This window comes from Fringilla coelebs (assembly GCF_963513975.1).
Source record: "Fringilla coelebs genome assembly, chromosome: 8".
Taxonomy (NCBI): domain Eukaryota; kingdom Metazoa; phylum Chordata; class Aves; order Passeriformes; family Fringillidae; genus Fringilla; species Fringilla coelebs.
Genome location: NC_140066.1, coordinates 27,656,398 through 27,800,576, shown reverse-complemented (window position 1 = coordinate 27,800,576; position 144,179 = coordinate 27,656,398).

Below are 144,179 nucleotides of genomic sequence, written 5' to 3'. Positions count from 1 at the left end.
AATACTTGTTCTGTCCGTGGTCAACCCAAGTTGAGAAGCATTGATGCCTTTCATTGTTCACTTCATGCTGTTCCAGGACATCTCCTGAGGAGATGGCATCTGGCAATATGTCCCTTTGCAGCACAGATGCCATCTTTCTTCAACAATTCTGTTATCCCGACTGCTGCTGTGATTTGTTGCTTATTGCTCTTGGTTCTGATGTAGTCAGATGTTGTTTGTTTGTTGAATAGTAAACAAAAATTTCATAACAAAACAGTATTTTCAAAGCAGCATGAAAGATATATAACATTCCTGATATGCAGTAAGTTTATTACCAGTGTGCTTTCTGAGTGAAATGATTGGAAATTTCCCCCATGTCCCACTGTTGAGCATTGGTGACCTCATGGATCTTTGTACACAGAGCTTGATCTGGACACCTGCCACATCAGGACTGCATTGCATTGATCACTTCCATAATTTGCTTTTATACATGAGAGGTCCCTGCTTTGCTGCCAAAGGAACTGAGTGATGTATCTGGAGCTGATGCTTAATATTTTTAAGATCTGAAGTCTTCCTATCCAACAGATAACTTATTTTCTTCGCTGGCTCTCACAGAGCTTTTTAATATTAAAATATGGTGTTTCTTCTTTTTGGTATTAAACAGATTTCTTAACACTTTCCCTGTGTTATCAGCTACATTATGTTATTAGAGAGCTTGTAGTGAATTATCTGAAATGCAAGAGTATTCCCTGTATAATAAATACTTTCAAAGGTCAAGATGAAGCAAATTAGCTAAAGGAAACTCTTAATTATGCACAGATCAATTTTTGGTAATGCAGTGTGAAGTCAAGAATACAGAGATAAAATTTTCTAGTTTTGTTTTTCATAGTAATTTTATTTATGGGCAGGGCAGCTTCTATTACGGATGGCAGGTTTTTTCAGAAAGATTGTCATCTACTTACTTTGGGCAAAATGAAACATAAAATTTATTACAAGTGCTGATGAATTCAACCTCAAGAGCACAGGTGCTTTTCATTTTAAGTAGGGAAACTGATCTTTCCCATCTTCTCCACAGTTCAGCCAGGTTTCAGTTTTTCAGAAGGGTTCTTAGGGGGCCTGGTGGTTGGTAGTGTGGAGTGCCCTGTGGACTGGGCTTTCTGTGGACCTGCAGGGTCTGATCTCACACACAACAAATGCAGGGGCTCAACCCTGACAAAACCCCTTGGAATACCACATCCCATCTGAGTCAAATGCTTCAACTACAACCTTTGCATTTTGTCTGTTGATGAGGACTGACCTGCCTTCTAACCAGCAACTAAAGGAAAATAAGTATTTCTTCTCAGTCCTGTGGTGAGGTGCTTCCATAACTTGATATGTTTTTTGTCCTTTTTCCTTGGCTTTGTTTGCCAATCCCTTCACATCTCAATGCACACAGCACTGGGGTTTGCTAAACAAGTAGGAATTCTGTATTAACTCGCAAAATTGTAGAAATAATACTGCTATCCAGAATTCAAGCTTTGGGATATTTACCATTGTGCTTGAAGTCATAAGCTACTTATCTCCAGGGGACAGAAAATAACATTTTCTTCTGAGTCATTACACTTAATAATTGAAGATCTACATGCTAAGTAAAACTTCTTTCCCTGGAAGCAAAAGCAATTCCTGCAAGCAATATATAAGGCTAAATAGGCAATGTGTCTCATTCCACTTACTCTAATGGTTCTCTTACTGAATTTTCCTAGATTTTGCCATATGCTGAGTGGATTATGAATGTGGTTAAAACCGTGGAGTAGAAAATGTTGAGCAAGACCAGCAAGTCAATTAAAACAAACTTAAATCGTTGTTGGGAAATTATGTATGTTTTTCACATAAAATCTTTTTTAAAATTTACACTATACAATTTTGAATATCAAGTCAGAAAAAATGAAAGATTCCATCTCAGAGTTTAGAGATGGGTCACACTGGGGAATGCGTTTAGTTGGCTATGATTATTTATATGAGGCAGGAAGGAAAATATCTTTAGTTTTGACTACAGTTCCTCATGAACCATAACAAAACATAAAATTGTCCTGTATCAGCCCATGCTAGATTAGGACTGCATTTTTTTTTTTTTGGTTAAAGTTTAGGAAGCTTCCTGAAAGCGTTGCTGTAAAGACTTAAAAAATACAAGAACAGAGGAGAGCTCTTTGTAGAGTATGAAGCTTCCTATCCATTTTTTTCAAGGCAGAGTCCTCAAGTGAAACTAACTCAGGTCAAAACCAGCATTCAGTAAGATTTCAATTTGAAACTCAATGTTTAAAGATCTAACTTCCCATTAGGAAATAGTTCTAAAAGAGAGACAAATGAACTGGAGCAATGGGGTTAGAGGAAGAGCTATATAATGCCCAGCACAGCTGCCAGTCCTGATATGTGTGAAGGCACCTGTCTGCTATGGAAATAATGTCCACCAAAGCAAATTTTTTTCCATAGGGAAAAAAAATCGCAGCCCCCAAAAACTACATGCCTGCCTGGACAGAGATCCTGGCGATGTTCTATGTAGAAATTGTGACTAAACCTTTCCAAACTTAGTTGTGTGCCTGTCCTAAGAATGAGCAGTAATGTACATTTGTGAGCAAAACCTCTGCTCCACAGGTAGGTGGTTTTGTTTTGTTTTGTTTTTTTCCTGTCTTCATAAAAACTGTATTTTCAGAGTCTGAATGACATCTTTCTCTCGGAGTGATAGATTCAGACCATATTCATTCTGGTCTTGCCTTGTGCTGTCCAAATCAAGGTCTGGACAGTCTTGAAAAGACTTCAGACCTCAGAGGGGAAATGGAACAAAAGCAGGCTGCTTTGCTGGAAATGTTCTTCCTTTATCTAACACCAAGATATGCCCAAGCACACAGCAGTGAAAGAGTGCAGTTATTCAAGCTATGCCTCCCTAAACCTGGCTGGCTCACAGCCAGAGGACCTGATTTTATTTTCAGTGCCACTCCAGGCTGAGCAAGATGCCCCAAGATGCAGAGTGATAATGTTTAGGACTGGAATACAAATCTTGTGCTGAACTCTATTTTGCCTTATCTGAATGCTGTCATCACCCTGTACCTTCTTGTGGATGAGGTAGAAATAGCAATGCTTCCTCTCCTCAGCCCCCCTGTGAGGTTTGTTTGAGGAATGTGCAATCCAAGCTCAGGTCACTGGTCAGTCACTGACCCCTCTCCATGGATTAGCTCAGGCCAGTGCTGAGTACAGGACTGAGCCTGGGACTGGTCCCTCTGTGTGTGGGGGCTGCCTGGGCAGCAGCTTTCAGCTTGGCTCCCCTTGGCAGAGAAATAAAACAAGAGCATCTCCCAGCCCAGCGTGAGCAGGCACCATTAACAAGCTCAGTGCTGCTCTGGAGAGAGGTTTCCTGCACAGTCTGCCAGCTCCTTCCCAAAGCAAAGGAAAATTTTCTCTTTGCCCAGCCAGCCTGAATCCTTCTGTTGTGCCATGATTCAGCACAGCAAGAGATTCCCTTATGTGGGAGAAACTCTGCCCTTGAACTTTTTGGAGCCCCCACAGTGGGTGGGTGACTGTCCCCCTGCTGTATGCCTTGTTTTTCCTACAACAGGGAAATCTGGCATGGGATGAGGCACAGCAACTGGACCCAGCCAGGCAGCTGATGTGATGCCAAGCCATCCTTGGGGAAGTGGGATCCCTGGCACTGGTGCCTTGCAGCATGTCATTGTGGAAGAGCATGGGATGGAGATGAGAAAACCCCATGGGAACAGGAAAAGCAGCAGAGCTTTAACTGGGAGGAAAAAAAAAATCTTTTCTGAGAGAAAGAAAAGGAAACCAGCCTTGAGGGTGTTTTTCTATTGATATAAGCACAAACAAAACCATTCCAAATCTGGATTTAGGGTGAAATGTCCACTTTACCATAGACTCACAGTAAATCCCCGAGCATTTAATGCTACAAAGTTGCCTCTTTTCCATCTTGTTTTTGATCCATTCATTTTTCTTCCCTGTGTCCTGCAAACAATTCTGCAACAAGCCAGCAGCCAAATACTTTCTTACATAAACTGTGTGGGTTTGAAGCCAGCACCTACCAGAGTCGGTGAAGAAACTCTCCTCCACTTCCATGGTCATTGGATCAGATACTGATAGAGTGGCATTTAAAAAACAACAAAGGAATTAAAAGCCTCTCAGCTAATTAGACATGCTGGCACATGTGCTGTTTCCTCCATCTGCCATCCCTCAGACAGCTATGTGGCTAAGAACAATATTTCTTGACATTCTCATGGCAGATACCATATGGCTGCAGAAAAATTCTCTGGCCATGACTCCACTGGGCTGGGAGTTTAAACTTGTTCCAATCTTGTTGTTACATCTGACTTTGCCTTAACCAGTTTGTCCTAACTGTGATTGTGGTTTCTTTCCAAATTCAGCAGTAGGCTGATTTTCATTAGCTTGTGCATTTCAGAGTAGCCAGACAAAAAGCTGTGAGTCCAAAGTCTGAATGAATTCCCCAGGGAAAGGGGGAAAAAGTGTAGGCTATGATGGCAGCATAGGTAATGTAACTTATGGCCCTGGCTACTTCAGATTCTTACCTTCCTTCCCCTTTAAATATCCAGCTCACTTAAAAACCACTTTGTTTGCTTGGTTTCAGTTTGCATAATTAGAATCACCTGTATCATAGTATAGTTCATATTAATTATTTAAATATGCCCATATGGAAAATAAGAATAGCAGGGTCTGAACATGGAAATTCATTTATTTGGTTAGGGGCTGCTTTTAAGACTTCTTTTATCAACCTTTTTCTGTAAGCAAGGTTTGTAACACACAAATGCAAGCAACTAACAGAAAAAACTTGTAATATTACAGTACCAAAATTCTTAGCAAAATCACACTGTGATTAGGTTAATTCATCAGTGCTAAAGAAACAAACTCAGTCTGATTAAATGGGATTCTTACAGTGATTAAAAGCTTTTTAAATTCCTTTTTTGGCTTTGATTTTAAAAAACCCCACTCAGTCAAATATCTTCTTGGAAGAAATCCAACTTAAGTGTAAGTTGACTCAAGGGAGGCTTCTTATGACTCTGCATGAGCCACCTGCAATTACTACAAATTATCTGTGCATCTTTGCTGAGGCACTTTCTCAAGTCTCAGATACCCTATTGAGCTTTGTCTGAGAGTGAGTGAGTGATGCTGGGCTCAAGGCTTTTGTTCTAGAAAAATCTAGAAATACATTGACCTTGATTTTCCAGTACAGGTCAGGCAGCCCAGAGAGTTTCTCACTGCTTGGGTGTTTTGGTTTTTTTTTGTTTTTTTTTTTTTTTTGTCAGTGATTAGCCAGATTGCAGTTCTACAAAATCATTTATCTTCAGCTGAGCTAGGTCATGTCAGGTAACACCAAGGCTTGTGGGCATCTTTAAGGAAATCTGCAGCTTCCTAGAAATGCAACTGCAGCCCTGCCATGGAGCGTGGTGCTTAAGGAGTTTCATGAGGGTTTTGGGGTGGTTGTTTCTGGCATGCTAATGGAGGTGTAAAATCCTGCTAGATGAAGGCCAGGTGGGATGGGGAGAGGAGGCTTTCTGCTGTTATTCCCACCATGAAGAGGCCAGAAGGAAGGGATGGGGATGAGGAATGAGAGGCTTTGTGTGAGTTTGTGAAGAGGTGTAGAGAGAACAGACACAGGCCCCAAGGCATGAAAGAGATGCTTTGATTCCCTGCCATCAGATCAGATCTTGTTCTCTCAGCATTGCTGTGTCCATGTGTGACAGATGGGGGCTCTTCCAGAGGGGAAGGAGTGCAGCAGCTCTGTGGCACTGTCAGCTGGGAGCAGCAATGTGAGCCTGCTGTTGGCAGCTCTCTCAGTGGGAGGCTCCTGATGGACACAACTTTGTCCATTGCAACCTTCCCAGGCTCCAGGAACTCTTCTGGTCAGGCTTTATCTGCACTAGGAGCTCAAAAGCAAAACCAAACTGAACTTTGTTTTATTCTGCTGAATTGCCCAGGCAAGGAAGCTGTCCAGGGGCTTGACCTCTCCTGAACATCATTTAAATCTATTTTGCTGTCCATGGAGACTTTTCCATGGCGACCATGTGATTCCTCAGGATGGGGTCTATGTCACATCCACCAAGTAAGAGTCCTAGATGATTGCTGCTCTCTGTGAAGGTGTTGAGGATGCTGGCTGCAGCTGTTGTAGGGGATCATTTTCCAGAGAGGTGGAGAAGTCAGTCCTTTTTTTCCTGTGCAGGGAGCAGACTGCCTTGCAAACAAGTGCATGTGCTAGCCTAGCCCATGCTGTAAGATTGGTCCAGGCAGGGGCTGAGTTTTATTTTAATGGGTTATGTTAGCTTGAAAGAATTAGTAAAAGCTAGAGGCAAAGTGGCATGGTGGTGATCACCAGCTCTCCATGGTGTCCTGCCATGCCTCTGATGACAGAGTTTTCATAAAGTAAATTGTACTGCCAGGGAAAGTTGTGTGGGTACGGCCCCACAAAAATAATAGAGGCTGTAGTGGGGTGGATCTTGGGTTGAATCATAATCATGCACTTCTTGACAGATGTGCTGCTTGCACTAAAGGAAACCATATCCTGAATTTCTCTCTGCCTCAGCTCCAGATCTCTTTTTATTTTGTTCCTTCCCCATTCCTCCCCCCCCATTTCATGAGCAGGACTTTCTGGACAGTAATGCACTTGGGCTGCTGCCTCTCAAAGAGAAAAACAGAAGGAAGAAATTGCCCTTAGGCCAGCTAGCAGAGCTTTCTCTCTCTAAGTCAGAAGGCTTCAGATGACTTTTCCTACTGAGATGATAGGCTTTTAAATGGAAACCAAGGGTCATTTATGGATGGACTTCTCTGGTGATTACACAGGGAGAAGGGACTGTCATGTAGAGAGTCTCATTCACTTCACTGTCAGTTTATTGGCTGAAATTTGCTCAGTGGAATAACTTCCACCCTCTCCACACCATTCAAAAATAGAAGAAAAATAGCAGAAAAGAAGGCAAAATTAAATGCTTCCTCTTGAGTCATGGATGCTAGCAGGGATTATTAAAAGATGCAGAGCATTTTCTCTTAAAAAACATGCATTTCTTTTAATCAGGGATTAAAATCTTTTGCTTTTCTTTTACTCATCAGTAAATCAAGCTTTCTGAAATTCTGTCTCTGACCACTGAAGATGCCATGTAACATTTATTTCCTGTGACTGGTAATTCACATCTTGGAGGTCAGATAATGAATCATAGCAAACTCTCTTAATGAGAGTGTTCTGTTGCTTTGGGCTTTTCAGTTTTTTTTTTTTTCGTAGCTTGTTTTGGTTTTTTACTCGGTGGAATTCCAAGTCCTTGTCAAAAATACACAATAAATTTTCTAGTTGTGAAGTGAACAACCAAAGGCAAAAATACATGGTGTTAATTTGTCCAAAATGAGTGCAATGGAGAGTGGAAAGGCATAGAAATGTAGTCCAGTGGACTGCTGGCCTGAACAGCAAAAAGAAATTGTATCTCCTTGGGAATAGCCAGGGATATTGAAACTTTTACCACCTTGCTTTCTTAGCTTCCAGTAAAGGCAGAGTGGCCAATGTCTGCTGCAGATAGATGGACAGATTTAGACAAGTGACAAAAGAAACCAAGGGACTGAGTGAAAGGGTTGTTTTTAAGCAGCTCTGCTTGTGAAGAATCTGTGAATATAATTCCAGAAATCAAACAACTGTTTATGGAACCTAATGAAATCCTTAATCCTTGCAGTTTGTAATCTCTTTCTTCTATAAGGGGAAAAAATATCCCCTGAATTCTCTATTTTTCAGTTCTTCACCTGAACCAGAGGCAAGAGAATAATCAAAGGTCAGAAAGGACCTGCAGAACAGAGTCTGGATGTCTGCAAAACAAGGGCCATCAATTTTTGTCCTGTTTCTCTTTTATTGAGAAAAAGAGATTAAATTGGGCAAAAGCTTGTCATCCTCAGAGGAGGATTTCAGAGAGAACCTCCTATGTCTTGATTGTTTTTCTTTATCCATGTGTTAATCTGATTTTAAGAACTTGTGTTTCAGATTTTATATTACATATATATTTCAAATTCAAGTATTTCTGATGTCTTCTTTTGCTCCACATTCAAAACACTCTTGTTTCAGCTAGTGAGCCAATGTAAGGTCTCAGGTTTTGTGTCAATATGTCTAAGGTCATCTGAACCTCTCTTTTTTGGCAGACAGTCCTGCAATTATTTTCATTTAATCTCACTGGAAGGGATGATAAAATTTTTCTCTTCCAGGTGTGGTTTTTACACCTGGTTATGTCCTCAATAAAAAAAATTTTTAAAACCAACAAAACAAATAAAAAAAGGCAAGCCAATTTTGATGACTCAATTAACTTTAAATGACTTACTTATCTTTCTGTCAATCTCTGTATAAAATGATCATGGATTGTACTAAAATTTTTTTCTTACAAGTTCCCCTATGACTATAGCAAAAGATGAATTTTTAATATCTGCCCATCTGAATGTATTATTTTCTTAATTTCTTTTATTGATTTTCTTTTTTATTACCAACATAAAAAATAAATCACCAAGTTTTGTCTTTGGCTTCCAGAAGACTTGATGTTTGCTCTGTACTTCAGAAACAGAAATAACAAATGGAACAGAAAAACAAAACAAGGCAGATGTAAATGGTCCTGGCTGGAATTGTCAGGAGAACCATGTAATCTGTATATCTCTTAAGCATATTGTTTTATATTAATTTGAGTTCAGCAATACTATAGGGCTTTGCTGTATGATGGCTGTATGGATGTTATATTTTAAAATACGGCACTGATTTCATTCCATTGTTTTGTATATTGTCTGTTGGTTTACAGCACAAATCACCCTTAATTGACACACATTACATTGTGAACTTAATATTTACAGGGCAATGCAGAGAGTGTCTTTCCTGCTGGCTTGGCTGTATGTGTTCTATTTGAGCCAATTCTTTTTTTAAAAAGATTATAAAGCCACTATCACACTTCCTCTAGATGCTCTCTCAGATATGACCTATGAAATGAAAAATGCTTTTGCAGCCTCAAGGAGAAGTCAAAAGTACTTTTAGCTAATTATGTGTTCTAAGGGAAGACTGATCAGGATGCACAAGGGTCTGGTACACTGTCCATTCAATCTGGTTTTTCCCTGGGAATTTATTAGTACTTATGCTATTTGGCAACATCTGAAACAACAGTGAGACATCAATCAGTAGAAACAACCTTGAAGGCCTGATCTACTGAAACTGATGAATTTTGACACTCTTGTAACTGAGACTGGCTTTAGATCAGACACTCAATCATTTTTCTTCATCAATCCTCTGCTTCCAGGATTGTGATAGAAATCTGATAATTTTTATTGATTGTTCTTCCATGGAGGGAAATAGGAGACAGGTACCTCTGTCCTCTGTGTCCTGGGCTGAGACTCAATCTCTAGCTCTGGATGGTCAGCCTGCCAAGGACTCAGACATTAGTTTTCTGATTGTTCAGCACAGCTAATCCATAGCAGTTTCTTTAATGTTGCCTTATTTTGTCTTATTTTCTCAGAAAAAGGACTTCTGTCTGTCCTGTAGGCAGTATACTCTTACTCTGTGCTCTTCCAGTCTAACATTTGTTCTTAAGAGGCTTCTGAAAATCAAATTATTGTGAACATTTTAAAGCAATGATTAAACAATTCCAAACATAAATCAGTGCTTTAGATAGGCAAGGTTATCTGTAATTTCAGCAGTCATGTGCTAGACCCAATTAAATGGGAATGTAAATAATAAAAACTGTTGTGTGAGGAGCTATGATAGAAAATTCAAGAACCAGGAATTGCTCTCAAACCAGACACAATTTCCTTCTAATCTGTGTGTAAATATATGTGTGTGTGTGTATATGAGTCTTTCTATATATATTTAGCAAAATTTTGTATTTCACTACAGATAGAAAGTGTTGGAACTCTGAAAAGCTCTTCCTGAAAAAGCAGACCAGTTCTGTCTGTCCCCAGCAGAAGCTGATGGTGTTGGCACTCTTACAGGAGCCTTGGCAAAGCACAGGGGGCAGCTGGAGTTGAGAGCCAAGTTAGAAGTGTTTAACTCCGTGAGCTCACAATTGTCAAGTGGTGATAAAAACACTGCTTAGTGCTGAGAGCTGTGCAGCTCAGCAGGAAGCTGGGAGGTGTCAGACTTGGGATTGTGCAGGATGAAGAGCAATTTTTCTTAAGCTCAAAACATCCCAGGGACATGAAAAGTTTTTGTTTGTGAGTGTATCTCTGCCTCTGTTGTTTTGTGTGTGTGTGTGCCACTTCAGAACGCAGGAGAGGTGCAGATTTGACAGCCACAGTGCCAGAGCACTCTGATTACCTGCTGAACATGCCCAGAGTGACAGCAACAGGACGAGCTTCCCTGTGCCTGGAAGGGCCATTCTCTAGCTCAGCCTCTCTGCCCAACAGGAGCCAGACTTTCACAGGCTCTTTGTCCCTTTCAGGCACTCAACAGCTTTGCATCCAATGTGCCAAAAGCTTCTGAGAATCTGGCTGCTGACTCTGGCAATCTGAAACCTGCCCATGACATCTGGGAGTCCTGCTATTGGATCTCTTGCTGACATGGTTGAGTAGTGCCAGTCTTGGTTTGTGGTTTCACTGATGTGAGCTTTTGCTCACTCAAAGCAAAACTGAGAGGTGTGTTTAATTAAAGCTACAGTGCAGCCAAAGTGGCCTCCTGAGTGTGGTTGTGTTAAGGCAGAGATGACTGAAAACTGGATCTCAACAGCTCTTGTCAGAAGAATATCAGTTTCCATTTCCTTCTCATTATCCAGTTTCCACTGGAAGGCAAAAGCTGCTGCTCTTTCATAGACAGTGTGCACTGGATACCTTTCCATAGACAATATTAATTCCAACATACACTTCCCCTACTCCCAAGAGATTTCTAGGCTCTATTTCCATTTCTTGCCAGTAGAAAAGGACTAAACCAGTGAAAAACCAAACACATTGTGGAAAACATTTCTGGAACTTTTGCTTCTTGTAGATTGTGTCAGTAACTGGTAGAATGTCCATAACCCTTGTTTATAAGAGAAAGCAAGGTTTTTCAGAGAAGAACTGTGAGGGGCAGTGAAATCTGAAAAATGCATGGTTTTCCTCTTTGTGGGTGTGAAAAGCAAAGCTTATTGCATCCATGCAGATTCATTCTCTGAAGTCAGTGGTACTTTTTTTTTTTCATGAGATCAATTCTGGATTCTCTTTTTTTATGTACTCTAATCACAGACTGAAAACTCTACCTCCTAAGAAAATACCAGTAGTTTTATTTAAACAACTTGAAAAATGTCTGATCTTTTGGGCATTCAAGAGAAAGCCCTGCTATCAGAAATATATTTGGATTTAAAAGATTAATTCTTACTTCCTTACTATGTTACCTTCCTAGCCTGCATTTGTTATTGGAGAGACAGAACCTTGTTATCTTGAAGATACAATCACTGCCAAGGTTGTGGCATTACAGTGAGCAATGGATGTGAAGTATAGGAAGAAGGGTTAGATTTGAGACAAATCTAGACAGATTGCAATCTAGCCCATTTTGCAGAATAAGATCTCATGAAAGTAAAAATTAAGATGAAAATGAAACATAAGTGGCTGACCTTGTGTTTTATAAATAAGTTCTTCCTTTAAAAAAGGCATTTAATATAATTACTTTTATATGTAGTCCCCGAAAACACAAATTTTACAAATTATGCAGTTAAAATATTTGTAATGAGAATCACAAAAAAAAATGAACATAAACATTCATAGGCTAGACTCTTAGTTAGAGGGCTGCAGGTTTTTGACTCCCCACAATCTTTTGATGATCTGCTGAGTTCCTCAGGGTGATGGGAAGAACTGCATTGTCCTGACAGAAGCCTTCTGTGGCATGGAGGCTGGGCCAGGAAAGTCACAGGAAAACTTGCTTTGGTTCAGAGATGTGCAAAGCCAGCCCCTTGCAGAACATGGAGCTGGATTTTGCTGACCATGTTCTGTCTGATGGAATCCTTCCCTAATACAATGCACTTGTGCCTGGTAATGGTTGGTCCAGAGATTTATGGGTTGCCATTTTCCTATTTGGAGAGAAGTGACTTTGATTTATTGTTTGATAAATCTGGCAGCTACTTGTGGATATGAATGGAACTTTTCAGATGTGGAGATATTTCAACGATATTTACATTTCTCCTCTAGAGTTAAATGTCACTAGCTTCAGCAGGAGAAACAAATGTTATTTTTGGCATGGCTGAGGTGACTGTTAATATCTTCCAAATTACTCATGGGAAATTACAATGTGCTGGGGGCAAGGGAGGCCACTCACCCTGCAGTCACTCCAGCTGGTTCATCCTTCCCACCCATGTTACACTGTGTGCCCAGGCTTCTGGCACTCAGAATTAAGCACAGGTTTTCCATGGAAAGGTTATCCTGCCAGATAGCTTGTTGTCAAGAATAATAGCACCTGCTGACCTTGCAGGAGTGCCATACAGGTAATTGCATTAGGATAGACAGATATGCAAAGGAAAGGGAATTTTTTGTCTTGAAGTTCAGCCCAAGCTGATGGTTGCAATTCCCATTCCATCTCATACTGAATCTTGTTGCTCTGCCTCCAGCAGCATCAGCAGTTCAAAAGTAGCTCAGCTATGGCTTCCCAAGCTGCAACCATGCCAGCATAGCCTTTCCCCATCTATTTAACTTTATTTCTGAGATCCAGGGCAATACAAGGAGCCCACACAAGTTTGGATGGAAATCCAGCTCCTAGTTCCTCCCATTCTGAGCAATGTCTTCCTTTGAAACAAACAAGAGAGAGACATTTATTGACATACACAGCCTACAAATTTAATTCTGGGAGTCACATGTTCAAAGAGCCTCATGGAATTTCAAAAGCTTCTGAACAAAATTTAGTTCTTCTAAGAGTCCTGGTATATGAATGATTCAAGCCAGAGTTCAGGCTGAAAATTCAGACATGAAAATAAAGCTCAATCATAGTGACAGATGTTTGAGGAAGTACTTGAGCTAGGTTCTCCAGCATTTTCATATTGCACTTGTTCAGAAAAGCCTCCAAGAAATACTTCCAGTATTACAAGAAGGGGAAAAAATAGGAACACCTTTAAAGATGACCACAACCTCTTTGTACCCCTCACAGCATGACATCACCTGTCCAGAATACCTCAAGTTTAGTAGGATTTATCAGTTGCCTAACCTCGACTATGTATAGAGAAGATTATACTCTGCTGATCAATTTTTTTATAGGGACACAAAGCTCACTGAGGAGCCTGGTGAACCTCAGGTTGTTTTCCAAGAAGCCATGAACATGTTAAGTTACTCAGATGTGCTATGTGAGAACAAATATCCATGTAGACATCTCCAGCAGTGCCCAAGCCCAGCTGCCAGTGGAATAGTAAGGCTAGGGGAAGAACAAGGATTACAGAAGAGGCTGGAAGAATATTTGAGGGAAACTTGAACTCTGAGCTTTCCTGAATCAGATGTGCTTTTGCTGTTTTCAGTAATCTTCCATGGATTTCTTCTTCTGTGAACTTGTTCACTGCCCTCCAATCCACTATTTGCGACTCTCTTATTTTGGAATAAGTCTGAACAAATTGCTTGTAGCTCCCTAGGTCTTGTGTACTTTACCTGAGGACTGAGCTTGTCTGGAGTAACACACACACAAAAAGAGATGAGTCTGACTGGTGGGAGGCTCTGTTGATTCCAGCACACCAATTTAATGTTTGTAAGCACTGGTGGTGTGTAAATCTATTGAGATAACCACATCTGATAGGTTTGTGGGGAGCAAACAGTGACCCCTCAAACACTTGCACACCAAGGGGGGGTAAAATAGTCTGTCAGGACTGTTCTGCATGGCACCTGTCTGGTTGTTAATGATCAGCTGCTTTTGGCCTTCTGTAAGATGATAAAAAAAAATTCTCATAATGATACATAATGATACATTATATGTCTTTAATATTAATTTACTCAGCTGCTGTGAGACTGCATGCATGAACAGCAAATGTTGACTTTGTGCTGAAGGAAGTCAATGGCCATGAAGTTGTCAGCAGCCCCATGGAAGCCCATCTCTGTCTCTCTTGGAGACAGAAGAGCAGAGAGGGATGAAAAAAGTGTTATCTGCTGTTGAAATACTTTTTCTGTCTCTGATGACAGCTATTCTTAATAAAATATTCCTTAGAAATTTCTGCAGAGGCTTGTCTGGGAGGTATCATGTTGATGGTATTTGCAACATGTTTATGGGCTCAGCAGGTTCTTACAACCCTGAGAAGTCCTATCAGCTTAGCTGTAGTGTGAATTACTGGCTAGAAATTATGGTTGCTGAGTTATTAGTAGTAGCATTACTATTGCTGTTATTCTTATAATTAATATCATTTCATAGAACTATGAAAAATTTCCCTGCCTTGCTTATTCACTTCATGCCACTCCAATTTTTTTCTGAAAGAAGCCTTGTCTCTACAACTGAGAAATAGGGAAGGCCGATTATTTCCTAGACATTTAAAGAAAGTATTTTACAGTAACAAAGAGAAGAAATCTGAAGAAATCTTATCAGTAAAATGATTTTTATTGTTACAGAAGGGGGCCAATTCCATCCTCTCAAAGATGAGTATTGGACTGGCCCATAAATGCGATGCATGCCCAAACCACAAACACACCATGTACTCAGAAATTACCATCCCACAGCAATTGTGGATATTTCTCAAAATTGCACTTCCATCTTGGAGATAGCCTCCAGAGTATAGCAAATATACAGTATCAGCCTTTTTATGCCTTTTATGATGATTTCCAAGAGTAATTGGTGATCATGAACATTAAATTTGCTATAAAAATGTACTTAGAGTGTATCATGAACTGGTAGAAGAGTGTGTTGAGTTTTTATTCTTTTATGGTTCCTACATGGCACAAAAAGATAGTGGAAGAGAAAAATAATAGAAGGGTCAAGAGGCCTGGGTATTGTTTTATCTCACAGGCTTGCAGAGCACATCCAAAGAGGAGCTATTGATGGCAGCAGTGTAGAATTAAAAAGAAAAAAAGTAAAAAAACTTTTCATGACTCCTTGCACTGTCTCAGGCAAGAAGCCATAAATCAGCAGCAAGGTCATAGCAGTAGATCACAAAACAGGTCACTCCAACACAGGCTGGACTGAATTCTGGGGTGGCCAAGGACAGCTTTTGATGCTGCTGCTTTTCCTCAGTGTGGAGTGAAGCACTCAGGGAATCAGTGGCACAGAGGGCAGAGCACACAACAGCAGCACCCCTGTACCCCTTGGAGGCACAGTTTCTCCCTCTTTCTCTTTCCCTTCTTGTTCCCTTGCTTCTGGCTGTTTCATGATCATCCACTACTGGCAGAAAAAAAAAAAAGAAAGGAAGGCATAGGTCTGGCAAGGATGAATCTCTCATTCTTTGCTTATTTCTCTTTTCTCTTTCTTCCTTATTTCCCTTATATATTTTCTTTCTTTTCCTCCCTTCCTTCTTTTTTTTTCAAATCAAAAGATAAAATTGCAACAAGTGCAGCTGCATTTAGCCCAGCTGGAGCTAACATCTACATAACACCAACTATTTCTCAGTTGAACTTCATCTGAGTCCCCCAGCACCACCTGAGACCTCTGATCTATATTTGAGGTCTCTTTATAGCCTCTGAGCTACATAGTTTCCTAACTCTCACCAGAAAAAAATGCTGCCCCCTCCTTTCCCTTTTGCACTAAGTTAACATGACCTGTGTTATTCCATCTCCTTCCTAATGCAGTTTTTATGGGGTACTACTACTATTTTGCTTTCATAATGTTAATTAATGTCATGTATTTTGACAAGAGTTCTTAGTCTCCTTAACCTGTCTAGCTTGTTTTGTGCAACTTATTATTGATTCAAGCCCTTTGCTTGACCTTGAGAAAATACTAAACAATTAGTGATGGGAGTGTGGCCTTTCTAAAAGCCATTTGCTTCAAAGGCCTTCAAGGGTCTTATTTGCTCTTCTGTATATCTCAATCCTGCAAAGGAGAAAAAAAAGGAGAAAAAATAGTTATTAAAAATATACATTCCCATTTTTTACCACTGAGAAGAAATAGAATGTTGTCATAGGACAAAAAAGAGGTGAAACTCTGCACAGGCTACCCAGCAGCAGACTGTGGGAGAGACATCAGGAGAACTCCACCTGATGGGAGACAGTTTTGTTGGGTTTTTTAAGAAAAGAGAGAGTAAATAATGGAGTTTCAAAAAGAGTAGTTGTATCAGCACAGCATTGTATGTTCCTCAACAGCCCTGCCTTCCTTACACATGTCAGTGGACAGCAGGGAGCAGAGTTTTTCCTGATAGATGAGAAATCAGGTAAATGCCTGTGCTTGATGTCAGAGTACAATTCCTCATGACTGCCTAGAACGTCAATAAAAATTTTCACATCCATCCCCAGGGATACAGAGCAATGCAATCATGAATGATTGATGTTCAGCCTGCTACAATACTCTGGCTCAGTATCAGCCTTTGAAATGGGTTAAATAGAATAACCACATTTCAAAGGCTGATACTGAGCAGTCAGGCCAGGGAATTTTTTTTTTTTTTTGCTTGTTGTGGTGTTGTCATTGGTTTTTGATAAAGCAGCTGGGGCACATGGTAAAAGCCAGTGCATGTCAGGCATGCTCCTAAAACTCTGTGTGCTTCAGATTTCCATTTTCCTTGATGATCATGGAGTATAATAAATTAGTGTTCTTAAGAAATGGTCATACATAGTTACATGCATACTTACCTAGCATGGAATCAACAATGCTCTCACCCCTTTCCTGTGCTGTTGGCTATGTCAAAAAGAAAAAAAAGGATGCATTTGCATCCTGATGGTTGAATTTTGTTCTGAAAGATGAATCCAGGTTAAAAGAGGCAGAGTGCTATTTCTGAAAATAGGAAAACAGAGACTCTGCCTTGTGTGGTTGAGCAGATGGAGATGGGGGACAGTTACAGGGTTGCTGTCAGTAAGTGCAGTAGAGGTTGAAGAGAATACCAAGGACAGGAGCTGCTGAAGTTTAGAAAGACTACAATGCAAAATGAGTCTGTGGGAAGTGATGAGTGGGAGGAATAAGTTGTCCATGAATGTGTATTGGAAGTTACTAAACTGTGTTCCAGTGACCAAACAAGTGCTTTTCTGGAGAAACCTTCCAACTAGGCCAAACAACCATTCTTAATTTGTGAATTTTGGATTGAGATCCTATGGAACAGTTTCTTGGCATTACAAGTAGACTGGATTCTTGACAATTCCAGGTAGATGAAAAAAAATAAAATCATAAATTATCATCAGTCTAGATATTCAACTCTTTTAATGAACCAAGCATTATGCTGCAGTCATTTCAGAATTTGTGGTCCAGGCCCACCATGTTCTGACCTTTGTACCAAGGCACTGTGTAAAATGCACATAAACTGGGGTGCAGACACTCATGTTTGTTGCAGAGACACTGGGCTTATATTAGACAAGTATGAAGGAAAGCAATGGTATCTGCAGAATTTTGGCTAGACTCTTGGATATGGTGGAAAGTTTGATTGTAGTCAGTGGGGTTTTGATTTGTAAAACTGGTTGAAAAATTACTTTTTCTTCTGAAAAAATATTCTATAATCAGTTTCTGTGGTAGATTTGGATATTTCTTTGTCTTTTTCCTTCTAACTTCTCATAAAGAACAAGAACAAAGTAGGTAACATTTGAAATTTAAAATAAAACCAAACCACATTCTGTTGAGCAGAGATTTTATTAATTTTTATGAAAATGTCTATGGTACTTAAACTCAAATTTTAATGAAAGGGCAGGTTCAAAGGACATTTTTTATCCCTTCCAATCAAGTCATATTTGGGAGAAAGTTGTTGCCAGAGGTTGGCTGTCTGTATCCTGTGTGTTTTCATTATTTAATGTATAGTGTCAGAGGGACATCTGACCTGTTCAAAACATACAGATGCTCTGTGCTCGTGCTGAAATATATGAAAAGTGAACATATAGACTACACTCAGATTCTGCTCCATTCATTCATCATTTTCCTTATAAGCTACAGCACCTGGAATTGCTTTTAAGCAAAATACTGTGCTTGTTCCTTTCCTTGAATCAGTTGGTTACAAAAGCTTCCTCGCTTTTCCTGTTGGGTTTTTTTTTCTTTTCTGCCTGATTCTGGCCAAATAATTTTTTCTTGAAATTAACAGTCTGACACAAAAGTCAGATATGCCAGACAATGGATTGCCATGAGAACACCTAACACAGGAGAGTGTATTCTGACAGCACCCTTGATTTGCAGAGGGCAAACCCTTTTGGGATTGTTTGGTACAGTCTTGTTTTAAGAATAGTTTAGGATTCAAGCAATAATTGAATATGAAGCCATCCTGAATTCCCTGAATGCATCAAAGGACAAGGTTCAGGGAAATCTGAGATAGTACAGGGAAACAGAGATGAAGAATTGCAAGGACAGAGAAATTATCTTTCCTGTTCACTGCTTTACTAAGCAAATCTTTTTAAACCTCTTTTGAATGAATGAAACTACAGGGTCACTAGACTTGTGATTATAAGGATGATTTATGAAAAGTGTTGTGACAGATGAGTGCTTTGTGTGAATCACTGCAGTCTTTTTAGGAAAGGAAATAAGCCACAGAAAAGGATATTACTGAAATACTGGTTTGTTTTCCTTTTCTTACCATAGAACCAGGAAGGGTCTCAGACACAGCTGGACCCTCATGCTGCTGTAGAAAATTGGAAAATATGTTATCTATCAATTGGGTGTTTTAATTCATTCCTGCCTCTGCTTCAGCCATCAGTGAGAATTCAATTGACAGCCAAAAGGCAGAAGTTCTTCAGCTAACTTTCAGGAGTGAACTTTATACAATTGATTTTTTTTTCCTCCCTAGTTGCTCTATGACACTGGTGCATACCTATTTACAGGAAGAAAACTTTGGGTGTCTATAAAAGGAACTCAAGAATTTTGCATCTAGGAATAATTTAATCTAATGTACTGGGGTAATGTTTTTGGAAGCAGTGTCAAATATTATGGAATATTTACTTATGGAAAGAAAGCCAGGAAAGAGGTCAAATGGTACTTTGTCAGGGCAGCCAGACTGTTCCAGAAATAGGTGAGCAAGTATTATAAATGAAAAACTGTGCTCTTTGGAAAGAAAAAATAAAAAATCCAAGAAAGGTTATTTAATCATACCTTCCATTTTTTATAAAAGTTCTACTCTATCTGGCTCTAATACACAAATTATTTAGCATCACATCCCTTGGGGATTTATCCAACAACATATTCTCTGAGAAAAACAGCTGGTTTTGAACACTGGTTTTGAAAAGTGTCAGCAAAACCCAGACAGGTGACTTGAAACAGTCTCCTTTTAATGAATCCAGTCCAAAGAGCTTGGCCAGTTTGTATCATATATATTTCCTATCTTATGCCAGAAAATGCATATTTCTGTGTTTCCAAATTAACAAAGACAGCATTTACCTCATTTTTGATTTGGAGACAATAACTACAACATTAAAAATCAAGTGATGACTTTCTGCAGGATAGGGCCAATGAGAGGAAATATCTCTGATTTTAGCCACTGCCTTGTCCTCACCACAAAGCTGCTGATTCTCCCATCCCAGTGCCCAAGTTCTGACAGAAAAATTGCCATCAGCAGAAGCATGTAGCTATCAGCAGCAGCAAACTTACCTCACTGTTCCTGCAGTGGAGTACAAAACAAACCTGATCACCTCTCATTTGTTATCTCTGGGCAGCTGACTGCAGGGTGTTGACACAGTCACAACTTGTACAAATCACAGGTGTGAGCAAAGCACCCTGCACATCACTTTGCAAAAGGGATGAGCTGCCATAATCAGCTGGAGGCAGCAGACAAGGCAGGCAGCAGTTCTGCCTGTGCTGGCAGATCCAGCTGCTTCATCAGAGCAGAAAAAGGCAATGGTGTGTCCCAGGACAGAGACTCCTCTCTGGCCTCCCTTCCTCTCCCACATCTGACCTCCACCAAAGCCCTTATGGCTCCTCCCAGTTTTTCTCAAGTCTCTGAAATGCCTAGAGCTTGCTTTGAGGGCTCATTTGACAGATAATTATAAAAGAACAAAGTGGGGATTTATTCTTAAGCTACAGTGGACTTGTAAATGCATCTTTGCCCTTGCCAAGCATTTCCTCCTGGGACTGATTGCATTAAAGCAATGAATTATTTCTACTTCTTTTTAGGTAACACTTTAGAATGAATTTGATGTCTCTTTCTTGCATCAGTAACAGTCATTTAATTGGACAGTACCTTTTAGTTGTTGAATATTCTGTTTTCAGCTCGGTCATGTTTTAGGACATCTGCCAGGAGCATTCACAGGCAAAGTTAAGCAGGTGCTTAAGTGCTTTTCTTGATGAGAACCAGTGATTAGACTTTCACAGGACTGATGCATTAGGATCCTAACACATCATTGGAGAGAGACTTAATAGAACAATTGCTTTTAAGATAAGATTCCTTGTCATTCATAGTTATTTTTTCTCATATTTTAAATCTGTGTCAAATAAGCTCTGTTAGCTCTTGTTTTCTCTATTTCTGCATCCCTCACCACCAGAGAAGTGAAGAAATAAAAATTAGGGGCTGACTCTGAAGATATTAGGTCTAGTGTAAACAGCTGAATTTGATGGAAAATGTCTCTTGACTTCAAGGATGATTATATTGGGCTGTACTATATAAATTATCTGTGATGGATCTGGGTAATTAACCAACTTTCACATGAAACTCCACTCCATTTCTTAAGTACTATTGTAAAATAATTAAAACAGTACCAATATTACATCTCTTCATTAAAATGACTGAGAAGAGCAACTCTTATGGTCGTAGCAGACTAAAAGATTTCCTGTCTAAAAATAAAATTCCTTATAAGACAGGCCCTGGATGCTTGCAGTTGCAGTTTTGACTTCCTTGCCTTCAGTTCTTAGGCACTTATTAGCCAAGATTCTCTTTTTCCATGAAGTCACTTCACTCAGTGTCAGTTTTGTGTAAACAGAACATGCCTTTCATTAATCCTGCAGTAACAGCTACTGTGCTACCCTGGGTTCTTCAGCAACACACAAACATTTGACAAAAGACTGACTATGACAATTAAAACAGCATCCTTCACTGAAAGGGAAATGGCTGCAAAAAGCTGTTTCACTCTAGTGCAGATATCAATCAGGCCCAGCTGAATGTGAGCTAATAAACATGTCACTTTCTTTATGCTGCCTGCCTGGAGGAACAATAACAGCTGAGGAGCAGGAATGGAACACCTGGAGCAGATGATTGTGTGCTGCTTTCTGGGCTCTCTGGCTCTACTGTGAAGCTTGCTACAATAATAAGGAATCATGCAGTGATTGTACAGTAGCAGTAGCAGGACAGGTTATTTTTCCATCTTCCAAGTCCATCTGCTAAATCTTCACATTTTGAACTGCACTGAAACATCCCAAAAACTGCAATCAGAACTGTGACTTGTCTTGTCCTTCATGTCCTAGAATAAAAGATTTTTGTTGGAAAAGAACTCTGAGATCGAGTCCAGCCATTAACCCACCACTGCTGTGTTCACCACTAAACCATGTCCCCAAACAGGCCACATCCATGCATTTTCAGAAAAAGCTTCCAGAGAAGATGATTTCATGTCAAACCCACCCACTTTGCTGGGCAGCCCATTTCAATGCCTTGGGAGAAGGCAGGGCAATGCATGGGTGATACACCATGGCACACCTGCAGTGACTGACGTGATACAGAGCCAGCACAGGGATTAGCATGCAGTCAGCAGCAGCTGCAGATGCAAAAGTATGAAGAAATAAGGGAGCAGAAGCCTGCTGGAGTTGGCAGGAAAGCTCCCTTCAGGGCAGTGTATATGGCAGTACCCCCATGCACAGGGCAAGGGCATAAAACCCTGATCGCTTCCCATCACTCAAACTTTATCTCCCATCCCTCTAGCCAGCTTCCTGCACCTCTGAGTTCCAGCAGGCCAGAGAGAGGTGTGTAGGATTTTTGAAGTTCTCCCAATGCAGACTCAATTGGACCCTTCTGACTTGTTCCTGGAGAGGGGCAGGACCCCAAATATTCCACACCCCCATCATACACATCTTCCTTCTTCCCCGACTAAAAATGCCCAAGGACTTTTCAATTAATGTGTTTACTTGCTACCTATCTCTAGCTTTTCTCTGATGGACATCAGTGCTGTGATATGTAATATACACCTTGGTTTGTCAGGCTGAAACCTGTATGACTCTAAAAACCCTGGAAATTTTTTAAAATAAGCTAGTAGAAACACTACCTTCATTGCAGTAATTGAGATGAAAATGAGATTGTGACAAATTGATCATCTCTCTAGTAGGTGAGGCAATCATAGATGAGAAAACTAGGAAAAAAAGAACAAAAAAGCCAAAAAAAACCGACAAAAAAGCAGATTCACTAGCCTTTCATGAGAGCAAATAGCAAGGTATTTGGCACGCTGATTGTCTCTCTATCAATCTGTTTTCTGTGTGCCTTCCAAATCACTACAAATATTTGCCTCCTGCTAACAGGCAAACAGCAGGTCAATGCTGAAAAACAGATTATGTTTGTTTTGAAGTTAAAATTGAATTTTTTTTTTCTGGATGCAAAAAGTACCAAAAGGGTAACAGAGGTCAAATGGCAATTACCACAGTACTTTTGGCAAGTGAGATTAGAGGAAAGGTGTGGGGTGGCTAGTTGATACTGATGCAAAGCTGGGTTGGTTCTGAGTGCTAACACCATGAATAAGCACACCTTGATGTTGAGGAAATTTGAGTTGTGCCAGTCAGGCAGTTTCTGCCTCAAGAGCAGCTCAACACAGTCCATCCAGCTATCTCATTTATAAGCTAGATGGGAGGAAGGAGCAGTGGCACAGTGGTTTGTTGAAAAATGAAAAAATGAGAAGACCTTCACTCACATGGGAGGGTTGCCAGCTCCTCCCCTCTCTCCCTCCTTCCTTGAGCATACTCATATTTTATTTTTTCACTTTTACTGGGTGATCTGGCTCATGTTTTTTTGACACACTGGGGATGAAACTTTCCTCAGTGCGAGGGGAACAGTTTTAGAGGAGTTTGCTAAGGCCAGGAGAGGAGCTTTAGTCTGTGATGGGGGAGGTATGACAGGGGTGAACAAAAACAGTGTGAATAATTCATGCAGCACATTCAGATGCCACGTGGATCCTGAACCAGCCTGAACACACTATTTGCTTTGCATTCATAATGTTTCATTAGCTGCTGTAGAGATGAACAAGGCAAAGTCATTAAATTTAGTGTAATGTTGTTGTAGTACCACTTGTTGGTTGTATCACTGTGCAAAGACAGTGACTATGAAGGACTTTGGTTTCTTCCCTGAGAGTTTTGTCTCAAAATCCCTCCTGAGCTGGAGGAATAGCTACTGGAGAGCAACTTCAGCCTCCCATTCCCCAGCTCACAAAATGTGAAAAAGTCAACTGGGATTTCAGGGCAGGTGAGGGTGTGAGTCCCTGCAGTAGAGAGCTCAAGAAAAAGAAATCTTTTCAGTAAATGTTAAATAAAGCTCTCTTAGTGCATGCCACGACAGTCACATTCTCTAGTCAATTTAGAGAGTTCTACTCCCCATAACTGAAGCCTGGAAAAGGAGTTTTTAGTGAACAATGCAATTTAGCCAAGTCCAAGAAGCCAGGACCCTGTTGTGCAAGTGTACCTAGCCTGGCCATGAGGAGTTGAACCTTCTCAGGCCCTAGTGGTTCCTGCTACTCAAAATAAAAACTTGGAAGGCAGATTTTGGCTAAAAAATATTTCAGATGAATTTTGGACAAAAATCTCCCCCCCCACAGTATTGACTCACTCATCCTAGCTGAGACTACTTTCAATGGTGAACAATTTAATCTGGAGTGTTTTGTGACCTTTGCAAGGAATATATTTGTAAATAACTGTGGGGTTTTAGCATTCCTGCAGAGCTTACCCCACATCTGCTTAGCTGCTAGCAGATCTCTCAGGTTTTATGTGACTTTTAATATTCAGCTGACACAACACTCTTATCACAGGATCCTTTAGTGCCTGTTCTGTCTCTCACTGTCTGTGAAATGAAAAACATTGTTTTGTCTTGATTTAAAGAGATAAATCACACAGGTTTGCATGAGCTGTAGGCTGGGGTGAAGGAATCTGCAAGAAATCAGGTCCATTTTTTGAAGAGGTTCTCTGATTTTCTGATGCTGACTGTACAGTAAAATGGACAGGTTAGGCTTACACATTTGGCAAAACAGATCCAGGGCTTTTTCTGCCCTGGGTTACACTTGGTTTTTTCTTCCTTCCCATTGGCTGGAGTGCAGAGGAGATTGATAATGTTCTTGCTGGCTCTGAGGCAATGAACCTGGTAGTTTAGCTCCAGTCATAGCAAATTATAACTGCAGTCACAGAGGTTGTGAGTTCAGGCTCTGTGGATGATTCAGCCCAGAGCAAGTTGTCGTGTGAGCCAACCTTGTAACCTGAGTGGGTTGTGAAAGGGACTGGAAGAGGGCCTGGTTATTTGCTCTGTGCACAATGTGCCATTAAATAGGAAAGTTTCCTGAAATGTCATGCCAGTTCCTGTGACCATTTTAGATTAACTGTGTAAAATTCATGGCAATTGTGTTCAAAAGATACAAACTTTAAAAAAATCCATGTTTTTCAAGAGGAGATGTAAACAATTTGTCCAGATCCATGCTCAGCTCTGATTCAACACTAAATAGCGTAGCTCAAAGGCAGACCAAGGGTTTGGAGGTCTCTGACCTGATTCAGACTTATGATTGTAAGAGAGGAATTTGCTGCCCTGTGCACAGAAAGGGCAAACAGTTGTATAGAGAGAAGGGAAGAATGGGCAAGACACGCACAAAGGAAAGATCTGTAAGACCTGTTAGTGAAAAAGAAAAATCAAACCAATATAGGAGGAGAAAGTCATGTTGAATTTAAAGCAATTTATCTGTGTTTTCATGGTCTTGAGTGGCTCATGGGCTGAAGCAAGAGGCAGTGAAATCTTTTGGAAAAGAGCAGGTTTGTTTTCCCAATTTTGCAATTGCAATCAGAATAGGAATCTTAATGGAAACCATGTACCAGGAGTAACTATACTTTATTTACATTTAGAAATTAAAAACAGTGATGCATGTCAAGTGCCCCTTCAAATGATGATGCTGTCCAAAATGTGGAGTTTGTTTTATGAATGGTAGAAGTTCACTGGAAGGATTTGTGTGGCATGTGAGAAGATAGAACCATGGGTGAATGGAACAAATGGTACATGAACAGTGTAGAAATTTTATGGGCAAAGTCTGTTGTCTGCTCTTCATTATCTGGGGCTTTTCCCTAGATTGACTGTTTGAGCATTCTTAAATGTCTGAATTTTTATTTGCTGTTATTCACATGAGCCCTGCTAAAGGAACAACTCCATTTCATCCCAGATAGCTTAGCTGATATTGGGTTTGTAGGTTTAAAATTTGATCAGGGACTGTGGGCTCCATGAAAATTGCAGGAGGGCAGGGGGGTCAAATACAATCATATATATATATAAATTCATGGACATGTATGTTTATACTGTCCTCAATGTCCTGTAATTCCATATCCACCTTCCTTCTGGCACCCTGTGTAGGTAAAATAAATAAAACTAGTTTCAAAATCTGGTCTCTGAAAACACCTGTGATTATCCATACAGAAACAGATCTTAAATCTCTTGACCAATTGTTCAGCCATTCTCCTGAGAGATGTCTTCCTGCCTCGTGGATCTTCCCTATTGTTCCACATCTCTTGGAAAACTCTTTCTGGCTGCATCAGAGACTAAAAGCCACAGAAGTCTCCTTTCCCTTCCCAAAGTGGCAGGTTCTGCTTCCTTAGCAGAGGTGAGCACTGTCTACAGCAATGACTACAGAGGAAAACTGAACTGGCTCTTGCTATAAACCATGGGGATGCACTAACACTACAGAGCCAACAAAATCAGAAAATCTGAGATTGTGTTTCCCATAATTGAGTGATCCCTGGAAGTCTTCAAGTAACAGGAGTGGTTTAACAGAAAACCCCAGTTTAGTAAGGAGATAGCCAAAACAGCTGTGTATGAATGAGCTGACTACTAGAATAATTCTAATCACTACTGCTGATACTTGCCAAGTTTATTTAGAACTTCAGCAATTATGCTTTGCCCTTGTGAAAACTGTGAGAGAAGACTTTTCACAGCAAGATGTTCAGTAAGGGTCTCATCAGCTTCACTGAGATCAGTGGTTCTGATTTCCATGATGCATCCACCCAGTGCAGCCCCTCCTGTCAAGCAATGGCCAACAGCAGATGCCTCCTGCAAAACATAAAACAAGATGACTGTATGATGATCCTTTTCCCAAAATGCTCTCATAACCCTCAGGAAATTGTGGTTGAGAGATTTCCTGTGCCAGAGGTATATTTCTGCACTTAATAGCTCTCCATGGGCTTGTCAGCACTGCCAGAGTTTACTTACTGACTCCCAAGAAGACTTACAATATATTCTCACGTGGGTATTTTGAGACATAACCGCTCAGTACACTCGATTGACTGTAATAATAAGTTAGCGCCCTTCAGGGACTGCACTTTCTACTACCAACAAAACAAGACAAGGAAGGAAATCTTGCCTGAATTTGCTAACATCCATCATCCATGGGTACTCTGTGCTGCTCTCAGCAGCAGGGATGGCAATCAGGTCGTTGTCTGGCTGGTTTCCCAAAAGGCCTGGTGAGTTCTGCTGTGCTGTCACCTGTCCCTGTCAGGGCTGTGACAAATCCCACTGCACACCACGGTGTGTGGCCAAAAAAGTTGTTTCTAGGATGGGGATGTGACAGATCCATGCTCAGCCTCACTCAGAGGAGAGCAATGCAAATGTCCTGGCTTCGTCCTGGAGCCAGCAAGGGCTGGAATGAGGTGAGAGTAACTAAACGTCATTCTGCAAAGGAACGTTGTAATCTCTCTGAATCTGTAATTTAGTAACTGAGAAGGGCTGGAATTTTAAACAAATCATACATAAAGTTATTTTTTAAAGTTGATCACAAGGTCTGCAGGAAAGTTCTACGTTCATGAGGCAGCACAAAATCAGCATTAGCAAATAAGTAACGACAATTAGGGAATGTAGGGGGTAAGTCATGCAAAAGTGCGTTCAAGAAAAATAAGGTATTGATGACTCTCTGTTGACATGTACCAGCACTTCATTTTCTCTCTAACATCTGTTTCCAAGTGAGACATCATTTCAAAGCCATTCATTCAGAGCAGATGAAATATTTAGCTATTACATGACTTGTTTTTCTTACTCTTCAGTGATAGCTTTCCTCCACTGAGATCTGCCCATCTATACTCTTTTTATTCATTAGCGAGAGATAGCTGAATTACTGCAAGGATATTCACTGAAGATATAACAAGATAATTTATTTGTGCTATATATTGACTTGACAGTTATTCAAAGAGTCAGACAAGCTTTCTCAGGGATAAGAGAAGCAGGCTTTGTCCAGTTCTTCTACCTCTGTCTTACAACAGTCCTTTCAGAAAGCCACTCATGCCACCAAAGATGCAGATCCTTAGACAATCCTGGTCTTGCAGTTAAAGAGATGAAAGAGAGAAGATTCTTGAACAAAGACCAATACAGCCAGAGGGAACCCTATAATTCACCCAGAGCAGCTTCGTTTTTCTTTGATTCCAAGTTAGTTCTGTTATTTTAGGAAGTTGGGGGTGTAAGTCTGCTTTTCTCTGGTATTTTAATATAATTCTGTGATACTTCTTCAACATAATTATGCCCTATGCATCTGCTACAGGATTTTCATCCACTTAACTTTCTGTAATTCACATACTTTTTTTTCATATTTGAATGATATGCAATAGAGTTGTATTCATAATAACTTTCATAACAGTAATGAGCATGTTTTGAATAAAAGAGGGATTGCAAGCTTTTTTGAAAAAACAGACGTAGTCATATGCTTTAGGAAAAACTTGATTTCTTTAGTCCAATTCAAAATTAGAAACAAAAAACCCAGAATATTTTATCTTTTTTTGAGCTTTTGGAGTTTAATTGTAACAGAAAATTCAGAGTGAAGCACAAAGAACAGGATGAACAGTTCAATAGCAATCTGCAATTTAAATGTTACTTGTGTCTAAATAATATAAAACAATTTTAATTAGTTTTGATAGAAATGTGCCTCTACAAGAATAATTTTTACCTTGCAGAGAGGTCTATCCATGAGTCCTATCTTTGTTTAGCAAATATGTCTTTAGCAAATATGCTTGTAGTTTAGACTATGCAAAAACCCTCAAGGGCTGTGGGCTAACCATGAACACAACCAAAATATGCCTATCTCCAGGCCAGCAGTTTCTCAGGATGGTGCTGGAACCGTGGTCACAGGCTCTGCTTTGTGGTTTGCAGCGTGGTGGCAGAGCTATCAGCAGCTCAGGGAGGGACTGGGGTACACAGGTGACAAACAGCTGCTGCTCACTCTGCTGGCACAGGGACCTCAAATGCAGCTTCACTCCCTGCAGCCAGAGCCAGGCGCCTCCATCTGCTCTGCTTTCTCTGCGTGGCAGCCCTGTCCCAGCCAGGATTTGCATCCTCAGGGTACCAGGTTTCAGCTCTAGAGCCTTGAGCTGATGGTGGTGACTCCTGCCCACTGCAGGAATTACTCTGTGGATGCTGTGTGTGAATTGTACTTTTGACAAACGTTTCGATGCCGATTTTCATCAGGCTACCAGATGAAATGTTTTCTCTTCCATTTAGCAGCCTAAACAAGTGCATTTACCATGAGTATCCACATATGTAACTGCAAATCACCTCCCTGTTAATTGTGAAATGCACCCAGCAGGGACTGCCCAGCTGCACACCCAGCTCCCTAGGCAGGGCTCCAAGGGTCCTTGTCCTGTGACACAAGGAGAGTGTCACACCCTCAAATGAGAACTCCAGCTAAGCAAATACCAATTTCCCAAGTAGAAAACACTGCAATTACCAAGCCTACACTCCTCCCAGCCAGCTGAAAAAGCTCTATTAGAAAAATTACATTGATTGCTTCACAGGCTAAAGTTGTGAGGAGCTATGGATTCAGTAATAAACTTGTAGCATTTTTGGCAATTGCTTTTTTTCCTTCATCCTCCCTCCCCCATAGGCTGACTTATGCTAACTAATCATATCAAACCAAGGTTAGACAAATTCATTTTCAAGTAGCAAAGAAAAACATGAAACAAAAATCAAGAGTATAAAAGGAGCTGCCAAAAAAAAATTGTCCTCTCAAAAAAACAGGCTTTTTTCCCTTCAAATAAGCTTCTTTTACTTGCTGCTCTTCTATGGCATGTGACACATTGATCTTCAAATCCCCATATGAAAGATGAAAATGGGCAATAATACTTTAGATGTTAGTCACTTTAGGGGCTTGGAGGCTAATTTTCTTTTAAACTGCTCAGGAAAAGCTGGTCTGATCAAATAGATGAATTTTGGAAGCAAACAAATACACACAACATTAGTAAAGGTCTCTACTTTGCAATATGGCATGTTTACAGCACAACATGGGTTATAAACAGTGAGGACTAGAAATATAATATTGGGGGGTGTTTGGCCTTTCACATAAAGATGTTTTCAGAAGGTTTATTCTGAAGTAATACAAGAAAAGTTCTGAGGCCTGTCCAGTGTCCTTAAGAAACAGAACTTGCACCATGAAAACAAGACCTGAGGTGTACAGTTGTCCCTTAGATCCTTTTTATCTGATGCTTTTTAGTCTGAGGCTTTGGTCTTCCCACGAGCAAACTTTGCTTTCTGCTCATGTCTGTCTCTACAGCAGCCAAGGGTGTTTTGTAGGCTGATATTCTAAGAGGGAATCTAATTCTCCAATTTTGTCTTGGCATTTGAATATGAAGAGATAACTGCTGTCAGCTTTTCCAGGTCTTATTTTGTCCCAGTAGAATGAAATTTACCCATTTGGAACTTCTCTTCATGTTAAGCAGATGACAATTGTTTCAACATTTTAAAAAGTAGGAAAGACCTGGCTGATTAAAAAATCACAAATACTCCTGCTGTCTTTAATGATCTTTGAATCAAGCTGTAATTGTGGCTAAAGATTAAAAGCCTGATCATATCTAGTTGGAAGTAGATGAAATTTCTTCCAATTTCTTGCAGTGCAGAGTGAAGATTCTTCATTTCTACTTTTGAAAAGAGGTTCAAAATGAACACTTCAAATGACAAGATATTTTTTTTAATGTAATGGGTAAGGAAGAAAAATATGTGCTGTCAATCAACATTGCTGTGTGGAAAAGGGGTCTTGTAACACAAAACCTAATTTGTTCTTTGACAAGAATGCACAAGTGGATGATGAAGGTACCTCTCAAGATGTAATTCTTAGAATGAGGTGTTGGTACAGCTGATCCTGTCTGGGGGGTGTGGGAAAGGATCCATCATCCCTTTTCTTCCCCAGGTTGTCCTTTCTGTTAATCCATGATGTTACTCTTTTTTAAGTGTTTGAAATCTAATTTTCTCCATTTGATTAAATATCAGAACCCATGGAGAATACAATATATGACCAAAAAAGTGACTGAAAAACACTAAAAGAGATCTATGGGGGGGAAATTATTAGCAAAAAGAGGTGGTTCCTTGGCAGATTGGGAGTGATTCTGCCTGAGGATTATGCTGTTGAATATGTTTCATCAAATACTATCAGGGAAGTCAAAAGTAATGTTTAAGTATGGGCAAAATCTGGTATTCTCTTAAGTAAAGATAAGGGCAAGACTGTGACACACAGGGATCTAACATCATTTAGTTATCATCTGGTCTACTCAAGTCACATCAAAAAGCTCTTCTGCAAAATGGTATATTAGGATATCTGGGAAATCAGGGATCCCAAAGAAAGGTTTAGCAGTTATATTCAGGAAACAAATTAGTGTAACTGCTCAATAACATGGGAAGTCTCTTAAAGAATATTACAAATGCCTTTCCAATGATGTAGGTTGTAGCTGAAGGTAATATAGAGAGAAGTAACAAAACCTTCACTTCTTGAAATCCAGCTCTCACTTTCTATCATTCTTGGCTTACCTAAACAACACAATAAACAGCAGAAAGGAGTGAATGGATTTAGGATATAAAAGCTCAATTTTTACAGTATGGTGAGTTAAATCCTGCAATAAAATCTACACAAAAAGCAGATCTATTGAGTGCAAAGGACCTCCAAATTAAAGTTATCCTGACCTGTAGATCCAGATCACATAGAAAAACACTTCACAGAGATATAACCTTGATTCTCAGAAGCAACTAGAAAGTCCTGCCTAGAGGGACTGTCTCAGAGCAGTATTTTGTCTAGTCACAGTGTAGAAAACAGTGTGCAGTCTGCTTAATCTGGAAAAGGTATCAAACCAGGGATAGTCTAGTGGTAAATAAGTAAAAATCTTTGCTCAGGTGGTGGAGGTCACTGATCACCCAATTAACTGCTTAGAGCCATGGTGTCCTCTTCACCTCCTGAGGACTCCAGGTCAAATCATGAGCGTGATATTTATTTCTTGGGCAATGCTAAAACCTCTGGCATGCCTCTGAGTATGAGGACTTGGCCAGAACACCCTTATGTCTGTAAAAATGTGGAACTCAGAATTCTTTTGGGCATCAGTTCCCAGCATGGATTCACTCCTATTTCACAACATGACCCATTCAGGTCAGGAGCACACCACCCCTCAGTGGGTGATAAAGGTTTCCAGTTGTCAGCTCATGAGGAATTTGATCTCCCTGTAAATTGCTGAGAGTTATGCAAAGCACTTGGACACACATGCAACTGTAAAGATGGATTAAAAATGTTGGGGTTTTTTTAGCTGTCATCAAAAAATTTCAAAATTTTTCAAAGCCAAGAAAATCCCAGTTTGGATTTAAGTGAGGGAAAAGTGATTATCTTTTCCTCCCTCCCATAAAAGAAAAGTAACTAAATTTAAGATAAAGAAACCAAACACCCCCCACAAAAAAATTGCTAAACAACATGTTTATCAGTTCTGGACTTTCACCTCTGTGAGATGTTACAGCAGGCAGAAGTCTTCACGTAGAAGATATCTCAAGCAAAGTTTGCTTGCATTTAGCATCATCCAATGGTCTTAAATGTCTGTGAGGCTTTTTCATTTCATCTGCAAATGCGTGGCAAGATAAATCCAGCTATGTTCCTGCCTTTAATGGGAATGGTATTTTACCATGCTGTGGTACCCCCTCTCATGTTGCCTCACATGTGCTGAGAAATCCAACAGATTCCACAGCAGTTTTGTAATTTGTCTCCTGAAAATGTCATCTAGGACTGGTGGGATCAGTCGTGCTTAAAATGAAAAGCACACTCAACATCATGGAAATAGCTAGAAGCTAAAATTTCTTTTTTATGGCTTGACCCTAAAAAATCCTGACCTCCTGCATCTGTCCATTTTTCACTGAAAAATAAGTGACCAGTTGGGATAAAGCCCAAAGTTCTGAATGAACAAGTGTATTGGCAGGAACACCCATGGAAACTAGTTTATTTAAGTATTAAAAAAAAGAAAAGAAACAATTGTCAGGAGGGAATCTTAGATATACTGTCCTCATAATCTAGATTTTATTCAATTAAACAATGAGTATAAACATATGGTATAACTTAGTACCAGTCAGAGCAATGAAATTTCCTTTCCACAATATTCTAACAGTTTTTATAAAGGGATACAGTGAGCAGAAATTATTTACATGGATAAATCTGAGAAATCAAACATCTTAAGGATGTAAAAAAAAATTGCTATGGAAAGCACAGATACTTCAGTCATTATTAGAGCATTATTCAGCCTCCAAAGGTGTATTTGTTCTTATTGTTCTGAACGATGGTACAAATATTATTTCTGGCAAATTAATTTGTTTCTTAGTCTTCATTTGATAGACTCTGGTAGTGATGGAAGATACCTGGGATCTTGTAGGTCTGCAAGGACCTTTTATGCTTACAGTCACAAAATTTTATCTCCTTTACCTCCTTTGGGTAGGAGAATTAATTTCTGAATTTAGAAACTGCACAGTTAGGGAGGGCTCAGACATAACTGTTGTGGCTATAACATGGACAGCCAGATTTGTTATTAACAGCCAACTCAAATATTAATTGAAAAATGTCCCCTGTTCTGGTTTAGAAAATGAATGGAACTTGAGGTGTAACAAACAAGCTGCTTAACGTGTTTACCACAGTTTCCCATTGGTAATTCTCATATGGCTGAAGAGAAGGCAGGAAAATTGGCTCAACCAGGACAAAGACACAACAGGCTGTTTTCTGCTGGTTTATGTATTGAAAGAGAGGGAAAACCCCAGTTCACACACACTGCTGCAGAGCTCTCATGGGTGTCAGCACTGCCATACACAGCAGCAGGCTGTACAGGAGGAATTTTCTTTAAACCTAAACTCCCCCTGAGCCCCATGCATTTTGGGGCTTGGTCAAGAGAGTCTTGGTGGGAGCAGCTCTGATTTTTCATCCAGGTAGAGAGAGAGAGGCGTAAATTAGCTTGGGTGGGGTGTTCCCAGTTTTGACAAACCTGACATGTCTACTGGTCAGAGAAGGGAGCCTGACAAAACCTCATGGCTCCAAAATAGGTCTGGCAGTGATTTGTGATGAATTAGGGCAAAACTGAGAACAGTCATCACTTGGTCTCCTGGGTAAGCAACCTCCTGCTTCTTCAGCTAAGTGTGCCTTGGCATCGGGCTGCTCGTTCTCAAGATGTTGCTGTAACTCTGAGCATTGTCCCAGGTGAAGGCCTGGGAGTAAATGAACTTCAGCTGCAAAATTAAAAGGTGCAGAAATGGTTCCCTGTGCCTCACAGACCTCTTGTCCCTTGTTCTTCCTTTATTCCCACTGGCTCTGACCCTGTTTTGCTTTCCTGTGACGGACAGAAAGAATTGGCAGCTTTTTCCTCCAGCTCTTCTCTTCTGCATGAAAGCCATGTTGGGGCTGTCTAAAAGCCCTGACTTCATTTTGTTTATTTTTCCAGTCTTTTCACATATTGCCTGGAGATTCTTGCACACACAGAGACATGGCATCCTCTGCAAGGGGTTCTGCACCACACCACTGCATCGTTCCACACCTGCCAACTTCCCTCCAATTTTCACCTTCCCTTCCCACGTGTCCTTAGTGGGCCATGGCCAACAAATGGTGCTGCTTGCCTTGCTGTGCCTGCAGCCATCCTGCAGGCTGTGCTGGGTGGTGGGCTGCTGCTCTAATTAACAAAGACAAACCAGGAGTGTGTTGCAGTGTGAAGATGTGCATGCAAGACCAAGTTAGATCCAAGAAAACAACTTTTTTTTTGTTTTTTTGCCAAAAACCTTATAGAAACTACCAAGAAATGTGCAGCACTGAAACTTTACTGCTTTTCTCTCTCCCTGTGAGGAACGTTGGCTTTGACCTGCCTTTTTTTCAATATAAACAGAGTTGTGTATGGGATTTAAATGCCCAACAAAAAGAATTGCCTCACTGCCCATTGTCCCTCGCTGGGGAGGAACAAATTGAACAATCCAATGGCATATGTTAGTCACACTGCTTCACACACTGCTGGAATGTTTTCAGATGCTCTGGTGCCTTCGATTAGGATCTCTGCAGAAATGATTTTTTTGGACAGAACTGTGACATGTAAAATTAAGTTTGAATTACATCAAGCCAAGCAAATGTGACAGCCATTAGAATAAGCATGTATCAACCTTCCACAAATGTATGTGTTTTGTGGAATGCTTTCATCCAGCTAAACTGCAGATGACTGGCTAAGGTATGCTTTGATTTTTGATAGCAGTGCTATTCATATTATCTGAGTGCCATAATTTGAAGTGGCTTTTTTAGTGATAAAGCACACTCTCCCCTCACACAAATGGCCCATGTAATACTCTTAAATGGTCTTGCTGAAATTGGGCTGAGTGCTGACAACTGACAAGATGAATAGAAGTGTCTGAGGCTGGTCAAAATCTGCAAGCAGCTTTGTGAGGAAAAAAAAATCCAATTTCAAAGTTCTTTCCCTTTTAAAGGATTTGTATCTATTTAACTTTAAAAAAATTAACTGTCCATTCTTCTTGCTTTCATGAATGCTTTACATAATGGTTAAAGGACATTCTCCAACAATACCAACAGTATCAAATTAAGTATTTAATTTAAAAGATTTCTTTTATTTCTTTCTTGTCAGATGTCGTTTCTACATTCTGACTAAAAAAAAAAGAAAAATACCCAAACCCATCCTTTCACTTCAAAACTCTCCAATCAGCATTATGACATCTTGAAAATCTCTCATCTGTTGCAGGGGAATTAGGACCAGAACCAGGATTTTTACACTTGATTTCCTCAATATGCCACAGTTAAACACTTGTTATCCTTACCAAAACCTGAAGGTGGCAAGCACTCTTAAAGTATGAGCTGGGTTGAAGCAAGGCAGGCTCCCTTCCCAGAAAACCATTGTCTCCAACTCAGCCATGGGTCTCCCAGCCAGAAATTTGTGGTTTTCAGCATCCAGTAAATCACAGCAAGGCAGGACTAAAAAGGAAAGTGTGAAAGAGATTTAAACATGTATCCTTAATTTTAATTTAAGCAAAGAACTCTGAGACCTGAAGTAGAAAATAATTGCCTAGAAAATAAAGCTGACTGGAAAAAATGAATTTTCCACCCCACAGCAGCCCTGGCCAAGTCAGGGCTTCAGAGAGGTTGGGCTGGCTGCCCAGGGTGGCCAAAGAGGAGCCACAGAGCACCTGGAGCTAAACCTGCCCCCCAGCCTGTACACAAAGGCAGATCAATGTTACAAAATACTAAATAATGCTTTGCATGGATTTTCCCAGAAAGAAACCAACCCCAAATCTTACTTAATGATTTCCACTGTTTTTCAGCAAAAGCTTCATGCTTTGTCTGCTAATCTGTCAGACTTGGAAAATGGAGCAATTTGTGTGTGAAAACAGCAATAGTGGGATGCTAATGCGTTCTGGGGTGCTGAGGTGGAGGGATTGGTAGGAAATTGCCGCCCCTGCATGTTCTTTTCAAGCATTTTAGTTAAATGCAATTTAGCTGGGGGAAGAGGTCAGCCAGGGCATACTAGAGAGGAGTGTCTGAATGGTGAATTAATACACCTAGATAAGTCTGTTATGCAAGGAAACCAATATACTCTCCAGTTCAGAATTGCTCACGTCATTACTTAATTTTAGCACTTGGCCTGAAGACTTCACGTCAGTGGGATTATTTCCCTGACAGCCTTTTTTTAAAAAAAAACATAATATTTAATGTATTGGTGGATAAGAAGGCTTTTGAATAATGGACATAATTTCTGAGCTTCTTCCTCAAATCCTGAAGGCCTCAAAGGATGAGGAAGCAACAAAGCCTTGAGATGCCCATGAGAGCTGACAGGAGCTGATGGCTTGAAATCAGGGAGGATACAATCCTCTCTGACATTAATCCTGAGCTGGGAGCAAGAGACAGCTCCTGACAATGTTCCTGTCTTTAATTACACATTGCCACAGCACAGGTGGCTGCAGTGCTGAGGAATCAAATCCATCCATACCAGCCCATGACAGGTACTTGGTGTAAAGGTGATCTCTGCCTCTCCCACTTCCCCATGGAAACATGAGCTAAAAAAAGGTGCCAGAGAGCAGGGGGGGACAACACCACTATCCTCATGGTAGCTCCTCTATCCGAAGCTTTCCCTTTCTCTTGACCACATTAAATACTGGGGGAAAGGTGTTGTTTGGGGTTTTTCAATGGTAGTACAATGAAGATACAAATTCCATCACAACAGACTGAATGGATTTGAGTAAGGACAGTGACTCCTTATGCATTCAAGCTATACTCAGAACTCACACAGAACCCCATGTGGTACTTGCCATGTCTAGGGAAGGCCCATCTTGTACCTCTAACCACCAAACATGTCCAGAAATAAATGCTGCCCCCTCTCACCTGCATGTTTCACAGGAAAGTTCCCCACTGCCAGTGGCTGCACAGCCCTGGGCACCTTCTGCTCACAGCTCTGCCCTGGAGCATGTTATATATAGAGAGTTAATTCATGCTATTTATATATATATGTGTGTATATAAAATATTGTAAACATCCAGCTCATGTCTTTGACCACCCTGGCTGGGAGCAGAGTCTTATTTCTATTCAGTTAGTTCCTGGACAATGTTAAGATAATATCAAGCCCGTTAGCTTAAGAATGAAGGCTTCCAGGAGCATCAACTTCCCTGGAATGCCTGAGCCTTTCAGGAGGACCTGCACCTGGAGCAGATTGCATCTACCATCTCAAATACTGGCACCACTCAGTTATACATGTGAAAGAAGGCTATTCCAGAGAAGCTCAGACAGCCACTTGGACACCTGGACTGGTTTGTATCTATATGGTCCCAGTTCTACATGAGAAGGGACACAAAAGGACCTTCTGTCATTTCTGCCCCAGGCAGAACCCATGGGATATAAGCTGGCTGTATGAGACAGTGGGGTGAACCACTGGGGAGACTCTGGCACTGTCAGTCAGATCCAGGTTCACCCCGTGCCACATTCCGGAATTGACACTGCCTTGGCTGTGAGGGGGGGCTTTGAAATTATATTTTGTTATTGATCTAATTTGTTAAAATTTTTTATCATTTAGCTGCAGATTTGATCATTTATAACAAGCAGAATAATGGCAGGATATTTCACCCCTCATCCTCAGTTACCCTGCCCCAAACTGCAAGCCCGAGCTCCACAGGGAAAGCCCTGTGTTCACTGAGCCCCCAGACAAGTCCATGGGGCTGCTGCTCCCTGCAAAATCCACACTGACCTCCTGAACTGGCAGCAAATCCACGGGCAGCAGAGGGAATGGGGTGGGATAACATCTGAGATAATGGCAAGGCATAAAGAGCAGGCACAGAGGAAAGCTGGTGCACAGAGAAGTTTGAGGCAAATAGGTTGTAATTAGAGCAGCATTCAGCCCTTTGGATATTTGCTGAATACTAAGTCAGATATAACAAGGCATTTCCTTGCCAACCATCACATACATTAAACATTGCACAGAATGGAGAAAGATCCCGTGGAAATCCTAAGCAGAAGAGATCTAAATCAGAGTTTAAAAGGTCAGCTGTGTCTTTCACCCTCCTTACAAGTATCCACCAGGGCAGAAGAATGTTATTACCCACTCACTGTAGCTTCTGCTTGCTTCTGCCAGCTCATCTTGTTATTCCATTTTTAAGAGGGCTCACTGCAAAACAGCAATGTGAGTAAGTCCTGCCTTCTGAGCTGGACTAAAAGTAAGGACCAGAAAAAAAAACCCAAAAAACAGCAAGGAGCTATTTAAATTACAGCTGTATGTGACAGGTCCTGCAAACATGAAGCTGAAAAGTGAAATCTGAAATAGTTTCCTGATGGCTCTAGGGAAGAACATCCTACTTTTTCTTCTGGCAGTGATACCCAGTGTGCTACTACAAAAATGGACTAATATTCAGATTCTGGTCCCTTTATTTTAGAAATGTGTGTTGCACAGCTCAGTGCTCTGTGGGCACCAGACAAAGCAACACCTGGCCAAACAAAGGACACTAATTTTTCCTTTGGAGGGGTGGTAAGGCACTGGTAATGCACTGGAGAATTTGCCCATGTTATGGGGAGCTTGCTGTCTAGAAGAATGAAGCAGAACTGTACATCCAATTCCAGATTTGGGTGACCTAGGCAAACCCTCTCAGATGAATAGAAACTTTTGCCTAAAAATGGATTTCTAGAGCAGCTGAAGGTGTTTGACTGAATGTGTCATATGGCACATTTTGGGGGCGAGGAAGAGGCAGAAAAGAACTGGCAGGGACATGATAACATCTTATGTCATCTTCCTCAAACTGGAACTTTTCTGGTTTATTTCTTTGCCATCTAAATGGTAACTTTACCCTATGAAAAAATTATGCTAGAATTTGATATTAAAATAACCGTTAAAAATGGGAAAAGAGAGTAAGTTCATTCAGATTAAAAATAGATATATGCACTTTTTTCCTCCTTTACTCCATTTCTCTAAATTCTTCCAGATCAGCACAAACAAAATTCCTCCCCACACCCTGCAGTTCATTCTTTACAAGAGCTCTACTTATGTAGGCAATGTTTATGCTCAAAGATACATCTGACTCCTTTTCCAACTGTTAGTATTGTGTAATCTTTATACTTTCAGGCATCATGCACCTTTGATTTTTCAAAGAATAAAGAGAAATCCGTTGTCAGGTTATGAAGTCCAAACCAGTCTATCCAGACCTCTGTGAAAGCTGACTGTATTCCATCCTGGACTTTTGTGTTCTGTTGCAAACTACAAACTTTGTTCGATATTTTCAAATAAGAGATTGCAAAGTAAAAGAAAGGGGAGAGGAATATAAACCTTAATGTGCATAAAAATGTGGCAGGGAAGGAACAAAAGGGAAATTCACCCCCAGGTGGCCCCTCCTCCTCTGTAGCCCAGGCTGGAACCACCCCTGTGACTTTGGCAGCTCTTCAGTGGATGGCAGCTGAAGATGCTCTTGTGAACCTGTGGGAATCAAACCTGCCAAGTTCCTCACAGCTCTGCCTGATCCACTCTCATCTCTATTTAATGCTCTTCTTCCCCATCTGTGGCTTGGTGCAGCTCTCCTCTGTAATTGTCATGAAGGTCTGCAGGCAAGAAGCGTTGTGCAGTCAGAAGAGCAAACCTCTATGGCTGCTATTTCCCAGTTCTACAGATATCCCCATTTGTCACTACATTCTCAAGCATGACCCTGGAAGTTGGACTTCATTGCAGCAACAATCCCCAGTCCAGGGGAAAATGAACTAAAAAAAAAGGATTTATTTCCTTTTTCAACAGCAAACAAGCAAACAACAACAAAATGCATCTTGGCAACATAATTGAAAGAAACTCATCACTTTTAATGAAACTTAAAATGATTGTATTGTAAGCAAGTTAATTATATCCCTGTATTATTGTTGCCTGACAGATTAATTTCATTTGTAGTCAGTGGGGAGGTAACCCACACTAGAAGCCCATTGCAAAGCTTTTCATTGATTTTTAATGGGCTTTGAATTGGATCTTTGGCCAATTTTCCCTTTATGCCTCTGTAGTGCTGAGCTGTGAAAGAAACACAGGGGTTAGTCTAATGCTTGGTGCATTTTTTCCAGAAAAAAAATTATTTGCAGTGGGGGGTATTAATACTGCAAACTGAACTAATTCCCATCCTGACAAGTCCAAAATGTTATTTTAATAATAAGAGGTGTAATAACAACTTGATGAAATGAGGTTTTTATAGGAAAAAGTGGTTTCTCTTCTTGCTTAGAACACTATTTTAATACTCTCATTTGCAAAAGGTCATTTTTACCATATTTTTCCCACTTAAAAATCATTATAAAATCTTTGACAGAATAGTTAAGTGTAGGACCTTCTAAGGTAAGTGCTGCTTTTCACTTTTAAAGTGGCATTCCCTCCACTGGTGTTACATATAAAGGATGATGTTACTTTCAAAACAAAACATTTTGTCCATCAATTTCTAATGATTTTTCAGCTTTTTACCTGTTAGGAAATTATTCTACAATTTAAAAATGTAGAAAATTTTCAACTTTTTCATTTTTCCCCCCAGGAAAAAAGCCAGCCCTGCTTGCTACAAAAAAGGTTGGAATGGACATCTTTTTTTTCTCAAATCTTTTTTGGGAAAGTTTTTCTTCTCTGCTGGGTATTAGATGCAAACTTTCTCAACTTCTTCTAATCAAACCATTTTTCATGGTCCACATGATGGCTGTAATCTTGGGTGTAGTCTTGAGTCAGCCAGCTCCATCTGCATCTTCCTGGACATATTTTCAGTTCTTCAGTTGCTCAGCAAGACCTGAGGTGTTTTCAGAGTAAATCAGTGCTGTTTAATCCACAGGGTTTTACACAAAATTTGCTTTGAGTCATAGCTGAGACCTGTACATCCAGAGATCACCTCCTACATAAGTATGTAAAGTAGGAATGAACACCATGGAGAGAATTATCCATATACTGAGGTGGGATTTGCAGAAGAGCTGCCCTCAGATAGCCAAAACAGTAAAAGTGCCTTTCAAAGTCTATTGAGGATTTCTTCCAGGCATGGGAATTTTTCTGACCATCTTTCCTTTTCATGGCAAGTGCAAAAAGCAGAAAGTTTCCTGTTTGTGTTCATGTAGTGTTGAAAGTGTAAAAAAGTAAAATCCTGCAGCTCCTGTAACAATGGGCAATGGCTTATAGAACTGATCCTCTGGTGTAAACCCCTCAGAATTTTAGGCTCCAGCCTCAAAATCATCTGCTTGACTCAGTGGGTGTTTAGAAAAAATAATGTCAAATATCACACAGCTTAAATGTTCACTGACTCAATGTGTTCACTGATGCACAGGCTCAGTAAGGTTTAAAGATCTCTGTGCTGCTATAAAAAGTTTTGTCTTATTGTTTCTATTCCAACTTTCTATTCCACCTCTATCCTGCTCTGGCAGGTTGCTCAGTGGGTCTCACTCCCTGTCCCAGAAGTGGCTGCACCTCAGCAACAGGTATTTAAGTGCAAAATACAAAGCTGCAAGGGATATCTTCTTACTGGGATTTCAGATCCCTCCATTCCACACCTTGCTTTGATATTTTTATCTTATGCTGAAGAGAGTCAGAGTTGAATCCACTCATTGTTCCAAGGTGTTAGCTCAGAGATAGAGGAGTATCTGTTTCCTTGTGCTGGATCTGCTGGAACAGAAGTGGATAGGCACTTCAGGAGGGTGAGAAACTCAAAGGCAGACTCGTCTGTAGATTCACAGGCAACAAAACACCCTGGAGGCGTTAAGAGACATCTGAATCTGGTGCTTTGTGATGGGGTTTAGGGGTTACAGTGGCAGTGCTGGACTTAAAAGATCTTGATGGTTCTCTGATTCTGTGGAGAGGTGAAGTGGAGTGGTCCATTTAAAGGAATTTTGTTCCATTTCTGATGGGGCCAGGAAGGCTTCTGCAGGCTCTGTGAGACAAGGACCTTGGGGCACCTCAACCCAAGTCAGCTCCCACAGCCTGTGGTCTCTGGAGAAGCAGACAAGTCACCAGTGTTGACTGAGAGCCACCAGGCTGTGTCTTGCACAAGCTGTGAGCAGAGCCCTCCCTGTGGCTAAAATCATCTTACCCCCAATTGCCATGGGATCACCGTGCTGCCCAGGGTTTAATGCCCCAGCCTGGCAGGCACAGGAGCTCTGGGGCTGTCAGAAATCAGCAGAGAGTCACAATGAACTGAGCAGTAGCTCCTCCAGAACATATTCATTTCCTTATCCATCTTGCTCACAAGACGCGGCAAATTGTTCACATGGGAGCAAAAGCAATGTGTGAGTTTATAACATTTATCAGGTTTGCTGGATGTGTTCCATATTCAATACTTTTTATGTCTGAACTCACCCTCACCTGGGTGATTTCACAGGATTTCAGTGTTTTTATGTTGGTGTAGAGTAGTTTGACATAAAAAAGGATTACATCAGTTTGGTGCCTGGTCTGGAAATGAGATGGATGTGGGGAAGGAGGAGCTGCAGGATAGAGGTCTGTTAAATCTTGTGTGGCATATGAAAGGTTTGCCTCCAGCAAAACACAGACTATGAGGTGTTTATAGTTTTTTAACAGGAAGTTGGTTTAAAACAAAGCAAAAATATACTTCACACAATGCAGAGTTATGGATGTCTGTGCTGCAGGAGAAGCTTTAGTGGGTGTTAAAATTTTATGACTTCAAACTGGAGAAAAGCATAGAAGAAACATCCCTCTGAGGTTATGGCCATTCCCTCCCACCCCACAAATATGCATTTAAAACTTCTGAAAGTTGGAAAAGCAGCCTTACCAAAGGTGTGGAAATACTCATTTGCCTTTCTATTATACATTTCCACAAAACCAGGTTCCTGAGTGGAGGAAAGCTGCCCTTACCTTTATGTTTTATATTTATTGATCATTGCAAGCTTGAAATTTTTAGAGAAATTTACTTCTATAAATCAAGTTGTAAAACTAGGTTGTCAGCAAACATGTGGCATTCATTGTTAGTTGTGAGGTTAATTTGCCAAAATCCAATAGCTCTCTTTCCAGTGCCAACCATTATTTTCAGATAACAAATGTGATATCAGCAATTTTGATGGCCTTTTAATGTGTTTTCTTTTAAGACAAAGCTAACTAGAAAATTGCTTAATGATCCAAACTGTAACAAATTTTAACTACCAAAAATGATCTTATAATGCTTCTTAATGCATTTGATGCATTGTCACTTGCCAGGACCATGCCACACAAGCAGAGAAAGCAAGACATCATATTTCTTTACCCTTTTAACCCAAGGCAAAAGAGAGCAGTACTTGAAAATCTATGATCTTTCTTGTTCCTTCCAGTACCTGCTTCATTATGGGCACATGTTGACTTATGTTCACTGGATCTTTTTGGAAAGCCCCATTATTTTAAAGTGCCTGGAAGGAAGACTAACTTGACTTTCTATACATTACAGTCCCTCCTTCTCCTTCCTTACCTTGAATCAAATGGATGAACTAATGAGTTTACCCTATGCTGCAGTATTCTGAAAAAACAGGTAGTTGACCAAAACCATGACCAAAAAATACACTGCAAAGTAGGAAAGTGGCTGTGATGCCCCAAGTAATCTGCAGTCAGAAAGGGGCATATATTTCACTTAGACACTAGAAATAAGGTGACTCTCCAGCCAGCTGTCTGCAGGCTGGATACCTAGCCTGGTTTTGTCCCTGACTACCTCTATTGTCCACAGAAAGAGAAACCTCTGAAAAGTCAGGAATTCTCCTCTGGAGGTTTTTTCCATTTGATTCTGACAAATATGACATATCTGTATAATATCTTGCCCACCATTCCACGTTGGAGCAGATGCCCAGGTTGTAGATAACCAGCAAGAAGCAAGTGCCCAAAAGGAGCATTTAGAGACAAAGAACCCTAAGGATAACCAGTGAAAAATCCCTGTTTGACTTTCAGGGACTTGACTTTTGTCAGCCATGGTCACTTAACACTGCACTGTGGTGGTGGTGCTTGACACTGCACTGTGGTGCTTGGTGGAAGCACAGGGCTGATCAGGAAGGGATTTCTGTCCCCAGTAAATATTAGCAAAATCTCTGCTGAGCTGGGCAGCACAGGACCAGTGGCACACAGAGAGAGCTCTAGTTCAGAACAGAGGAAAGAAGTGGAACACACTGATATCAGCACAGCCACTACATGTATTTCCTAAGGTAGAATCAGTGATGGATGAAGCAGCAATTGTTGAACTCAACAATTTTCTAAGAATACTTAATCCATATACTTATTAAAAAGGCTTAAACTCTTCAATTCAGCCCTTTACAACATTTTGAGAACTCTTCCCTCTTTAGATTGTAAAGTCACAGCTGCACAAACTTTGTTTGATTCTGTTATCCACAACTGTTTGAATATTTAGACGCCTGATGTCCAGCATTGTGAGGCTGAGTACCCGTGTGACCTGCTTCTAATAGTAATGTAATCAAATTAATTTTTTAGCCCTGTTTGTGATTTCAAAACTTGACAGGGTGGCCTCAGCCAAAAAGAGAAATGAGCTCCTGTTTTCAAGGCACTTTTCTTTTTGCTGCATTCACTTGGAAAATCCTGTGTCACTCAAAATTATCAATCCCCATGGACAAGCTCTCCACAGGCATTCACACTCACTAACCTTTCCCTGCTCGTGGGAATGATTCCAGCTATGCTTTATGAGCAGTAGCTTTCCATCCTTGATCTGAGTTGTCCAAGGGGATTTCTGCTTTCATAATCTTCCTCCTGCATTGTGTTTTTTGTGGTAGAAGGGGAGGCAAGGAGGGAGCAATGACTGTTGAGTAATGGGTGGAGAGGCAACAAAGCCTCCATTGTACACAAGGAGGAGATACCACTCTTTATGTTCAGGGAAAGATAAGGAATTTCATTGCATACTTTCTCTAGTAGTGTTTGCATTTTGGGACAGATCCTTCTCTACTGTGACTTGACCAGTTTAAAGCACAGAGAGCTGTGGTCTGAAAAGAGTGGGATGTGCTCGTCTCCTTCAGCACTTTCCTAAAGGCAAACTGTTCCCCTTTTCAGAATCAAACCCTAAGAAAGAGCCTGGGAAAATGAACCTGGGGTAGAAAAACAGAGCAGCAGGCTAGAAAGATATAGAACCATTGTAAAAAGTCATTTCTAGTTAGGAAAAAGTGACTTACAAGACCAATTTGAGAATATATCTGTCATGAACCAGATAAGATGAGCCAAGAGTCCTAAATCTGTCTGTCTCTCCTTCCTTTGGCTGTTAGCAAAGGAAAGGGAACTTGTGCACAGCAGGGAGAATATGCTGCTGAGCTGATCAATGTGTGTGCAGAGGGAGCAGCAGATGACAGGGATGGGGTTGGCAGGATGTCACCAGATTGTTTGATTAGCAATGGGATGGTTCAAAAGCTCCTCATCCTACCGGGGACTTGGCACAGGACTCGGGCCTCAAGTTGCTGTTCACAGCAAAACTGTTTGGGAAATGGTTCTGCTGCTCTGAAAACAGCAAGGGAATAACACAAACAAAAACAAGGGTGAGAAGGAAAGGCTGCAAGACTTTGTCTAGAAATGTTAGACTCTGGCCCTTCCTTCTTGTAATACCATACAAACTTCAGATGAAATATTTGAGATGGGATAAAAGTTGGACAGTTTGAAATTAAATCTAGCAAGAGTATTATGAGGGAGCATTGATGAGTGGGTGCTTTCTTTCCCCTACCATCAACATCCACCTTATTGCTTTTCTCTGTATGTTAGTTTAAACCAAACAGCCGCAGAAATGAAAAAAAAAAAAAGAAAAAAATGATATGTGATGGTTCTTTAAGGTTTTTGGTTGTTTTTTTTTCCTGTGGAAGAAATGTTGATAAAAGCAGCAGCACTATCTTCTGATGCACCAAATTGGCATCTGCTCTGGTGGAGCTAAGGAAAAAAAAAGCTGTTTTTAGCCATTTGTATATAGGGATGTGGAGAAAGTCCCAAACACCAAACCTACCTAGAGAACAAGCTTGAATTACAAAATAATCACCTAGATACTTTATAAACAAGATATACATTGATCTTAATTTTATATATTTAGTACAACACATAATCAGCTGACATGAATTTGGATATCTCTGTTAAAGTCAACAGCATAGAACAACTTTATCTTGTGGCATCTAATCTGGAGCATACACAAGACACGTATAACAATGCTATAGGTATATGGAGAAATATTCTGATACAGCCAGAAGTCTGTAATGGGATTTCCTATGCCTGGATACTTCCTTCCAAACTCTACAAGTAACTCTGATCCTGTCAGCTTTCCAGCATGTTCAGATGGAGAGAGTCTTTCACTCTAACGTGTCAGTTTTCTGACTAACCTGTCACAACAACCTATGCTACCTTTCTCTGACAGCTCACCACTGATTCACATAAAATTTGAGGCCTTTCCTTCAATCACAAGTTGGATTCATATTCCATAACAAGAGTGGGTGGGAGGTGCATGTAAGTATAGATAGAAGTGTACATATGTTTAAATAGACACACAGATCCAAAAGCATCTGCCTGTGAATAGTTAGAATTACAAACAGAAAAATGTAAGCACTGCCAGGTTGCACATTTCTCCTAAGCTGAGCATCCATTGTTTTCTAACTTTGTACAGGACTCCTTTGTAGTCCATAACTATGTAAGTCTGTGCACCAGTGGAGTAACACCATTGCTGAGAAATCAACTCCTAGCCTGAAGAAACTTTGCACCTGTTCTAGAGAGAGCTGTCTCCAGTTTCAGTCACAGTCATTAATTTACTTTATGATTTTCAAATGACTCATATTCCTTTCAGTGAAACAGGCTAAAGAACATAACACCAAATCCCCAAATAGGTACATTTTTTTTTGCTCCAAGTCCCTCTGGAAAGTCTGGAAACACAAGAACTCTTCAAAATATTGTCATCTTTCCATAGAAATGAGGGTTCTCTGTTCTGCACCACACACTCAGACCTGTCAAGTGATTGTTGGATTTTCCTGATGATCGAAATAATGTCTATCATATTTGCAGAGTTTAAATTCACTAGACCATGACCTTAGCCTGCAGATACCTACTGACAGTGATGCCCACTCTCAGTTGTTTCCACTAGAAACAGTTTCCATCTAGTTATTTCCACTAGAGGAGTGTGACTGATTTGTCAGAATGGTGGAGCTGTGAAAACTCATGGGGGAAAAAAAAAAAGACAAATTAAAATCCAAAATATAACTTTTAAAGTTAACTTTTGTTAAAAAGGAAAAGTTGCCTGCTTCTTGCAAAGCACAGCTGTTAACTCTCCTGCTGTTGGTGTTCTCAAAGGGCTGGCAAGAAATTCAGCATAATCTAAACTGCACTCTCTGGGGTTCAGCCACCCTCTGGAGCTGAGGACAGTCCCAGTGCTGTGGTGACTTAGTCTGTTGAATGATTAATTAAAGTCTCCAATACATCAATTGGCAGATGCACAGTGACACAACTCCCTCAGCTGTGAGCACAGAGCCACAGAGACTGAGCCTCCAGCCCTTTCCCTGGAACATGAGAAGCACTTTTGCTGTCTCCCTGCAGCGCTTCACAGACCCACAAAACCAAATCCTATGTTCTCCATGGTATAAACATACCAAATGCTCCCCAGCAGCCTACAGAGAGTGCAATATCTTCATTTTTGGTGCTCATGGACATCAAAGCTGCATCTTCCTGCCTGAAGAAGAAACAGCACCATCCTTGCAAACAGCAAGGAAAATTTTAGTGACTTGGGAGAGACCACATCCCCCATACAAAGAAAAACAAACACTGCACATTTCCCATGGCCCTGTTTATTTTCCCTTCTTACATTTCCAAATGAAAACAGTCCCTGTGAAGGAATCTTTCCTCACAGGCAGATAAACCTGAAGTTGAAAGTGAAACCAAACAGAAAAGCTTTTCTGTAAGACTGGGAACATCAGTGTCCCCAACTCGTGTCTTACCAGCTGAAGCTAATCTTGTGTCTTCCAGGTGTAGAAAAGTAGCTGTGTATAAAAAGAAGAAACTAAGCTGTGTATAAAAAGCAGTTAAAATGTATTTCTGACTTCTGTATTTTTCCATTTATTTAAGGTACCATCTCAAAATCTTTCCCGTGTTTCTGGGCATCCTCTTCAAACCTTGTAATTCCAGCAAATGCCTCTTAGGCAACCTTCCCCCTCTCTGACCTGTTTCTAACAGTGATTGCACTAAAGACTTCACTGTATTTGTGGCTGTTTAATCATTCACCACCCAGCAGCCTGGAAAATGCCTCTGCTCTCTAACTCTGGCCACTACTGACTGAAGTCTGCCTGAAATGAGGAATAGGGCACTGTGAACTGGCTGAGATCCTGCATTTACAGGTACATCAAATCCAGAAACCTCTTTGACTCTGGGACCCATTGACATCAGTTGAGAGATCTGATCTCAGTGGGTTTTAAATCACACTCTGTCTGTAGCTGGGACTTCCAAAGCAGCCTGTGGGATTCAGACACACATCTTCCATTGCAATCAGAGTGTGTCAAAGCAAATGGAAGATCCGTGTCTGAAACCCCCCAGAGTGGTTTGAAAACCAAGCTAGTGTGCAAGATGTACAGCTTTCTCCATAAAAACAGCTTCCAGCTCTTGCTTTGGTAAAAGTAATGGAATTGTGTGAAAAGATCTACTCTGAGGTCTGGACCTGCCATCCTTCAGTAAAATAGGGAGAAATAAGGCTGGAGTGTTTTCTTTCCACGGTTAAACCCTCCCCAGTTCAAAGCCATTTAGAAGAGCAATGGGTTTGCTCTGGATCTGCAGGACTGTCCTGACAGATGAGGCAGATGAGGCTTCAGCCCTGCACAGAGAAGGTTTCTATTCCAATCACAGGAGTTCCCAGGCTCCCTGGGAGGTTAAGTCACAGCAGTTTTGTCAGGGGAAGGCTGGTATGGAGCAAGGAGCAGACATGACCAAATGCCATTTTCTGTCATTTAAGACTCAGCAACAAGGAACTCTGGTTTTCTTAAGAAAAGCTGTCTTCATTTCCTGATAGATGGTAAGAAACACCTTCCTGTAGCCCACAACAGCAGTGTGCTTATTAGTCAGCCAGTCTTTCCCACTTGCATTATTACCTTGTAGCAGGCTAGGACAGGGCAGCATCATTAAGTGAAGCTCCTCCATTTTAGCAGCCCACTGCCTTCACACCTGATTTAGAAGGCAGTGGGAGAAGAGCACATTCATTTATACACTCCCCATGCAGCTTAGATCACCATCCACTCACACACCACAGCCATCTCCCTTTATTTCTTGCGTTTTAGGAGTTCTGAGAATATGTGATGCTCTGTGACAATGCCAAAGAGTAATTGCATTTTAATTGCTATTTCATGATGGCAGAGATAGTTCAAACCTCAGGTTAATTCCAGGTGTCAGGTGGAGAAAGCAGGAGATGGTCAGCTCAGCATTTCCAAACTTACTGCAAGACTCAGGCTGGGCAAATGTTAAGCCAAGTCCAGGGATCTGCCCATAATTAATTTTTTTAATGCATGATAAATCAACTCAAATGGAAAACTGCTGTAAAGGAAAATTCTATCAAGATGATGCCAGAGTAACTTTTGCTCTGCTGAGATGTTACAAACTGTGCAAGGCAATTTCTGAAACAGATAATGAGCATTTGAAGAAGAGTGGTTAATCACGCTTAAGATAACAACCTCAATGAGCCAGCTGTCAGCAAAATGATGGATTCAGCTTCTATCCTATGTTTACCTGTAGAAAAGTCTGCTGAGAATAAGTAGGATGCTCGCAGCTCTCTCTAGACAGAAAACTCATGATAACAGAGAATTTGAATAGACAGAAGATTGATTTTCATGAAAAGTGAACTAGTCGTACTTCTTTTTATTTTTATCACATAGCTGAACAGTTTAACTCATGAGAAAAGTAAATAAATTCATGCAAAATGTTAAATAATAATTTTATTTCTTTTTATCAACTCTTTTTATCAATTTCTTTTTCTTTCTCTTTTTAATAAATTTAGTTTTCAGTGAGAATATGTTCATAAAGGCCATTCAAGCGGGAGTCACAGAGAAAACCAATACTGTAACCTTTGAACAGAAGTGCTGAAAAGGAATGCTGAGTTTGGAAAACAAAATTTCCACATTTGCTTGAGGGACTTAAGGGGTAAAAGCACCTCACATGGGACTCATGTCTCCCTCCATATTTATGGTAGAGCTGGCACAGAGGAATGCATACAGCCACAATGGTATTACCAATAAATCACTGGAAAAAAATTGCTCTGGAGCAACCTCTGAGGGGTCACAGGCACTGTAAGGCAAAACCCAAAATGAGAGCTGCATGCTCAGTGCCTCCAAGGGCATAGAGGGCAAAATGGGGCCTTTGATTTGTTCCATCCAAAAGATAAAGAAATTATAAGTATGTTTAGTATTCAGTATACTGCTTATCTCCTTTGAATTTATAAAAGCAGAGCTAAGCTACTATACAGAGATCCATTAAAGAAAAAAAGAAAACTACACCCACATTTTTCCTCTCTTGTACCAAGATCAAACTTAGGACTTTATCTTTCACTAACAGGACTAGGAACAGAACATTTTTGAGACTTGGCATCAGTCTCTGTTTTGAAACACCAAGGGAGATGCAGGATCCCACACAGCTGATTCGGATCTGCTCCGTGGTGTAAGCTATCAGCTGGCTCCTGCACACCCCACCCATATTGCCCTCCTCATGCCTTCAAAGCTTGTTCCATGCCTCACAAGTGGGTCATAAATCATCAAATGCCTGGGTTGGAAGGGACTGTAAAGATCATCTCATGCCAGCCCCCCTGCAGTGGGCAGGGACACCTTCCACTGGACCAGGCTGCTCACAGCCCCATCCACCTCCTCCCTTCTTCTTGCACCTGGGGTTATTACTGCACTGCTATGCCAAATATAGTCCACATGTGTTTTTCTTCTCCTCACCCAGCAGAGTCCCAGCTGCAAGGACTCCCAGTGGCAGAGGGAAGGAGCCAGCCCACCCCTGTCACCGCCATGCGTCAGTGCCTCGTCAAGTGGCAGTGTCACCCACACACGGAATAATGACAGCCCCACAGATGTGGGAGTCACTGCATCCCTCTAGTGTGCTCTTGGAAGACACACTAACAACACAGAGGAGCAGATCTGTAGGGAAATAGCTCTGGCAAAGTTTCTTCAGAGAACTAGATGTGGACCAAAGAGGATTGTCCAGCTTTTTTGTTTGATATCATTTTGTTTGGCTTTTTAAACACTTGTTTTTCTGGTTTTAGGAGGGTTTGTGGCAACATTTACAATTTTCATTTCAGTTACTATCAATAAATCTGTGCTGGGCTCGTAAGCACTTCTAAAAACATCACAAATTTCTCATTAAACTCCTCCCCTTCTATGGAAGGCAGTGCATTTGCCTCTTTCAGACAGTCCCTCTGCTTTGTTGTTATGATAGCTTTGTGCCATGCAGCTTTCTTCAGCTAAAAGAAAAATATTCTCTTCATCTTTTTCACTCACAAGGACATGTCCACAGTCAGGAACAAATCCATGGATGCCAAAACACAATGGAGAGACGTTGACACTAGCTGTGGCCAATAATAAGAGACATTCACTCTTGGCTTAAGGCTGTGCTTTATTCAGTGTTCCCTAAAACACTTTAAGATTGCCCTGGTTACCTCTAATTAGGAAAGTAAGCCTCATAAAAATATTCTTTATAGAAACCTATTCAGAGATTTTTATTTCTTAGAATTGACATTTTGGGATGACATTTTTTTTATAGGAGATGTTGGACATTAGAAGAGGCATTTTAATCATGAAACAAGAAGTTAAGTTCACAGTCACACAGTGCCAACCCAGCCCATGATCAGCTCCAGAACTGTACTTTGAACATATGTGACCCCAAGAAATCCACTTACTGTCTGTAATATTGACAGAGTAGTTCCTGCCCACACAATTTGTTGTCTCGTTGTAAGAATAAGACATCTACTTTTAAGGTATGTATGCCAATCTATATTTACATATGTTGTTATCCAAAGTTTTTGTTACTCTCCTGAGCTCTGCTCGTGGTCTCCTTTGACTGACTCGTGCTGCTCGCTTCCATTCCACACTTTTGTCCGTGCCTCACATCAGGACAGCACCTGAAAGATAACACTTGGCTTAGTGATGGGGTGATAAACCATGTGCTGATGTCTGTATGTATGTATACATGCACACAAGTCAGGGTGTGGCTCTCCTGAACCTGCTGCAGCTCTAGGCCAGATTCTCACAGCTGCAGGGCAAAGTGGCTGATTGAAATAAAACCCCCAGCAGTGTCTGCCAGACCACTGCTCATTCTCCTGGGCTGTATTTTAGCCAAGGAAAATTAATTCTGCAGAACACAAGCAAAATTTATTGTGAAACAAGGCAAAGGAGTACAAGGATACATTCTCCAAGTGGCATTAGATTCCCTGGACCCTCTCTGTTTGGGTTGTCTTTGCTGCCACAGTGACAGGCAGTGACTTGTAGCCCTTACACAATGTATTGGAAACACCAAAACCTTCTGTCCCTGCATTAACAGGGACAAATTAACACCATCTCAGCTGTTCACAGTTCCTCTGTGTGAAATGAGTGTGCCAGCAGTGATTCACTCACCATTGTTGAAGCAATCACACACCCTGCCCACCCCAGCAGTGCCCCAAAACCCAACCTGGGGGTGCAATCAAAGCTGCTGCTCCTCACCCCCCTGCAACCATCACATTCCCCTGGGCTCTGTGCAATGTTCTTTCTAATGAGGTGGGGTACATCAGCCTTTGGCTGGGGGGAGTCTGCCTAAAAAAATAAAATAGCACCTCAGGGTTAACAGGCAGAAGCAGCCCAGCCCCTTGAGTTCAGCTGATGGCACCTGTGACACCTTTGTCTGTGCTGAGGCAGAGCACAGACACTGCCTTTGCAGAATTATGTGTGCCCTTGAGGCCATGGCAATGAGTGGGGAAAAGTCATGAGCAGTGAGATCAAGTCAGGGCCTTGGTGAATGATGAGTGCTGCTCATGTGTGGTTCTGCCCAGCACCTCCAGGGACAATCAGGAGCTGTCCAGTGAAACACAGTCCTGGTGCCTCCTGAAAAAAATCCCAGGAGGTGCTCTAGGGTATTAGCAAGCCTTTATTGCAAAAGGTTTGCAAGGTAGGTCATTGTGTGTCACATAAAATAGTGTCTCTAATAAACCCCTGGCAACTTTAATTTTGTCTCCATCTTATAGAATAAGTACCTGCATCTATCAATACTTTCAGAGGAGTTTACAGGCACTCTGTGAGCTGGAAACCTGCCAGCAGGGCTATTCTGAGATTGGTGATGCCAGAAGGGAAATAACTCAGCTGGGCCTTTCTGAGGAGAGTTTCAGTATATCTTGTGGCCTGGCTCGGATCCAGGGGCCACACTGCTGCACCAAGGCTGAGCAGGGAGACAATTCATCCATGTGACACTCCAGAGAGATGTGTTTGAGGGTGGAAAACTTCATTTATATTTTATAGTGAAAGAGTTTCTCCTTCCCATTACTCAACTATGCTGCAGCAGAGACTTTTTAAACTCTATGTTAGAGAGTTTACTCTTAAGTTATGCATTTTTTTTCCCCATAATAGCTGCCAAATTAAATTCCTTGAGGGATGAAATCACTTTAGACGTATCTTTCTCTGGGCAAATTTGTTCATACAGATTTCCATGTTGCTATGACCCGACAAGCACAGCATGTGAGGTACCACAGGGGTGACAGCAGGTGAATTCCTTGAAATTCAGACAGTGTGTTAGGCTCTGAAGCTGGGGAATACATCCTGTGCTGCCAGCTGCCAAGTGGATCTCAGTCTGCAGCACATCCCATCACTGCCATGTATGGAACTTCTGCCTAGGCATGTCTGGTGTCACCTGCCCCACTGAGCCCTGATGGTCAACCGAAAACACTGAAGAAATTCAGGATTGAGACTCAAGAGTATCCTTACTACATGATACTTGTGTAAGCCCCCAGGGACATCATCTTCTGGGAGGAAATCACAGTCTATTTTCAGCCCTAGGGAAGAGCAATAAAGATGGAATATTGCTCACAAATCTCCACTTCTGTAGCACCAAAGCATCCATGAACTCTGAAGTTGCCTCTTTATCTATCACATATGCCAGTTCTCAGGAATAGTTCTCTGCAATATCCCATCTTGCTCCATTGGCCCCATGGAAGCCTGTTACTGCTAAAATCTTCATTTAGGTTCCTCATTTACAAGCTGATATTAGATGGTGTGAATAGACTCCCTTACCATTCCTTACCACAGCAAGTGTCAGTGTCCTTTTTCAGGTGAGTCAAAATACCCCCAACAGAACAATTTTCCAGTGGAAATCTGCTTTGAAAGCTCTCAGCGCATAAAAATTTAAATGGAAAAACACTATTTCCAAGAGATAATTTTATGAAAAGTGAAACAACTCTTCATAATTTATTAAGGACAAGAAAGGTAAATTTTAAAGCTCAGAAAGGGCCCAGACTGTTAAAAGCAAGCCTGGAGAGGAAGTTCTATATGTTTTCTTAGAAAAATCCAGATACAAGAACTGACATCCTTCAAGACTGGAAGGGTTTTCACTCTATCTGTACTTTGAGCCAAATGGAATGCTGAAGACAGAGCAGAAAAAGAAAAATTTTATGCAGTTCTCAGCAGAAAACATTACCTTCAGGAGATATCTTTTTCTTTCACTACATATTTTCTTAACCCACAGTACATAGAAATCCTTTTTCATGTTATTTCTTTGCAATATTTCAGACAACGATGGAGATTTTTAGCCAGTTTTGCCAGAGCATCAAAATCAAATGTGTCACTGGATAAACACACACCTAAAAGTGAACATCCTGTGAATACATACAAAAAGAAAAAAAAAATATATATATATATGTACATGCAAAAACCAGAGAAAGACAGATAAAAAATATGAGATTAAAACCTGCAGTTCTGTACTCTGCTCTTGTGGTTCAAGTTAAATAAATTTGATGAAATTGGTTGGACTTAAAGAACACTACTTTCTCAGAGTGATTTGTTTTCAATGCTAATGTAATTGCTCCTTTTCCTCTAAGCAAAGTCTTCTGCAGTATTGATAAAAAAGAAAGATGAAAGCCACAAAAATCAGTCCCAGCTGCCCAATCTAACCCATAATTGCAATGTGTAGATTCCTTTGACAGAGGAGGGAAAAGGAGAAGTCCATCAAAAGGAAGCATCTATAGGAAGGAGGGTCAACCTCCACTGGCTCATTTCCAGAGTCCTTCTCTTAGCAGAGGTGTTATTTATAGATTAATGACAAATCTCCATCATTCAGCTAAATGCTTCCCCACCCAGAACCCTGCCTGTTTCTCAGCTTGACAGTCTGGATGTGAATTAGCATTTCTTGCACTTGGAACTTGTTTCTTCCCACCTGTTTGAAAGATGTGATGTGGATCAGCAGAAGGTGGATTCAGGTTCCTCCTCAGCTGTCGATTTACACTCTCTGTGACTCAGTTTATCACATTTTCTCAATGGTATTTGAGATACTCATTTCAGAGTCAGAACCCACGGCTGCACGGTCCTTTTGGCTACCTCTTCACCAACAGATGGTAAAAAAAGCAACCCCCAAACCCTCAGGGAAGTCATGAATTACTTTTTGTGAGCAGTGCCATTTGGAAAATGTCACTTTAACGGAGGATAAAGTTCTGCTCTTACATAGCTTCTGCATGTGCTTCAGAGCCAACAGCAACATCAAATGTCTACTTCTGAAAGAGCCATTTATTTCCCTAAACACATTTTTCCATAGGCCTAGACTTTTCATCCATTTTAGGACTAAAAAAGCAGTATTCAATAGATGCAGAGTCACTTTTTGTTATGCAAATGACAGTATTGTCTTCGTTAGTATTAAAATCTCAGCCAAAAATAATGCCACAGGTCAATGCTTAAACCACAGGAAATGATCGATTTTTTAATTACAACAGCATTGCAATTATATACTTATCTAAGACTCTTATTACTAGATACATTCTTGAAAAGGAGACAACTGCCTGCAGGCTGAAATTCACAGCTACTAACTACATCCCTTTCCATCAGATTCGCAAAAGTCTCTGACCTTCACTGAACAGACAGGGCAGGGAACTCTTCTGAAAATTTTGCTACCAAGAGATTTCTTTCCCTAAAGAAGGAGTAGTGTAGGGTTTTGGAAGAACCTTATGATAATGTTTCCTTAAGCAGCATTTGGAAACAATAATAGGAAATAACCTAAACTTGCAGCCAAAGAACTTTAATGGAGAGTGTTGACAGATGCAGAGGGAAGATGAGACAGGACACCTGTGAATCTTTACACCTGATGCGGCTAAAAGAACAGCTGGTTTATATAAAAGGTAAGGCAGGAGGTGTGCTAGAATGGTAGTTGGGAATAGGAATGTGGAAGAGGGTATTGCTTTTCCTCTGTTTTTTTCCCAGTGATTTAGCCATAGTATGAGGATAAATTTTGAGGCAAGAACTCATTTTTGAAATTATAGTAGCTGCCTTCTAAAAGGGATCTTTGTTTCTATTTTGAGCTTTTCTCTTACTGGGAGTAAGAAGCTCAAAGGCAGGAAAGGAAAAGATGTTTCAAAAGCAGAAGTGATGCAACTGATGCTGTCTCAAGATTTGTCACTGCAAGAGGGAAGGGAATCCTGCAGACCCAGCAAAGGTAATGTCTACATCTGACGCTCAGTGTTATGGTTTTTTATTAGAAACTAATTAATTGAGATTCTTTCTTGCATCTAAAAGAGGTACCTGGCACACACCTTGGTTTGACTCTTCATTGGTAACTTTGTACCATGCCTCTCTTGAGCCTCCAGCTGGCTTTTGCCAAGGCAGCTCAAAGGAGTTGTCAGATGTTTTTTCTGAGGGTAGCTACAAACCCTGCTGGCTCCCCCAGCTCCCAATCTCATCACTGCACCTGTATCTGAGGGGCTCAGATTCTATACTGCAAAATTCTGTGTAGATTCTGTGTAGCATTATGCTTTCACATGTGGATACCTTCCTGAGGGCTTGGCTGACATCCTTGATTTGGGTCTCTTGGATGGACTTTTGTAGGGAAGCACTGATGCTGCTTAGGCACGTGTGGGTGCAGCAAGCCTTGGGCTCAGGAGCTGGTTGGATTTGGAATGCTTGCTCTGCCATCTGCCAGTTACCTCCTGCAGCAGCCCCTTGATTTCTGTTGTGCTTGGTGTGATCTGTGTGGTCATAGAGGTGTTTGAGGCTGCAATGGCTCTAAAATAGCAGGGAGCCCTCAAAAACCCTGGGAAAGTTGTGAGAAAATACAGAGAGCACCCACTTGCTAAAGGTCCCCAAATTTTACCTGTTCAGGCCAGGAAAAAGGCAGTTCCAGGCTGGCCATTCTAGCTTCCAAACACACATTTACTGAATTATTACTTAATTGCCTTCACAACAGTGCCACCGTGGTGTTGATTTTATCCTGATTTACACTGACCTTCCCTTCTGTCCAGAGCCCCAGGAGCACATCCAAAGTGCCATGCATTCTCTAGGTGACCTCACATCCACTGAGTGACCTGGAGACTTTTAATCTGTGGTACAAAACCTCTCCATAGTCGGGTTCAACTTTTTCTCAAACAAGTAGTTTTCTCTTCCCTTGTCATTATGCCTTCCCTTGATATATCCAACATGTGCTACTTGTGATCTATTTGAGGTAACACACGATCTTCTCTTTCATAAAGGACTGTTTTTGACCCAGAAACAGACTGATTATTTTACTGTGGGCATTAAAGGTGATATAGCCAGGAGGATGCTTCCCCTCCCAAGTCATCAGGACACAGTGATCTCAGTTTCATGAGTCCCAGGGGAAAAAAGAAGTGTCCTCCTGGCTATGTCACCTTTCATGCTCATGGTAAATAATCAGTCTGTTTCTAGGCATATTGCACAGTGTACAAGAGGCATTTATTAGAAAGATAAGGGGGTTGATTTATTTCTTGTAGCTTTTGGAAGATATAGCGCAAACAGGACAGGGGTTAGTCTATTTAAGTGGTTGCATATTTATATAAAATTTAATAAGGCACACTTGCTAGCAGATGTTCTTGGAGTTAGCATTCATTCTCTGTGATGTCCTGAGCAATACCTGGGAGTTAACTTGAGGCTGCTGAAAAATTTGCATGTTTGGACAGGGACTGTTTGCCACATAATGCACATGGCTGAGATTTACTCTTTTTTTCCTTCCCCACTGCTCACCTGTCACAATTTCTAATAGCCTTAAAGCTAAAATTTAGAGAGTGTTATCTAGATGTCACTGTTCTTGTACATTGCTAAGCTTAGCTGTAGGCCACATCTAACTCTGACTGGAGGCTCACCAATTCTGGGGTTTGATTTTAACCTCAATGTGTTTTATTTCACCCATTTCTCCAAGTTGTCCTGCGTGTTGCTGTAAATAAAACTAACATTGCTAACAAGGTTGCCATCCTTACTCCTCTCAATCAGGGTAGCAACCAGCCCCTCAAGAAGACAGTCTTGAAATTTCTGTAGTTCATGCCCTCCCACAACAAAGTAAATGTTTCTCTTCCATTTCTTTGTCTCTTTCCCTTGTGCTTATTTGTACAAAACTTTTGTACCTGTCCTTGTCTGCTGTGCTTGGCACGGGTACTGTGTCACAAGGTTCCCAATGTTTGAAGATTTTTAGCTAATGTTTTTCAAGGTTGAATGCCTAAGGCTTAGTTCCTGAATTCAGCAGAGGCAGGTAAATAATTGAGTTGCCTGAGGTTTTCTTGCTGTTAGTCATTGTCCTCCCTAATGGAGGTGAGAAAATCGGATTCCTCTGAACAAACCAGACTTACCAAAGTCTGACTTCTTCAACATCACTTTAAATCCTAGAGAGATGTGGTGCCTAGAAACATGTCACAGCCTTCAGCACATTCTATCCAGGGCTTCAATAGTTACATTTAGACAGAAGAACTTGCTTGTTAGAGTGTTTTCAAGTGATACAAAAGCACTCTCAAAATCAGCTGCAATCAGTGGGAGCTGCAGGTTATGCAGCACATGTGGATTTTCAGTCTGCTTGAGTATTTCAGAGTGGGGGGGGGGGGGGTCTCAAATCTTAACTTCAGTCAGTAAAAAAGAGCAAATTAAACTACTTTGCATGAATGAGGTTCTCAACTTCATGGATCCCTTGTCCCTGTGATCTAGTGGGACATGGAGGAACAGGCATGACATACATGTGTGATTTACTTACATCTGGCTCGTGATGAGATGTACAGATAAATTCCTGTTAGCTTGAGTAGTGTGTTTGTTCTGCTGGAAGCTGAAGCAGAAAATATAGCATTAAATGGTTGTTCAAAAGGAGAAAAGAGGAGGGGTAGATCTGGGCATAATGACATCAGAGAAGAACTGCAAATGAGACATTATCTATGAAAATTGTTTGAGCTGACAAACCAAAGAGCATCTTGCCAGGCTAGTGTGGAAACATCCAAGCTAATAAAGTAGGACTGTGAGAGTATGAACATGCTACAGAAAGGCTGCTTATCATGGCTAAGAAATGGGAACCAGCCTGGTTTTACACTCAATGAACAGAACCTCAACAGGCTCACTGGCAAACAAAGAGAGTGCAAGTGAGGTTTCAGGTCACCAGGGGCTCTTCAAAATAAACAGAACTCACCAAATCCCTCCTAAAGCCAAGTGAGAAGAGGACATTTTCACCTGAAACCACCTTCTTTGGAAACAATCCAAACTCAAGGTCATTTTGTAGCCATTTTATTGCTAGAGACCGATTTTCTTCTTCCAAAGGAAAGCATGGGTTTTTTATTATTTATCACTTCAACAAACGCATTAGGAGGCTAGCCAAGTAAACTAAGTTCACTCTACCTTAGATGTAGCACCTGGAGTTGGCTTCTCATGTCCTCCAGAAATTCTGCAGTTTCCATAGCAATTGAGGCATTGTGGGACAATGACCTGGTGATATTATTCCTGGGCTCACAGAAACACTCAGGAGCAACCACTGTGCCTCCAACATTAACTCCCCCAGTGGAGCTCTACAGAGTCACTTGTGTCAAAAAGCTTTGTGTCAAAATCATAAATTCATCATAAATTCCATGTTCCTTTTTACAGATATTCTCTGAAATCCCATCCACTTCTCCTATTGCTGTGTACATAAAGCACAGAGATTTTTTTCCTAACCTAGACCATCTTGGCACAGTTGATTTGCATTTAAGGCCCGCCAAAAATTGTTGATAATTCACTTGCTTTCATCATCAACTCACCTCTTTTCTCTTTTTCTGTGGGTAGCAAAACCCAAGGGTGAACTCAGGTTGCCTTTATCCAGTATTACTGTATTCCATCCAGCATGGCCTTTCCTGGAAGCTCCATGTGCATGAACCAGCCAGGCCTGACCTTGCTCTGCCTGAGACATCTGATGAGATCACAGCTGGAGGTGACATAGCCATGAACATTGTAGTTATGGGAAAGTCTGGGGAGATATTTTTACCAAATAAAAATGGAAAGCTTGCAAAAAACGTGACGTGAGCAATGTTTTCAGTACTTTGAGTTCCCTTCTCATAAACATGTGGAAACTCTTTAGGCGTCTGGTATCAAGAGCTTAGTTAATTTATTTTTCCAGACTGCTCATTCAAAGATTTGTTCTATATGAGAAGCTAAATGCTGCAGTCCAAGGTCATGGAAAGCAATGGCGAAAGAGTTTTGTGGATACACTTAAATGTTTCATTTCTAGACTTTGTTTTCTTCTCCTGTAGCCAGTATTCAGTATCAAAGAAAGAGAAAGCTGATACAGGAATTGTGTTGAGTAATAAGCTTTCAAAGCTTTCAGGCTTCTCTCTGTAGAAACTTCTGAAATGATTGTAAACAGATGTAAATATGTGGTGATCAGTAGAGGGGAAAGAAAAGCTCTGGGGGTGTATCCAGCTGACTAAGTGTATCCCTCTGAAAGAATAAAGTCATCCTGCAATTTCCAGACAAGTGGGAGAAAATTAGAGTGCAACTATAAAGACAGAACATGGACCTGATTAATATCTGCTAGGAGGGGAAGCATAAAAAAAAGTGACTACAGGTATCTCCCTGTCACAGGGGATGCATGGCCTGATGTCCTTCACCCTGCAGGAAGGAGCTTGGGATGCTCTAAACCTGATGGAGATTTAGGGCTTTCCACAGCTACTAAAAATTTTACATTTGCTAGTCAGAACAAGGTACTTTGTGCAATTGCTAAAAAACACCCAGAAAAAGCCCTCTGAGAAACCAACTGATGCTTTTAATTCCAAGCTTGCAATGTGCAGACTTCCTGTAAGTTGTGCTGAGGGGCTGCGGACTCGCTCTCTCCTCAGCATTTGGCAGAGCTGCCATGTAACCCAGAGCCAAGTCCAGAACTGGAACATTGTACAAGACAAATTAATTCTCAAAAGAAAGGAAAGAAAACTATCCAGTTTTAGATGAAATATTGGCTGAAGTTGCCAGAACAACTTTTCAGACTGAGAAACTACAGAAAGTAACTGAGGACACAAGAGCAGGGCGAGCTGAACATTGTCTTCACACACAGCTTCAGCCCTTACCATCATCTTGCAAGGGACATCTCAGCCCTGGGTGGTGTGTTGTGTCAAGATTTTCTTTAAAGAGTGCATGATGGTTAATAAAACTCTCAGGAAACAAAATTTCATTTACTAGAATTTACATATTGAAAACTGTTAAAATAAGAGATGCAGAAATATGAGGTAATTATCCCACTGTCAGTCAGTGAACTTCAGTACCTTCTGTACCTGCCAAAAGTGTCAGAACTTCTGAAGTTTTTTTCACAAAAATTTGGAGACTGATATAGTTTTGAGTGACTGTGCACACTAATTTTATTTTTCTTCTGATAAAAAGTAGCTATTGTATTCTTACTATATTTTTCCATTTTATCTACGTGTAACTGTGAATACTTTTCAGATAAAAAATATCCTTAACCTTTAGCTAAGTCACAACCAGAAAACCACAAAACATTGTCCTTTTTTTATGTTACTCCTCAGAAGAAAATAAAAATCCCAGTTTTGTGTTACACAAGAGTAGTAAAAAGTGGGGGATCTCCTGATTCTTTAAATATGTATTCTGTACCACTGAATGGCACTGGTAAATTTAGTCAAAACCACTGTAGGTCAGACAGAGGCAGTCCATGATTCAGAAAGGCATTAGAGTTGTTTGAAGTGTCCTGCTTACATGTTGTTCCTGGGTGAAGTTTAAATAGCCACCACAAATATCCTTTATTTAGGGGTGTGATTCTGCTTCCCTTCCAAAATAAGGTAATTAGCCCAAATGTCAGTCTGTGTCATATATTCATGGGAGCTGGCTCAACATTCTTAGTAGAGCTGCAGTTAGCACATAATGCCTACAGATTAACAGAATGGATATTTAAATGTCCAGCTGCCTGACTCAAATCATTATCTCTGAAGGATGGGGGGGAAGCTCAACATTCACATTAAAATTATGAAGTTATATCTCATTACCCATCACTTTTAAAGCCAGCTGTCTCACAGGTCCTTATTGCAAGCACATTATCCTGTCTCAGCTTGGAGACATCTTTCCAACCTGGAAAGGATGAAGGAAATTCATGGTTCTTCACATCTGTTGTTAGATCTTGTCTGCAACTTCATCTTCAGGTGCTCCATCCTAGAGGCTGGACTGGGAGCTGATGGTGAGGAGCATTTGGGATCATGGGCCTTTCTAATATGACTTTTAACTAACCATTGGGATAAAGCAGGATTTTAGGAAAACCCAGCAATATTTCATTGTGGTTCTGACTGTGCTTTAAAAGTGACATTAGAGCAGCTTTCCTCATGGGCTACAAAAATAAAACCAGATTCTGTGGTTTTAGGAAGCCTAGTCCTGCTGTTTCAGGAATCTTTTTGGTGTGTGGGGAGCCAGAGTGGGAGAGAAACTGTTTTTATTTGTTTATTTGTATGAACCCAGTTACCACATGGCTCCTAGCATGGAAGGAGAACCTTCCTCTGCTCTCAGGAGGGTTTGTTCTTGTCAGCCATGGCTCTAGGGGAATGCATCTCTGTCTGCCGCAGTGCTGAGCAGATAATTCCCTTCAGGAGATAAATCCCTTGTAACTCTGCCTCCTAAGAGTGTGTTGAAATCACCTTGTCCATGCACAGCCCAGAACATTTCTAAAAATCAGGAGAGCCAGTGGGTTTATCTATGGCCCATAAAGTCAATAATGTTGACTTTGTGGGCCACAGATAAACCCAGCCTGTTCCTCTTTTCACACTGCTTGAGAATAATTTGTTTTAATAAATTAGATGTGGATTTTTTTCCTCATACATTGTGCTTTTCATTGGGGAATATCTGTAGAATTAAAGGTTTCCAAGTGCAACTAACCCACAGCACAGAATTTGGTTTATTACATGGTTGATAAACCGATGCTGATTACTTTAGTGACACCAGAATTAAGGATTATTCTTGCAATGGGCTGCATATTATAAAAAATGGCTCTGGATCTTTCTATCTGATGCCAAGCTTGTACTTTCAGTCCTTCCCCTTGGGTACCATGGAGACGTAGCACGAGAAAGAAATGGGAACAGTTTGATGCTTCTGGTAATGTTTCTTTAGCAAAATTCTGTCAGGTTATTCTTCTCTTTGGAATATCAAATCACATGTTATCAAGTAACTTTATATTCCCTGAGGCTACACAAGATTCATAGCATCTGGCTGTTGCAGACATATATAAAACAGTTGTTATTTTTCTGAATGTCAGGTGGGGTTTTTGACTTTTACATTCAAGAGTTGGAGCACTGGTTGTTACTTTCCCGCTGAATTTCAGCAAAAATCACTACTTCTGTGAGACCTCAAAGCAGTTGTTTTATCACTAACTGTCACAGTCATATATTTTCACAGTTAGAGGGACCTTCTCAACCTTTTCTTGAAAGAATGAACTTCAGCAGTTGTGTGTGAGACTGTTGTTGTCAGACAGACACGAAAACGAGGAGAGCTGGTCCCCAGGCTGTGATTCAAACCACCTCGGTGAGGGATTTTCAGTTTTGCCACTGATTCAAGACCTTGCCTCAAGGCAAAAATCAAAGTTTATTTTCTAGGGCTCAGTTTTATTAAGATCCTGTCTCATGCTTAGAGAGATCTTTTGTCTTTGCTCACATTGAGTTTGAGCCTGAAAAAACCATCCCCTATGCAGGAAGGGGCTTTACTCGTGCCGCAGAGATACCACAGGTTTGTTTAAACAAAGAATTGTTCCTTTGTTCATGGTTGGCTTTGTTGGGCTTTTTTGGCCTCCTCTGTTTCCTCAGGTGGTGGCTGGTGTCTTCCCCTGGGTCTGAGCACCAGCAGAGCTGGGGCTGATCAGGGCTTCCAAAAGCCTGGTCCATGTGTCCACGTGGTTTTGTGCTGCCAAGGGTCACAGCCTGACCAACACAAGTACAGACAGGTATTTAACTCAAACAAAAATGCCAGTCCACAGTGACCTGGTGTCTCATTCTTGTCTGACACAGAGCCAAGAGCACCTTCAGACAGGCAATAAGAGAGGAAGAGAACTTGGGTAGTTTCATCTGTGACCTCAAACCCTGATGATTCTGCTCACTGTTACATTTTGTTACCCAAAGCCACCTTGGAAAGCGTTACAATAAAGCAGCTGTAATGCCATAGAGTTCATATTTTTCTATTACAGGACTATGATGTGGTTCTACCAGCAGTTCTCTTGGGAACTCTTTGGCTGCTTTCCCAATTTAGCTGTTACATGGATGATTCATTTAAAGAGGCACGAACACCCTGTTCTCTGGAGTGTCTGGGGAGAAGCTCCCCTGAAGACATGTCCAATGGCTTCACTACCTGTGGGTGCATTGGATTTATTGCAGGAAATGAAAAGAATAGAGAAACAGTGGTGTTTCTTCAGCTGTGAGAATGCTGAGTGCACCAGAGCTGCAGAGAAAAGGAAAATGTAAAGGATGTTCCAAGTGTGTGTCAGATGTATTTGTGGCTGAAATATCATGGCAAAAAAAGGTTGGGATAGCTCAGGTTTAACCAAAGGAATAATTCTAAGTAGCCAAATTTCTAAATAATCTTTTCTTTCAAACATCTTTGTGGGGTTTTGTTTGGGCTCTTTTTCTTAATATGAAACCACATGTGTCAGTTATAGCCACTCTCTCTCTTTGGACACACTGATACCTAACATCACTGATCTGAAATCTTTGAGACAGAGTTTTCATTGGGCTTTTTCTTCTTTGGACCACTGTGCTCAAAAAGATGTAGATTCAGGATCTTCAAACTCTCTGCCTGCCTGTCAGTCAAATTTTCTTTATCAGCTAAGGAAGAAACCAGCAACATAAATCAGCTCTGCATTTAGGCTAAACCCTGAAATAGTAGCATCTGGGATTTGTTATTTGCATAGTGGTCAGTCTGAGCTGGAGTGATAAACATTCTTCACTACAGACCACAGGCAAAAATCCAGGTAATGACAGAGCTGTCCTCAGGTTACGTGATTAAAAGCTCTACACTCACTTGGGAAAGGGAAGAGATAGTTATGTATGAACAGATTGTTACACTCAGGCTTCACACACACAGAAAGAGATTATTACCCCACTACTGACATTTGCAATCGGCGAAAAACACTTTCTAAAAATCTGTATGATCATTTTGTTCCCTCTCAAAGATGTTGCAAACCCATTTTGCCAGATTATGCTCTTAAGAGAGTCCAGACAGGGCAGCACTCTCCTGACCAAATGACTACTGCTCAGCAAGATTGTCCCAGGGAGTGCCTGCACAAAGAGCCTGTCTGCTCAGCGAGGGTTTCTGCCTGTACCCTCCAGTCCCCCATCTCAGAGGCAATCACAGCAGAAGAGGAGCAAGCAGCTAGTTCTGCACTGTCATCCAAGCACCAGGGCTGGAAGTAGTGCTGTGCCAGTCTTGCACAAAGTCCCAAAACAGAATGGGAGTTAATAAGTGGGGCAGTAGACTATGGAGACACCTAGAAAACCAGCATGATGTGGGGGAAAGTGCTTTTGGTAAGAAAAAGCATGCTATACACCTTTCCTACTTTTGTTCTTACTCTCTGAAAACTGTAAAAGCCTCCCAAAACACAAATATTTTATTTTCTTGGCCTTGAGATGGTGTGTGCATAAACATAAAAACATTCAAGTTGCCACAGCGCTTCCCAGCTTCCTGCTCCACGGGATCCCTGAATATCTGATGTGGACCCTCATCTACTAAAGTTTGGGCTGGTGTTGTCATATTATGACAGTGTCCTGAGGATCCAACAGGAGGCCAGAGTCACAATGTCCTGAGGGCAGTGTAGGTATTGAAGAAATTGTTCAGCAGGGCTTGCCTTCAACAGGATCCATAGGCTAAAAACCAACAGTAAACACGCCTCCTGTACTTATCCAAGTGAGAAAAAAAGCAAGCAAAAAGTGCTTATGTTTAACCATTTCTTAAATGGAGCCTGGGTGGGGAGACACAAATCTGTAAAGTGCTAAGTGAAACCACTTCAGTGGGGGGCTTAACTGAGGCAATACAAGAAGCAGTAATTAACTCAGGACATGGAGTCTCTCTCATGCAGCAATTGTTGCCAAGATATTTCTCCCTGTAGTTTGTTTAGTGTCAAGAAGCTGTTTGAAATCTACTGGCTCTCGTAGGTGTTTGTTGTCAGACAGAAGTATAAAAGTGTCAAGCCATTACTATTAAAGTCCTGGAAGCACTTGCACTCATCCCTTTTGCAAGGAGACATTGCAAGATGCAGTCTGTTATGTTAGATACAAATACAAAACCCCATTAAGGGCTTTTGGTTTGTCCCAGTGCCCCCATCCTATATGAAGTGATTGTAAAGTACAGAACATTTGGAACTGAATGAGCAAAGTGTAGAACTCAGAATTGTAGATAATTTATGATTCTGAAAAGGAAATTAAATGGTAGGAGTGACTCATTAATATCAAGTCTTTTTAATGACAGTTTAATGAAAATGGGCATGTCCTCAATGTAGCATAGAGAGGAAAGCCCTTCAGGCTATATCTTAATGACTTTCTTAGACTGCATGCATTTAAAACTTAAGGTTTCAAATAATTCTATGCCATGAACAGGATTTACTCTGTCTTTGACAGCTTCCTAAATGTTTGTGAAGTTGAGGCAAGATCGAAAAAATGCTTCAAGCTTAAACAGAGCATCATTAAATGTCCTCTGCTGCTGATGTGTTGTGCCACATTTATTTCCTCTGTTACATTCCAAGTTTTACACAACTTTACATTGTGATTTTTCTTATTGGGCCAAAAAAAAAAAAAAAAATTTGGCAATTCCAGAAATGAGGATTCTTTCTGTAGTTGCCTTTATGCAAAGAGCTGGTCTTTTAATCCTCCCTGTTGAACAGGAGTTGACCTGAGTGAATGTAAGCCATTTAAATTGAGGGACATTTTCTTTTAATCCTTTTCCAGCTCTCAGCTTGACTACTTAAAATGTCCTTGTGGTTCTGCCACAAAGTTCTTTATTCTGCCCTAAAGAATTGGTTATTCTCTAACAGACAAATACTTTTAATACAATGAAGACATTTAAGACAGATTGTTCTATAGCACTAAGTCATATCAGAAAATCTTAACAATAAATGATATGTCATATTTTTTCCCCATATACACAGATGTTTTTCAGGCTCTGTAGCAGGAAATAAAGAAAAAAAAATATTTTCCCTTTACAGCTAAAGCAGTAGTCCAATTTGGATCAGGAGAAGAAATTAGTCTAGAATCAAATATCCCTGCAGCCATCTGTCTTGTCAAAGAAAGCACAAATTTCTGCTTTCATGATCACAACAGAACAATCAAAGAGGCTTTTTCTTCCAAACCAAACCCATTTTCAAGTAACACTTAAGCTCTAAATTTTTGTGACATGGTTTTTACAGGTTAAAATACCAAAATTTCTCTGTACTGCAGTGTTAACTGTTTTCAATTTTTTCCTCAGTGTTGTGTAGTTTCAGCTGCTTCTTATGCCCGTGGTTGAGCACAGCCACCCACTAACACCAGTGGAAAAGCCCTGCAGCTCAAGGCTCAGCCATGGGAAAGGCTCCCTGTGTTTGCTGGAGATACCCCTGGTATTTTGATTGGAAGCTTCCCTTGTTTTAAAATCAAATTTCTCAATGATCTGTTTCATTCTTGCCCCAAAGGAAAAAATTATATGGCTGCTCTGCCATATAATGTCTGTTTCAGAGGGGTTCATCCACTTCTGAACACCCAGCAATCTATGGCCTGTGACTGGTGCTGCCAAGCTGCCCCATGCTCCATCTTATCAGTTAATCCACTCTGAGGACCCTCAGTTTCTGCCACTTTGCACATCTTTTCTTTAAAAAAAGGTTAATGTTTTTCAGGTGTACATGCACCTTATGTACTTTTTGATCCTGAACATGGAAAATGCTTCATTTTAAGATCCATAGACAATAACTCCAGGTAATAAACAGTGAACTAAGACCTACACATATTCTTTCTCAGCTGTGACAACATCAGCTGTTACTGATTTTGTCACATTCCTTTGTCAGCATCTTTCAGTTTTACCCCCAATTTCTCAGTCCATCTGACACACAGATCACAAGGAGCCAGCTACACTGTGGGATCTTCTTTTGACAGATTATTTCATATGACCAACAAGGCCCATCATCCATTAACAAGATAAAAATGTCATTTTCAGAGTTACTTTGTAAAAACCATCGGGACATGCCAGAATCCATCAAATACAATTTACGAAGTATTCTCCTTGCAGATTAATGAATTGCTTCGTAGCCTGTCAACAATGCTAGCTAACAAAATAACATCAAGTGAGAATTCTGTGCAATAAATAAAGCTATTTACAAGCATCAATAGCATTGCAAAAAATAATAAGCCTGAATTTCTTCTTTTGCATGTCTTGGAGAGCAAGGTCTCCTGCTGCTCCCTGAATCAGTCAACATCTGGGCTCTCCAGAGATCCCTATACGAGAAGTTCAGCAACATCAACTTGCAAACTGGCAAGCCTTTTCACTACAGTGCATCTACTGCTATATTTTCCTTCTGGTTTGTTTTGGGTTTTTTAATATCAAACCTTTGATCACACTATCCAAGGCTATTTTATTCTACATCTCACATTGTTATTCATGATAATTTAAAGCAAATCTAAAATGCTGTCACTCTTGATTGATATGTTTGCTATTTGGCAAAGAAATTGATGCAGCTTTTAACATTACTGGAAATGTTTCTCCTGGGTTTCCAATGGGAAAGTTTTATGTCCTTTAGAATGGGATATTTCCTTGTAATATTGATTTGTCAAAACTATCAAAGAGCTTTTGAGTTGTAAACAGATCTGACCTTGAGTGTCTGTAGAAGTCCTTATATGCAACTCTAGCTGAGTCTCTTCAGAGATGGTGAAATTTCTATCCTTAAAAATATCCAGAATTCAGCATTAAAAAGCCTGAACCACCTGGTCTAACTTTGAAGTTAGCTCTGCTTTGGGCAGGAGGTTGGAATACTGATCTTCCAAGGTTTCTCCCAGCCTCTATTTTTCCCTGTCATTTTATGATATCTACTCTTCTTCAGCCTCTCAGATCAGTTCATGTTTGTTTCTATCCCCTTTGAACAGAGAGTGTCCTTTAGTCATAACTGTTCTTCCATGCTCTTTCTATTTACTCCATATAGCTCTTTTCATGTCCTATTTTAATCAGTGTATTTCCTTCTGGTTTGCCATCCAGTTTCATGACACTAAGATTCTTAAATTGGTTTATCTTAATTAATTCCATTTCTCTATCAGAGTAAGTCCTTCTTTAGATGTTAATGTTGTCCAGAGCTGTTTTCCTCCATATTAGTGTCTGTTCCTTTAATATCTGGTTTTCTCTATGCTGATATTCTTTTGTTGCTACATTCTTCACTTTTTTTCTAAGTTTTGAAGAAAATCCTGAAAGTTTTCCCCTCCAGAGGAAGTGAGTGGGAGCTTCTCCTGAATGCCAGTGGAGTCCACCTACCAGCAGTTCTTTCCCTGTGAATATCTTCCACTGATCAGAAGTCTTAAAACTTCAGAACATAAAATACAGAACTGCATACTAATTTTCATTACCTTTCCATGCCTTTTCTAGAGACCAGGAAAACATTCAGAACCATCCTGTTGGGACTACAGGTTTGTAGTATTCCTTTCTATTTGCAGGTTATACTTCCTTTTCCACCATGACTGTTCAATATACTCCTCTGCCATCTATTAGTCTTCTGGCTCAGCACTATTGTCCACCTCTCACACTCTGTTGTTTGGGGCATTTTTTGCCCTGGTCTCTCTGTTTCTTGATACCAATATCTTGCTTTTTTCTGTTGTTCCTTTTCATCAAATGAAAGTTCTGTCTGTGGCAGCAGCATTTGCTTAAATGTAGAAATTTTATTACCAGAAAAAGGAGTGGAAAAATCAGCAAAACCCAAGCACACAATACTAATAATTTCTGTTTCTTTAATGAAAACATATGCAGTGGTGGTGTAGTACACCAAATACAACACAAAACCTAAACCAATTTGAAAACATTGATCTGTACTCCTGACATAACTGGAGCAGAGTCTCCTAAGGGAAAGCTGTATTTATTGATGCTTTTACTGTCTGTGCCCTGCAAAACTCTGGATACTTTTAGTATTTGTAGTTTTCATGGTATGCCCTGACTCCTGTTAGTAAAACAAACCTAACTTTACTTATGGCCTGTCCAAGTGTTGCAAGAAGTAGCCACAAACCGAACCACAATTCCGGCTTTTGGGGTAGTTACAATTTTGGATTGGATTTCAAAAGTTGTAGTCTAATTCTATGGGGGTTGTTGTTTCCTAAACAGTTACAGGATTTATTCTCAGCAGTGAAGCCAAAGAAATCCTTTGCCAGGAAACAGAGTTGTTTATAAGCAGTCAGGCAGGACCATACAAAAAAATTGGCAATGCCAGAATCACAATCTGGTGTGATTTCCTGAGAAGGTAATTGGCATCACAGTTTTAATTTTGATATCAGGGGAAAATTCCAGATTGGAAAATTCCAGATTGGGTGATGAGTGTTGTGTCTATCCAACCCCATAACACAGTCAAAAGCTGGTACTCATCTTCCTCCCCAGTGCTGGTCTCATAATGTCCATGACCAGCTGAAAAGTATCCATCTCTCTCCTGCACCAGAGGGCCCAGCACCACTTTGATCTTCAATAAAGTAACTCCAGAGTTTTTAAATACATAGGATTATCATAAACAGCATCTATAACCATACATTGTGGATATACATGTGATATATATCAGCCTTCCAGGACCTAAAGGGGTTGGCTGCAAGAGAGCTGGAGAGGGGCTTTTCACAAGGGCCTGTAGTGATAGGAAGAGGGGGAATGCCCTTAAGCTGATAGAGGGTAAATTGAGATTAGATATTAGGAGAAAATTCTTTATTTTGAGAGTGGTGAGGCACTGGATTATATATTCCATAGAAGCTGTGGATGCCCCAGCTCTGGAATTGTACAAGGACAGGTTGGATGGGACTTTGAGCAACCTGGTCTAGTGGAAGGCATCCCTGCCCCATTGGGAGGGGTTGGAACTAGATATTCTTTCATGTCCTTTCCAAGCCCAAAAAATCTAACATTGTGGGTCATTGACAGGACACCCTCAGCAGATGCTTTAGGTGGTTATAGGCAACCTGTTGATTTCTTGAATTCTGTAATAAAAGCTCTTAAAAAAACCCTTACCCTTTAGGAACATTCTCAAACATCTTGCTGTATAATGTGTTAATTTAAAAGATGTGGTTTGTGTTGATGGTACTGCAAGAAATTCACAGGAAATCATTGAGAGTTATATTTTTGATCATACTGGAATTTCCCTCAGGAAATACAACGAAAATCCCCTGGCAGCTGCTTAGGGAAACTAGGACAAATGTGAGAGAGGTGGCCAAACTGTGGTCATCAAGCCAAATGCGAAAGTTAAATGATTGAATTGCATGAGTCTTCAACTGGATACGGGGCTGTGCTGCCACAGGTATTGCTGGCTAATTTAAGTGACTGTGGTGAGGGTGAGATAAAGCAGCAGGTTGTACTGAAGCTGACATCACTAAGCTGTCCATCCAAGCTCTGCAGCTCTTGGAACAGTGGGGCAGCAGTGGAGCTGCTATGCTCCAGCTCCCTGATCCTTGGACCTCAGCGTTTAGTTCTTCTCGGCTCCAAGCAGCCTGCTTGCTTTTGCCTCTACAAAATGATCAAGGAGCCGTGTCTCCCAACACATACAGCCCAATGTATCCTGTGCTGTGACCTCTCTGAGGCATTTCTTTTCTGTGCTGTGTGTGGCATGTAGTGACTGCTGGCAGTTCAGACTAAACAAGCGCTTGCAGCCCACCCATCCTCGTTTAGGGGTTGACTCTCCTTGTGCAGCTCATAGAGCAGGCTATCAAACAAGGATGTGTTTGAGAGAGGCTGGAAGCCCATGTGTGCCTGCCAACCATCTTCCAGCTGGCAAGAGACCTGAGCAATTCCACAGACTCAATCAGAGGGCTTTAGAATATATTTCCTGCTGCTGTGCCTCTGAAAGGGGAAGTAGCTGTTCTGTTCTTCCAGTGCTGCATGCCATTTCAGGGGTGAAGGATGGCATGGATGTCCAGTTGGAATTGTGTGGGGCACTGCAAAGGCTTTTACACACTTGTGTAGCCATGTGCCCTCATGCAGGCAACCCAGCTGCAGCAAATTAAAGCCAGATAAACAAGTTGTATCCTAACAGTAACTTATGGTCCTAGCTGATCTCAGGCTTTTTACCAACATATGCTGTCGATTTCTAAATTCCCAAAAGTACAAGATGTATGATATCTGGGCTAAAGGGCTTGTTCACATTCCTTCCCTTCCCTCAGATTCATGCCGCTCGAAGACAATGCCAAGAGCTCCTAGGCTAGGAGTTGAATTTCAAGTGGAGCCTAGAAACTTGGTGAAATGCCTCCATCAGCATTTGCAATCTCTTTTCCCATCTCAGTTTCCCATCATGCTTCCAAAAGCAGCTTCATGAAATGCAGAAGCTTTTCTTCCTGTGTGTGAAATGCTCTATATTTCGAACTGTCAAAGAATTAGGATGCTGTCCCACCTAACACCTTCAATCAGAAGCAAGAACTAGAATATTGATAAGTTAATGGCTGTGACAAGCACACCACTGGAGCAGGGTGAAGGTCAATTTCTTTGCCCTAGGTTTATATTTTCTCTTTTGCCTCAGGAAAATCACATTTTGACCAAGCAGGGAAGGTCTTCCCATATCTCAGTTTTCCTTCCACTGACTTAGAAAACTCCCTAGCTTTTTCCCCCGTGTTTTGGTTACATTCACATTATTTAGAAAAAATGTACTAAATCTCATCACCACAAATTTCTTTCTCTTCTCTTCTCTTCCCTCCTCTATAAAGGTTTCAGCACTCAGAATTAAAAGGATTTAATAGATAGGAAAATGGCTTATTCTGCATAAACTCTGCTTTTGGCACACTTGCAAATAAAAATGCAAGCTCCTCGAGTTTCAGGTCACCAAATAGAGAATGATTCACCTCTTTAATTCATTAAATCTAGAATATCTTTTTGGAAAACTCTTTAAACACAAGCTACAGGAGACGCTGGATGCTGTCCCTATCAAAAACAAGTGAGGTGATGGAAGGCTTCCTTCTGGCCTTTAAAATCTGCTTATCTGCTAGAATCATTGAACATCTTTACAGCTCACTGTCAGTGAGCTATAATGGACCTTTCTGCTATAGTTTCTGTGAATTTTCCATGTGCCCAGGTCTTATGATGTAGGGTTACTATACAAGCTGTATTCTTGGATAAATCAATACTTTGAGAGTGTCTTCCTAACTCCCCTAACAGATGGTTTCCTCAATGTTTTTTCGTCCCTTCGCCCCAGCTGCAGTCTGTATGTAACATTTTGTTGGAATGTTTTTCCTTTAATGAACACAAAAAAATATCCTTCTATATAAACATGATGGGAATCCTTTGATAATATAAGCAAAAACAGTAGGCACCATTGCTGTTTTGAATTGCATGAAATCCAACCCACTCAGTTTGGAATGGTGTGAAAATATAAGTGGACTTTATTTTTTCAGCAGAGCACATTGTGCATGAGAGCTGCCATGAATTAGGAAAAATATGTACTTATACTTCAAGAAAGATCACAAAGTTCCCACTATAGAAGTTTCCTCTTAGGAGCTGCTTTGTAATACTAGGGCATCCATCCTACCATGAAGTTCAAACCCCACTCCTGTAATAGTGTGAGTCTATCTTCATTTGTGAAAACATCTTCACTTATGAAAACTGCTGCTGCAGAAAGACCTGAAATGCTGTTGTAAAATTCACATGCTCAGCTGAAACCACAGAACATTTTCTCTTCTGTTTTGTGGGAAGCTATGCCTTACTATGGTTTTTCATATTGCCATACAGGCAGAACCCTTTCCATTTCAATCAGATGACAATATCCTTAGCGTGTTTTTTTTCATTTGAGTGAGTGCAACACTGTGTGTTTAAGGAAGTATCAGCCATGCCCACAGCTTGCAGAAAGAAACAACAAAGATGGGTTTATTATTATTTCTGTCACAATAGGGCACAAGTGTGATGTTGGTACTCTAATATTGTAGATACTGGACAAATACTGACAAAGCTTGAAAAAAGAGAATTGTTAATGACCAATACCAGCAGCGTGGGAGGAAGGTGATGACAAAACCAGAAATGGTTGATAGGAAGCTAAAGAAAAGCTTTAAAAATAGTATAAGACATATGAAATACAATCAGGACCTCATAGTGGTGTGGAGGCTGAGCTCTCCCTGAAATCTGCATGTTTTTTTAATACAGGTAGACTGTATTAATGTCATAGGAAGGTTTGTGGTGGGTCAGTGTCTACTAGGTACATGATAGAAATAAATTAAAAACTATAGCCCCAGTGAAGAATTAACTTCGACGAAGTACACATTTCAGGAAATTGTTTTACTTCATAATATTGCTTAAGCGGAAAACCAAGTTAAATTTATTGCATTCTGTGGGTAATGACTCATCCTCTTCTGAAAGAATTCAAGCAGACTTCTAATGCACTTAAACATGACACTGAATATATCTCATTACAATCCATAGTTTGTCATACTGAAGTATTTCTTGAGAGGTTTTCAAAATCAGGACTTACATATTCCAGTTCAGTTCATCAAACAAGCTGGCCCTGACTACTTTCCAAACAGCTGCATAGAGGTCTTTATAATTAATTCTTAAATCCTTAAGCAACCAAAATTCCTGCTAATTGGGTTTTAATAGTTTTCTGTGCAATGTATTTAACCTGATGCTTTTGCTTGTCTATAGAGAAACAGCATGGGGATGGAGCATATTAATTTAGATGTGCAGCTATAGAAGCAAAACATCCATACTTCTTGTAGTGGTAAATACCTGTATTGTAGAATTTGTACCCAAAACCATTTTGATGTAGTGATGTACTTTTTGTTTCTCTACCCCATTCTATGGCCATTTTTTCCCAGTAACTCTGGAATGAATGTAGTTGTCTATAGGGTTTGAAGAAATAGAGTTTTCTCAAAATTACAGAATTCCTACTGGATTTGTGGAAAGAACAGAAGGTGAGAAAAGAAAGGTTTCGACCACCTGCTCACCCTTTACTAAAAATGATTAAGTCCACCAAGGTGGTCATTTGGGAAACAAATCAATAAAAAGCCAGACACTCTTAATTCTACTGTTCGTGGTGTTCTTTTAAACTGTGACAGACACAGGTTTCTTAAGGCCTCAGCTTATGAAAACCTTTTCCATTCTTGTTTTTGTCAAAGAAATGCCCAGTTAATGAAAACTAAAACATTTTGCTAAAGCCTTCATAGCCCATCTCTCTAAATGTTAGATGACCCATGGCATTTTCTTTTATCCAGGTCGGTACAATTCTGCTGAGAAAGCCTGGATGGTTAAAATCCAGGTCTGTTCTGTTATATGGATTGCTTTCTGTCTGAGCAGTTCAGGTCCTTTGATACCTCTTCTCTGAGCTAGGATCAGGAGGGAGAAGAAGGCTAAAAGCCTGAACCTAAAAGGGATCAGATGGCCTAGACATTTTGGGCCTGGGTTTAAGAAATAATTCTGATCAGGATGCTGGAAAACAAGATGTTTGGATTATGCTTATTTAAAAGACTGACAATTAATTGGTATTTCAAAGGATCAGAATTTTTTTTTTACATTCCAGCATTATTTTTCCATTCAAAATATTCACCAATACTGCTCCACAGGGGTTATAATGGACCAGATCTTTCAGGGAAATAAAAAATATTATTTTTTGATTACTGCTGGGAAAAGTCCAAATGTGTCCTTAAACTAGTGTCTATTTGCACAAAAACATTGATTTCTTCTCATGGTGTTTTGCAAACAGGAAGTACAGGGCCTGTTTATGGTTTTGTTGTGTATTTTAAAGTCATTATTGCCATTATAGAAGAAGCCAAAGACCTGATAAGGACCTCTTTATGCTACCATGTTTGGTCAAATGATAGTTCTATGTATACTACATGTGAACATTACAAACTTATTTTTAGATGACCAGTGAGACCTGTGTAGTTTAAAATTAGCCAGGCATCAGGACTATACTGTAATTTTAAAGGACAAAGCACAGCTGCGGCATGAGTAAACACAAACCAGAAAAACAAAATTTTATAAATATGTCATCAAGGTCATAAAAACAAATGTACTGGATAAGAAACATTATTCTGATTTAAGTATGGGTGTCAACAAGTTCACTGCCTGGTCTGTATTCAGATTGGTACTGATAGGAAAAGAAAGACATTTGGCAGCAATGTTAGCCGGTTGCAGTTTTGTTTGGCAGAGTGAGAGTGGGAAAGCAAGAATAAAGAAAGGAACAGTGGCAAGGACAGGTCCAGAACAGAGCCAGACACTTGTAGGAGAGTTGAGCAGTGCTGGAAGATCTAGCAGAGGAGACTGGCCTGGTTCTGTGTCTCTGACGAATGCACATCTGGTAACATATCACAGCACCACAGAATCAATTCGGCTGGAAAGGCCTTTAAGACAGAGTCCAACCTATGACTGACATCAATCAGACCATGGCACCAAGTGCCATATCCAGTCTTTCCTCAAATACTTCCAAGCATGATGACTCCACTGCCTCCTCGGGCAGCCCATTCCAGTGTCTAGTTATCCTCTCTGAAGAATTCCTTCCTAATGTCCAACTCAAACCTTCCCTGGCACAACTTATCACTGTGTCCTTTCCTCCTGTCCCTGGCTGTCCAGGAGAAGAGCCTGACCCCCACCTTGCTACAGCCTTCTTCCAGAGAGTTTCAGAGAGCAGTAACATCAGCCCTGAGCCTCCTTTTCTCCAGGCTAAGAAACCCCAGCTCCCCCAGCTGCTCTTCACAGGACTTGTGCTCCAGACTTTTCACCAGCTTCTTTGCCCTGTCTGGATTTGCTCCAGCACCTTGATGTCCTTCTTAAATAGAGGGCCCCAGAATTGGACCAAGGGTTTGAGACATATCACCTGAGTCACAGAGTCATGAAGCAGTGAACAAGAAATTGCAAGAGTTTTAATTATCTCTTCTGGGGTATGGAAAGGGCAAAAAGAAATAGGCTTTTTAAAAACATTCCACAAGAGGTCATCTTCATTTTTGTTCTTTCTGAAATGTAAGGGTTGTTAGTTGTGAGTAAGAGAATTTGTTCCTCGTTGGAAATTACTTCTTGAATTTCAGCCCTGAGGTTAGTGAAGTTACTGGAGGGGAAAGGGGGGCAACATGCAGAGGCACAACTCTAGAGTAATTCAGTTTGGAGCTCTTTAGAGGAACAAATGAGATCTTGCTGAAACATTCATCAGAAATTTAGCCAAGCTACTAAAAGAAATGAAACAGGTGATAATCTGAAAAGCAGTATAGGAAAAATGTCAAAAGTAATAGGATGCTGAGTAGAATTGAGAAAAGCAGGACTGTTTTTCTGACATGAAGTTATCACTCTCAAAGGTAATTTCCATGATAAACCTACATCCAGCCAAAGGAAATCCATCCCAAGGCAGACCATAAACTGCCAGAAGAATGCTGATGTTAAAAAAAAGGACTTATTTTCTCAGAAGCATTGGATGCTGAGGTATTTCTATCCACATTTTTCCTTGTATTAAAACCATGAGTACTGGTTTTTAGGTTGTGAGGAGGAATGAGGTGCTCTTTAAAAAAATAAGTAAACCATTTTTCACTTCCAAACTGCAGATTCTGATGTAGCCCATGAAGCTGGCATTGAACAAGTGTCTTCTGACTGATGACCCCTCACAGCCAAGTTCATTGTGCTTCTCAACCACTGAAATTATTTGTGAGATCTACAGACAGTTTTAGTGAGTGAATCTAGGCCAAACCAGACTGGAGGAAGAAAACCACAAGCAGGCTTGAATTCTTTGGAAATGGCTCAGACAGAGGAGAAAGTTTATATGTACAGCATAAGAGAGAGTGTATTGCTCTTCAGGTTTAACAGGGTGGTAGTTTTCATAGACTCTAATTCATCGTTGCTATGAAAGAGTTTTCAATATTAAGTGATTCTTTTGGTGTTGCCTGAGTGTCTTAGTGTCTTTTATCTGTCTCTTGGGAATAATATATTTTTAATAAACATACTTTCCTGGAAGCAACATCAGTAGTTGCACTTGTAATGCAAAGCAAATACCAGCTTTAATTAAGAGCCCAATTCCTCCATGCCTTTATTTGACAGTCCACAGTAGTGGTTGCACTTGCAGTTGTCATGTTCATTACTAATCTGCAAAATGAGCACTCACAAGATAAATGAGAGTAAAATACTCATCGGGTACATGTAATTAGCACATGACTTATTATAAATTGTGATGATCTCCTTGATAATTAATCAGGCTTGCATTTGATGTTTGGAGGCAGTCTGTATAGAAGATACTTCAATAAGTAAGAATAAATTCCTCTGGGGCACGGGAAAACACAGTGAGAAGTGGGGAAGAAAAAATCCATAGGTCTAAAGGAAATATTATTTCATAGTTGCAAAATAAGTCCCTAGCTAAGGCTAGAATTTTTTCTAAGGGCTGGAATTCTTTATCTCAGGTTTACACAGAAAGGACAGTAATGAGCATCTTGGCTCATTAAGGATCCAAAAAATGAGCAAAAGAACAGTTGTGGTGGATTGATTTGCCTTCAGAAGAAAATGGTTGCACAGGGACAGGGGGCACTTGCTATGAGAAGGAATGAAATTGCCATGCCACAGTAAGGGTTTGGCTCTTGCTTCCAAGGCCCACAGCAAGAACAGGACCTAGACCCAGGTGTGTGTGGATTTAGTCATGCTATAAAACGGGATCTCAGGGAGCCAGAGCAGTGGGAGGCCTGGGATCACCTGTTTGTACACAGGCAAGAGAAAGCATTGAGAGCAAAGCTCATTATTAACATACCTCCATGGCCCTAAGCCTGAACTTTTATGATAGCCCTGAGCTTCTCCCAAGAAGAAAGAAAATCTCTTTTTTTTTATTTCCAAATTCCTGCCATGCATCACTAGCAAACATCTATACCTTATCCAATATGCAGTACAGCTCTCAGCATGGCTGTTTTGTGATTATTCATCAGTTATTCCTATTCCATTTACTCTGTACAATATATTTTTAACATGTAGTTTGCAGTGCAATGCTGAGACAGGAGAAGCCAGCCTACATTTCTCTTTTTCCTCAGGGACTAGATTAACATTTCTTTCTGTTATGCCTTATTTACTGTAATTGCTGTGTAAATGTGTGGCCAATAATGAAGGGCTTATCTCAGTCTCCCTTGTAGAAAAGTAGACTTCTACTGACCTATTTCTCTCCTTTTACAGCCAAAATGCCATCTTCTTCAGTATTTCACTGGTAAATTTACAGTCTGCCTCAGTTTGTTACTTATCAGTGTGTTGACAACACACCATGGTTTCCATTGAAGCTGCATAGAAAAATGAATGCAAGAGGTTGCACATTGTTGCACTAATGAAGCTTTTACACCTGCAGAGAGAAAAATGGTCAGATTTGATTAAAATTCTATTAGCTGCTATTGCCACATCAAACTGTTGAGCACTTCAGACACATTCAGAGCACATTAATTTGCCAAAGCTTGGCACAGCCACACAGCTGAAAAAATGCTAATGTCTGCATCTTGTGGTGTAAGTCAGGGTGACAGAACACCTCTGCTTACTTGAAATTTTTGTTTTACCTCTTTGTAAAGAAGCAGGGAGGACCTTTTGGCTTCATGTCAGACTTGAGGTCCTGTCTCTGTATCTGACTGCTGTAAAAGCACCTGATGAATCTGTTGGTCAGCCAATAAAGGAATTCAATAAAGCATAAATGAGCTCACCCAACAAAATATTACTCTGCCTCTTGTCAGAGTTGTTCATGTGTTTAATGTATTGGAGATATTTCTCTTCAGCACTGCTGGGGAAAAGCAACTTTTCAGGGCAGCAGAGGCTTGGCAGTGAGTACAGTATGGAAATAATTATGCTCCAGGCCAGAGAGGACAGCAGCTTACCATACAGGCTGGTAACCTGACACTTAATGGCACAAGTATAGATTTATTTTTCTTTAATTTTATACCAATTGTTTCACTCCACAAGGAAAAATCCATTAGAACTGTTGGCATTAGTGAAGATCACAAAAAAATGAGCGGTAGGTTTGGGTTTTTATCAATTAGTAAACAATTTTTTTCTTTAAAATTTATTATTTATACTCCACCTTTGGTTGCAACTGGACATTTCACTGTTTTGCTTTATTGCTTTCCTTGTTACTTTCCCCAAGCAGTAAAAAAAAGCAGAGAGGTTGAGAGAGAATTGCTGTTCTTTGGAGCCATTTGTAATTTTAAAAATTTAAGCTAACTTTGAAAATCCTGGCTTATGGTGCAAGTTAGTAGTTCTGATGTTTGAAATAGTACAAAGTCTTTGCAAATGTACAGAGCAACAGAAAGGTTAGAAAACCTGAAGGGGGAGAAGACGAGCAACAGAAAAATCACAGAAAAAGTAATTTAGTCAATTTCATCATCTAAAATAATTTTCTTTTTAGTATTTTAAACAAAGTGAGCATTTCTTCCATCTCTTCCACCCTGACCCATTCTGTAATTTGGAGTGGAGGAAAGTAAAAAAAAACACACAAGTGTTGCAAAGAGTCTGACTGCCCTCCAGTAAGTGCCATGCCATGTTACCAGCTCCCATAAACTGGTGCTTTTCCATGGATCTTGGTCACACTTTTTCCCACCAATGGAGTAATTGGCACAGTAATCACTTGTATTCTCTCTTCTGCTGAGTCCACTTTTGTTTTTTAAAGTTGGTTATAGATTATGGATTGAGCTCAACATTACTTCTCAGTATCACTAACTTCCTTTGTTACAAGCTGATAATCCAGAAACAATTCCACTACCAGCATCAAATATTGTATTGAAAAAATTGTCCTTCTGTTCCTCTGGGGATAACTGATGGGGCTGTGTTCTCACACATTTCTCTTTACAGCTGAAAGGGACATGAAAAGCCATGTTTGATAAAGAGCTTTATTGTATACTCCATAGCAGTTCATCTTGGTAGCTGAAAATACCAGGGCACTGTATAAATCATTTTATGGTACCAGTTTCTTTATCCTTCAAAGGGTACTCACATCAAATTCTGTCTTGGCTCGTGCCTAGCTGCAGAGAACACTTCTCCCCAGGTGATATGAGAACAGATCAGGGCAATGGCAGCACCGCACATGCAGCAAAATAACATTAATTCATTGTGGCACACACAGGGCATGAGCCTGAGCAGTGAGAGGTGCTGCCTCAGGGAAAGCTTTGTAAGAACAGGAGGCTCATGGCTCAGCAGTCAAAGTAGGACAGGAGTGGAATAGAGGAGGGATAGACAGCAAGTGGAGGGCATGTCTCCATATGCTCCTCTCCTGCATCTGATCTGCTCTGGACCCTGCCACCCTGAACTCTCTCACAGGGGCCATGGCCAACCCATGAGGCTTCTCTGGGAGCTCAAGTCCTAATACAGCAAACTAGAAACCATCTGCTGCAAATTTGCTCTTAATACTACCAATTACAATTACCAGTTACCATAAGGCTAGGGCCATATTATATTACTGATGAGGTAACAAAATAGGGAAAACATTTTGGAAGAGTCCTTCCTCTGGCATTCGACCTGCACTCATTCACAGTTGCCTCTGTGCAGTTGCTCTAAAATTTCTGTGAAACTTATTCTCTGAATTTTGTTAAGTTAGGCAGATTCCCTCCTTACTAAAGTGTCCCCTTGTTAGGAATCTTTCAGGAGAAGATTAAAATTCTGAGTCAGAAATTGAATCATAGGAAAATATTTTTCTCAGTCTTTGCATGTGATCATCACGTTCATCAGCTTCATATTGTCACATAGAAAGTCATCATGTCTCATCTGTCTTTATTTACTCATTTTCACTAGGTTTATAAATATGATATTTTTAATCCATAATTTTAGGTGCCTACACTCTCTGGCAAAGCACCTCAAATTCTCATGATTCCCAAATCATGTTAGGATATCTCAGTACAGCAGGTAACTGCAAAATGAAACACCTTTATTCCCTGTGCAAGAATATGTAAAATCCTTTGCCTTCCCTACACTTCAATTCTTGGCATGGAAGTTGGCAGCTGGAAATCCCTTTTCTTTCTAGTGGTAGGGAAGCTAGCTCACTTCAAGAAAGCTCCTGTAGTATATTCTATAACCTGTCAGATTCTTTTCATTACTATACTTCTCACTTGAGAAAAAAATTGTGTTTGTTCATTTCAAGTGGCAAAGCAGATCATGTCCAGTGGCTGTGGAAAACAGTAGTGATGGACTAGGACAGTGTGTGAGGACTGTGTTCTGTCTTTCAGAACAAATGCTCTCTCTCCATTCCTGTGCTGCTCCTCAGCCAGCCCATTCACCTCTCTGCTATCAATGGTTGCTCAAGCCAGAGCCTCTCATTTACTGTAGCAAATGAGCCAATAAATCTAACATGTCATAATCCCAAAGCCAAGCAAAAACCATGCAGCTGAATTTTCCACCAGAGTACATCTGCATGGCCAGGGTAAACCCTCTGTTCAGTTTTAATTAGGATCAACTGAGGACATGACCAGCTTATTCTAGCTTGTAACACCAAATTTGTATTGTGGAATTTCCGTGGATTTAATTCATGCATGTTGATAGTTTAGAAGAGTTGGTCATAAAGTATGTTGAAACTGGGATCTCTTCACAATGGCACTCTCTTTTCTTCTATCTATGAATATCAAATGGGAGCCCTTGTGTCTCCTGTTTTGATGCATCCTGGAGACAAACCTAAGGATCATTTCCAGGCCTGGGACAATCCGCTCTTCAGCCTGGACCAGATTTAAGTTAACTGAGGGGAAGAGGGGAAAGAAGAGAGCATCTGTCTTGATAATTAACTTTCTTGCTTTGGGTAAGCAGGGAAATGTATTTTTTTAGATAAGGGCAGATCTAACCCCCATATCCTTGGCCAATGTGTTGTCCCATTGATTTGGAAATAGTGCCCCAAGACATCCATCACCCTCTGCTTGCATCTCTGCCTGGGAGCAAGAGAAGCACAGCACCACACATCACAGCTGGACAAAGGACTCCACAGACCCTTTCTGCCTATTTATAACCAAACTCTAATTGATACACCCAGGAGATTCTTGGACTGTATAGGATAAAGATTGTAATACTTACGCAGAGCAGGGTGGAATAATTTCCTTCAAAGACTTCCTCCTCTGTTTAAGGTTGCAGAATCATGATCCTCTCCTTCTTCCTATGATTCAGATACTGAAAGTTTTTTCCATCCTGCAGCTACATTGTCAGCATTTCCAAATATGCTGGCAATTTCTTCCCAAGCTTCGCTATAGCTGTTTCTTGCCTTCATGCCAGCTACTATATGCAATCAAGCTGCATTGAGAATTAAAGGTATTTTTAAAGATGGAGAACCTAAAAATCTATTGAAAGTCTCTACTAATCTCCTCCACACTTGTGCTACAGCTGTGCAATAATTTTCTGGACTCATGCTTGGGGAAGCATTTTGTGTAATAATTTCCTGGACAATGCTTGTGGAAGCATTTTGTGGCCATATTATGCAGTCCAGTAGTTACAAGTCTTGGGTTGTCATTTACTTGTAAATGACAGATTATCTCTATTTTCTCAGGCCTAAGTGATTCCATTAATACCACTACACTTTTGATGTTTCTGAAGAAAGGCTGTCTGTCACAGCATCTGCACATCCCACAAAAAGAAAAAAAAGCACTGTAAGCTTTTCCCTTTTTTCACTGATGTAATTGTTTTAAGTTGATTGATTATTTTGTGCAGAGGAGGAATGAGATGATGAGAACTGTAGAAGGTCCATCACCTCACCAGAGCCACTCCAGTCAGCATCCTGCAGATGAGTTTGGTAGCAGAAACGTAGGGCAAGAGCAGAAAGGATATCCACAGAGATACCTTTCCTTTCTTAAACTGTTTCAGCTTCTGATGGAGACTTGGAGAGGTTGTTTTGGAAGATGCATTCGTCTGGTTGGGTTTGATAGCTGTAGTTAGACTGTCCTTTCTCTGAGCCTGCTCATTCCCCTTTTGAAGCAGTCTCTCCATCATGGTGCTGATGGTTTGCTTTTGCCATAAACTCTCACTCATTAGCATTGAATCCAGCTTCTTTCTCAGACCATTTAGAAACACGTTGACAAGCACAGATGCAGCACGGCTCCCCTGATGGCCTCTCCATGAGAAAGCAGTCCATTTATTCCTTCATTTGATCTCTTATCTTTTGACAGTTAATTCAGGAGAGGACTTCCACATTCATTCCATGACAGCTTAGTTACTGTAGAAGTCCTTGGAGATGTCTCATCAAAAAGTTTTGTTAACTGAACTACACTATTTTACCTGGGTCACAGTTATAGCTGTACTGATTGACTCCTCTGTGAGACTTAGTTTCCCTCAGAGAAAGCTGTTTTAATCCTTTCTCATGCACCTAATTTACCCATGTCTCTATAATTCTATTTTTTTTTTGTAACACTTCATGCAATTTTCCTGCTACAAACTGTGAATACCCATTCATAGCTTTCCTAGGACAAAAGTACAGTTCTGGATTATTTTTTAGTGACTTAAAAAAATACTTTTTACTGTATCTCGTCTTAGAAAATAACATGTAGAAATTAGAAGTTTGAATTTTTTTAATATCAAAATATCTAATTAGGCAATGGGAAAGAAGTGGCACACTTGCCACACTTGGGGAATGGACATAGGGTAAGATTTTGAAAATTTACTGTATTGATATCTTTTGTATGACTAACAGTGAGAACCTTACCTCTCCAGCATTCAGTTTCATCAATATTTACTGAGGGAAAAGTCAAATAGCTTAGAGAATGGAAATAAGGTAGAGAAGGAAATATCAGCTCCTTGGGTTTTTCACCTTAAGACCTTCACTCCTAGCATCTTCTGTTCCTGTACAGGAAATTCCCACAGTTTTATAGAATGGGGGTGGCTACGAGAAACAGGAAAGACATATTGAGGCTTGTAGAAAGTGAAATAGGATGTTGTGATGTCCTTGAAATACCAAATATTCCAAACATTGGAAACTGTTCAGAAACCATCTCTAACGGGAAAACAAACAGAAACTTCATTCCTTTTCCTTAATTTTGTGCTCTGAGCAAGGGGACAAGGAGAGCAAGAGGAGCCCCAGGCAGATCCTACACTAACACTGAGGCATGGAGCTGTGTGAGATCCAGAGTCCTGAGCCTTGCACACACTGATGGTTTACAGGGTCACTGCTCTCCAGGCATGGGGTGGCTCCAAGGCAAACACCTCATTTTCATAATTTGTCTTGTAAACTATAAAAGAGCAAAACAGGTTTAGGTGAGGGCAATTCAAACTTCAATATTGCTCTGCTTCAGAACTGCTTTTATTCTTTTTTGTCCTTCTCATTTTCCTCTCTCCAACTGCTGCTGTTTTTTCTCTCAGCCACAGCCTGAGTGTATCTCATTTTGACCAGTCCCTGAAGCTAAAATGCAAGCCCTTCTATCCTCTTCCTGCTTAACTCCCTCCCTGAGATTTTTTCCTCCAACCTATACAAATAATTGATGTTCCATCCATGTATTCCTTCAAGTCAATCTCAGTGCCCAGCAATCTCTCCACTCGTAAATGCCACAAATGGCTCCTCTTCATTTACTGTCTTTTTGCTGCTTTTAACCCTCAAGAACTCTCTGGTCTCTTCTTCCCTCTTACTCACTGTTGTAATTATATTTTTCTAGTCTATCAATTATGCCCCTTTCAATTGTTAGTTTGCTATGCTAACAAACACCAACTGCTTCTTCCCTGTGTCCTTTATAAAACCACTCAGAAGAGACACACAGCAATCCCTGAAAACTGCATAAATCATAAAGTAGGAAGCTTGGAATAGTCAATAATAGTTGGAATTTAAAAATACTCATTGAATTATTCATTATAATGATAGAGTCAGGGGGAATGTGGGTGGCAAAAGACAAACAGTTGAGAATAAAGACAGAGACTGATTTAACAGGGTGTGAATGAGGTAATGAATGTCAGATTTGACCTCCTTTCCCTAGCAGTCATGCTGTCAGATAGCAGCTCTGTAATCCACCTAACTCTGGTCTGTGCTCTCTTCATTCCTTTCTCCATATTCCCTGCAGTTCATGCAGGATGCAGACCTTGGTGATCCATGCACATAAAGACAGGTTTGGAGCTACCAGGGAAACATTTCTTGTGGTTGGAGGCTGTACTTTGAAAATTCTTTGTACAAACAAAGAATTTGTTGTTCAGGTTGTGTCATGGTGGCCAAAATCCCCCTAAACTCTATTCTGTAAGCTTAATTTCTGACCAGCTGAAAGTACTGTGGAGAACAGAGAAACAGGAAGACTTGCAACAGGTTTTCATCTACAATTGTAACCATGAGAAAGAAAATCCTGATGGAGACTGGTCCAAGAGTTGTTATGTCTAATGGGCTCTGGGGCAAGCCTTCAGATGTTCACTGTGGTTACATTGGGTCCTTTTCTTAAAGCTCAAATTGTTAAGACATTGAATCATGCTGATCATCATTCAGGATTCCATTCAGTCTTGAGGGACTTGGACCTTCAGAGACTTTAAACACAGGCAGCACAACTCCCATAAGATTGCCACACAAAAAGAACATTCTTTCAAATCTGCTAGGACTTTTTTCCTTAGAGTAGGCAACAGTGATAAAATCAATATTAATTTTGCATTGCTCAATTCCATTCTCAGGAGAAATGTCCCAGTGCATTCCAGCGTGAAGCCATTTTCATTCTATCATGTTTTAATATCTGTCAGAAAGTTGTGAAAAAAAGAAACCTTACATTTCTTTTCTAGTTAGGAAAAGAGAGTTAATAACACACAGAAACTTAACAGAGATTATTCCACCTAGCATATTAAATGAAATAAGATGAGGCATTCTGACCATCTCAATATTATCCTGGATTTACTGGTCTCTAAGAGAAGATGCTTAAACAATTCCTAAAAATCGTGGAATATGAACATTCTTAATCTGTGTACAGAAATTTCAAATAATTGCACCCTGATCCCACAGTAAGATGAGACCTACCCGGCCCCTCTTCTCCCTCTGAGTTCTGCAAAAGGACACTTGGCTACATGGGCCAGACAGCAGCACTGCTCTCAAGCCTTTAGACCAGTGCAGAGCAGCTGGGGTTTGACTCTTCCCCTCCTCCCCAGGGCTGCTCAGTGCAGAGAGGAGCATCTGCCCTGATTCTCTCCTGGCTGCTGACAAGCACACCCTGGAGCAGTGCAGCACCTGCTCTACACTCCTCCACTGACTGTCTCGCTGGGAAACGGGGCTGACTCAGCAGCAAACTTTATTATTAGGATTATTATGGCTGGGAGTTACCAAGTCTGGCAAAGCCTCAGTAAAATTACAGACAGCTGTGCTGCTTCTGTGTATCTGGTGTTAAATGAAAATTGGTTGGTTTACCCCTTTTAATTGAATGCCAACCTTCCACAGTAGATACTGCACACACCTGTATTAAGGATTTTCTCTTCTATAAACTGGCAACAAAACTTTGAGGGATGCTGGACAGGCCAGAGATGAAAACAGTCCAAACTTGGAAGTAAAATGGATTTTTCAAGGTGATTTTTCAAAGATCACTGGTTCTATTTCACTCCCACACCCTGCTATACCACAATGAAGTTACTGAAGATACTCAGAGCCAAGAAAGAAACATTATTTTATTTAAAGAAAAAAGTGTCTATGGTTGTCCTCTTGCAACATTATCCCTAGTCTCAGGTACAGCTGCTAATAATAAACTCTGCAAAGCAAGTATCAGGGTTTGAAAGAGAAATTAAAAGAAAGAGAATGAAAGGAAAGGAGCCTTCAATGGTTACTTGCTCCCAAAGTGATTTGCATTTGTTTTCAGCACAGAGAACAGTCAGTAAAATCCAGTAAAGTCACCAAATACATTGTAACCCCTGTGTCTAGTTTCCATGGAGAATATTAAAGTTTAGCTTTGGGGCTTTTTCAGCTTCCTGGTACTAGATGTTTTCAGCACTGTCTTCTCTTTTTGAGGCTGGATTTTTTTTTTATTATTTCTATATGACCTTTAATTTCTAAGCAATTCCCTGAATAATAGTCATAATTATTGCAAAACCCTGGTTCCTCATTTGACAGGTAGTACAAAACAAAGCTGGACACGTGCAGATCAGCACATTGACCAGCACACTGAACACTGTTGAAACTTTAATCTCAGCAACTCTCAAAAGCTTTAGTTAATATACAGTTGCTATGTGACCACAGTTTCAGTCTCCCTACAGCAAATCCACAGCCTATAGACAAGGAAAAACACATCTATTAAACAAAATGCAGCCACCTACTTTCACAGCCAAAGCATGCCTGCAAATGTCCAATTTCTTTTAAAGGGATTTTAGAAGAGGTGGAAATATGTACTTTAGGATAAAAATCTAGTTTGGCTGAAAGGAAATAAAGAAAAAAATTTCCCTTGGGCAAGGTACTCTGTAATGTGTCAGCATCTCGCAAGTTTGCATGGTTATGGTCCAGTTCTGGATGCTTTGGGAAGAAAGATTGATCCTGCTGCTCTGGCTGCTCTAACCTCAGGGTAGGGAGGAAGGGAAGGAATTATTGACTGCAATGGGGGAGAACAGAAACCCTCCAGCTCTTGCTGCTGGGCACCTTGAAGAGAGTGGGATGAGAAGGATTCTCTGTCCCTTGTGCTCTCCAGAAGCAGCCTCCTGACATTCTCCAGATCACTGCAGACTTTTCACATGAGAAAGTGGGGCAGCCTTTCTTACCTCCCCATCTGTCAAAGTCTGTTTTGGAAGCTGAAACAGAAAACTTTTCCCTTTCAGCTCCAGAGAGGAATCCCCAGGGAGTCTGTCACATCCTCCCTGCCCAGCCCTGGCCCCTGTGGTGGTACTCAGAAGGGGCTTTCACAGTCCAAGGACACTGCTATGGTGTTTCCTCCCTCAAAGATAAACATGGTCTTACTTAAAGTGATAATACTCATGTTTCTAATCCCCAGGGCTCCTACCATCCAGAGGAATACCCTTTGTAGGAAAGGCTCTGACTTCAGTGGGGTGCAACCCTACAGATTGCACCCCAGGTGTGCCAGGGACCTCTGTGCCAGTCTGTGCTGGATGCCAGGGAACACCACAGCCAAGAGCACCTACACTTCAGAGGTATTTGATCCAGGCAGGAAAAACACACTGAACAAGACAGAGGGAGGGGAAACCAGAGTGTAAACACTGTCATTTTGTCTCCTCTCACTCTTACTCTATTCTGGCCTGATCATCTTACAGGATGTTACATTATAAAAGCGAAATACCTGGAAGGTCAGCATGAAACATATCTCCTTTCTGGTGTACGTGATCACTAGCATCACCCCAGAGCTTGTTGCTGAAATAGAAATTTTCTCTCATAGACCTCCTGGTCTGTTTTACACACTTCTTTTTTTTTTTCCTAAAGAACCATGCCCCCATGTTTTAGGTTTTAATTGTCCCCCACAAGAACACCACTGTTTTCTGCTCCACACTTGGTCTTTCTTCTCTCAGGTTTTTACCACTCTTTCAAATATGAGCACTGTGAAGAGAAGTATAATGGACTACTCTTATGCTTCATCTAGAGATTAACAAAAAAAAAAAAAAAAAAAAAAAAAAAAAAGGAATGTACCAAAGAGAACAACCTTGAATTGTCTGAATTCACCACCATACCAAAAAGTCATTTTTAGGAAAGTCTGTCATTCAAGGTCCAGCTGAGTTCACACACTGCAATTCACAGAAATACAGTCATTAAAGGAAAGAATTTCTGCTCTGCTCCTGCTCTAATGTGAAGCAGCACATTGCCATCCCTATGAGCTCCCAAGGAACACATTGCAGACAACCACTCTGGGGGGTTTATTAGACTTCTGATCTGAAATAGAATGACAGTGATAAATCATTTACAGCTATTTGGTGTTGGATTTTTTTTTTCTCATTTGAACAATTTCTCTGCTTGTAGCTTACACAGGATGAAATGCTGTTTCCAATTCCTGTTGTATTTCTTACCAAGTGTTGACATCAAATTTGAACTATTTAAAATAGAAACTCCATTATGTGACCTCCCCAAAAAATACTACCTTAAGATTTGTCTTCTAACTTTAACGGGTTCTGTTTGACTTAAATTTCACTGTGTTCATTTGTAATGCATAAATATCTCTATATGATTAGTTTAGCTCTACCAAGAGAAATTGCAATTTAGGAGGACACGGACAAATACAGAGAAGGAATTTTTAAAATCTTTTATTCTCTATAAAAATACATACTTCTAAGATGTTGGATGGTTTTGCTTTTTGTCTTTTTTCTTTTTTTGGATTGAGTCATGATTTTTTAAAACTCCAAATTCAAGAGGAAATTCAGGTTAGCTCTTCGAAAATGCATGACAAGATTGAAAACAACTGCTCACTGAAGCTCACTTTGCTGCCAAAATGCTGTCTTGTGATAAATGTATCGTCTTCTAAAACCATTAATCTGGCTTATATAAAAATACTCTCCAACACTTCTTTACTGGCTCAGAAACGAACTTTGCTGTTTTTTGCAGGGAGAGCATTAGGAACCTACAAGGAAGCCATAAAATAAGGCAATCAAGCCCAAATTTCTTAAAGTTAGAAAAATGACTAAATTGTTTTCAAGAGTTGAAAGCTTCTGAGGTAATGGAGGGAATGCAGTAAAAAATGCTCACAGGGCAAAAAGGCAAAGGACTAGAGAATAAAGGCTTCTTTGACAGCCCCTACTTACCTTCCCTTCCTTGAGTGCTGTCACGTGTGTGGAGCCAAGAGACAGATTTTAATCCATTCCTAAAACAGAGCAGAGCAGAGGTGTGCTGTCCCAGAAAACCTAATTTAGAATTCATGCTGCTGCTGAGCCTGAGAGAGATGGCCATAGCTGTGTCCCTACACATCCAAAAACCACCTCAGCCAAAATGGAATCATCCTGTGGGAAGAGGGTACACTGAACAGCTTGTCACTGCCTCTAACAGCTCCCAGGTTCTGTCAGCATGGGAATGCACACACTCCAGCACTTCCATTTGGTTTCTCCCATCCAAGCAGAAAGACTTGCTGCAGCTTCCCTCCCTCACGTTTCCACTGCATGAGAAGTCAGCAGCAAGTTCCTGACAGACATTCCCCTCCCAAACTAGCAGCTTCCCCCAGTGATGGGAGCACACTGCTCCTATGTGCACTACTACAATGAAAGAGGGTCTTATTCACCCTCCATTCTTTTCTTAAAAAATCTCCAGACAAAAGTCTAGCAAAGTTCCCATTTCCCTTCTGTATCTTCAGGAGTGGCACACCCTTCTTTGCTCTGAGGTTGTTTATGGTGAAAGCAAAGACTCCTGCTTTACTCTGAGTTTCCTCTATGAGCTCCTTCCTCTGGGACCCTGGAAGAAATTTTGCAGCCATCATGATTCCCTGGGGTACAGTAGGACCCTAGAAAATTCTTGCAGGTGCCTCCATGAGATCCAGCATTGAGGTTTCTCAGTTAATAAATTATTGCCTTAAAATTTGAGATATAATAACCATTCTACCTTTCCAAGGACTTTACAAGTAAGGAGTAAATCACAGTACTGAGGAAAGAGGGTTAAACTAATATGTTTTACTTCATATTTGCTGTGAAAATTTCCTATCTCAGAACTGCCAAAGACAGTAACTCACCAAACCACAGGCTCAGTCACGCATTTAAGTCTGAAGTGTGGTGGGATTTGATCTTCTCAGTCCATATGAAAAAACAACACCCACTGAAAAACCCATCATCAACACCCTGGAACAGGTCCTGCACAGCATCTTGCCTCTCATGTGTGGAAGCAATCCCTACCACCTAACACATGCTTTGAGGCACATCTGAGGTAGACCTTACTGTTTCATAGAATGATAGAATTATTCAGGTTGGAAAAGACCTCTAAGATCATTGAGTCTAACCCAGCACCACCCTGTTGCCATTAAGCCATGTCTCCAAGGGCCACATCCACACATTATTTGAACACTTCCAGGAATAGTGATTCCACCACTTTGCCTGTTCCTGTCCAACTCCTCTTTCACTGAAGAAATTTTTCTCAGTATCCAATCTAAGTCTCCCCTGTTGAAACTTGAGCTCATTTTCTCTAGTTCTGTTACTTGCTACCTGGAGTAGAGAAGAGACCAAACACACTCATGCTGCACCTCAAGGCACTTGACCATGAACTGCACCTGCCAGGTAAAACATTGGTGTCTGCTCTGAATCAGACCTCTCCTGTACATCAGTGCCAACAAGGGATTGTTCATTTCATCCTCTGATTTCATCATCACTGATAGCAACAGATCTCAGAAAATTATGTGTGATTTAGACAGCCAGTCCTAGAAATTGTACCTCTTCAGCCTTTCAGATCCTGAGCCTTTGGGAACAACTCGAGCTGCAATGAAGTATTCAAGGCTTTTGCATTTTTTATTTTATGTTGATCCTGGTTTTTCATGTGCTCATTAATTTGTCAATGAAACATGGCCTAATTCTTGCTTCAAAAATATTGGTCAATGAGAACTTTTCTTCTTTTCCAAACACAGTGATGCTTTTGGTGAAGAAATCTTACTTGGTGGGGATTTTTCCCCAACACAGTACTTATAATGTGACCTTGCATTCAATATAATGTGACCTCGCATTCAAGCTGCCATTGATTCTCCTGAGATATTTCCCAGCACTCCCATGCTAGACCCCAAAATGGCTCAGGGCTGGGGTTAATATTCTCCCACTTGTTTGACAAAGAGCAGAGGCATTGAATGAATATTCCAAAACAGTTGCCCTAACTGAGGAAACAAAACAACCCATTCCTCATCCCCAGAGTCAAGTGTTTTTCCCAGGAGGGTTTTAATTTTGGCTTTAAAAAAATAACAAGAGATTTTTGGGTTTAGTTTTTTCAGGACAAGGATATTCACTCCAACAAAAATAGATAAGGAACTAGAATGCTGTCTACCTCCTTAAGAAGTCAACAATCCCATGAAAATGTATGGCTTACTCAGCTCTTGGTTAATGCCAAGTGAAGCTCGTGGCTCCATAACTGAGAGCTCTGGGCAAAAGCTGGAACCACCTTGCCAGGAGTGTTGTAAATGCTAAGAAAAATGCCATTTTCCCAGAGGAGGCTGCTGCACGTTTTCTGGTCATGTGAGTGCTTACAGTTCAGATCTGTCTATTTATGTTGTCCTGTGACTAATTGCATTATACACACCTTGTGGGGACCAGACAGAAGCCCCACAGCCTGTCATCTCTCTAGTAAATTACACTAATCAAAACTGAAATGCCCTTTTCTTTCTCTTTCTTTTCTTAAATGTTCTTTTTTTAAATAAGAACAAAATACCAAGAGAGAGAACTGTAGTAAAGAAGAAATGATCTTGAGTCACATACCCAGCCAGTTTATAGCAGCACAGGGCTGCTGCATACAGATCAGAAACTGCCAGTTTGCATAGGCAAAAGAACCTGGTTCTCTAAGGTCACACAATTCAGGTGATGTTCCAGTACTGTCAAAAATCTAATGGCTTTTGGATCAAAGTTCACATTCAAAGAGGAGGTTTGGGATGGCTGTTCTGGGACTCTCCCCATCGCAATTGATTGACTCGTTGAGGTTTTAGTCTCTCTACATTTACAAAATACTTCAGTTTTGGAAAAGATTCAGAAAGACAATGGGCAAAAATGCAAATGAGGAGAAAAAGGTAGCTTCTCTTTTTTTCCCAGGTTATTATTTACTTAGCCATTTTCAGCACTGTCTCAGGGCTATGGGAATAAACAGGGTTCTGTGTTGATGACTTCTTTGGGCTTTGTCTTAGAAGCCTCTTCTTTTCTGAAAACAAGCCAGTGGGCCTTTTTGTGTTCAGCACTGCTTATTAAGGATGATCCACAATTCCAGCCCTCTCTTTCTGCCCCTGGTGCCATGTTCTTTCACCATGTGGCAGATAAAGTCTGGGCCATCCCCTGCCCAGGTGTGATAGGGAGGCAGCGGACAAAGAGAGAAACACAACAAGGGACGTACAAACTCCAAGTTCACCATTTCACTCAAGCAAAACTAGAGCAGGACACCTCCCAGAGCCAGCAGCAGCAGTGTCCAATTATTTCTGCTGATTCAGTGCCTGATGCCTCTGACCCTGTCTTGCAGACAGCATGAATGATCCAGGTAAGACATGAAAAAATATCTCAGAGTATTGGGAGAGGCTTGCCATAGTGGAAACCAGCAGCCAGCTTTGGTGTAAAGTTGGCTACTTTCTGCTTGTGAGCTGTCTCCCAGTTGTCTTCATCCTTTATTCCATGTCTGTGGTCTTTTCCCCCCATAGGTAAAAAGGACATTATTTCTTTGCACAAAACATTAATGATTCATATCTGTAAGGGCTGAACTGGAAAATTTCTGAGATTATACACCTGCCTCCTGTAGAAGGACTAAATGTACCAGCAGTAGGTGGACTTACTCAGGCTCCTATTAAGCAAGATCTGTGGGTGGTTTTTCAGTCCAGCTGTCAACATGTGACTTATTCTGCACTTAGATCAACTATGTCAGTGGAATGAGTAGGCTTCAAGCCTGCTACTGAATGGAAGGATTATAATAATTACCGTCACTATTAAATATCTTGAAAATGCCAGTGGATAGGCCTAGAGCCCCACATGTCAGCTGAGTAAATAAGAGCTTGCTACTCACAGGATGAGAGGTCAAATGCTGTAAAGTGTTTTAGGGCAGTCATTCATGGACAGGAAATGCCTACTGAGATATCAGCCACAATCACAACTACCTCCTGGTTCTTTTGTGGATTTCCACCTCTAAGGAGACCAGGAGCTGCAACTTGTCACATGAGGAACTAGGAAATTCAAGTTCAGGAGCTGACACGTGGACTCTCCCTCACAACAGAGTACCAAACATCTTGTCATACTAATATAATGCACAAATTTAAAGAGTCCAGGGTTAATTTGTCCTTAAAAGAAACACGTTGAGGGGATACTCAGTGCCCTGACAAAAGATAGCAGGTCAGCAGCCCAGCCCTCTCAGTGCTGAGCTGCTGATTTCACTCTGGCTGCTGATTCAAGCACCCTGGGACAGAAGGGACAGGCAAACCTGCCTTGGTAACCTCTCACACCTTTGCACTTGGGGCACACAAGGCACAGCAGACAGTGCCATCCTATCCACCCAAAACACACACTCCTCTCTATAGGGAGATGAGAACTAACTGCCTAAATGTGGTCAGTAACTATTTTAAGCTAAATTTTAGGAAGATTTGCAGTTTATCAGCTAAAAAAAATTAGTGACAGCAACCTCGCTAGAGACTTAAAATTTTACTACATTTTAATAATTTATCAATGAATCTAATTATAGCAGTATAGATTATGTATATGTAACTCATTATCAATCAGTTAATCTTCCATTAACTTGGTTTTTGTTACTTCCTGTTTAATTGAGTCTTGCTTTGTTTGCCTATGACAGTAGTGTACTCCATGACCCAGGAGATCACTCCTTATCCTCATCCCCCAGTCTCATTTTTCCTGCTCTGCTTTTCATAGACTTGACATTAAACTTGACTTCTTTCCCTCCTGTTCACCAACTCCTCTTCTGCTGTACCCAGCAGCCAAGGGTTTCATACCACAGGCAGTGGGAGAGTCCATCCCCAACCACAGGAGTGTGACAGGTGGAACAGCAGCAGGGAACAAATGCACTGGCTCAAGCAGAAGGGTGAGGAGCTTCCCATGTTATCCAGGAGCACAGAGCAGGGACAAGGTGGCTGCCAGTAGCTGGGATTGACTGTGGGGTTGGGATCTCTGGCTCTCACCCCTCCCAAGTCCAGCTGCATGGGAGGATGATCACCCTCCCTGGTGGAGCACCAAAAAGCTCCCTTGGGGAGGCCCAGAAAAGGACCACAGCCAAAGGGCTCACACCAAGGAGCAGCACTGGGCCCTGTGGGGGGTGTGATGGACACGGAGGGGAGGGAAACAGGGAGGCAGTGCTATAAGAATCTCATTTTCCCTGCAAGCTGGGGAGACACTGGGTGGTGATGACACGCCAGTCTGGATTAGTGGGCAGGTAGTCAGGGTCATATTCAGAGCAAAAGCAGAAATGCTCTTCAGAAGTGTATTCAGGAATGCTAATTCTCCCTCTCACATCTCTTACACATGGAATATATGAAGCCCAGAGTCAAACAGCCCACAAAAAGCCCTTCTTACCTCTTTGCTCTCTTCCATCTCCTCTGAAGGTCATCTTGTTCCCATGTTGCTCAGGGTTGATGCCATGTTAACTGATTTCCTTCTGCTCTTCTCACCAGGCAAAGCGCTTAACTGCTGCTTAGGAGGCAGATTGAGGTTTGCAGATGTTTTTTGTTATGCTCACTTATTTTATACTTATTCAAAACAAAGTACTTCATTTGCCCATCATATCTTTGCTCTAACCAGATATTTCCTCCACTTCCCAGAGCTCTGTGGGCTCACAGAGTGCAACAGACACTAGAAATTTGGTAACAGGCTGCTCACAGTTTCTGCATTTCTGATGCTGTGTTGAGTCATCTCAGCAAACATAATGATACCAACACTGTGAACACAAAAGTGCCCTCTCAAGAGCCTTGTATTAATCATTTCTGCTGTCAGGAATACCATTTTAATCCTTTCTACCCCTACAGAGATGCCAGACTTGCAAGTCCCTTAAAAAAAGAGATAATATCACAGTTTAAACATCTTATTAAAGTTAAATGAAGGGTGATGAGTATAAACAACTCATTTAGTGAAAAGACCAGCATAAAAAGTTGACAAGCTGAAAAAGAAATTGAATATATTAATTTGTCAGCATGCAAGTCTGGTGATATGTCCTTGAGATGAAGCATCTTGTATTCAAGGGTGCCTCAAAAACTGGTTTGGCTCTGGGCATTAAATGTTATTCAAATTGTACAGGAAAGACTTACACTGTTTAAATTAACACCATAACACTGTAAGAATCTCTATCCACCTGTTAGTTCTTCTGTCAATGCTCATACTTCTGCATTCAGTAGAGGACATTGCAATATAGGGACAACCAGGAGAATCAATCTGAATAAATATTTAAAGTGAAGCTATTGAACTGTAATAAAATCCTGAGTGGACACTCTTGGAAGCAGAATGTCTGAATTTCACTTTAGCTTATTTTTGTGTAAAAAGTTGTTTTGTGAGGGTTTTTTATTGAGGGGTTTAGATATTTGTTTAAGGGTTAATCGGAAAATGTCCAAAGGAAACCTACTAGAGGAAATCCCTATTTCTCATTGCTAATTTTGAGGGGTTTTTTATCAAACTTTATGATTTGGTCTCAGGTTATCTGTCAAAGTTCTGGGTTTTTTTCAGAACAAGATCACAAACAGAGTTCATTATTAGTAATATACTTTGCATAATTCATGCATATTTTGAAATTTACCAGTTTCCAGATGGATGGTCAGCACCACCCTGCTCTGAACAAACTGTGCTATTCCATTGCAAGCACTCCTCTGCTGCATTGATTCTAGTTTTGATTTGGATTGAGAATTTCCTAATGGAACCTAAACATGTAATAACACAATCTTGCTGTAGTAATTTTTCTGATAAAAATCTCTCCTTGCAGAAGCAGGAAAGAAAACTAAGTACTGCAGCAAATGAACCATGCAAAATTATTTCTCCTCCACAGTGATGACAGGAAGCATTTAAAACAGCATTAAATTGTTCATTGTATGGGCATAATGGCACATGGGGCAATTATTCCAGTCTGAGATCTCCTTTAAGGCTGTATTATTTATTATTATTTAAAGATTTGGGGAGCATCTCTTTCTGTGGTGGTTAGGTGCTTATTTGCTCATTAAAGTTAATAAATTACATTCACTTAGGAATAACTGCCCGCAATGCTTGCAATTAGAGACCCAGACATTTCATCAGATTGAATAGAAAAACACATCAAGCCAATAATCAGGCTAAACCTTAAACTCAGCATCCTGTCTACAGCCCAAGGTGTTGATAGACTCAAATGTTGTCAGAGAACTTGAGAACACAGAGCTGCAGTTCACTGGCTGCTGTACTCAGCATTTCATGCTGGCTGGGATAGCAAGCTTAGAGCTGAACTAGCAGGGACAGTGTTATGCCCTAAATAACAAGTCTAGGCCCAGTCTAAAAGGCTTTTTTCTTGGCAGGGACCCCCACTGGGTGTAACGTGGTTTTGTGCAGGAAACCAGATATCCTGCGATCTGAAGCTCTTTGCAGGTAACAGACCTTGCTTTACATAAATGGATCAAACCATAGAACACCCTTAACTTCTGCTGCCCTAAAGGCCTTGGCAGAGATGTTGAGGCCCTTCTGAGAATCTGAAGCAACGTTCTCACCCACCAAAAATGTGGATTTAACAGAAATGGGATGCCAGATCAAGCACAGAAGCCCTGAGGCACTTCTATGAGGCAGGTAAAGGGTCCTTTGAGAACATTGTAAGGAATAAGGTAAAATTAAAGTCTTCCTCCTTGGAAATCCAGTGGAGCAGTCCCAGAGCCAACCCAGGAGGCCAGGCAGGAGACAAGTGATGGATTTGGCCTCAGGCCACACAACCACTCTTGCATGACAGGCTGTGCTGAGATGTTATCTCCTCCTCCTCTCTTTTTGAGAAGGAAAGTTCTTAAAAATTCATTAAGCTATAAAGTGAGCAGAAGAGACAGGCTAGTGATCAGGAAACTCACCTGGGAGTGAAAAATCCTGGGTAGCACACCATGCTTTAAGGTCCTTGGAAGGAAAACTGTTTAAGAAAAATCCTTAGACAACTGCATCTAAGGCGATCCAGGGTCTTCAGGTCTATGAAAGATTTATTAATGCAAAAGCTGTCAAAACATCACGATGAAAATGAACTCTAGCTAAATAATTCACAACATATACTTTCCTGCTAATTAAAGATTATAATCAAAAGTGGTAATGATTTTTGCAATCATGAGTTAAGTGTGTGGAAGGAAAAAGAACTCTCAAAGGATTTTTATTGGAATCAGTTCTAGGGTGTTGAAATAAGGTTGAAAGAAACAGAACATAAACAAGTGTTAATTAATCAGGCATGCTGATAGCTCAGTATCTGCATTTTCATAAAATTCCAGGCAGCTCTGTCATTCCCTGTGCAAAAGCTCCTTCATACACCATGTGACCCCAAGTAAATTCTGTCTTACTTTATGAGTTTCCAAAGCTGGGAAAGGATCTGATCATAAATCAAGACATTCAAGGCTAGTAATACTTTTTAACTGCAATCCAGTTTAAAAAGAAAATAAAAGATTTCTTTGGTTGTCTGAAGTGGTATCTAGCCACCAAAGAAAAGAGCTCCTCTTTTGATTTAATTAGACATACCATCACCCTACAAAATAGCCTTGTAAAAGAAAGGCAAGGTCAGAGGAAGCCTGAAGAGAAAAGGTATGTCTCTCCTTACCCTTGGCGGAGTCTGTTGGGGTAATTGCATCCAGTGGCCATGAGGAAAACAATGGGGCTGTTAATAATTGCAGTGATTCAGCCTTGAATTCCTCCGAAGATATAACCTGACAATAGCACAATGAAGTATCTGTAGGTACCAGGTGTAACCCATGATGAAATCCTGTGTGCTCCACAGAAGGAGGTAGAACATTCTTTCTCCTTTGAATCTATAAGCAAGGCCATTGTGAAAGGCAGCACTGCAATTCAGGTCACTAAAGAATGTGTCAAATGGATCCTGATGCACTTGATGTGTTATTACAGTTAATGATTTTAGGCTTTAAAAAATTAGTGAAATGTATTTTATCTGTCTATATCCATATATTTGATGCAAGGTAAAGATTTCCATGCAGGACAGAGAGATAACATCAGTTCACATTTATAGGGATAAATCAGAAGTCCCCTGAGGGATCCAAACTCAAATCCCCTTGTGGTTCCCTAGTCCACCCGTATCCCCATTTGTCCTGGTGTTGTGCCTGGCAATGCACACAACTCCTTGTATGTGGAGACCCTGACTCTGAAGGACAGCCACATTCTGCACGAGACACTTTTCCAAAACTCTCATACCTACAGCTGAGAGGGAATTGTATATGACCCGTGCAGTTACCCAAGTGGTCCTTGGAACATAAACCAAAACAGTGGTTTCAGCCACCTATGCTTGCAAACATCTTCTGGCATCTCCAGACCCAAAGGCATAAGTCCCTGTACAAAAGGTCACACAGAGAAAAACAAAATGAAACTAAATAACTTGCTTTGTTGTATTGTTTTCTATACTATTTTTCCCCTACTGTTCACAAGTAGAGAGATTTAGAAGAGTACTTAAGGTTAGTTTGTATGTGATTAAAAGATCATGAAGAACTCAAATACAACAAGTTATGTAAAGTCCTAATGAAAGTAAATTCAAACATTCATCTTGTCAGAAAGAATATGGAAAAAACCCAGATATCTTCTCTGGCTTTTTGCTTGGTTTGTGTTTGATTAAGAAAAGAAAATTGCCTTTACATGAAGGAAATTATAATTTACTCTTCTGCAAAAGTATTTCCTTCTAAGTCATTCAAGATGAACTGCAATTGAAATGCTAAAAAAAGTGGAAGAAGAAAGAATTAAAATGAGCAGAATGAAAAAAATGTTGAGCTACAAGAAAAATATTTTACTATATGTTTTAAGCTTGCTTATCAATTAATACTTTAGAACCAGAATTTATCAAATAGGAAATTTTTCTTGCTAAAAATCAAAGAAATGGCATGCATTATGTCAAAGTAAGATATTTTTCAGGTGTTTGAATATCTCAATGTCTAAAAGTTAAAAATGGACCTGATCTGAATGTGTTACAGATTGACTTCCCTATTTGAAGAAGCTAGTGTCCTCATCTCTACCCATGTGAAATGAATACAAATCACTGCTGAGAAAACAGATTTTCAAAATGCTTTGGGAGAAAAACTGTTCTGGAAAGGATCTCAAGATGTCACTAGGTCATTAAGGCAAGATCAACTCTACTTGAATTATGCCTTGTGATATTTGTCCTACTTAAAAATGTTCTCAATAAAGTTTCAGTGATGGAATTAATCAATAAAAATGGCAGAAGGATAGGGAAAGTTTACTAATTTTCATTATGGCTTAATTGTTTTGAAACATTAATAATTTTATTGCCTATAATCTTGATGGAAAGATGCACCCAGGGAATTTCTAGAAGATATTAATTGTGTTTTCATCGCACCGTTGCACTGATTTGCAGAGGTGAAACAGTCTCTCAGTTGCAATGATGAAAACCTGATTTATTTCCTGATTAGTCCTGATTCCTCTCACTGTGATATTAGAGGCACAGTGTGGTGGTTGGCAGGCCATTCCTTCCCAAGGCACAATCTCCTTGCATCAGCCTCGAGTTAAAGGAGCAGGAAAGGACCCTGCCAACCCACAAAGCTCTGAGTCATAGAACCTGCAACAGGATCATCCCACAAATGCCATAAAAGAGAGTAACAGCAATTCCTCCCTGCAAAGCTTGTCTCATCTCTGCATCCCTTGTACACACCAGCAGTCCCATTCACACTGGCTGGGCTGCAGAATCAATGCCACAGCTAAAAAAACTTTTTAAGGCGTTTTGTGAGCAAGGAAGAAATGCCTAACCTTTCACTCATCCCACAGGAAAAGGCAGCAAGTATTTTCCTTCATGTGATTCATTTGGGTGTTCAAGGTGAGACATTTTCAAGGCCAGATTATTTTAGCATAACTAAGGATCAGTATTTGCAGGGTAAAAGATATTTACTGTCACCCAGTAAAAATAAAAGGTTGAAGGAAAAAATCTCAGTGGGGAGGCTGATTGCACTGATGCCAGTTGGTAGTTAGGGTGTGCTCAAACCAACTTCAGAGATGCAGAGATCAGAAATACAGAGATACACATTTCCATTTAATAGTCTTTAAAAATACTACCTGGTGTGTGTGTGTGTGGAGCACTGATGCTGGCACAGATGTAATTCTGCTGCTATTCACCTTCACATAAGTAAATTTATTTAAAGGGTGTCTTTTGTATTTTTAATGATTGGGTGAAGGGATTTTTTTTTTTCCTAGGCTTTTAGGAAGTTGCAAATTGCCCAGTTCCTTGACTGAATAGTAAATATTTTCTCACTTCAATTCAGAGAACAATTTTCTGCCTGCTCTGCTGCTTGCCATTGGAGTACTGTCCTTGACAGGGCTAGGACTTACTCTCTTCCTGACACCAGCAGTATTTTTTGCTTTCTCAAAAGGAAGGTGCTGATCAAATTCCATTGGCCAAGACTTTGCCTGGACTACTCCCTTTCACCCTCAATGCATTCTCCCAGCATGCCACAGATCTTTAACTCAAAAGAATCCACCTCCTTCAGGGAAGAGGGATTCTTTTTTTCCACTGTTCTACTAGATGAATGTTGAGGGTGACATAGGAGGTTAGGTGAGAGAGGCTGGGAGTAAAGTTGCTGGAGAGGAGTGAGTTAAGGAAAACCCTAACATTTCATGGATATTTCTACATGTTCTAATATGTCTCTTTCCTCTTTCTCAAGCAGAAGCAGGCTGTGGTGGGACCTTCAGAAAGGAGGTCTCATTGCCCCATCTGGAATTAGGTCACTGTAGTGATGCACAGAAAGACATAGATCTGGCTTTCATGGCCTGGAAACAGTTTATCTAAAATGCTTTTACTCTAATGCATAATGTTTTACTTAAAGCAGTTGCCCAGTCTTTTAATTACCTCTTTCATTACTTCCTAGGGAACTAACTGCAAGCCAAATCATATTCATTGAATTTAAATTGCTTGGATCTGAGACGCCTTCTCCTCTGGGCTTTTCAGAGGTCTGGTACTGGCTGTGGAACTTATCTGGTAAGAACAAATTGGGTGTATTTCCCAGGAACCATATCTTCAGGTTGCTGTGGCTCTTTTACACTTGATCATTAGATGAAGGCAGCAGAATCAAATGTAGACTTCAGCTTGACACTTGTGTGCAAGCAAGGTCTTCAATACTGAGTCTGTCCACTGTAAATGGACATTTCCTTTTGTTTTCATGAAGTCTCCTGATTCTCTCCTCAGCTACAGTCTCCACTCCAAATTGCTGTTGATCTCAAATCTCATCAGTGCACATGGTTCCTCCCCCTGAATGGCGAGTGGTTGAACAGTTTATGGATGCTGAGTTTGAATTCAGTGACTAAAAAAGTGGAGAGAGATCTCCTGTCTGAATACAAAGTTTGGAGGGCACTTCAGTCTCTTGTTGCTGAAGTGATGGAATCTGGAGTGTCTAGAAACACATCAGCTTTTCAGTCATTCTACCACTCCAGATGCCTACATGTCACACTCGTGTTAAACACAGCAACTGTGCAAGGGGACACCTTGTCTCAGGAAGGAGGAACAGGTTCTAATTTCCATCATTCTCCTTGTTTTGCACTGATTTCCTTTTTGGCTTCATGCAAGGGAGCAGCAAAGAGAGTTTACAATCTGATTGAGGTATGACCAATGTCCCTTGCTTGACTTACAGAACAGTTTGGTCTGACCCCAGAGCTGGTGAGTTCAAACTCTACATTCAGAGCATTATTGATAGAAAAGCATGTTTCTCATGTGGGCAGCTATTACTACCCAGTGCTAATACTACAGGCAATGCTTAACCCAGCAAAAATCCCAGTGAGAAGATGGTATAAAATAGCCAATTCCTTTGCAAAGGTATAAATCTCCAGCAATCAGTGGAGACATAAATTCATAAACATATACACACAGACAAATAAAAAATAAAATTTAAAAAAAGGCAAAGAGACTTCACTATTTACCTGTGCAAACAGTGAAAAAGGTGCCTGAAGAAAAGGACTTGTACTCATGTGATGTGATTGCAGAGAAGGAGCAGGAGGGTCAGAGGAGGCAGCAGGAGGTATCAACTCCTCCTCATAATAGAAGGCAAAGCTGAAGTTCTCAGGAACAGTGAAAAGATTCTTGATGATTTTATAAGAAAAGTGGAAGAATAAATAAGTAAAGTGCCGGTGTCTTGAAAGGTTCTCAGGCAGCAGCCCCTGCTGCTTAACCTCATGCTATGCCATTAATATGGAAAGCTTGCAACACATCCTGTGGCACTCCACTGGCAGAAGGCAACCTCCCAGCAGCCAGCCTCGTGCAGCCAAGGATCAGCTCTGTGATTCTGGGGAGCTGACAAACATCCCCAGCCCAGCAGGAGTCCCTTTCTGAAGGAAGGGAGAGCAGCAGGGAGTGCAGGCTGCAGCAAGGCTGCCATCAGGAAGCACATGCCATCAGCTGCCGGCACGTGATGTCTGTAAGTGAGCTGGGATGCTGGCAATGGGTGTTCCTGTATCTCACAGCCAGCAAAATAAGTGGGGTTTGGAGTAGAGCTGAACCTCCTTGCATGAGGTACACAGCGATTTAGGCAATTTTACTAAATTGTTTGAGGTATCCCACTCACAAGCAAAATTTGTGCCTTAAATCCAGTTTGTCTCTCAGCCACATGCAGTTCTTGCAGATTTCAAGACTGCAATTCTGAGTGCCGGTGAAAAAAAACACTTGGCTTAGAGAACAATAACACCATCACTATTCAGTGGTAAATCATTACAAGAGGCTGACATGACCCTCCACTGGGTCATGGGTCTGAAATAGGAGATTAAACATTTCTCACTGTTCACTCAAATTAACAAAAGAAAAGGAGAATGTAGAGACTGAAGTAAAAAACAGCTGAAATCATTCTTAGTTGTGTAGACCCAGACCCACAGTAATTCAGGCACTTGGCTCTGATGAAATCATCTCTGTGATATGAGTGTGATGGACCAATCTGTAGAGTTATGCTATCATGTCTGACATGAATTCTTACACCTCTCCATGTGCAAACTGAAAGCCAAGCTAGGGAAATAAAAAGTTTCCCTGGGGACAATAATGATAACAAAGAAAGGAGATTGGCCCTGAGCCACTTGCCCCTCCAAATGATTGCTCATTTGAAGTACTGTACTGACTGAGTTACCTCATTCCCCACTTAGAAACCTCAGATCAGACCTTATTTTAGGAGGTGAATTGGAGGTTGCTTTAAAAGGTGAGCTCTGTCATGACTTTATTTTCTGAAGCATGAGAAAAGACAGGTTTGCAAACACTGCCATAGTGCTTTCTTAAGCAGAGACGGCTCTTTTGTTCCCAAAAGCATAATGTGGTTGGTCTCCCTGAATGCAAGTTAAAACAGAAATCTAAACTAGCTCTGAGAGAAGAAATTGCATTAGTGTAATTAGAAGTGTTCAGAGATCCTTTTCTGGTTCTCTAGGTACATGAGAGGATAGAGTAGGAAACAGAAAGCAGAAAAATTCCAGCGTGCATGATGCTGCAGACAGGAGAGTGTTAAGCTTCTGGGTAACACACTACATTATTCCCTGAATAAGACAAAGGTGGAAGATGCTGTTCCTTTGCAAGGCAGCAGGGGAAAGCACTGGCATGAATTTCCCTCCTTCCCTCCCTCTTTTAAATATAAAGATATTTAATTGCACGCGAGCAAGCACCAACTCAGTCATACAGTTCTCAAAACAGCAAAACTACAAAGACTTACGTACAGAGGGCATCTATCTCCTCAATATCACACCCTTGGAAATGGAAATGATTTGATTCTTTTTCATCTAAATTCCTTTCAAGGGGAATGTTGCCAGCTCCCATAGACCTAGTGTTTACTGAGAAATTAAAGTTGTCATTTTTAGTCTCTCAAATGTCAGTGAGAGTTAAGGAAAAGGCTCTGGTTTGTTTACAGATATTTTTAGCATGATGGTAGAGAATAGCCAGCATTAAAAAGTTCATCTTTCCTACTCTTTCTCACATTGCATGATGAAAATTGAAATAAAATAGATTTATCTCCAGGAAGATATGTAAGATTTTGTCAAATGAGGACAGTATCCAGGTCATTAAGATGTCCTCGGGGACTGCTGGTGACAGCAAAAATTCATGAAGAATGCATGTGCTTTGAGCATATCCAGAGAGATGAGTCCATCCGTTTAGTAATTGTGCTTTTCAGTCTGCTGGAGCATGAACTGCCCTTTGCAGTGTCACAGAGACAAATCCCCTGCATAACCTCCATTGGATTATGCCAAGACATCTGAACATTGGAAACCCCAGCACAGATCATCAGCTCTCAATGACTGGCATAAGAAAAGGCCTCTCTGAGCCTCAGAGACTGGCTAAATGCAGCCCTATAACCCAAAGAAGCACCTGCCCATCCTTTTTGCAATCTGTGTCATCTGCATGCAGGGCTCCAGCTTAGATAATTTAACTGAATAAATATTTCATGAGCCATTTTTCTTGGAGGAGGGGTGACCTGTCCCAGCTCATAGGGAGGGCAGTGAAATATGACACTAATCTAAGCAAAGCAGTTCTCTAGAAGTTGGGGTAGGAGAGGGCACTAGCAGATAGATTAAGAAGCCAATTAAGTCCTTGTTCAGAATTTTACTCCATTTTAAAAAAATATCCCCAGAAGCTGCTTTTTAAGTCACTTAAAGGAAGAAATTGCAAAAGAAAAGCAAGACTGAAAGTGTTGCATTATTCTGAAGGAATAATAATTTTGGTTCAATAATGCCTTATATTTTGGTAAATTTTAGTAATGTCTTATAATTTGAAATTAAAATGAAACAAAATTAATGAAATTTTGTTTCATTAATGCCTCATATTTTGAAGGACTACTATGAGAGTTTGAGATAGTTGAGATACAACCTGTGCACCAGAATTCTTTCACCTGCCAACCCAATGCAACAGTTTGACTTCATTGATCTACTACAAATGAGGCTTTAGGTTTAAAAGTAAGGAAAATTATTATCCATGATGGAAACTCCAGTCTGGAGTCCATGGACACAATCCCCTGCATCAATGGCTCTTAGAGCAATCCAAAGACACCCAGGTGTGAGACATCACTGTTCTATGTCCAGAAATTATTAAGAAACTATAGGATCCATCAGAAAAAAAAAGACGACGTTTGCTGAACTGTAACAATTCAGGCTGTTTAACTTCCATCCTGAATCTTTCTTGGAGACCTGCCAGAATCTCTTGGTATCACAGTTACTGAAAATGTTTGTGCAGAGGAAAAGATACTGGAGTATGATGCACATAGTCCTTGCTTACAATACAAACAATATATGTTTTGTAAGCAAGATTTCCTCGTGATGATTGAATGATTAAACTAAGAGGAGAAGCAGATGCAACAGATATAAACATTATATATTTTAGAGGCTGAGATGTCCTGCATTCACTCTGCCTTGTGCACTGGAGTCACTGTGATGAGATTGAAGGGTTTTCTTTTGCAAAGAAAAGATTCTGATCCAAGCAGTGAGGAAGCTGAAGGCTGAAGCAGCAATTATCTTCAGGGGTAGTAGGTTTTTAATTGCCTGGCAGATTGCAACATCCTTCCATCAAAGTGCATCAACAGGGAGAGATTTTCATGCAGTGCTTTCACATTCTACCTGCATTGTCCCTGTCTGGATTTACCAATAACAACTGAATTATCTTTTTTTAGGGAACTCAGGGAAATTCCACTTAAAATGGGACTCTGATTTATCTTTACTACACCCTCCAGCTGTGCTTCTGGATTCTGGGATGATTTGGTTGTCTGGGAACCGACAAACAGTTTTGGATGCAACACATTTCTCCTTTTCATAAATAAGGATTTCCACAGATCTGGAAAGAGTTAGCTAATCAAAACCCTTATCAGGCATACTCGTTGGCTTGAACTGTATGTTGGGTACTTAGTTATATACCTTGCACATATAGATATATTGACACCTTTGCAGTCTTGGTCCCATGATGATCCTCCCCAGTTCTGCTAGTTGAGCCCGTTGGGAAATAGAGAAAATCATGGCAGAAGGAACTCTCTTCTGCAGGAAAAGAGCAGTACAGAAAAATAGAGCAGGTTACAGCTGTGTCAGCAAAACTGAATACTAAATTTCCAACACTTTTTCACTATGGCCATTTACATAGGACTGATTCCTTGCATAAAACATGAGGCTATCCTTACAACAGACTTCATAACACAGATATAGACAAAAACAAACTTATCTCCTTGATCACCAGCAGAGTTTAGTTTCAGCATAAAGACTGAAAGAATGCAGATCTCTTCACTGGGAACAAGGGAATTTTTTCGATCAGTGGGTTAGTTTTATTAACAATAGCAGTATAAAAAATTATATTTCACTATAAGCAATTTATATTATTATATATTATAATATATAGAACATAGTAATAATATTAAATAACATGCATTATAATTTATTGTACTATATATTATTAATAGTATTATATTATATTATATTATATTATATTATATTATATTATATTATATTATATTATATTATATTATATTATATTAATTAGTGACACTGTTGTTGTTGTTACCATTATTAGTGGTGGTGGTGGTTGGTTGGTTTCTTTTCTCCTTTTAAAGTGAAAATGCATCAGGAAAAAGCAAAGGTATGGAAAGACACAAAACAAGGGTTTGGTGAATGTTCTTCTTTCTTGATGCCCCATGATAAACAGGCAAGCTGACTGGGCAGGGCTTTGTTGAGTGAGAACCAGCTAAATAGCTTTAGAGTCTTGGGTTGTGTGTAGTTCAGTGGTCCATCCAACCTGTGGTGATCTGCACAGGCTCATGTTGCCTTGTCGAGTTTGGGATTTGTACTTCACACCAGTGTTGCACCAAGACTCTTTGGCAACTCTGCCTATACAAGGAATGCAGAACAACGTCCCTGTCCCTGGTTCTAGATCCTCTGGGAGGACTTTGGGAACATTGCTGCTGATGTCTGTGGGAGAAGGATCATGTCCTGTGACCTTACCAAGTTTCCTATGCTTCTCATTCTCCCCTCATTTAAAAGGCTCTTATGAGACTTAACTCAAATTTTCCAAATAATTTCGCTTTTAAATATAACCAAGCCTGGGAAAATTTCTTTTCACAATGGGAAATTTGGGAAAGTTTTATCTCTGCAGAAAAAAATATTGAAACAAGTATAATGCAAGCTGTAATAAACCTTCACTCTTGTGTTTCTGTTAGCAACTGTTGTAATGACAAAAAACAAACCCAAGGAATTATTGGAAAGGGACACTTCCAGATACAAAGGGGAACATCACAAGGAAGTAATTTCTATTTTTCATGGGTTGGGATTTGTGAAACAAGAATATACATTTGTTAGACTGGTGGGAAAGGATTTTGACTGGCTGTGAGGAGATGCATGCACAGCACCCTTACCTAAGAACAGAAGGAACATGAGAGGGATTTTTTCCATTGCTATGCATGTTGTTTGAATAGGCAGCTGGCAGCACGCTGGGCAATTTCTAGGGCCATTGGTTGGGCACAAGGTAAAATTAAAGCTGCATTTTTGATCTCCAAACACTAAGATGTTCAGGTTCTTAGGGCACAACACTTTGACTAACATAAATAGCCTTGGAGATAACAGTCAGTGTTTCATCTCCACCTGGGGAAATTCAATGCTTATTTGAAGAGCTTTTTTCATTTTCTTTTGTTCTACTTTCAGGAGAAGAACCCAATCCTGCTGTAGCATTTATTTAATATAACTCTTTTAAAAAGTGACTTCTTGCAGTTTTCATGTTTGTTTGAGATTTTAAAATGTTAAAGAAATCAGTGTAGAGCCTTTTATTCTCTTTGTCAGCATGAGAAAAAAAAATCATTAGATTTAGAATTCTAAATGAGAAGATATATCAAGGAGAAAATAGGCCACTACTCTAAAGAAAAAGGATGTGATATACTCTTGGAAGGACTGTGGAAAAAACTAAAAACATTCCTCATACACAAACCCTTTAAGGCATTATGAATAAATCTTTAAAAATTCATCTGAATTGAATTCAAACTTTCAAATTCCAGCCTGAGGTAACTTGGATTTCTTTGTTAAGTACATTTAAACAAAACTCTTTTAATGTTCTCCTAAACTAACAAGAATGAGGGAAAAAAAAAAAAAGAAATGTGAAATTGCGAATTCTTTTTACCCTAGAAGTCTTCAAATCTGTTTTTAAAGAAAATCTAGCTATTACTCTTCTCCAAAATTGAGATAATGACAGGAGCTCCAAGAACAGTGGCTTTGTACAAATGGATGACCTTTTCATTTTTACTTTTTCTTTCTGACTTGGACATTCTTTTCCTCCAGGAACAAATAGAATGAAAGGAACTGAAGGTGTTATTCTGGCCCTGTCAGCTCTCTTTCCCTGGGTTCCCACAGTGCCTAGAGGGAATTCTGCACACTGCAAAGTCCTGGGGCCCCCTGGCAGTCAGGGTATCCCTTCCTGCCCCACACAGCTGTGGTGAGATGGGGACTGGGGTGACAATCACAAACTCCTGCTCTCACATTTCCAAAAGACCATTGCAGGTACTTTCTGCCCCATCTGTCTCATCAGAGCTGCAAGCCTTCCCCTCTCCAAATAACCAGCAGAACACTTTGACATGATGCAGCAATGTGTGAAAAGCAAATTCTCCAAAGGACTCAAAGGGCCTGTTCATCATCTCAATGTGATTGCTGCAGTCTAATCTCAGCCCGCGTTCTTCTGTCCAGGAGGAAAGCTTTATGATGGGATTTCCTGACCAGAGAAGTTATGTCGCCTAATTTTAAATGTCAAAGACTGTTTGTTGCTCCAGTCCTGTACTTCATCACAATGTCATAGCCAAAATCAAGAGCTTACAGAAAAAGGAAGGAGACACAGTGCCTGAAGAAGGTGATTTTTCTCAAATCTTGCTCTGCCTGCATCTCTCCATTAGCTGCTGGATCATACCCATCTGATGGACAGACCCAAAACTTACCCAATCTGGTTCAGAATTAGAAGCCAATGGTTCAAGGGTCTCCACAAACCACATTCCCAGAGGGAGCTGGAAATCTAGCAACAATTACCTTTCTGGTTCAAACTGAGGAGGAATGGTGACTTTGATGGGATTACAGCTGGATTCAATTAAAATGTTTTCTCTGTTATCTGAATCTGATATTGTCCCTCCTTTTGCTACATACCAAAATTTCCACTAAATCCCACTAGTCCTGGATCCTTTCTGCACAGTTTTCTCAGCTGGAGCCAAGGCCTCACAGTAGAAATGCAAGAGAATTTGTTTAATTACTTTTGGCAGTGTATTGCAACACTTTAATGTAACAGACATTTTTTTTTTAAAGTTATTATAATTTAAAATGATATCTCACAACATTTTTCCTTTGATTTCAACTAATGGATACTATTAGTTGCATTGATTGTTGTTGTTATTATAGGACTTTCTGTTATTTACTGAAAGTATTTGACTTTAAATCCTAGAATGTTGCTTAGGGGCTTTTTATCAGTCCTTTTGTATCCTAGTTCTGAAAAGCTTTCTAAGAATTTTGCTTTTTAGACAACTCCAAAAAAAATTCACTTTCTCCCAACAGATGTATGAAAAAAGCATCTTATGTGGTCCTTTTTCTGTGTTTAACTGTAGTATTTTTATTTTCTTAAGATTAAAATAAAGAGTGTTTTTAAAAATATATACTAATATAAGTGTCTTTAGTTGCATGGAGGTAGAACCTAAAACCAAACAAGATTTAGCAACCCAAAACTCTTTTTTTCCAGCTATTTTGTATGTGACAGTTACAAATCCTTGGTGAAAGAGCATAAGAAACTAGAAATAGAGATAGTTAGAGTCTCTCTGGCATCTCATCCCCAGAGTTGGTGTTACAGCTTTCTGTGGGAATATATACCAGAGAGATGAACAAATCTGTGCTTCATTCTGTCACCATCCATTGGGAAACCTCTGCACTAATTTAAGAACTTCAGAGAGGTTCAGAAGACTGGAAGGAAATCTTTGGAGGAATTTTATCAGATGTGCAGCAAAGCTATTTTATCATACTAAGAACTGCATACTGCTTTATATTTGATGTCTTGAATATTAAAGATACACACCTCACAGAAGTTGGTTCATAGTGGGATGGTGTGACCACACACACATAAACACATTTTTCCTGCTTGAGCAAAACACTTTTTTTTTTATATTAAAGATGTGTTTGGATTACAAGGAAAATGTAATTTCATTTAATCATAAAGTATAAATTGAAGTAGAAATGTTTTAAAACTTGACAAGTTTCAAAAGTACTAATGAAGAAACAGAGAAAAAAATGAAAAGTAGTAATAATTTAAACCACATATTGCACAGAAGTTCTAAGCTAAACTATAACAAAAAAGAACTAATTCAAAGTAAAGAAATTGCTGGCCTTAAGGTGAAAGTTAATATAAAAAGGACTACTGTGATATTAATTCAATATATAATAACTAATCCATATTTATGGGTGGACTAATTAAGACACTGAAAGAAGATGTCTGATATTCAATGGAAAATAGAAAAATAGATGAGGGAAAGTATCTAAGAAAAGTTTTCTGAATAATTAACTGATTTGAGATTGACCCAAAATGCCTCTTATTTTGTCAGTGTTGTTGTTTGTTGGTGGTGGTGGTGGTTTTTCTGTGCTTTCTACTCAATTTGTGTTAAACCCATACATGAAGACTCCTGAGAGGAAGTGTTACTGGTCAATTTTAGAATGGGATGAAGCCATGGAGCTACCCTTTGGGGGACCAGAGAGAACAAGCAGTTATTTCTCCCTAAATGCTGGTGGTAGTTTAGGTGTCCCACTTCTTTGAGAGCCACCTGTGGAAGAGCAGCGTTCCCATCATGTGCACAAACCCTGCACACACAGGTAACTGTGAGCAAAGCAGCACCTGCCAGCTCCAAATGGTTTGCAAGTGTGAGGATGTTATTTGTCTGGGGGAGTGCAATTGAGGGAGTGCAGGTGCACTTTATGTTTATTTAGATTCATGCAGTACATTTGCACAACACCAGGGACCCTGTCTCATTACAGTAGCGAAGTTATTACATTTGAGAACAGTTGTTGAACAAAGTGTGTGACTTAAGACCAGATGTACAGACAAATGTAAGTACTCAGGTCCTCCAAGACATCTCTGAGTTGCTGCCTAACACAGACATTTCTCATTCCTGTTTGTTCAAAAATCTTCAGGAGTGAAGCTCTGAAGCTTCTCTAAGTGCTGGTTCAGGACACGTGAGTTGCCGAACACATGAGCAGAACCAGCACATTCCTCCCCAACCCAGGGGACCAACTCAGAGCAGGACTCCCATCTGGGCTACTTCACCCAAGCTTTGCCATTTCTCACTGTTCTCATCAAGAACCAGGCTCAAACCCTGGCTACACTCAGAGCAGGCAGGGTGAGATGCTGGGTCTGGGCCTGGGTGCTTTTGAATTCCGGGACAAGGGTACAGGGTGAGAAGAGCTCTCTTCTTTGCTCTCATTTCACCTGTGAGAAGAGATGGCATTCAGACAATTCCCTTCCGTGAGCTACACGTGCTAAAATAGGATGTGAGCTCCGTCTTAGCCACGCATCTGTGGCCAGACGTGAGCTGCTGGCAGATAAAATTAAGTCCACACTTACCCACTCTGTGTTTCTACCAGCATATGGCAGTTGCCCAGCAGGGTGTGGGTTTGTAACTCTCATTTCTTCCTTACACATTTTACAGGCAATTGGGCACCTAATTTAGGAAGCTAAAAGCATAGGAATAAAGTTATACAAATTAATTTATGGCACCCTACTTACAGATCATTCACTGCTTTCCTGATGTTCTAGAAGCACCAGAATTGGTCTGTCTGCACTGATTTTAGGGCATGAGCTCTGGAGCTCATCTACAACACCTGCCTGTAATCACAGCACTTCACTGTGCTCGTCATGCACTCATTACTAGAGCCAAAAAGTCTGCACTTGACAAGGCCCATCAGCTGGCCCTGTTAAGCCAAGACCCCTGCAGAAGACCTGTTCAGAGTGATGCCAAGTAGTGGCCTCAGACAGAATCACAATATTCTGAGTTCTTTAATTCCTACCCCATAAGGTAGCAATTGTGCAAGACAACTGCACAAAGCAACTGCATGTCCAAGACAGCTCTCAGCCTTCTGAAGAAATGTCTTAATGAGAAAACCAAGAGTCCCTTCAGTAGAATTACATTTGAAAATGGAAGCACAGCGAGGCAATTTGCTTCAGTAACTAATTTCTGATGTCTGTAACTAGAAGCATCAATACTTCAGCAACCACTGCTTTAGATAATTGAAAATTAGGATGATTCTTTCACAGAAACTGGTGTAAAGGCTGACTCAGCCTGGATTTCCATACTGTGGGTTCCTTTTTAGTGTCAAATTGAAAAGACTTGTGGAAGGATTTTCTACCCATGAATCAGAGGAAATAATTCATTATTCAGTTCAACCCAGAAAAAAATCTATTTCAAAAGCAAGAAGTAGGAGAATGTGTTTAATCTGAGCAAAGGTTGCTCAAAGTTTGTTTAAAAAAGAGAAGCTTAAACTGTTCTGGCCCTTTCAATCATTAAAAGTTCATTAGTGTTGCCAAGGTAGCCTGAAAATTTCAGGGTGCACAGTGTCTTAATTTGGTTATGTCTGCACACTTTTGGCACGCTATGTTATCTCTTAGCAACCTGCTCTGTTATCATTTATTATCATTTCCCAGAGTGGAAAGCACTGCACACACTGGCAATGGGCAAAGAAATGTGAGTGATATTTTTCAGAGTATGCATGAACTTTTCCATCAGATTTTAGTACATGGAAGCTCAAATCCCTATGCTTCCCTAGGACTTTGATAGAGAGGCTGGGAAAGCTTGTAAACCGCAGACTATTTCTTTCTTAAAGAGAATTCTCTTAGCAAATAAATCATCATTATTAATATGCAGGTAATCAGCAACATAGCCTCCAAGGAAACCACAATGTCAGACAACACTTTCAAGGTACTATAAAACTGACACCCTTACTGCTCTTACCTTTCTGAGGCAGCAGAGCAGAAGTGAAGACACTAGGCTAGGCAGCAGTTTCTCTTCTAAGAAGTATTCAGGGCTGCAATAAAGTTTTTCCTCCTCGTGCAGCTTTCTTCCTGTATGCTGTGGCTGTGACAGTGCCAGCACATCTCCTGCACAGAGGGAGGCCTGGAGAAGCTGGGTCCAGAGTGCTCACCCAAAACCAAGGCTGTGTTCCTGGGTATTTCAGTGGACTCTTGGAACAGCCTTTACAAGGAGTGATGGGAACCCTCAGTACTGTTCCCTCTGTTCACCTTTTCTACTGCTTTATTATTCAGCTCTACCTTACACCATGATTTGCAGATTTGCAGTTTGGCCTGGGGGACTCTGTCTTGCTGTCTTGCAAGTTAATGAAACTTTGCACATTGGCAGTTTTCCTCTTTCGGCTGCTGAGATCTGTAATACACAAACACGGGTTTACCAAGGGGGAGGAGGCAGCCAGAGGTCAGGGTCCTCCACACTCACCCTTCTTGCAGCGCCATCTGTTTAAATCCCATCACAAGGAAGGGGTTGTGCAAATTAATAGTGGCTTTTGACAATAATGAAGGGAGCCCACTCTAGCACAGGTGTCCCCATATGTATTGAGGAGCTAGAGCAAAGCATACCCTTCCAGCAATAATCTGCATGGTACAGTTTAGGATCAGAGGTCTTTTCTTATCATCCCAATAGCTCCCTGGATTTTGTTTTGCTGGCATTTCACAGAAGACACCTTGATTATCATTGGCATTTCAAATGTGAAACAAATGGTGTTGCAAAAACCCAAGAACAAATCACTCTCCACATACAAGTGACAGAAAATTGAACAAGTCAGATGAATAACAATTTGCACGAAAAAGAATTTTCTACTCTTTTTTAAATGAGCATTATCTGTATTACTGTCTGTAGATACATACTTAAAGTAAATATTATTAAATGATTTCTCATTTCTTTATATTCTTTTCTCTTTTCTATCTGCAATGAAGTCACTCAAGCCCCTTCTTCTCATGTTTGAGAGATATGAGAGCATCTAAGAGAATTTGCTTAATTGTAGGTTTAACTCCAGCAATTTTTCAATCTGTCTGCCTCCATTTTAATATTTATAAAACATAAGCCATGGGAGACTGTAGATTCAGTTCATGCATTTTTGGACTCTACATATTTCAAATTAAGGAATACAGTAAACAATACTACTATTCCTTCAACAGTTTCTTGTTCCTATAATCCCTATGCTAGGGATTTTGCTAGCTGTCACAAAAGCAATACTCTCACAGAAGCTGAAGTAGGAGAAATAAGACATAATATTCCACCAATCATAACCCAAAGGCAGTGGTTGCTACCACTGCCAAAGAGAACAGACACTCTTTCCAGAGAAATGAAGTGTCAGAGGTGCTGCAGTTCCCTGATGTTGTGGTGATGAGAGCAGACCTTGCTGTAGTAATGCTAATGTGTACTGAGCACATCAGGAAAACGTTTTTTTCTTACAGGGTGACCTCCATAACATCAGTGCAGGGTTTTAAAGCTCACTGAAAAGCTCTGAAATCAATGACCACTGCATCAAGATGAGGACTGGTTGTTCCCAGGGCTACTGCAGAAGAATTTCAGTCCAACCTGGCTGATGGCTCCCATGTGGTTTCGTGTAAATTATCTCCAGTGGGTCCTGGCTGCCAGGACCTGGTCTCAGGAGCAGTCCCTGTCTTCATGCACTGCTGTCTGCATTGTCCTCCTGAATCCCAGCTTTCAGGACCATTTTGGCAATGCTCCTTAGCATGTAAGTATTTTCCCAAAACTAAGAAAGGAGATGAGCAAATCCTACTGACTTTTCAGTGCTAGAACCCTGTATTTTCTGGTCTTCCTCCTAAATCATAAGAAGGAAGACATTCTTTATGATAAGTGTTGTAAAGCACTGGCACAGGTTGCCCAGATACATGGTAGATGGCCCATCCATGGAAACATTCCAGGTCAGGATGGACAGGGCTGTGAGCAACCTGATCTGGCTGAAGATGCTCCTGTTCACTGCAGGGGGGTTGGACTGGATGGCCTTTAAAGGTCCCTTCCGACCCAAAGTATTCTATGATTGTCTGGCATGCTTCTTTGGGTGTCCCAAAGGCAACATCCTCTAAATGATGGTCTAAATGAGCACACATTCCATGTGCAATGCAACATTTCATTAATCCAGTGGGGATGGAGAATGGGCCAAGTTCCATGTGGGAGTTACAAAGTTATGCTCGAGGGAATATAGCAAGATCCAGATTTACATCAATGTTCTCAGTGTTCTTCAAGCTTTGCAAAAGCACAGTTCACTATTTTATTTAACAAGGAGATGCCTAACAAAATCAGGCTTTTAGCTGAAGTTTTATATTGAAGCATCATTATTGCATCTCTACAAAACAGTTCTCATTAAGTAAAAGACTGAACGGACAGATGTCCTAATAATAGCTTGATTTGAAGTGCAAAGTGGGTTGAAGTACTCAGCATGCTATTTTCTAATCAGGAATGAAGGTTTTAATGCTAGGCTTCCTGACAATCACAATTTTGTAATGCTTACATAAATGCCTCTGTAGATGTGTGTATGTTTTTTTTAATTTACTGCGTGGGTAAAGGAATGTATTTCCTGGTGATGCAAAATAGGGTCTGACTACAAATGCAGAAAGGGCTCTCTGCCCCTGTGAAAAAATTTAGATTATCACATCAGAAAGCCCCCTCATTTACAGAAATGCCTTGTAGTCTGGGGCCCTCCAGCACTCCAACTGCCTGCACCCTGAAGTAACCTCCTTGCACCTCGAATTCTTAGGGACAGCTCATGTAAAAGATCCATGAGTTCACATTACCTTTGACTTTGGAGAGACAGTCAGAGGCACAGAAAGGACACACAGACTAGGAAGAGGTTCTTCATCTCACCTTTAAACACAACTTTCTCTTCCCTGCCCCTCTCTAGATAATTGAAAGTTATCTACAAAGTTGTTGAAAGACCATAGACAAAACAAAAAATTATTTATGGTTCTTCCCTCAGCCACACTGCTGAGCTGCACTGCCCGGCCTTTCAAACTTCCAAAAAATTAGAAAAAAGAAAAAAAATGTTCTTCATTACATTGTGCAAAAGGAACAACCAATAACAATGAGGAAAATAGGATAGATATTGCATCCCAAAGTATTTTCAAGATCCATTCCTAATAGGTTGATCAAATACCTTTCCAGAAGTCCTGTCCATCTTCATTCAGTAATATTCTAGAAGTCCTCTAGAAGGATGAAAAGAGCAAGACACATGTCAGATGGTTTTACCACTAAAGTAGCTCAAGAAAAATCTGTGGCAGCTCTACAATACTTCTTCAGGTTAATGCTTAGTCAGGAGGAGAAGTCTGGCTGCAGGGTCTTTGATCCATGAACATATTTGTAGTAATTGGGGTCATGGCAATTCCTGTAGCTAATGCATTTTAAAAGGCCAAAGTCAGTAACCCGTGAGTAATTGTGGCTGTTACTGGGCAAATGACACGCTTTGGAGCAATGGCATTATATGAATTACGTGGGGTGAAATCTAGAGGTGAATGTTTGTAGAAACAAATAAAAGCTCAATCAAAACTTGGGATAAACCATTACAAGTTTAGTCCAAAATCCCAGATCTGGTGAGTTTATTGCCCACCAGTAACTTGAGTTCAGGGAGGACTCCCTGGAGAAGTCACATCTTAAGTCACTCCAAGCCACAAAGTCAAGCCACACAGTGAAGCCGCATGGCAGGAGTGGGACCATTTCTGCCAACATGAGAGGGGAAGGAGACTGCTGCTAACCCAAGCCTCTCCTCGAGGGGGGAAAGGCTGGCTTTGGTGAAGTCTGGAAGGAGAAGGAAAGAAGGAAGCACCACATTTTGTCACAAACTAAGGCACCAGTTCAGGATGTCCCCCCTGGGCACAGAGTTGCACTTTAACCCTTCCTAAAGAGTAATTGCAAGAGTAACCAGGACAAGGTGTATAGCACCCATATCTTACCTTCAGCTCTCTCCTGAGGGACATGCTGCATAAAAGAACAATGAAATAATCCCAAATAATCCTGCCAAGGAACAACTGTGTCCCCAAAAACACAGTTCTACAAAGAAAATAATCATGCTGTCATTAAGAAATTAAATCAATCCAGCCCAGCAAGGCATTATCAATATATTCCCATCATTCCCATCTGCAGACCCTGTTTTCCTAAATATGTGCAGATAGATTAAATGGTGCCAGAGCCCCTTTCTTAGATTACAAAAAAAGTCACCTTTTTTCAAGGATTAATTATTTACTATACTAAAGAGGAAATTGCAGCAGCCAAAAATTATCTTATTCTCCCAAGTCCTATTCACAGTAAAGATGATATTGTATGGAAATGTATCTTGTATAATTATCACCATATGCTGTCTCAAAGGGTTCCAAAGCACTTTAGAAATAATACAATATTGGCTCAGGTACGAGGCAAACCATGTCAACTCTGCATCTGCCCAGAAATCACCCTGGCTTTTCCTCACTGTTCAGATACAGCCCTGGCTGGATGTGGTCTGGAGCACTGGCAAGGAGACAGAGCCATGTGTCCTGCAGAGGACCATTGCTCCAGGGCCATGATGCACTCCAGGCTCTGCTTGCTGTGCCACAGCAGGAGAGCACACATTTCAACAAGCCATTCCCATCTCTCACCACATGACAACTAACTCTTGCTCGGTGGGTAGCCACTCCACTACCTAGGATTTAAGGCACATGATTGAGCTGCTCAATATTTGTTTTTTTGGGGGCCTGCAGCAGAACTCTATTTCTTCATCTCACATATTTCTAACTATCCTGGAAATGTTCAGGCAGAAGGCAGATGCCTGAGGAAATATCACTGCGTGATATGCAGTGAAGATAGAATACTGTGTACATAAATACTTAGAAACATAAACACATAATGTAGGAGATGTTTCATCCCTTGTGTATAGCTCATTGACTGACAATAACTTATTGATCTATTATACTTAGAAAGCATCTTTTTACTTACATAAATTGTCCCTTTCTGACTGGGACTGAACACAGTATCTATTTTCCCCAGTGAATACAGCCTGTGGTTTAAAGCAGAGAGGATGATCCTGGGCTCATCCCTGTCCTGGTCTTTTGCAATGGTTGTGTTTGGCTGTGGACCTTGCCTCAGAAAACTGGTGCCCTAATGGGGTTGGTTCAGAGCAGCCTGTATTGTCCTCTCCTCTCCTCTTTGCTGGTAGATTGACCTGCTGACATTCACCTAGGAAGGAGTCAGATAAAGATCCCTCATGTTACAAATAACCCCCACAATTTTCATTTCCATCTCCCTGGTTTTTGGCATCAGAGCTGAAAGAGCAATGGTCAGATTTGATTTTACACACAGAAGGACCAACCAAAGTTAGGTCATTGTTTCCTCATTTTCCTAAATGGAAACTAGTTTGAAGGTAGTAAAAAAGTCCCACATCTGAATACTTGATATTCATAAGAGGTTTAGTCTTATTTCAACAACCGTGAATAAATGATAGAGAATGTGATAGCACTGCGGTTGCAGCTTATTCTAATGATCAAAGCACTTCATCATTGGGGAATAAATTCTACCTAAGCAAAAAAAAATATTAATCCCCAAACAAATTTATTGCTTAGAAGAAAAATTCACTTAAAATTGTCCCATTAACTCTGTAAAAAAAAAGTAGGTGGCTTATATTGTATCATAGATTTTTGAACTATCCTGCAGTATATTTAGCTGAAACAGCTTGAGTGAAAACTGGGAATAAACATTAGTTTCTGCAGTTTGAATATCACTGTGGAATTTTCCCAGCTGTACAGTGCAGTACACAGTACACCCTGTTCACAGTAGTTTGCAAGCTTCTTCCCTCTGAAATGACACATATGCTGGGAAAAGAGCTGACCTTCGGTTTAATTTACGACTCAGTTTGATCTGTCTTCTCCATGTCAAAACCTTTGGTTTTTTGACCTACCAATGCAAACAGATCCTTTTTACATTACTCAACCCTGATATGTGCAGCTCCTGAGTGAAGTCACTATTCCTCTACCTGAGGACAGCAGGCTGGGCAGGTTTTTCACACCCCGGCAGGTCCTTTAGGCTCCATTCCCAGCTTAACAAGCATTTTAAAGCTCTTTGTTCCAGAGAATCCCCTTGCCAGTGAATCCCGGGTGGCGTTCAGAAAGCATGCACTGCGCTCAGCCTTCCAAGATACATCTCCACATCTCCTCCTCAGAGCAAGCACCTTACAGTGTTCCAGTCACAGAGCCTTGCCTTAAAGGTTAGATTTGCTCTTCTACTTCTGTTTATACAGGAGTGACATCTCCTTTGGAAATTCCCCATGAATTCCTCTATTTAAAACGTGCCTGCAACACCTGGCACTGGAGTGGTTGCCCCTCAAATCTCACCTGGATTTCTGTTTTCCATAGTGAGACAGTATACTGGATTTTTATTTTTAATTTAATAGATCATATTTTGTGAAGGGGAAAGCTTTGCTACTGGAAAAGAATGGCAGGAGGATAATGTCTGAGAGGAATAGTGCAAATTCCTAATCACTTGTAAAATCAAAAAAGTAAAGGTACAGTTCTGAATTTTAATCTCCCTTATGTATTGAGTCTGAATTGATCCCATCTTTTATATAAAATGAGGGGAAAAAAAAACTATGGTTATTTTTTTAATTAACAAGAGGATGGATGCATGGATTTTACTTGAGATGTTTGCTGCAGGAAGGATGGATTAGAAAGCTATCAGGGCAGGACTCTTTCATTCTTGGTATCTAGAGCACATATAACATGACCCTGAACCTCACAGCAATACAATATGCTAGTGAAACATTCTGAATTGAGGACAAAATTAAATTATTCATTGTTGAGATGTACAGAATTTCCATAGTGCAAAAGACACAAGGCACAGTTCTCTACCACTCTTTTTCTAATCTAACCAAGCAGCTGCCATGCTATTAATTTGAATTTACATCACAAATTCCAGTTGATTTTATTAGGTCTGTTGCTACTGATGATGATCTAACCTCCACTGTGTTTCTCTAGGATGAAAATATGGAAAGAGAGGAGCTGATACCCATGAGAACAAAGATAAATTAGTGAAAATAAATTATCCAGTTTCATGTATCAAAGTTTATTGGAAATAAAAGCAAGAACATTTATCAAAAGGTCTGGAGAACATGTGATCCTTGACTGTCAGTCTGGATTCATTTACAGAAGATTTATCACTCTCAGGGGCTTAATACATTTTTACACTCACTTGACTAGATAGTCATTAATCATTGTACATTTTCAAGATCCTACCTAAATTACAAATTCAAAAAGTAATAATTAAAATATTTTAAATTGCATCCTTATGAGTCTTGATTCATAGGGGCACCTGGGGACATGCCATAGTTGTTAACAGGTTTGCTTATCTACCTGATTGGAGTTAATCATCTTTCTGAAAATCATCTGTACCTTTCAATTTCATTACATAAAAGCAAGCTGGATCAAAAGACTGAATGAATTCATAACTGCCTTTTCACTGATTTTAATTGACTCTCTGGTGCTTTCATTAAGAGCAAATAGTGTGACCACCCAACACACAGACTGAGCAGCAGCCCTAGAAAATGAACAGTAAAAGGGGATGATTTGTGTACATAGAGAAAGCAAACAGCCCAAGGCTTTTCTAACTTGGAAAAGAAATAAGAATATACCTAGGGCTGCACGAGACCTTATGGGCACTGCTGTTAAAATGCTTCCCAAGCATCCTTCCCTGGCTGTGACTGGGACAGGATAAAGAGCTCTGGGGACCTCACTGACTTGTCTGTCTGTAGCCATCATTCCTGCAGAAATCCAAAGTTCTGTTTCTGTACTGACCCAGGAATTAATCAAGAAATGTTCTTCTTGACAATAAGCTTCTTAACTGATTTGTAATAAATTTTGAAGAACAGGAAAAGTTGCTGTGCTGATATTGTTATTTTTTAAAAGTACTTTCTGTATTCTTTCTCTATCTTTGCATGTTTTCAAAGTGTGAAACCATACTACCAACATTTGACTTCTTTCAGCATTATCTTCACTGATTCTCACTCCAAGCAAACAGGAAAAAATATCAGATATTATTATAAACATGACACAAATTATTAAAAAAAAGGATGCTGTTCTGTGCTACACATGAATAAAAGGCCTTTGCTATAATTAATCTGCAGTGTAGAGAAGAAGCGAAAAATAGAAAAAGAAACTACAAGACAGGAGCTCAGAAATTAACAAGATGACAGAGCATCTAATGGTGTTATAGGCCAAAATCTTTGCAAAGGGGATTTTTTTTTTTTGGGCAGAAAGAATTGGTGCATTCCTAAATTTTGAGTTAGGATGGCAGCTAGAAGCCAATCCATCTGTTCTTTTTTACTCTTACTGGCACCTGAACAGCATAGGCTTCACTAGAGTCCTCTCTGTTGGAAGATGCAGCTAAAAACCTGGGCACCCAAAAGTCACTAAACCTGAAGCAAATTTTAGGCCTTCCAGAAGCAGTTGTTTAATGTCGCAGTCAATTCTGTATCAATCAGCTCATAGTTCTCAAATGTTCTTTGGAAATTCATGCCTTGCTTGTCAGGCCAAGGCAAATTAGAAGCACTTCATGCAATTTGGGGAAGGCACTTCCCAGAAAACTTCTGATTACCCTATTTGCCACACCACACCTGGCAGAGACATACTCCTGAGCCAAAGGGCAACAGTACAGAGGGAATTCCTTTCCTTTGGAGAGTTCTTTAATTATCTAAGGCCCATGGACAGAATTCTCTGCACCCAAAGTGTTCCAGATCGTGTAAGAAGGAACATACAGTGCAAACTCAATGGATTTCAACTTTGTAAATGTAATTGCCCTATTTTCCTGTTTCATTGCTATGCTTGGTTGCAATTATAACACAAACACCACTTAGTTGCCTTTCTGGCATTACAGAGTGCCAGCTTTTGGGCTGACTTTTTGATTAATCACATTTATATGCTGAAGCCTAAAATTAGTTAAAGATTTTCAAAAACATATCTTTTTGTCAGAAAATGTGCCAGATTAAATTTCTTTCATGGGAACGCATTGATTTCAGTAAAACTGAGTATCAAAAATGGAAACAGAGCATGGGACTTCTTGTACAATAATAAATCAAATTATGCAAATATAAATTCAGACCTAATATCGGAAAAACTGAGATACAAAGTAATAGATTTTCAAAAATGCTATTCTTGGTGATTCAAGATAAAAAGTGACATTTTTTTCTGATTTTCTCAGGAAAGTAGACATCTAGTCCCTTTCAGCTCTCTTCAATGCAAAGTGTATTAAAACTCAATGGTATTAAAGTTCCTCCATTCATTACCATCCTCACACTGCCTGGGATTGTTTGAAAAGCAAAGCCACTGCAAATAACACACCGGTACCCTAGAGTGAGACACAAACGCACCAAACACTTTGAAAATGTTTAGCCTCAAGTCAGAAAAAAGGGAATTGCTCAAATACCTTAAAAGATCTCACCAATATCTCTCCAATTATCCTTCATTTTGGTCCATTTTGAAATGTATACCCAAGCTTAATAAATATTCTAGCATGTACTTTGCTTTGTGCACAAGTAATTGTGTGGAAATCTACCCATGGAGTCACAGTGATATGTAAAATTATACCTTACACATTGAGAAATTTATTCTAGAAGATCTTAACAAAGATAGGATTTGCAAAGGTATTTCTAAAATGTCTGGTGCATCCAAGTCCCCACCTTAATGGGAGGAAGAAGGAATTACAGGTAACAGTCTGCTTAAAAAAATCTTGGTTTAAATTTGCAATTCCCCTTTGTGAGGATGCAGATACTAATTTCTGTGTTGAAGGTTTGTGCATTCCTTTTAGATTCTGTATTTGTCACTGACCTTGGGTTCAACAAGAATTATTTCTGCCTATCCAAAGTCTGTGCTGTGACAGCTTTACTGCCTAAGTTCTGTTCCTGTAGAACCTCTCTATGCTAAGCTGCTGATACAAGGATGAAAAAACCTCAGATTTGCAAAAGTCATTTATTTTATATTCTTTACATTCTCTTTTGCATAACCCTAATGCACTGCTGTCAGTTTCTTACCAGCCCTTACTATATTTTCTTTCCAAGGAAACATAATTTTCAAGGAAGACATCCAACTGACAAATGTGGAAAATGAAACACACTGTCCAAAGCACAAGGTTAGCAGTATCATGAGCTTCATATATTTTGCTTCAAATAGCAAAGCACCACCACCCACCAGGACCACCTGGGCTCTCAAGGAACCCTTAGGAGCTCTTCCATTCCTGACACATTTTTCACTTCTTTTGGGTCCCTTCATCATCTGGGCAGAATTTTTTTCACAATTAACCAGAGCAAAAATTCTCACAAAACACTCATCAGACAGGCAGTCATCTAATCCTGAGCTGAGAAGGATTTCTGCTGCTGAAGGCAGTCTCTGAAGACACCACTCAGAATCTTTTACAATCCATTCATACCATTGCATGACTGCACTGGAGCTGAATTCACATGATACTAGGACCACTCAAAATATTTGGCAATGCTCCCCAGCAGGATCCTTAACAACCAGGATATAATGGTGCTTAATCATCCTGCTGTGAATCTGGTTTGGCCACAAAGCGTCTCTGCTTCCAGCTCAGAAAGGAAATTTAAAAAGTAATTAAAAAAAAGTGTTTGTACTTAAGGAGAAACAAAACTGTAACTATGTTGCTGCCTTTCCTGTTCAGTTCTCATTATGAAAATGAGAGGTATGGAGTTTAAACAGAAGGAAATTTGAGAACTCAAATAGTTTGCCAAGATCTCTCTGCAAACACATTCTTCCTCATAGCAATGACAATGCAGCACAGAATCACCTGAAGGAAATGTAGGACCATCAGCTGTCACAATATATAGAATCACAGAATTTTTTAGGTTGGAAAAGACTTTTAAGACCATTAAGTCCAATTGTTTACCCAAGTCCAACACTAAGCTGTGTCCCTCAGTGCCACATTTACACACTTTATAGATACCTCCAGGGATGGCCACACCACCACTTCCCTGGGCAGCCTGTTCCAGGGCTTGACAATCCTTTCAGAGAAGAAATTTTTCCTAGTAGCCAATCTAAAGCTGGTGCATCTTTTGGCAGTTTCCTTTTCCACTTGTTACTTGGGAGAAGTGACCCACCTCACTGTAACCTCCTTTCACGGCAGTACATGGGGCACCACATCAGTGAAATTATTTATCAAAAAAGTAATTCAGGAAAAGAAAATATTCCTGCCAACACAGCAGAGAAACAGCTAAGGTGTAAACAGGGCTCCTTTGCAGGTGGAGTCCTGGACACAAACTGAGCTCCACATTAAGTCTCTCGGCCTTGCCAGCATCCTTCTTGTGCTATCAGAATCTTTTTGGACCAGACTATTCTGTGCAGCAAAATTTGGACATTACATCAAATATTCCCAGGGAAAATGTCATTCTGTGCCCTCTCTACTGAACCTGCTCAATCATTTACACACAACAGCCCCGGTTTCAAAGCAGGATCTTTTCAAAGCAGGATCTGAAACATTGTTTAGCCACCAGAGGCAGGAGTTTTGTTTATTTTCAGTTTATTTTGGCCACAGTTTATGTGTGCTTTTGTGCATTGAAAGTTGCAACCCCTGGACAAGCCATTTCATCAAATAAATTAAGGATCTGACCCATCCCTTATTGAATGGTGGCAGAACTCCCACTGACACCATGAAAACAGGATTAAGCACTAATCTTTTATGCAAACCATGAATGCATTTTTTTTGCAGCTCCTAAACTGCAAACACCACTGAGATCATTGCACTTTGCAGCTATATCTTGTTTAAAATATGCCTACTGTTGATTTGCTATAGCTTTTATTAGGAGATGAGATGGAAGTGCAGCATTGATGGCTTTTTTAATTATGAGAAAAACCATGAGTTCATTCTGACACTAATAGCAGAAGTTATGGTCAAAGAGGTTGCAGACAAAACCCCATTTTTTTGCAAAGAAATTTGGAGGCCAGCATAAGGAGTGTTATGGAAAATAAAGCAGAATAACATGGTGCTAAAGGGAAAATTGGGCTGGATTGTACCTAAAGGAAATTAGCCCAGGTTAATTTTACTTCAGTGAAGTTATGGCACTTTACCTTTGGCCTGTCTACTAATTGCTCAAGTTATGAGTAGCAAAGAGATTTGAACATTTTATGCTTAAGTGATGTTGTTTACAAAAAGTACTGGCTGGATTTTGTAAGTCTGTAACAATTTGAATTCATACCTATCTTATCCAAACCGCAGGTAATTTAGCATAAATACTAAATTCTGCCTGGAAAAGGAAGAAAAGGGATTAAAAGATTTAAATCTCTTTAGAAAGTCTCTTGAAATGATAGATACACCTTAAAAGGAAATAGGACTTGAGGTAGGACTCTGAACTCAGCTATAAATCTGGAATGATTTCTGTGAAATTATTATAAATGTTCAGCTTGAAGTCTTTCCCTGGACTTTTCAATGCATTAAAAGCAAAGGTGAATTTTTTTTGGTTTTTTGCAATTACGAAAACTTGAGAAATATAGACTGATAGCAAAGAGATGAAAGAAGATGATCTCTCATTTTAAAAGTAGTATATTCAATTCAGCTGATGTTCAAGTTAATCATCAAGTTGAGGTTTATTTCATTTGCTGAAATTTATTCTGAATTTTTACTTTACCTAATAAAGCATCAACTGACTTTTTCTGGCAAAAGGCAGGAATCTTCATAGCACATAAGCAACCCATCCCAGCTGCCTGGGAGCAGCTCCTGCTCTACAGCATATGGGCACATCCTACAGCAGCCACAGCCTTCTCACAGTCATGAAAGTGAGAAACACTCAAGGAAACAGAATTTGCCAAGTTGTGTGACGATACTTGGAAGAGTAAAATAGACCAAAATAGGAATATACCTGCCAGATGTCTGTGGCTGACAGTGTCCTGAGACTGCCCTACTATGACTTACACCAGGCTTCTGTATCACTGCACAGAGCAGGAGCTAGATTCCCTTTGACAGTCAGGTTATGGGGTTTTATTCCTATCCTCTGATAGATTTTCCTATGCTGCCTTGTCAAGGCTGACCTTGACAGAACAGAGGGGAAGACAGAGTTAAAGAATAAAGTAGGGATTTATTAAAAGGCCTCAATGGATACACCTTGGACAGCACAAGAACCAGGGCTACACTGAAGATGAACCAAAATGGTCACAAAATGCACAAACCGCTCACGGGGTCTCTCACTTTTATGAGTTCTGGTCCATTAACATATGGGAGTTAATGGTCTAATTATAGCTTTAGGTTATTTAGTCTCACCCTTCTTGTTTTTCTCTGTTTAGTCCACATTGTTTATGCTCTTGAGCCTGAAATTTGGATCTGTTGCCCTTGGTCCAAAGCTAGAAAAGGAATTGTTTTGTCTACCTACTCTGTGAAGAGATCTTACCATCTCTTAATATGAAGCACAGAACTACAAACTAAAACAGCACAGAATCTGAAAAATATAAAAGCTAAAACCTAAGGCATCACCTATCTTCACCACACTTTGCCTCATGGCTCTGATTTTCAGCTAAGCAACCTCAGGTACTCCAGGTACATCCATGACTCTGAGGAAGGATGAAAGCTCATACCAAAAGGCACTGAGCATCTCTGTGCTCCCTGTTTCTCAAAAAGCCCAGAAGTGGAACACAGGATAAGTGCTGTGGTACTGCCACCCATCTCCCCTTTCCCAATAACCTCGGAGAAGCCATCACACCAGCATGCTCCTTTGGCATAGAGGTAAAATGAAGTCACTTTCTCATGTTCTTTCTTTTCTCTTTCACTGTACTTTTTGGATAGGTCAAGACCCTTCTGTAGCTTTTGAAAAGCCTGTTTCTGGGCCTTTAATTAAGCACCTTGGTCTTTTCTATACGAAAATCCATAAACCCTATTCTTAAGCATCTTTTATGCCTCTTGAAAATACATATTTATGTCTAAGAGTGCTTTTCCATAACTTTTTGCATCTGGACAGGCTAAAAATGCACAGTGAAACTCAGAGCATGTTTGTGTAAAGGCAGGTCACCAATGTTAGCACTTTGTCGACTCATTTCTGAAGAGAAAGTATGAAAAAATGCCAGCCTAGTCCTAAAATTTCCAACATTAATGCCTGATTCTGGTATAACACAAGAAAATTCACTGGTATCCCCTTAGAACAAAAACAGCAGGGAGAGTAAAAAAGCCTGCAGTGTGATTTGGAAAAGGAAAACACAGCTTTGTTTTTGTTTGAGCCAGCACAGTAATGAATCCCAGCTCAGAAAACACTCCACACCCATATTTAGACAAAAACAGAGAAGGTCCAACCTGTGTAGGAGCAGCACCTGCTCAGCTGTAGACACAGCAGACTGGGGAGCACTCGTCCACCTGAGCAAGACCAAGTATTCTGGCTCTCCTTCTCCTGGTGTGTCCCTGAAATATCTCAGGAGCACAGATCTTCCTGGTGGCCCCAGCATTTCCTCCAAGGATGAAGACAACTGAAGCATGTGGCATGTGACCTTGGCAGCATTGTTTGCCTTATGCATCCTGTTTCTAAAAGCTTGGATTCAGTGCTGAGGATCCAATGTCCTTGGGGTATTTTCTTACTGGAAGGGAAAGTTTATGCATATTTTAGAAAAATATGTTTTTGATTGGTTTGTAGCTTGTTCGTCTTTCAGGGTCTATTTTTTCCAAGTGCCAGAAAAATAAGATTCTAGGCTTTAAAGCGTCCTACAACTTCACCAAGCATGATCCAGATACTAGAAAGAAGAAATCAGTGTATCCTCAGCAGCCTTCCCTACATGTAGCTCACTATGTCCTCTGCAGCAGATGAATAAAAAGCCTGTGGGAAATGATTTGATGATAAGGCAACAGCATTTCTCTTCCTTCCAAAATGTGCTTGCCAACACAGGAAGACACTCTGACCACTGCACTCAAGTTATTGCTGGCAAAACAAAGCAGGAAGGAGTGGGAACCTTTAAGGAGAAAGGGGCACAGCTGAGCAGGGCACACCCCAAGCAGAAGCAGTTGTAATCACGAAGCCAAGGCCAAGGGCCATTACCCTGGGAGCTGCCTGGCACGCTTCTGAAGGCCCTGCCCCAATGTTCCTCTGCACAGAATTAAAGAGAGGCAAGTGGGAATTAATATCTTTGACCGCCCTTAGACACAACCATGCGTAGCACATGACAAACTGAATGCTTGGGAAAGAGGGAGACCAAGCCACATCTGTGTGCCTGGCTGCTCAGCAGCTGCTTCTGTATTCTTTGTCTGAAAAAGTCCCAAGGCTGTTTAATTTCATCCCAGACTCCTGAAAACCTGGAGTCCTGCTATCATTCACCCTGATCACTTTACAGTGCTGGATGGAAAGTGAAGTTCACTGTGTACAACTTTCCCTGCCTGGCTCTGCAGCTCTCCAGCTGCAAGCTCAGCAACACTAAGTATTCAAGCACAGCAAAGCACTTTGCTGCAGCTGTGCCCAGCAACATAGGAAAGCACTTCCACTAACTTTTCCTGTCAGTCTCAGCACTTGTGCTGCTGTTGCTTTTCTCCCCAGGAGAGCAGAGCTCCCACTCAACTCACAGGAGCCACCTGCTTCCCCCTCAGCAAGCCTCTCATCCCCTGCCATGCATCTTCCTTATAGACAAGGTTTGGTCCCCCAGCCCCTCTCACCCAGGTGGGTTTGCATTGTTAGAATAACAAGCCCCATTTCAGGAGCATCTTCCTCCAGATGGATCCAAAGCATTTTGCAAACTCTTAATTAAGCAAGCCAGACTCAGCAGAGGAAGCTCTCCTTAGAACTACACAACAAATCCCTTTTGGATATAAGAAAGCAGATGTCCTACCACCAGCCCAGCACAAATAATGAGAGTTATTTGTAAGGAAACTCAGCCTGGGGAGGAAATATCTGAATGTACCACAGGTCAGATAATTTATGTTTTCCTCTAAACAAGAGGCACCAGAGAAGGAAGGATGGCTCTTATCCTTCACTGCTCCCAGGGAGGGGCTGCACCAGACCCTCACTGAGCTGCTGGAGATGCATGTCCAGGTACCTGCCTCCATGTTCTGAAGCACAGTAGTCAATGGGGAATAAGTTTTTTAAAGTTACTTAAAGGTTTTTCTTGCTTTTCAATTTTTCATTTCCCTTATGGATTGCCTTTTCCCCAGAGGTTAAAGCCTGGTTCCTAACAGCCCCTAGATTTCACGGTGGGGATGGGGGTCAACCCCCCTAAATTCTCCATAATATTTTTGAGACTGCTAGAAGTGCTAGTGCTGAAAGAAGGAAAGTATCAGCAGAAAAAATAAATCCCTGCGGATGTAAAATCCCCTCACTCTATTGGCTTTGTCATGGCATGTGAGCTGTACAAGCAAATGATGTGTCCTCAGAGTCTCTTCTGGCCCATTCTCTCACTTTGCTGGTGGTGAAAAAGGCTCTTGCTTACCTCATGTAACCACCAGACCCAGCATGCCTGCATGCTTGTCCACATCTGGGAAGGCCATGGAATCCACCAGGTGGGAAAAATGGACCCCATGGGCCAAAATGTGCATCTACCTCTCACATGGCCATATCTCCACTGCTCAATGTGGGTCTGTCACACTGCACATGTTGGTCAGGAAGACTAGACAGAGGTCCCCTCTTAAACAGCAAATGTCAGGAGGAAAGCAAGAATACTGCAAAAGTAGAGACATAAACTACCATTATAACCCTGGCCCAAACTGTCCCTGCCCCAGAAGCCCATTGTGAAGGTAGGTCAGGAAGTATGGGATGTAGCTGGGCACCAGAGGCCAGACATGGAGACAATCAAGGATACTTAACGTGTGCCATGAGGTCAAGGACAAGTGGAATGTTGCTGAAATTTCCCTGTCAGGGAGAAGTTATAAAAGTGGCCATGCCAAACTGAGACAAAATTCCTTTTATGCCAGGATGGGGCTTTACTAATCATGCTTGTATCTGATTGTGTTCCACTTCATATCTTTGAGGCAACTAAAAAGCTGTGACTAAATAGGTAACTTCAATGTGGAAATTTCCATTTTAAACTAGCATCCTTCCAAAACAGAAAAAAAAATTTGGAATATAGACAGCTGACCAAAGGCTATCTTATTTGCATAATGAGTGCTCCCCATCAAACAGAAAAATTAAAGCCCTTTGAGTTCAGATTTAACATTAGGTACATTCTTGAAAACTGCCCCAGGGTGCAGAAATATGCATAAGTGTTTCTACTCTGGTGCCAGAAGTGATTGTAGCTTCAGGAAATGCTTTTGAAACCAGTTTCTGAGTCTCACTCAAACTGCTTAAATACTTTCTTGCAGTTTGCATGCTGAGTTTTGTTACAGATTCCATCATAAATGCTGAATCCCAAACACTTCTCAAACTACTCCCTTTTGAAAAGCATAGGAAGTCACAAAGGGATAAGGGATGCTCATTTCCAATAGGGTTTGCCACAAACCATAGGCTCCTGCCTGTATGATGGTTCTGAAGTCCCCTCATTCATGTAATAACAGCATTGATCTGCAAAGCTCGTTGATCCCTGGGAGGCCTGAAGAATGGTTAGAAGTCTTGCTTGGGAAGTTTTTGAAAGTTTCCCATTTTTCAACTGTTAAGGTTTGTGTAAATGCAAGGTAAGAAAATTGTTCTTTATGTTTCATTATTGAGAAAGCAGCCACCACTGAGAAGCTACAATGAGACTCTCTCTCTCTTCAGGCAACAGCCCACTAGACAAACTGAAGTCTGTTATTTCTGCAGAGTTCCCATTCATATGGAATATTTTGAAGTGGTCTCATAAGCAGCAAATTTTAGAACACGACATTACGGAATATGGGAAAAAAGAAAAATTTGACTCCAGTCTAATTTCCCTGCAGCATTGAATTTGGTTTTAAAGAAAAAGGAACTGGAAACACAGACAAAGGTATAGCTCTGTTTTTAAAAGGATGAAAAAGAAAACAAAAAAACTTGTCATTTGACTTGCTACTTACCATGAATTTTCTAAATTCTTTGAATAAATTCAAAGCATATCAAGTAAGAAAGAAAATCAGACAAAGTTTTCCTATTAAGCTTTTTATGAAAAGCACATCATATTCTTATTTTTACATTGTACCTCTTTCTGAAATGTCACAGAGAAGTCTCAACACACAGTGATTACCTTTTTCATTGTCAGTTACAAGAAAATCCAACCAGAAAGAGGGTTTCAATTAGGAACACTCCTCATTTTCCTATAAAACATCTGGTGATGTAGAAATCAGCATCTTTTCCTTGGTAGAAAGGAAGGGGCTGCTTTTTACAGGCTACAATTGTTTTTCTTGTGGTTCTCCATCGTCTCAGTACACAATTATGTAACAATAAGGGTGACCTGGAATCAGGACAATCAGCAAAGGAAGATGTCAGGATCTCTGCCTCTTGGTAACTTCTAGTTTAGACAGGAGCAGCACTACCAGCTCTGTTTTGACATGACCTGCTGGATTCCAAACAGGAGTAATCAGTGGAAATTCTGTGTTTAATGTTATAAATACCTCAAAGATCCATTTTGATCTTAAAATCTTAGTTGACAGCCTATGTGTTACCTTGCAACTTGAACTCATGCTCATGCTCAAGCCTGTGATCTGAAACAGACCAAGTGTCTCAGCTAAAGCTCATAGCAGCAGATGAAAGGAGTTGGCTTGAACTGATTTTGACCCATAACAAGGGTACATGGACAGTTGAGAGGAATTGGGCATCATGTTGAAGATCATAGCTTGAAAAACACAGCAGACAGGAAAATGTTTGCAAAAAATCTCAGTGTCTGCACTTCATGATCAGATCTACTAAATAAACACATCAGCTCTGAATAGACTCCAGTGCTAATTGCTACACCTTATCTCCATATTAAACATTTCTTTCACTTGACTGAGGAGCAGACTTACTGTCCTGTGGACAAGCCACTAACGACAGGAGTATCACCTGAGAAATGGCACAATTTAAGATCTAGCCAGTGTTTCACATTTATTCCTACATTAATGTGTAATTATGTGCAGTGAATAGACATGGAAAACAATCCTAGCCTTGGCATGGAGAATTTCTATACAGACACAGCATTTACAAAGTATATTATTACTGACACCTAATTTAGTCTGTCAGAGCGGCACTATGAGGGACTAATTAAAGTCAAAGTAGAACAAATGCTTGTATTCAAGAAAAACACCAGGGAAAACTCAGACAGATTTTACCAATCTGCACATAGCTTGTGCTTGTCAGTGTGAAGTGTGTCTGAGGTGGTACATTTGATACATTTTAACTGCTTCAAAGCAGAGTCTGTTCCACTAAGATAGCTCTCAGTTTCAAAAGAGCAGATCACCCGCACTCACTGTTTGCCCAGACTTGCTTACTTAACCAAGCTTAAGATTTTGAATTTTGAGCCTCAAATTACATTTTTACAGTTTTCTCTGGCTTTTCATGGCCCCAGAAATCTATATCCCAAATGTGATAGATCTCCCATGCCAAGAAGGAAAAACAAAAGCAAACAAACAAAAATGACAGGCAGGTTGAAGAGAAGGAGTGGGGTAAAGAGATGGCCTGGTATTTCCAGCACAGCTGTTGGACCAACTCACTGCTAGTTGCTTGTATAAAGCAAGACCCCACAACTACCAGGGAATTCTTCAGGGCATTAAATTAGGGCTGGGGCCAAGGGAGAAAGGGTGCTGAGGCGGCTTTTATATGCCAAGCTTTGATTATTTCAGCAAATGAGGATCTTTCTTGCCAGAGGCCAGTATTTTGAAGATGCCCTGAAAAAGCTTGTTTTCAAATTCACTGAAGCTACAGGACTTCAAGTCAACTAGCCAAAGAGCCAGGTGCTCCTGAATAGCTGTTTATTGTTTGTAGTACATATGCAGAGAATGAGAATTTGCAATTTCTCATTCTCAGCACCTGAAATTTCCTCTGTTTTGCTATCAGCATTTGGGACATGGAACCAACAAAGCATCAAAGAGGACCACACACATATCTGCTTAGGCTTCTGAGGTTCTGCAAACCTGGGAGACAGGACCCAAAGCTGTGCATCCCAAAATCCACCACTTTGCCTTATCAATCAGCTGTGTGACATTCAGCATGGACTTTGGATACAGAGCAGTGCAACATTGGTGATAGCTCCAGGTGAGACTAAACTCCAACCCTTCCTGTGGTCAGACTACTTGAATGGCAAAAAATGGACTGTGTGTGATGGCTTAGGGTATAAGAGTGACAAAGAGGTTTCGTGCTTGCACAGGAAGGCTTTCTGAACTGAGCAATGAAAGACATTTCAACACATCAGCCATGAGCTTAAAGAAGAAGGTCAGCCCAATGCTGGCTTTCCTAGCTTGGCTGCAGAGTATTTTTCAAAGTCCAACCCTTTCAAATTATTCCTGCAGGCCCACCTGTCAAGGCAAAGCTGGTCCCCTCTATTGCCTTATTCACAGAGTAGCTCAGAGTCTTGTTACTCCCTGTGCAGTCACTGGATCCCATCCCTCCCCCTTGCTCTCTGCTAGAGAAGCTCCTCACAGCCTACACAGCACATACATCCAGCAGCAGGCTTTGGCTTTGTACAGCACCAGCCCAGGCTGAAGGGACAGTGTCTGGGTTTAGAGCAGCTCCTCTCTTCATTCTTGAGATGGTTTTCAGAAGGACAGGAGCTGAGCTTTCCTAGAAGAAAAATCAGAGGCTTACATAAAATTACACTGTATTACCTTCAGTCAGATAAATCACTTTTGGGAAAAGAGGTTCATAACAATTCCAGACATGCCTAATAGTTCCACTGTGAGTCTCTGGATAAAGCCAGGGACTGGAAACAAAATGAAATCATTACATGAAATTATTTGTACTACTGTAATGTTTGAGAGCCCCAGCTAAAATGAGACCTTTCTTTAGCAGGTGCTATGCAGAGCCAGACAGAGGCAGTTTCTGCCTGAATTATTTTGCCAACTCAACACAAAGGAGAAAGGCAGGGGTGCACTTGTTCCCTCTCTTCCCACAGGCATAGGCACAGAGGAGGTCTGGGGCCAGCCAAGGCTGGTGTGAATGACAGCTGAGAGCAGAGTTTTTGCAACACCACATAACCCAGGTGGCCTTATTTTTATTGTTGTTGTCATTAAATACATTATCAGAGCCTCCTCAAGCAGTGTAAACCAGGATGATTTCCTCAAGCTATGCTCCAAGAGGCATATTACACCCCCCACCAAACTTATTGAATTAAGTGAAGTGTGCATATTATCTTTGCTTATGGCTTTCAAGGCTCATGAATGCTACTGTAATTGTTTCATAACACAGATCAATAAGTAGAGCCCAAATATGCCCTGTCTGCCTCAGGGGAAAGGCATTAAGAGTAGCTGGGTAACAGCTTTTTCGAGATCTTTCTGCCCACCAAACAAAGGGGACTCACTGTAAACTCTCACTTCTTAGGAAAAGATCTTATTTGCAAGTCAGTCTGTGAATTGTTCCTTAAACAGAAGATGGCAAGAGCTTTCATTTGGAATTCAGGGATGATGTTAACTGGTTAGGGTTATCTTTAAATGTCCTAAATCTTCAAGCATTTTAAATTAATCCACATTTTAAAAGCCATCCCTTCACCCCATATCAGTGCTGTCAGGTTTCACGTGTCACTTGGATGCAGAAATCTGCTAGATACCCCAGAAAGATCACACAGGTGAAGTTTGTGTTTACTTGAGGACAACAGGAAACACAAAAAATACCAAAGGGCAATAAAGTAAATGAAAAAACTCTCATTTTTTGCTATGTTGAATAAATTTTTGAGCGTGTTTTCCATTTGCTCCAAGAGGAAGTATGCCTTGCTATTTATGCAGCAAGTTAGCATATTTCTGAAGACATAAATAAAAATATCAAGGTGAAACACTGAGGAGTTTATTAGCTTAGTTATTAAGAGCTCTTTACACTTAACAACCTAAAGCATACACAGAGCAATTTGCAATCAACACTTTTTAAGCTCTGAATAATCCATTCCTTAAGCAAGCTTTCCTGCTTCCTTGAAAACATCTTTCGTGTCTCCAAACTTTCAAAGAGGAAAGCCAAATTCATTAAAGCAACTTCTTAGGTATGCTTTCCTCTCTCTCCCCTTATTCCATCATATCTCCTGTTCTCAAGTGAGCTAATTACTCAGTAATTGGAGCTGCAGAGCCTCCTGCCAGGGCAGGACTAAGCCCAGCGAGAACATCTCTTGTGGATGGGATCCAGCTGGATAAGGGACCAGAGGGATGTGACAACTGGCAGAGCTGTTGGCCTGGGACACTTAATCCCTTTTCCTGGTCACACCTTCTCCTCTAATCAGAGATCCCTCCAGATCCCTCCTTCCACTGCCATCTCCTCTCCATCCAGACCTCATTACCCCACTGCTCTGTTCTTCCCTCACACACAAACTCCCATCTTCTCCCATCTCCTTCAGCTCTTCCAATCCCTGCAGTACCCAAATACCTCCTCTCCCTTCACTGGTCAGTTTTTTCTTTCATCCTCCTTCTCTCTTTTTCACTTTTCCTTAGTGGTTTTGTCTCTTTTCAACACAATCTACATCAGAAAAAATATTTCTGCTGCTAAATAGAATTTGTGACATTTGCTGTGCTTATTCAAGCCTAGCTCACAACACCCAGGTTAGCTTAATATATTCTCTTAATTATCTTGCTGGCTGGCTGCAATAAATCATCTTAAACCAACTAGCAATATGTAGTGCACTTAAAGATAGCTCATGGAGTGTAAATGATCCTACAGGTCCTTGCAATGATCATGCAAGTGAGACACCTTCTGGCAAGGGTAACATGAAACAGACACAGATAGTTTGCAAATAAGATCCTTTTTTTTTAAAGGAATCCATGAAAACACACCAAATACCAAGAGACGAGTGGGAATAGAGAAGCAAAATTCATGTTTCAGATATAAATCTTGAAATTCTGGCCTTTTTACAGACTTTCTTAGAGCTGAGAATCACAGCACTTGAGCTTCTTTCCCTGAAGGTTTAAACAACATTTCTCTCTTTCTCTGGACTGGAAGCCTTTAGGGATCATCTCGTAGCAGTTCCTTAAATTTTCCTCAAATTCAAAAGAAGAATATAACTTTCTGCAACACCCACCTGGTAGCTTTCAGGAGAGCTACAACACCATGTGGCACAAGATGCTGTGTGACCTCTCCCACAGGCTTTCCATTCAATTGCTCTTTGTGCTGTTACCATTAATCTGAAATAAATATTGTTAGGCAGAGAGCATATGGTGAATCTAAGAACCTAATATAAGCAGTCAATTCAATTAGAGCTGATAGGAGAAGAGGTGGCTTTGCAAGAAGACAATAAGAAAAGGAATCAGTAAACAAATGACATAATAACTTTCTTAATCATGGGCCAGGCCAAGGATCCCACTAAAAAAAACATTACTAAAGCTATAGCAAAGAACACTCTGGGCAGCACCTCGTTTGTCTTGACACGACACTAAAAAGTCATGCTGTAATACTCAGCTCTTTTGATTGTTTTTCCAATTTGTATACTTCTTAGTCTTGTATGAACACATTTTTCTGAGGACAGGGGAAAAAAGAGACCCAGGAGCTTTGTTCTGAAACAATGCAGTATTTCCCAGATCTGCAATAAGTGAAAATGTTTTCATAAACTAACTTAAACTTTGAAAGTAAAATCTAAAAAAAACCCAATCCAACTATTCTGGTAAGGTGATATTGCAACAGCTAAAGTGAAAATTAATATAAACTAATCAATGTAAACTAAAGGGAGCACTACAACAGATCCTCATTCTTACATTTCTGTTGCCAATGCTGAATTCAAATAGGATCATGCTGGCATCAACATAAAGAAAAATAACTTTTCATCCAGAAATTGATCCTAGGCAGCCAAAATTCAGGCTACATTATTGAAACAGAAGCTGACACATACAGAGCATCATCATTGGGATAATTTTATTTAATGTGACAGCATCTTGAATTATTAGAAAAACTATTTCAGTAGATAGGAAATTCCAAAACACACATCAGCTTCCTGAACCCTCACCACCTGCTTCTAAACTCATGAACATTTTAGATGTATACAAGAAAAGTCTATTCCACTGATTGTAAATAGGAAAAGAACAGACTCCGACACACAGCTCTGTTTGCCATTTGTGGATGTGATTGAAAACAAGACCTCCCTTGCACTGTATTTGGCTGATTGAGTCGTTCAGTCTTTGTTTGTATTATCAGGGGTTTGGAGACCATTGGATCTGAATGCAGGAAATAATTTTCTCCCTGTTCAGATTCATTGCAGTTTAGCGCCAACAGAGGGAAGGACAAATTTGCATTTTTCTGCAGCACAGTAAAATGTTTTCACAATCACTTTCTACCCCTTTTTTTCCTCTCACTGTTGCTTTAAAGCATTCTTAACTTTGATGACACCTTTTATCCTTGCTGGTGGTGCCTGCTAGTTTAATTAATTTCTAGTTAATAGAAGACATTACACAAAACTATCAGTGAGCAAATTAAAATGATCTAATAGTCCTTCCTGGCTTTATACTTTCTGCAACTATTGGCGAGGCGAGCATACCTGAGCCAGGAAGGGAAAAGATCCTGTAATGTTTAATCTGCTTGAGATTTCTGGGAACCTGTCCAATGATGTATGACTGCCAGGGGAAGACAGAATTGTGTCCCTGGGGACTCCACTGGAGCAGGGCTTCCCGGTACCTCATTAGCCTCCACTGCAAAGTCCTTGTGCCTGAGGTGGCTTCCCTTAAAGGGAGACAGAGTGAAGGGAGATGGGTCCAAAGGAAGGCTGCCTGAACTGTAAGTCTTCAGAGATTTGACAGTTCAGCCAAAGGGTGTGTTTTAGGCTTTGCTTTAAAGGAAAAAAAAAATCTATTTTCTACATTAAAAAAAATGAACAGTTTTTTGGGTTTGGTTTGTTGGTTTGGTTGTTTTTGTTTGTTTGGTTTTTTTTTTTTTGAGGGGGGTTTGTTAGAAAAATATTTTTTACAGATGAAACAATCAGTTCTTGCAGCTTGTGTTACTTCAAGAAGCTATAATATTGTCTGGAAAATCAATCAATTAATAATGGTTAGCACATGGGAACAGCTCCAGAGTAAATTCTTCCTCCTGGTGCATGGCTCTTTAGAAGTTGTGCACAGTATATCTCCTACTCCTACCAACCAGGGATCACTTCACTCCTCCCATTCTTGCCTTCTAGAAACACCCACCAGCTGAAAACTTCTAAACAGGGACAAATAAACCTTAAACACCCATTTTTTACCTTGCTCGCTCTGGCGAAGGAGCAGGCTGCTCTACGGGCTGCTCTGCAACCCAGCCGGCAACACCAGAGGGCTCTGTGGCTGCGCACAGCCGGGCCCACCACTGACGCTCCGCGATGGATTTCTCCTCACCTGGTCCTTCTGAGCGGTCACCGCCGGCTGCTGGCACCGCCTTCCCACGGCTCCAGGCTGGGCAGGGACCGTCCCTTCTGCTGCCCCTCGCTGTCCCCAGCTCCCGGCCCAGCCCGGGGTCCCTGCACAGCCCCGGCCCGGAGCGGAGCCGGCAGCGCGGCCGGGCCAGCCCTGCCGCGGGCGGTGAGGGGCGGTGCAGACGGCCCTGCTGGAAGCGCCGGGCCCCTCTTGTGAGTCTCGTCCTAGAGAAGCTCAGAGCAGCTCTAGAACGGTTTCATTTCAGCTCTTTCTCTTCTGAGATCATTAAAGCTCCTGCTGCAGGCAGAGCTGGTGTCTGCAGAGCGTGAGCAGAGCTGTTCGCTCTTGGGCCTGACGCCTGTTCCCATCTCATCCATCCTGGGCTTGGACCTGCAGCCACCACTTTCCCTGCAGGAGCCACAACCTGAGCTGTGAGTTGGTTTCTCATTTTTTATCATTTTTGCCACCACAGCTCAGCTAGTTTTTCTCAGGAGAGCTTTCTGGAAAATTTCCCTGCTTGTCTCAAAAATCTTGGGATTTGGTAGAGTGAGAAAAATCTCCCCTTCTCACTGACAAGCTCTGACATTTGCTGAGGGCCCTACTCATCCCCAGGAACATCAGGTAGCTGCTGGCCCCATCACAGCTGTGGCATAGTTGGATTCCTCCCTGTTCCTGCAAAAGTGCCTCAGACAGCTGTGAATGCCCTCCTTGGAAAATTCCTCTGAACCACAGAGCCATGCCTCTTGCCTTGCTCACTGCCCTTGCTTTTTCCAGCCGTCAGAAGTCATAGATGGCATTTTTTCCAAATTCTCTCCTTTACTCTTTTGAAACTGGCACCAAAGAAAATCTCCACCTATTGATGGGGAAAAAAACCAAACCAAACCAAACCAAACCAAAACAAAACAAAAAAAAACCCCACTAAATTAGGTAGAAACCAAAAGTTCATGATCTCTTCTGAGTATGGAGAGTGCTATTACAATAACTTCCACAGTTTATTAAACATCCCTGGCTGCCCCATGTCAAGGTCAAGGTAACCCTAGCACAGGTAACACCACCACAGTTCAGACCATGCAGGTGCATCCATCCATGCAGGCAAGAGTAGCAGGAGCCTGCACTGAGTTTTACAGCATTAACCAGCATTTGTTTGAAGGATGGACGGGCTATAACTACATCAGTGCAGGGCACTGACCCTTACCCAGGGCTCCTCTGAGTGTGTGACTGTCAAAACTCCTTCATCTCCACCTGCTCTCACTTACACAACATGCCCAAAGAAAACTCTTCTCCAACAGGTGCAACAGGTTCTCAAGTAGAACAACAAAACATTTAATTAATGTCACCCTCCTCCCCTGGACAAAGGGCAGTGCAGCCCACATGGACATCTCCAGCTGGGTGTCTGTAGCACAGGATGGCAGTGTCAAGGGAGGGCAGGGACTGAGAGCTGGACTGAGCTCTGCCTGCCCACCATCCCTCCCACACATGAACAAGCCTTTTCCTCACCTGGGTCAATGAACACATTTGAATCTCAGTGAATCTCTTCACTGCAGGTTTTACAAGAGGATCCCTCGAGCCTACTGCACTGCTAGGAGCTGTCCATCTTCTTCCCAACCCATAATATCCAGTAACTGTGTCCAGCAGGTCCCAAAGGAGTGGGGAAAGGGGTGTTTGCCTGTGCCAGCAGGGTGACAGCAGAGATGGCACAGCTGGAGAAGCACAGGTCTGCCCTGCCTGCAGACACACATTCCCTGTCAGCCAAGTCTCCAGGTGGCAGATCAGAGGAGCCAGCTGCTCTGGTGGAAATGAACCTGTTTTCTCCCTCTCACACACAAATACAAGCCACAGATGAAAGAACTCGTGCTGGAAGCTGCTATTTATGAGGAGCAGTTTAACACAGATGACTTAGAGAGCAAGTGGTAACTGAGGCTCAGGCTGAGATCCCAGATAAGGGAGGCAAGGAGGAGCATGTCATTTCTAGACATAGATCTCAATGCACAATGATGAGAAGAATATTGAGGCCAGCTCAGGGCTCTCGGGAGCAGAGGCAGTATTGAAGCGTTTACCCTCACATCTTGAAAGCCTGCTGTGGAAACCACAAGGAGAGACTTGGGACTGCAATGGAGCACAGGCAGAGACAAGGAGAGAGAGGGGGACTCTGTGGTGAACCTGCCACCAAAAGTCCAATTTTCCTGCGCCCAAGCTCCAGCCTTCCCAAGAGCCTCACAAATATTTCTAGACTACAGAAATACAAATAACATCCTTAAACCTGATGGAAAGAGCCTGAGGAGGGATGAATATTTGTTCAAAGCCAGAGAGGTAAAGTAAAAGGAGGTAAAAAGTAAAAATCTTCACAGAACAAGTCACTGCTTTGCCTGTGAGCTACTCAGTGCCCAGTCCCTGCCACCCCCAGACCCAGCAGGGCACCTTCCAGGAAAAAGCCTGATTGAAGCTACTTTTCCTTGAACATGTTTGGAGAAGTGCAATGAAGTTTCCTTTCCAGAGTGACAGGACAGGGAACATTCCAGCTCAGAGCCCCCACAACCTGCCCTCCACAATGGCACAACCTCCTCCTCTCCCTCTCCTCTCATTCATGCTACTGTATCCGTGACTGAGCTCTGCCTGCAAGAGACAATTCCATTTCAGTGCAACAGATTCAAACTCTAATTGAGTTTTCCCATTTAAATCCAGGCAGGAACAGCTCTGCCAGCCTGCAATCATGAGAGCTATTTTTGAAGAGAATTTCCAAACTAGCCAGGAAGTCAAATATAACATTTTTATAACATTTTTAAGTGTGTGTGTGTGCACACGTGAGTGCATTTCCTTCTGCAAGAAAAGGAACAATTGCTCCCTGTGCATGAGAGGAGCCAGGTTGCTTTAATTGTGTGGCTGCTGATATGACTTCTCTGTGCCAGTTGAAAACAAAAAACATCTTCAGTTTATGTGTGTATTCCTGCTTTTAGTGACTGACTGTAATGGAAAAAACATAATCCTGCTTCTCTTCTTTTAACCCTGTCTCATCCCAGACACCATCCATCTTCATGCCACCCTGTGGCTGCTTGCACAGTGGTGTTCCCTCCCTTATGCTGCTTAATTCAAGTGCACAGTGAAGGGATTATTTGGAATATTTTATCCCCATCTCTGTACAGCACATGGAAGGACTGTTTTATGATGAAGATACCAGATTAGGACTCACACCCAGATTTTGCAGTCAATATTGATTCAAACTTCTCATGGAACTCAGTTTTTCGTCTTCTATTATGTAAAAGTGCAAAAAAACTTTATCTTTCATGCTATTCTCTTTCAAGGCAAAGTCTAAGCCACTTTCTCTTTGGCAAGATTTAGCACACTGAACACCTATTAAGCTTCCATCACTAATTGTAAACCTGTATTTTCTATCACTTTCCTTGTATTATCTTCTAAATACTGTATGTTTTTTTAAAGAGCTAAGTGAACTCTTTGATAGATGCTTTGATCTCTAGTTTAATAGGCCTTTACAGTTTAAATCAGTGCTAGGAATAAAAGTCAATACTTGCATACTGAGATAGTTTCAATTTCATTGATCTTTTAGTAAGGACAAGAGTGTTTGCAGGATTTACCATCTTACAGCTAAATTGACTGGAATGTTTTGAAGGTTCAAATACTTTAACAAAAACATTCTTGCTAGGATAAAAATGTTTGCACAAAAGCATACATTTTGCTGTAGAATAATTAACAATTAAATGATGATGAGCCCCTCATCATTTTATGCTATAAACACAAACTCTCAGCTACAGTGAAGCCTTGCTCTGAATTTCTCTCTAAGCAGAGCCAGTTTCACTCCATGTCATTTCCATTTATCGTTTCCCTACTTCATCAGATTGTATCTGAGGACCTAATGAAAAACAGTGTTGAAAG